This window comes from Theropithecus gelada, chromosome 13, assembly GCF_003255815.1.
Source record: "Theropithecus gelada isolate Dixy chromosome 13, Tgel_1.0, whole genome shotgun sequence".
Taxonomy (NCBI): domain Eukaryota; kingdom Metazoa; phylum Chordata; class Mammalia; order Primates; family Cercopithecidae; genus Theropithecus; species Theropithecus gelada.
The window spans coordinates 7,910,166-8,054,344 of NC_037681.1; the positions used below are offsets into that span (position 1 = coordinate 7,910,166).

At 47.0% G+C, this 144,179-nt stretch overlaps 2 protein-coding genes across 14 annotated transcripts in view; one reads left to right on the forward strand and one right to left on the reverse strand.

The window, feature by feature from the left end:
• Nucleotides 1-23,586: 23,586 nt before the first annotated feature.
• On the forward strand, nucleotides 23,587-117,438 carry EDAR (ectodysplasin A receptor). 3 transcript variants are annotated; one of them, XM_025354480.1, is made up of 12 exons: nucleotides 23,587-24,002; nucleotides 80,124-80,192; nucleotides 80,909-81,031; nucleotides 81,747-81,928; nucleotides 87,684-87,769; nucleotides 98,742-98,828; nucleotides 100,485-100,610; nucleotides 100,707-100,781; nucleotides 101,025-101,097; nucleotides 103,892-104,051; nucleotides 105,548-105,608; nucleotides 114,683-117,438. In XM_025354480.1, exons 2-12 carry the CDS (start codon nucleotides 80,142-80,144, stop codon nucleotides 115,003-115,005), a joined length of 1,347 nt encoding a protein of 448 aa, XP_025210265.1. In that variant the 5' UTR covers nucleotides 23,587-24,002; nucleotides 80,124-80,141; the 3' UTR covers nucleotides 115,006-117,438. The 3 variants fall into 3 exon arrangements, with proteins under 3 accessions (XP_025210265.1, XP_025210262.1, XP_025210264.1); XM_025354477.1 differs by adding an exon at nucleotides 70,417-70,531 and having other exon boundaries at nucleotides 23,690-24,002; nucleotides 100,485-100,781; XM_025354479.1 differs by having other exon boundaries at nucleotides 23,703-24,002; nucleotides 100,485-100,781; nucleotides 114,683-115,730.
• Nucleotides 117,439-142,187: 24,749 nt separating this feature from the next.
• Nucleotides 142,188-144,179, reverse strand: part of CCDC138 (coiled-coil domain containing 138) — a 92,625-nt gene continuing 90,633 nt past the window's right edge. For 9 of the 11 annotated variants that reach the window (XR_003115260.1, XM_025353837.1, XM_025353834.1 and 6 more), the window contains one exon: nucleotides 142,188-142,688. Coding sequence is in view for 8 of the 11 variants with exons in the window: in XM_025353837.1 (XP_025209622.1) it covers nucleotides 142,523-142,688 (166 nt within the window). In the remaining 3 variants the exon portion in view is untranslated. The remainder of the gene's footprint in view (nucleotides 142,689-144,179) is intronic. The other 2 variants (XM_025353831.1, XM_025353828.1) reach the window with 1 other exon arrangement.

The window sequence follows — 144,179 nt, forward strand, 5'->3', positions numbered from 1 at the left end:
GGCTTTCTTGAGGTCTGCCCAAGAGCTGCTGAGGAAAGAGGCTAGATGTGGACGAGGCCAGGCCAGCCAAGAGCAGGAGCGACCCCATGCTATCCTGTGATTCCCAAGGTCTCTTGTTGCTTACACCGCTTTCTCTGTCTCTCTCTCTCTGTCTCTCTCTCTCTCTCTCTCTCTCTCTCTCTCTCATTCAGAAGCTGATGGACAGCAGGGACAGGGGCTGCCTGCGCGCCAAGCCCGTGACTCCAGGGAGCCTCAGGATCGTATCAAAGAGGTTCAATCATTCAGCTGCCCGCAGAGCTTTGGGAAAGTTGTGACACATTCATGGCATGAACAAAGAAACACACCACTTCCAGGATCTGAACTCTGATCAGTTGTTCGTGGTATGAGCCTTTGGCAAGCAGAGAAGGGCAAGGTTTCTACAGGGCGTGACTCAAGGGAGAGAGCCCTTTCTGTGCTAAGAGAAACGATGGGAGAATAAGTCAAGATAGAGAAACATTGAGGAAACTACGCTCGGCACATTCAGAGCAACTAGATATTCCCTGGTGCCATGCTTTGCATGGGAGGCAGGGAGCAAATCTTCCGAAGTTGGCTTCCTGACTCCAAATCACAGACCTCAAACCGGTCATCCTACCCTTTCACACCCTAGTTTCCACGGGGGACAGTGGGAATTGTATCCCGTTCTTTCCCCTCCTGTGTCCCTCCATAATAGCTCATGAACTTCCACCCCATTAACTCTCCTATTGTATCTGCCAGCGACTGCCACAATTATGCCAAATAAAACGCCACCCCAAACTCACTGCTTCACATAATCATTTATTCTCACTCACATGCGTGCACTTGCCTTGAGCCCACTGGCCAGCAGGGCTTGGTTCTGGGCAGCAGGTTGAGCCAACCCTGCCTCCCTGCCTCAGTGTCTCTCCTGCTCCCTGCACCAGCCAGGTCCCGGGCTTGCTTTCGTGGATGAGGTTTGAAGCTCACAAGTATATGTGGAAACACGCTAACCTCGGGAGGCCTAGGATCGGGACTGGCATGTGTCCTTTAATCACACACGACTGGCCAAAGCAAGTCACATGGTCAAACCTCAAATCAAATGGTGAGGAAGCACATTCCGCCTCTGGTGGAAGAACTTCAAAGTCTCATGGGAGGGAAAGGAGGAAGGCTGGTAACAATAATTCCACCTACCACACCTGCGAAGAAAATAATGGGGATATGAATGCTAACGCTGTTTAAGATGCCCCATGTATGCTATACACACTTCATGTATCCATTGACCCTGGAACAGCATGATGTGGGGGCACTGACCCCTGTATAGCTGAAAATCCATGTATAACTTTTATTCTTTTTTTTTTTTTTTTTTTTTTTGAGACGGAGTCTCGCTTTGTCGCCCAGGCTGGAGTGCAGTGGCCGGATCTCAGCTCACTGCAAGCTCTGCCTCCCGGGTTCACACCATTCTCCTGCCTCAGCCTCCCGAGTAGCTGGGACTACAGGCGCCCGCCACCTCGCCCGGCTAGTTTTTTGTATTTTTCAGTAGAGACGGGGTTTCACCGTGTTAGCCAGGATGGTCTCGATCTCCTGACCTCGTGATCCACCCGTCTTGGCCTCCCAAAGTGCTGGGATTACAGGCTTGAGCCACCGCGCCTGGCTTCTCCATGTATAACTTTTGACTCCTCAAAAACTTAACTACTAATAAACTGCTGTTGACCAGAAGCCTTACGGATAACATTAACAGTTGACATATTTTATATGTTATGTGTATCATATACTGTATTTTTTTTTTTTTTTTGAGACAGAGTCTTGCCCTGTCACCCAAGCGACACGATCTTGGCTCACTACAACCTCCACCTCCTGAGTTTAAGCGATTCTCCTGCCTCAGCCTCCCAAGTAGATGGGACTACAGCACTCCCCACCACGCCCAGCTAATTTTTGCATTTTTAGTAAAGGTGGGGTTTCACCATGTTGGCCAGGCTGGTCTCAGACTCCTGGCCTTAAATGATCCACCCACCTCGGCCTCCAAAAGTGCTGGGATTACAGGCATGAGCCACTGCGCCCAGCCTGTATACTGTATTTACAATAAAGCAAGCTAGAGAAAAGAACATGTTACTGAGAAAAGCATAAGGGAGAGAAAATATAATTACTATTCATTAAGGAGAAGTGGGTCATCATAAAGGACTTCATCCTCGCCATCTTCACATTGAGTGGACTGAGCAGGAAGGGGAAGAGGGGTTGGTCTTGCTGTCTCTGTCTTAGGTCGCCGAGAAGGAAGAAAATCCACTTGTTAGTGGACCCAGTAGTTCAAACCTGGGTTGTTCAAGGGTCAACTATATTAATACATTTGTTCCCACCACAACTCTCTGAGTTCTATTACTATCTTTTTTTTTTGAGACGGAGTCTCACTCCGTCGCCAGGCTGGAGTGCGGTGGTGTGATCTTGGCTCACTGCAACCTCTGACTTCCTGGTTCAAATGATTCTTCTGCCTCAGCCTCCCAAGTAGCTGGGATTACAGGCATGTACCACCACGCCCGGTTAATTTTTGTATTTCTAGTAGAAACGGGTTTTCACCATATTTGCCAGGATGGTCTCCATCTCCTGACCTTGTGATCTACCCACCTTGACCTCCCAAAGTGCTGGGATTACAGGCGTGAGCCACTGCGCCCAGCCTATTACTATTTTTTATTTGTAGATGAGGAGAATGAGGAAGAAAGACATTAAGTCACTTGCCTGCACCACACCCATGCTGGGGCTGGGATCTGGAGCCGTGTCTGGCTCTGCACCCTGCCTCTCACCTGTGCGTCCTGCAGCACCACAACAGGGTCTCTGCCAGGAAGCTGGGGAAGGCCCACACAGGCTCCAGGCACGGGAAAACCTGGTCAGAAATGCGTGGCTTGTGACTGTAGGTTCCGAGGACTTGGAACTGGCCAGAGGAACAAAGGTTACTTCTGTTTTGTTCAAGGTCACCAATGAGACCTTGGTTGTATTTAACATAGAAACTGGCTCAAGAACACAGTTGTGTTTTTTAACACTACCCAGACAACGAATGTCTTCCCCCTTGCTCAATGGATATGAACCACAGGTGCTGAGGAAAGAGGTTCAAGCTGAGAGAGAAGAATCCAAACTACAGGGAGGTCCTGCTCCAGGAGAACAGGCCCAGGACACATCCACATCAGGGTTTTCAAATGGGGTTTTGGCCACCTGGTCTTCACCACAGCGTGGGTGTCTTGCCTCATCTCCATCCAGGATCCTTGTGCCTCTCAACTCCATTTTCCTAAAGTAATGGCTGTTGGGCAGCCCCGCTGAAAGAAAACCTGTCTTTTCACATGGGAGAGACTGTTACTGTCTAGCAGGAGAGAATTTGATGGATTTCAATGACTTATTAAAAATCAATTTATTGTAGAACTGAAAGGCTTGCTGGTTAGTAAACAACAGCGCATACCACATTTTGTCCTTAAGATACTCAACTTCCAGCTGGCTTATTGCACTATCCAGCAGGCTCAGAACTGGAATGTCTCCATTGTTGCTCAAGAATGAGGAGCAAAATAACTGTAACTTACTTTCAAAACTCCAACTTTAGTAACAAGCCAGAAATGGTGATAGGCAAAAGCCATGAAGAATGACTAGAAAGGGCCGGGCGTGGTGGTTCATGCCTGTAATCACAGCACTTTGGGAGGCCCGGGTGGGCGGATCATGAGGTCAAGAGTTCCAGACCAGCCTGGCTAACATGGTGAAATCCTGTCTATACTACAGATACAAAAATTAGCCAGGCATGGTGGTGCGTGCCTGTAATTCCAGCTACTCAGGAGGTTGAGACAGGAGAATTGATTGAACCCAGGAGGCACAGGTTCCAGTGAGCCAAGATCATGTCACTGCACCCCAGATTGAGACTCCATCTCAAAAAAAAGCAAAAGATTGGAAAGAGATTACTCTGCACTTTGCAATATAAACACATACACATGTGTATGTCAAAGAATTGCTGTATTGCGACATCACCGGATCACGCACCCTTTGTAGTTGTACATTATTCAGTTGTCTGTAACCCAAGTGCACTGATGCCTCCCACAAACTCTCACAGTGGTCAGGTGTGCCTCTAAAGTGAACCATCCATTGTATGTGTAAGAAAATGCTTCCTATGCTGACAATAAAATCATAGTTTTGTAAAAACCTGCTGCAAACTTGACCTCACTTTGGTGAGGCCGTAACTGATGACTGACAAGTCATCTCTGCACAGGTTAATCCCCTGGCTGATATCAAGCCCCGAAGGAAGCGGATGTCCTTATTGAGTAGTTGCTTGCCAAGGAAGGTACTACTGGCACGAGAGAAATTGATGTCATTAGAAGTAGAGAAACCATGTGAAGCAGCCACTGGGCTGAACCAGTGTTGTCAATTACAGGCTTCTTGGATGAAATTCTGCAAAATCTTAAAGAAGGTGTTAGGTGTTAAACTCACCTATGGTGAGCATGGAGTTTCTCCCTACTCAGTTCTTTTTTGCGCTTGTTTTCTTGTTTTTTATTGAGACGGAGTCTCCTTCTGTGGCCCAGGCTGGAGTGCAGTGGCACAATCTCAGCTCACTACAAGCTCCACCTCCCAGGTTCACCCCATTCTCCTGCCTCAGCCTCTGGAGTAGCCGGGACTACAGGCGCCCAGCACCACACCCGACTAATTTTTTGTATTTTTAGTAGAGACAGGGTTTCACCGTGTTAGCCAGGATGGTCTCCATCTCCTGACTTCGTGATCCGCCCGCCTCGGCCTCTCAAAGTGCTGGGATTACAGGTGTGAGCCACCGCACCTGGCCTATCCATGGAATTTTTTTCCCCCCTTTTCTCAGCAGCTGCTCAACCATTCATTAGCACCACATTCTGACTTGGGAGATGGGACATGGACCAAGTGCCCAGGTCTCTGTCCCTGCCCTGGTGTCTGCCATGGGTCACGGGAAAGGGCAAAATTGTTTCTGTTAAAATATTGAGCTTGTTTTTGTGGTGCAGTGTTTGCTGGTTGTGATTTGGAAGTTGGCTACAGTCTAGTCTCCTTCATCTATCGTATGTCCTTACCACCTCCATCTCATTCATTCATTCATCCATTCATTCCACAAACACAATTACATTCTCTGCTACACAGTATGAGGACTCAGATCTATCCCAACCTCAAGGAGCTTACGCTCTAGCAGTGAAAATACAGAAACACATAGGTAACTATAACACAGGATCAAATTTGGCAAGGGCACGAGGAAGGTACACAAGGTTTCCAAAAGAATGAAGGGAAATACAAACTCCCAACTCTTTGTGAGTCATGTGGGGCCAGTTCTGTAAAATGCTCTCATGTTGAAGGGTGCTCATTCCTTGCATGATTTACCATTTCACAAAAATTGACTCTTTAAAAGCATGATGTTTAAACATAGAAGAAGAAGTCATCCTGCTATGGTCGGCTTACCCTGAAATGTATTAATAACTCTGGCCCCGACGTGGTTTCCCCAGCAAGCTGCTAACAGGTTTAGATTTCTACTTGTAATTTCTTGATTATGTGAGCATGCAAGAAGGTTGTTTTTTGTTTTGTTTTGTTTTTGCTATTTCCAACAGATAAGAGTACTGATCTTTATCTCTAAGACAGCACAGAAAAGATGTCCATTTCTACCCATATTCATTCCAGTAAAATACCTGTTACCAACAGGGATATCTTTCTACTTACAAGTAGTGGGTGAAGGGCCCATGCTTCTGAAGATTACTCTCCTTCTTCCCTGCCTCTCCTGTCCCCCACACCAAGGCTGTGCTATGTGAGAGGGAGTTAGAGGGGAGCTCTGCCATCTGCTCCTGATATCTGTGGAACAGCTCCAGGCAGGCTACTCTCAGACCTCCTGGGCAGCAATATGCCTTTACTAAATTGGAGGTGGCAGTAAATATGGGATGAGTTAGTTTGCAAGAGGTCATAACCTCACCCTGAAAATACTAAAAGCTATAAGTACATGTTGTTTAGCCAGGAAGAGTGTTCCTGGCAATTGCAGAGCTAAGTCAACCAGCCATACACCGAGCAGCTTTAGCACACTACTGATGGAGCTGTGTTCCCAATATGGTATGCGTCTATCTGATCTGATAGAAAGATAGCTAGCTGGTGGTTTGATCAAAATAGTAAAAGTGGGGAATCATTCTAAGAAAATACATACATAACCCCTTTAACTTAAAACACATATTTGCCAATCTTTTGAACTTGGGCCAAGGCACTTTCCTGAGTCTCTGTGGTTCCTTCTGCAAAATCCACATATGCAATGCATCAAAGCTGATTCCCAGGTCGGGCTTCTTTATAGTGCAGTTAGATTTTAAGACACCTTGAAGCAATCAGAGTACAGAGTCTTCTATATGTTGGTAACTCCCCAGCTCTTTCCCCTACAATTGTCTCACAACCAACCAATTTAACAATCATTTTTAATCAATTCACCCTAGCCAAGTTTTCCAAAGTAATCAAATTTATTTTATTATTTAAAAATGTATTTTTCGCTCATAACCCATTATACTCATGTTTGTGTAACATCAATTAAATTTAAAGTTTCAAATAATTGGAATAGCTGCCCTAAGAAGGTTTAGGAGCAAATCCACCCGATGCTTGAAGGACGGGCAGTGCCTGGGATGCGCTAGAAAGTACCTTCCAGCCAGGGTTGTCCGGCCTCTGCGCAGCCCGAGGGGCCTCCACTCCCACTTAGCCGCCCACCAAAAGCTCTATGGACTTTGAGGATTTAGTCTTTGTTCCCAGGGTACACAGAGCTAGGCCAAAAGCAGAACCCCACATCCCACTGAGGTCACTCCCTTGGGCTGCCACAACTCGCAAGTGTATTTTAACCTGAAAATACACGTGAAATTATCCTGTGTGTGTTTGGACTTAAGAAAATTACCCCCAAATAGGCCAGGCACGGTGGCTCACGCCTGTAATTCCAGCACTTTGGGAGGCCGAGGCCAGCAGATCATAAGGTCAGGAGTTCACAGGCCAACACAGTGAAACCCCGTCTCTAATAAAAATACAAAAAATTACCCAGGCGTGGTGGCGGATGCCTGTAATCCCACCTACTCCTGGAGGCTGAGGCAGGAGAATTGCTTGAACCCAGGAGGCAGAGGTTGCAGTGAGCCGAGATCGCGCCATTGCACTCCAACCTGGTCAACAGTGCAAGACTCTGTCTTAAAAAAAAAAAAAAAAAAAAAAACAACACTAAAATTACCCCCAAATAATTGCCCTGTTTCATCCAGCAGCGTCACTCCAAACGCGCTCACATTGTTCCCCCCCAACCCCACCCACGTTTCCGCTATGGGCAGCCACGTGACTGCTGGTGGGCCAATGGAACCCACGGAAGCAACCCCTGCCACTTCCGGGCTGGCCGTAGGAACCTCTCACGTGACCCACTGGCTCGTGTGACCTCTGTGCTTCCTATCGTCTTTTCGGCAGAACACAAGGGCAGCTCTACGACTCTGAAACCTTGGGAACTGGATGGAGGCAGTGAGCAACGTTCCCCAGGCTGAATTGGTTTGTGGTTGAGCAAGAGGTTAGCTGTGGAAATATGAAGTGGTTACAGCTGATGTCCAGGAAAATACAGGGATAATGGCCAAAAGCCAAAGCATGGAAGGATAAGCAAAGGTTTGTGACCCAGTGCTCCCTGCTCCAGCTGACATTGCCAGATGGAAGATGGACTCCTCGAGGTAGAACAACATGCTGGTTGTAAGAGCCGTGTGCCCGCAGTTTAATTTGGGGAACATGAATACGTATTAAAAGGCAAAAAAAAAAGAACAATATGTACTACGTGCCAAACGAGAGGAGAACAGACTGCGACTCCCCAGGAAGGCTTCAGAGAGGTAGGGAAAGGCAAACTGCTTCTGCAGACCGGGTGGAAGGGAAGATAGCACACCAGGCAGAAGGATGGGAGGTCAAAGAACCAGAGACGGGAATGACCCTGAGACTTGGAGGGCAGTTTGGGAAGTTCTGGAAAGTAAGCTTGGAGAGGGAGATCCAAGGTCTATGTGTGGAGATCAGGAATTTGGACTTGACCCTCTGTGGAACATGCAGATGCATTATAGAAAACTTAGGACAGGGGAATGAATTCCCAGTATTTTAGAAAGATTAGTCTGGAGGAAGTTTAGTTAATAGATTGCTGCAGTGATTCAGGAATCAGATTCCTCCTGAGCAAGGCCCATGTTAATCCTCTGTTTTGTGACAGTGGGGCCTGGCACACAGGGTATTCTAGGTTCTAGGTACCAAATACCTATGTCTTGAGTTGGATTAGGATGAAGAGTGTCTTGACAAGTGTAGAGGCCAGGGGCCTGGAAAACAAGGAACAGATGCGAGAGATTATATGAAAACCTATCAGACTGGGCCTGTGGAAGAGCGAGAAGAGAAAATAACCACCGGGCTCTGAACATATGTGAGTGAGAATTAGTGATAGCATGGACAATAGAGACTCTCCCAGCACAGAGTGTGGCTGTAGGAGCCCTTGTTCAATAATTAGGAGAAGGAGGGAATCATGAAAACAGGGAGTCAGACGAATAAAACTGGAAGAAGATGGTGAGTTTTGTTTTAGATACTTCTGATTTGAAGCAGTGATAGGCTCCACAGATTTAAATGACTAGTGGGGAGTGAATACAGCTCAAGGAAGAAATAAGGGCAGAAATCAGAGATGAGAGATTCTTTCCAGGAGGTGAGAGCTAGAACCAAGAGTGTGAATTAACCTGAGGGAGTGGAGAGAGAAAAGGCCCAGGACAGACCCTCTACTCCACCCTGTCCTCGCTTCTCACTGTGCCTTTGCACAGGTGGAACCCACTCCCGTACCCCCAACTCTGTTCCCAAAGATGATGCCCAATGATTGGACTCTGGCAGCGCTTTCCGAACCTGAATGGGCACAAGAACACCTGAAGCATGCTTTAAAAAACAACTTGCTGGGCTCCATCCCAGAGTGTCTGCTTCAGGAGGTGGCGTAGAGTCTGAGAATGTGCATTTCTAACACACTTTTGAGTGTTGCTGATGCTGTTAGTCTGGGACCACTCTTTGAGAACCTCTGGACGATGAGGACCTTGGCTCCTGTTGGGAACAGCCTCCCTGAGTTCAGGCTCCCCTACTCCCTCACACCCACAGCACATGAGGGTGGACCATCAGGGGTCCTAAGGTCATCCCTTCAGTTCAGGAAACTTGGTTTACAAAGTTGCTGTGAGCTCCTGAGATAAAAGACCAAGTCTCTTGGGCTTACACCCTTATTGCCAAAATGATTTTACATTCTTTTACACAAATACGCAGATGTCAACATTCCTTTCAGAATACACAAAATAAAAAAAGCTTATCTCCCATTCACTCTTTGTCCTTAAAGTGCTTCACTTCCCTCAATGCCTGTCATCCCTCTTTGATGTCAGCTAGAAGAGCGTAGAATGTCTGCACCTCGGGGAACCTGGGAGACCTCACCACTCTGTGAGGCAGTAAGGGAAGACCACTCCAGTGCAGGCAAACCAAGAGCTAAACAAACAACTCTGCTGGTGTCTCTTCATATAATATCTCACACCCTGAGAGCTGCCTGCCATTGTCCCTTGCTAGCACATTTTATTCCCACCTGCAGAATAGAGCTGCTCAAGTTGCACCTTAGGAGACATGGGTTTTTGTTGTAAGCCCTAGTTCAAAATGAGAGAATTGGCTGGGTGCAGTGGCTCATGCCTGTAATCCCAGCACTTTGGGAGACCGAGGTGGGCAGATCACTTGAGGTCAGGAGTTCAAGACCAGCCTGACCAACGTTATGAAACCCCGTCTCTACTAAAAATACAAAAATCAGCCGGGCCGGGTGGTGCACACCTTTAATCCCAGCTACTTGGGAGGCTGAGGCAGGAGAATCACTTGAACCCAGGAGTTGGACGTTGCATGGGCCAAGATCATGCCGTTGCACTCCAGCCTGGGCAACAAGAGAGGAACTCCTCAAAAAAAAAAAAAAAATTATAAAGGGATGGCCACAACCATCCATCATTCACCCATGCATCCTTTCAGGAAGGTATTGAAGGCCTACTATGTGCCAAGTGCTATGCTAAGCTCGTAAAGTCTTGTTCTTTGCCTGAAAGGAACTGGCAGCTGGTGAAGAAGACAGACAAGTGCACGTGTACTTTGCTGGCATCTTTTTTTTTTTTTTTTTTTTTTTTTTTTGAGGGGGAGACTCTCTCTGCCACCCAGGCTGGAGTGCAGTGGCATGATCTCAGCTCACTGCAACCTCCACCTCCCGAGTTCAAGCGATTCTTCTGCCTCAGCCTCCCGAGTAGCTGGAACTACAGGCGAGCATCACCATGCCAGCTAATTTTTGTATTTTTCGTAGAGACAGGGTTTCACCATATTGGCCAGGATTGTCTCGAACTCCTGACCTTGTGATCTGCCCACCCCGGCTTCCCAAAGTGCTGGGATTACAGGCGTGAGCCGCGGCACCCAGCCACTTTGCTGGCATCTTAAAAGCCTTTAGTAAATGGGTATTATGAGGCGTGAACTTCATAGGTAGAAATGGGTAAGGATGGTCTGAGCAGAGGAGCCTAGAAGTGGAGAACAGCATGACACAGCCTTCTGCAAACTGTGAGTGTCTTGGTGTAACTGAAATGAAGGATTGTTATTTATCCCACCAAAACAAACAAAAACGAAACAACCCAAAGCCCCAATGGCAGGTCTGGCTTTAGAACCTGATCAGCACCTGGTGCTTGAGGGACTCTCCCACCTGCTGGAGGGTGGCGGGAAGCAGAGGGAACCTAGCTCCATGTGAGGTTAGAGAGATGGCTGGGCCAGGTTGCGAAGGGCTCGGTGCACTGAGGTGTGGTAATTAAGGCAGTGACCTAGGACTTTATGCCAAGGCCAGTGGGGAGCCAAGTCTTCAATGTGTGGAGGTTGCCTGATAGGAAAAACATCATAGAAAGGCCACTCCAGCTGACAGTGGGGGATGGAAGCAAGGAGACATTGGGAGAAACCAAAGCAGTGGTTTGAGAGAGACATGGTGAGTGAGAAGGAAGCAAGTGTGGTGCCCTTTGCATTAAACCTAAGAGCCTAGCAAGCTGGGAAGTGGAGTCCCAGCTCACAAGCGTGAGGAACCCAGGGGTGGACAACTGGCCCCAGACACCATTCTAGGAGCAAGCACAGGGCCAGGGCCAGAAAGCTGGGTCCTCCTCTGGGGGCCTCCTGCAGGGGTCGGCCTCTTGGAAGCATCACCTAGAGGCCGGAACAGCAGAAAGAGTCGGGGGCCAGCAAGGGTGTAGTGCACCCATGGGACACAAGGGACAGCAAATGGCAGTCACCACCTCCCTGATCTTAGGTGGAAAATAGCTTTTTGGGTTCCATTAAAGGCTTCAATGGGTCGGGCACCATGGCTCACGCCTGAATCCCAGCACTTTGGGAGGCCAAGGTGGGCAGATCATGAGGTCAGGAGATTGAGACCATCCTGGCTAACACGGTGAAACCCCATCTCTACTAAAAATACAAAACAAAATTAGCCAGGTGTGGTGGCGGGTGCATGTAGTCCCAGCTACTCGGGAGGCTGAGGAAGGAGAATGGCGTGAACCCAGGAGGCGGAGCTTGCAGTAGCTGAGATCGTGCCAGTGCACTCCAGCCTGGGCGACAGAGCGAGACTCCATCTCAAAAAACAAACAAACAAACAAAAAAAGCTTCAATGACAAATTATAAAAATAAGCCCTCCTAGAGACAGTAGCATGGAGAATTTAGGGCCAATTTTGTGTGTCCCCTTTCCAAAAGGGAGGCCAGGGGACATGAGGGATCTTCATGCAGCAGGGCCACAACGTGGCAGTCAGTAGCTGCTGTGCTCTTTGCTGTGCCCACTTTTACAGGCACAGTGGGAGGGTCCCCCTCTCCCTCACTGTCCAGCTCCTCTCTCTTGCCCATCCCTTTGCCATCAGCCAGCCATGGAGCTGGCGCAGGTCTCCAGTTACTGCCTGCCACCCATCTGAGAGCCAGGCCCGGACTTGCCTGTTCTTGTGTGAAAGCTGCCCTGCCCGTACTGTGACCCCACGTGTCCTGGACAAGCCATTTCCTTGGCCTCAGCATTGGCCAGACGGCTGATTGCGAGGAGCCTTCTCAGCCAAGGGTCCTGATTCTTTGTGTGATTGGCCTATGGTGCCAAAGACTGTGTGGCCTGGAGCTCAGCCTCAGGAGTGAATGGTTCCTGGGCTTGCTGTGAGTGCCTTTACTTTTATGCCTGCGGCACAGTTCATTCCTTTAGGATTTTCTTACACGAGCCACTCATGTAGCAGTGAAATTCTGAGCACCCTTGCTGATAAGGAGAAAGTTATCAGAACCAAACAGGAAACCTACAATGGGGTGAGGGTTCTCTGATCTGCTCTTTACTTCCCCCTGGATGGATGCTAAACTCAGAGGCTCACAGCACATGGAACGCAGTCCCTCACCTGGGCCTCAGGGCAGGGCACTGAAGGAATTCAGCACTCCGACCCAGCAGTCTGGTTGTCAGCTTTGAGTCCTGGCTCTGCTCCTGACTAGGCACGTGACCCGGGACATATTCTTCATCCTGTGTGCCTCTGTTTTCTCAGTGAGGTGATAGATAAGACTATCTCATAGGCTTGCAGTAAGGGCTATATGAGATCAGTCACATAAAGTGCTTAGTGACTGGCTCATGGGAAATGCTCAGTAATGCTGGACATTATTATTTTTTATTATATGTTATTATTATCTCTCCAAGGCCTAACTCCTGTGCCCCTTTCCCAAGAAGCCGTCCCCAGTTTCCAACTGGAAGAAACTTGACCTGTTGCATGCTTTAAGGCTTTACTTTTTATTTATGTTTTGTTTATTTTGGGTTTTTGTTGGTTTGTTTGTTTTTGAGACGGTCTTGCTCTGTCACCCAGGCTGGAGCGCAGTGGCACGACCATAGCTCACTGCAGCCTGCAGCCTCTGTCTCCCAGGTTCAAGCAGTCCTCCCACCTCAGCCTCCTGATAGCTGGGACTACAGGAGCACACCATTATGCCTGGCTAATTTTTAAAATTTTTGTAGAGGGGGGGTCTTGCTATGTTGCCCAGGCTGAGCTCAAACTCCTGGGCTCAAGTGATCCTCCCACCTCGGCTTCCTAAAGTGCTGGGATTACAGACATGAGCCACTGTGCCCGGCCTAGGACTTTATTTGCATTTCTCCTGTGGCTCTTGAGCCATCTACACCCAAATGTATTGTTTGCCTCCTCATCTGGAACACCGTTATGGCCCTGACTCTAATTCCTAATAGGTCGAACTTTTCCCCAGGATACACACTCTGGATTCAGGTGCTTGCCCTGAAGATACGTTGCTGCATTTCTGCACTGTAGCTGTTCCCAGACCCACTTTTGATAAAAGAAGCACAGATTTGTCTAAAACCTAAAGATGGCCTTTGAGAGCAGGTCATTATTTACCAGGCAGGAAGCAGCCTGGGCAAAGGCACGTAAAATGGGACTAAACTAAACATTGCTGTGATGGACCCCAGGGCTGTGGAGTCACCTCTTACAGCCCTGGGTTCAAGCCCTTGACCTCTGCCACTGATGGAAAGTCAGAAATCCAGTCTTATTTCATTACTCCCCATGCCTCCCCCCCACCACGTTTTTGTCATAATAAAAAGGGGAATTTTGTGATTTTAAAAAAACTAATCTTTGCCTTCTAGGAAGCCTAAAATCCTTAATTTCAGGGATTTCACACAAATTTGTGAAATGTGGAAACCGAAAAGTGTACATAACACAGCCCGTGCTTTTTGCCCTCAGCCTACCAAGAATCTCCACGTGGCATCGCCATGTCCAAGACTGTGGCAAGCTTTTGTGCTGAAAGATTTAAAAGCCCCATTTAGCAGCCTGCTCTCACAATAAAGCAAGTACTTAATCTCTGATCAAGACCGGGGTCACCTTGCTCAGTTAGATGTGTGGGAAAGTCATCTGGGTGATTCACCTAAAATGGAGCAGATCATTTAGTTCTGAGCTGCTGTGTGGCTGCTGAATCCACAAGTCACTTCACTTATAGCCAAAGGTAATGTTAAGGAATGAAATGGGTAATTTGAAAGAGAGAGCGTAATTGCTAATTATAGGAATGGGAGCTAACATTACTTAACACTTACGCAAAGCTCCAGCCTAAGCCCCATGTTTATGTTACCTCATTTAATGCTCACATCAATCCTATGAAGTAGGTACTGTTATTTTCCCCACTTTTCAGATGAGGAACCCAAGGCTTCTGGAGGTTAAGCAAGTTAGAAGCCAAGCCAGGAGAATGCAGCTTGTCAGCACCAGGGTATCTCCAATCAACCACATATTTCACATATTTACAATAATAAGAATTTTAAACTCTATAGTCAGCTTGACGATAAGCACTAAAATGGATAAATTTATTTGCAAAATCACATCTTGGAAAAACAGAATGGCTTGAGATCATAAACCTTTTGCTGCCATTAGAGTCTGAAGATCAAAGCAAGCTTGGGGACAGTGAAGCTAGCGGGGAACCAGGCTCTGGTGGTGAAGGCACAGGCCCAGCTTTCAGCCTTCAGGCTAGAGGACACCAACTGGCCACCTGGGGGCCTGAGCCAGGCCGGAGCCATTTTTTGTGTTTATTTGGGCCACACAGTCAGATAAGTTGCCAGTATTTTAAAAATGGGAAGGTGTTACCTTAAAAAAAAAAAAAATCCAGATCTTTGCATTCCAGGGACACTGGGCAGGGGCCAATGAGTGGGTGCCTTCATTATTAAGGTCAGTGGCTGGGGCTCGGAGTTTGCATTTCAGATAAATCACTGTGGAGGCTGGGTTGAGGAAGAGAAAGTCAGAAGCAGGATAAACAGAGAGAAGACGCTGAAAATGATTCTGTGATGTCTCCTTAGGAGGATTAGTGGTGGTCCTGGCTGAGCCAGGAAACGAGGAGGATTGGATGTGTTGAGGGTGTTGCGTTTCCAGCATCTCTGAGACTTCCCAACGAGATGTTTTCCACTCCATTGAATACAAGAATCAAAGTTCAAAAGACAAAGCCTGGGCTCAAAATGAAGTGCAGAGGCCGGGCGCGGTGGCTCATGCCTGTAATCCCAGCACTTTGGGAGGCCGAGGCGGGCGGATCACAAGGTCAGGAGATCGAGACCACGGTGAAACCTCGTCTCTACTAAAAATACAAAAAATTAGCCGGGCGCGGTTGTGGGCGCCTGTAGTCCCAGCTACTCGGGAGGCTGAGGCAGGAGAATGGCGGGAACCCGGGAGGCGGAGCTTGCAGTGAGCTGAGATCCGGCCACTGCACTCCAGCCTGGGCGACAGAGCGAGACTCCGTCTCAAAAAAAAAAAAAAAAAAAAAAAATGAAGTGCAGGAGTCGCCAGGCTGCTGAAACAATGAGCCTGGGAGAATATGGAGACCCTGGCGGTGGGACCCGGGAAACAGCATTATCTGAGGGGCAGGTCGAGATGAATCGCCCACAGGAGACTAAGAATAAACCAGGAGTCAGCTTTCACAGAAGAAGAAGAGATCATGGTCTCATTGCATGGCAGTTAAAAGCTCCAGGAGAATAAAGACTAAAAGGTATCTACTGGCTTTAGCAATTAGGCGATCCGTGGTGACCTAGGCAAGAACAATCCCAGAGTGTAGGGAGAACCAGCAGTTCTGGCAGACTGAAGAGTAGATACAACCGTCTAGCTGTGCAATTCAGCATGACCCCGTAAAAGACAATCACCATTATTCAGAGATGCACACTGAGACTTGCCGAGGCGGAGGACTTAGCTAACTTGCTCATGCCAGGAAGTTCAGAGCAGTGTCTTGTTGTTGTTGTTGTTGTTTTGAGATGGAGTCGTGCTCTGCTGCCCAGGCTGGAGGGCAGTGGCACGATCTTGGCTCACTGCAACCTCCGCCCTCCGAGTTCAGGTGATTCTCCTGCCTCAGTCCTCCGAGCAGCTGGGATTACAGGCGCCTGCCACCGTGCCCAGCTAATTTTTTGTATTTTTGGTGGAGATGGGGTTTCACCATCGTGTCCGGGTTGGTCTTGAACTCCTGACCTCGTGATCCACTCGCCTCGGCCTCCCAAAGTGCTGGGATTTCAGGCGTGAGCCACTGTGCCTGGCCACAGAGCAGTGTCTTAACACCAGGTCTTCAGGCTCCAGGGCCAGATATCCAGCCAGCCATCCTGCCTCTTTCTATCTGTTAGATACACCAAAGGTTGGAAATGCAGCATGATCTCTGGATATTTCTAAACCCTTAGTGACCATCACCTTTTATGCTCATACTAGGGCATCCTGTGCTTCAGACCCGCTGGCTAGAGGTTTTGTTTAAACAGAATGAGGAGTTTAGAAAAGTTTCTGGCAACAGAGACTAGTTACACTCTTGAATCCCATTTTCTGCTCCTGGACACACAAAAACACTGCACTCCCCACCCTTACAGCAGTCAGCCTGGAGACTTGTGAGTAGATGCTAGCCAGATGAAGTGATATGCCACTGCCGGGCCTGGTCCTAAACATCCCATGTGCTCATCCAAGCCTTTGCTCCTATCTGCCCGGAGAATAGGCAGATGGTGGGGCCACAGGCTGGAAGGAGTTTGGGTTTCTGAGTCACTGCTGGCAGGAGAACCTTCAGGAAAAGCCACCCAGCCCGCATCAGACGTGACATGAGCAAGAAAGGAGCTATGATTGTATTATGCCACCGAGACTTCAGGGCTCCTGTGTTACTGCCACACTGTTGACCTGCACGATGGATGTCGCTGGTAAGATCACCGAGTCAGAGGCACAGGGCAACAGCACAGCAGGCTTGGGCTCCATGCTCATGGGCAGGGGGAATGGAAGGAGAAGTTTCAACATTCTCTCTGCCAATCAGTGAATCCCCTTGATCCCGTCTGGGGTATGCATTTCATTGTTGAAGCCCCTGGTACATAGAGTTAATGGACCTACTTAATGAGGCCAGTGTCCTGGTGCCCGCTCACCTATCTGGAGCCTTTCTTATATACTTTGAGCTGCTCCCAAGGAGTGTGGTTGGAAATTACCAGCCCCCTTGAAGGCATGAGTAGAGGAGAGCTCTCTAGTGTCCAACCCAGTTTGGGATTGTGAGAAACAGTGCTGGACTGAAACCTACATCCCTGCACCTGGGATGTAAAGATCCCTAAACTGTGTGGCTTAGGGTGGAACCAAGACCCAGACTCAGACCTTCCTAGGGTTCAAACCTGGTCAACACCAGGAGCCTGGCACCTGTCCCCACTGTTAGGTAGCAGGGAGCTCTCACTTTTCACTCCCTCTTCCCAAATCGGAAACTTTCCAGTTAATCAACACTTGGGGAATCATTTTATACTGTGAAAGATACCCCAGTAGAACCAATATGAAAGCTAAGATTGCCATAAAGCAGACTTTCTTAAACCTTGCTTATCTAGAAAAAAATAAATTGCATATCCCAACTTTTCATAACAAGGAACTGCAAATTAATTAGTCTTTATTAATAAGGCCTGGCTACAGTGGCTGAAAGACATCAGAGTTTATTCTTTCCCATGAATGAGGCAGGTAATTTGGGCCTGGTGGGGCAGCTCCACAAGGCATTGGAGCTCCTTCCGTCCTACTCTGATGTCTACCCAGCTGCCCCGTTCACACTCCAGGCGGCAGCAAAGGGGACGCATGGAAAGGGGCAGAATAACTTCCTCCCAGGTGAGTTGGCAGCCTTTTTGGAAGTCTCTGACACCTGCCGTGGCTCATTGGACAGTTCTGAAGCATGTGGCTACATCTGACTACACTAAGAAATGCAGCCATTTAGCCAGGCATATTGCCCTGAGCAGAGCTGGGAGATTCCTGCTGGAGAAGGGATGCTGGAAACAGGTGGCAGGCAGCAGCTCTGCCAGCCAGGGTGAATTCCTGTTAAAATGCCTGGTTGTTCCCATTTTGGCTTTCTTTTGCTGACCACAGCTTTGGGGATCTTTGGACAATGAGTTCATATCCATAGAAGATGAAGAGTAAGCGAGAATTAACATGCCCACCCCCCCCAAAACACAGTAGCCCTTCTAAATCGATCATTCCTCTGCCTTACAGGTTACCCACAAAATGGTCTAATAGGTGTGATTTTAAAATCCATTAATTTGGCCAGGCATACCTGTAATCCCAGCAACTTGGGAAGCCAAGGTGGGAGGATCACTTGAGCATAGGAATTTGAGGCTGCAGTGAGCCACAGTCTCACCACTGCACTCCAGCCCAGGTGATAGAGCGAGACCCTGTCTCTAGAAAAAGATCCATTGATTAATAAATATGATTAAATATAACCCAATGCACGGATTTTTTTTTTTTTTTTTTTTTTTTTTTGAGATGGAGTCTCGCTCTGTCGCCCAGGCTGGAGTGCAGTGGCGCGATCTCAGCTCACTGCAAGCTCTGCCTCCCGGGTTTACGCCATTCTCCTGCCTCAGCCTCCCGAGTAGCTGGGACTACAGGTGCCGCCACCTAGCCCGGCTAGTTTTTTGTATTTTTTAGTAGAGACGGAGTTTCACCATGTTCACCAGGATGGTCTCGATCTCCTGACCTCGTGATCCGCCCGTCTCGGCCTCCCAAAGTGCTGGGATTACAGGCCTGAGCCACCGCGCCCGGCAGATAATTTTTTATGTTTATACTATGGACACATACTTCCCTTCTTTTAGATATCCACTGGTTAATAGCATGATAATCCCATGACACCATAATCCCTTCCCCTGGGGCCATGATTTATGAGAGAAATATGTACTCGCCTATTGGAAGGATGAATTTGTTGATTTTCAAATGAAGACATCAATATTTCATATTTCTAAACTCAGTTTTCTCCTCTCTTAATTTTTCTGGTATCGTGCAAATAGGTTTTATAATACTCTTGTGGTTTCCTTTATTAGAAAAACATAGTGATGTGTACTGTTGAGCTAAATGACAATATTACTGGTCATAAAAAAGATTTAGTATTTGAACCTTTGCACTATTCAAGCTCGTAAAGCCATTCTCAGCAAGGATCAATTTCAATTATGATTTCACTGCTTACATAATGGAGGTGGTGGGAGCCGTCTCAAACCCTGGCTGGGGAACAGAGAGAGCTCAGGCCACGGGGGAGGGCACACCCTCACCCTGCACACAGCTCCTGGCCTGGAGCTTTCCCTCATCCATGGAGGCGGTTAATTATGGTCCTTCCTTTATGTGACCAGAGTCATTATTGACAGCTGTGTTCCAAATCCAGCTTGCATTTTTAATAAGGTGTCCATGGGGGGAATCCTGGGCAAAGGGGAAGTGCTGTGGTCTGGGTGTCTAAATTCATATATTGAAATCCTAAGCTCCCGGGTGATGGTATATGGAGGTGGGGTCTTTGGGAGGTGATTAGGTCATGGAGGCTAGAGATGGAGCCTCATGAATGGGATTAGTGCCCTTGTAAATGACACCCCAGACAGCTGCCTCACCCCTTCTGCCATGAGAGATGACTAGACACTGGGTCTGCTGGGCACCTTGATCTCGGACTTCCCAGCCTCCAGAACTGGGAGAAACAAATATCTGTTGTTGAGGCCTCCCAGCCTACGGGATTTTTGTTACAGCAGCCCAAACTAAGGCAGGTAGCCAAAGGAAAATCAGGCTTTTGTTTAATCAGCAGCAGGGGGTCAGTGTTCGAAGTTTAGTTAAATAACTAAATGCAGAATCTCATTCTCCAGTAGGGTACAGTCAGCGCAAAGCCCAGCTCTTTCGTCTGCCTTTGACCTGGAGCCGTCCCATCTGAATTCATGCTGGGGGAGGACAGATCACCCAAGCTTGACAATGGTTCACTTAGCATTTCATCTTGCTGTGTCTAGATGACAGCTTAAAGGCCCTCCCTGTGCAAATACTCCCCCAGACTTGGTCTCTCCCCTTCCTCATTTTGCTAAAGATAGTGGCCCATTCTACTTCTGAAACAAGTTTCCATTATCTTCAAATCATGATATACTTGGAATAGAATCCATACCCTTTTGTCCAGCCCCCACATGGAATGTGGGGCTCAGCTGCCTCCCATGTCAGCTCCCTGCCTTATAGTCACAGTTTCCTCTCAGTTTCCTCAGCACACCTGGCTGTTGGCCCCACAGAACCTTTGCACAAAATCTTTGGTCCGTCTAAAACACCTTCTGCCCAACTCCGCAGGACTGCCTCCTTCCTTCACGAGTCTCTGTGTGAGGCAGCTTTCCTTCTCAACAACCAAAGCGCCACCTCTCACACCCCTTACGCCCCATCGGCTTGCTGGTGTCCTCCATATCACCCAATTCCATTCTCGTATTTTAGGCACATTTGCAAGCCAAGGAAGGTGTGGTTCCTAAGAGAGACTTTAAATCACAAATATTTATGTTCCTGTTTTTTCTGCCTACAGAGCTGTGACCACCTGAGCAGCAGGGGCTCTGAGATGATACTTTAAAAACTAGCTGGCCGGTGCTGAGGAGGGCAGAGCCCTATGAGGTCACCACTGACAGAGCTGGGGACAAATGCATCTTAGGAAAGCAGAGAAGCCAGGCCAGGTCAGTCCTGGGAGCCACTGTCCCACGAGGCAGGGATAACGTTCTTCCAGAAAACAATTCCAGTTCTGGGACAAATTTGAAGCTGCAAATTCTACACTATAGACAGAACTGTGATCATTTTATTCTGAATAACTTAGTGGGTGTCACCATGAGCTTAAAAACATTTCACCAAATATGCACATGCTGTCTTAGGATTTGAGCAATGTCATTTCTTGGAAGGTTTTCTGAGATAAACTTCACCTGTAGGTAGCCAGAAGCTTACTTGCTGTGGTGAGTTGTTAGGTAAAGCCAATGATATGTCAGGGCCCAGCTGCCAGACAGGAGCACCTTGCTTTTGGAGTGTTGGATCCCGTGCCACTTTTTGAGACAGTAATTAGTAGCAGGAAACTGTCACCAGCCGACTGGTAATCCCCCCACCTACAAACACAAATAATCCAGGCATCCTGTGCATCCTTGCTTATCACGGCCAGAAAGTACTTTTCATCTCCATTTCATAACTTGATTGCTCTGTGCCTCCCCAAACAGAGCGTAAGCTTCTTGAGGCCAGAGATTTTGACTGTCATTCTCATTGTGATCTACTCAGCAACTGGAACAGTGCCGGCACGTAGAAGACACATCGTGCATTTGCTGCGTGAATAAACACGTGAACATGATGGCATAGAAGAATGCTACTTTGATGGGGTACATGGGTATCAAGGATTTTCTTTCTGCTCACACAACATGAGATTTGTAATTAAGATACAGATTTAAGACAGGTGTGGTGGCTCACACCTGTAATCCCAGCACTTTGGGAGACTAAGGCAGGAGGATCACTTGAAGTCAGGAGTTTGAGAGCAGCCTGGCCAACATGGTGAAACTCCGTCTCTACTAAAAATACAAAAATTAGATGGGCACAGTGGCACATGTCTGTAATTCCAGCTCCTCGGGAGGCTGAGAATTGCTTAAACCTGGGAGGCAGAGGTTCCAGTGGGCCAAGATCACGCTACTGCACTCCAGTCTGGGCGACAGAGAAAGACTCCGTCTCACCAAAAAAATAAAAGACACAAATTTAAAATCATGATGACCAGAATATGGCTCCGTTTCACTCACTGGAAATTATCTGATCTGTAAGATCATTTTTACCAACCCGTGAGTGTTTTTTACAGGCGTGGGAGTCCACTGACTCTCTAAAATCACTTGCAAAGTTTTGTTGCAGGGGAGCTGAGAGCTGGGGCCAGCCTGCCTGTTGTGCCCCTCCACGAGACTCCTGGCCACGCATTTGAGCACACCCCACGAAGGGGGCAGGTGTCTGGCTGGGCTGTTATGTGTATCAAGCATGTGTTCTAAATTACAGTTCATTTGTTCTAAATTACATTCATCATTTCTAAATTTGTTCTACATTTAGAACACAGCCCCAGGAGACCCCTTTCGCCCAACCATGGTCTGCAGTCTTGATTCATGTTCTTATTTGAAAAATGCTATTGATAACCTTTTGCTATTTCTGCCTCAGTCTCTTAGGAAATGTATAAAACAGAAAATCACATGTCTTCAAAGTTCTGGGGCCTTACATGATGAAGACAAGCAGTGATTTCTCATTTCATCCTTTCTCTTAATCAACTGAATTAATTATATACTCATTTTCATTTGAATATGATGACTAGGCAGACTTCAAGTATAACCATTGCCTAATGCCATGACGTTTGGATTTTTTTTCAAAGAGAGGAAAAAAACTCCCTTGGCTTCTATTACAGCATCCATATTTTGTGCCATTTTAATTTTTTCTCGTGTCTTTTTTCTCTCTCTTTGGGCAATGTCAGTATCATTTGTTTCTGGTAAATTTTAAATCACCACTTAATTTCCAATAGAAAAAAAAGAAGGTTTAGTTACACCTAAAATAATCCTGAACGTCAGACACACGGTGGGCACACCAGAAAGTCAACATTACATGAATAAAACAGATTAGCTCACAATACCTCCCATTCATTTTCCCAGGTTCCTAATTTAATAATTGCAGTGACTTTAATGTATCCAAACCCTCAGTCTGAACTCAGCATGGGCAGGGTAGACAGCCAAACCTGAAAACTCAAGTTAAAATTTTCATTTGGGAGCTTATATTGTCTAGATTAATCATCCACAAGGGTCAAGTCAGCCAAGTAATTCTGGTTCAGCTTAATCTCTGTGGAGGCAGAATTAGTCTTTTACAGTCAAGGTCCTTGCCCCAGCCCCATATATTTCTGGTTTTTTGGTTTGTTTGTTTTTTTAGACAGAGTCTCGCTCTATTGCCTAGGCTGGAGTGCAGTGGCACAATCTCGGCTCACTGCAACTTCCATCTCCTGGGTTCAAACGATTTTCCTGCTTTAGCCTCCTGAGTAACTGGGTTTACAGACACATGCCACCATGACTGGCTCATTTTTGTATTTTTAGTAGGGACAGAGTTTCACCATGTTGGCCAGGCTGGTCCTGAACTCCTGACCTCAAGTGATCCACCCGCCTTGGCCTCCCAAAGTGCTGGGATTACAGGTGTGAGCCACCGTGCCCAGACTGTTTCTTTCTTAAGCTCTTACTTTCTCACGTGTGAGTTACCTTGTAGGTTTCCAAGACAGAGGGGGCAAGATGGAAAAGGAGAACACAGAAATCTAGCCTGGAGGAGCTGCTCTGTTCCTGTATTTATCAGTGTAGGTGTGAATGAGGGAGAAAATGACAAGAGAATTACATTATTTTAAGGCTGGTTCCCCCCCCCCCCCCGCCCGACCATTTCCTTTTTGAGAAATAATTGCCCAATACTGAAAGGTATGTCCTTCCAAAATGTTTGTGTTTCAAATGGCTTCCTAATTACCTAGTTTACGGGGGGTGTGTATGGTTACCTGAAGTTACATGGGTATACACTGGTGGTGTGAGGTGTCCAGGGAAAGGAAGAGCAGTCATGGTGGCTCAAACCCTGAGGGATGTGCGGGGGATGGGTGAGAATGTGAACAGACATGTTGGAAGCTGAATCCGTGCAGTGGCACCCATGCCTGTAGCCATCTCAGTGGGGGGTCCTTCTACGAACAAGCTTTGATTAATGATATTTTAATGCTAGTTTAGGTTTTTAGCACTCCCATGCCTAAAGGCTCTGATAGAAGCAAGACCCCCACCCCTGCAAAAAAAAAAAAAAAAAAAAAGGCAATGATTTTTATGCCTTCCAACAGATCTCTTAAGGGGCAGACGTCCAGAGAGCCAGGTGTGCCAGGGACCTATGGCAGCAGGGCTGAACGTGCCCGCTCCAGTCTCTCCAGTGCTGGGACAGACCTCTAGATGGTGCAGGTGAGTTTGCAATGAGGGAAAGCCCCTCGCAAGGACTGCGTTTCCAAACTTGCAGACAGGACAGGGAGCAGTAAAGGAAGAGTTCCCGGGAAGCCCTTTAAATTGAAAGGAAAAGAAGCAGGGCTGGCGGCAGAGAGGTGTGCCAGGTCCCAGGCAGCCCTACTGGCCCCTAAGGACATAGAGTACCTGCTTCTGAGAGGGCTGCCAGGGTGGCCACCGGTGAAGCCTGTCACCCAGAACTGGATGTACCTGGCTTTCTTCGTAGACCCATCTTCTGCTGGGACTGAAGCTGTCCCACAACAGAAGCCGGGTAAGCTTTGGTCCTTTCCTCTGGTTTTCTAAACTCTTCAGCTGTGGCCGAGACGGAGGTGTCATGGGCTGGGAGAGAGCCTGGGTGCATTTTTGAAATGCATGTCATTTTTGGGTTGCGTTTGAACAAGCTTTACCAATTGCAGTATGTCTGCGCTACCAGTTATAAGACCTGAGATTGTTCCTTTGTTTTCAGGAAAACATCAGAAACCCCATTTTGCTGTTGGTTGGACATTTGGTTAGGGAGCCAAATTCTGTGTGCGTTTCACAGGCTTTAAGATTTGGGCTACTGAAGCCATGGGTTCCTCCAGGGAGCGTGAAAAGTATGTTTCTCAGGTTTGCCCCTGTGCCCGGCTCACTGGGGAAGGCAGGCGCAGCTGGGACTCTAGCGGGGCTCTGTACCTGCCTCCAACTCTGTGTACCCGCTGTGCCCTAAGAGACCTTCCAAGTGGGGTATCCAGTCATGTCTGAGACCCCCCATATCCTGGCCTCTGTGTTGGTGGTGGAGGGGTGGGGAGAGGGAGAGAAGGAAGGGAATGGGTACCTATTTGTGATGATTGAGGTTTTCATTTCCAGCCAAGAGGTTCCTCTCAACACTCTGACAGACAGTGGGGCTGTTAGGGCTCCTAGACAGGAGCCGGCTCTGATTCCCAGCCTCCCGTAGCAGCCAGGCTTTGAGATATCAGCTCAGGGAGTAGAAGGTGGCTGGGCAGGGAGGACAGCAGGCGAGGTTCCCACTGGGTTTCCCTGCCCATGTTGTGCTGGGTCAGCAACAAGAGGGACAGTTCAAATCTACGAGGAGGGCAAATGCCGGTCAGTGGGGAGTCCCACACAGTCAGGGGCACACGCATATGAGGAGACTTACGGAGAGACAGGAGCACCACCGTCCTCTTCCCCGGTCCCCAGGCCACTGCTCTGTGGCTCTCAAGTGGCATTTTTGAGACACTTTCTAAGCAAGAGTGAAACTGTGACAAAGAGGTGAAGAGAGAGAAAAGGGATCCAGGCATCTAAAATAGAGAATGTGTCTTTCCTGGCTTGATACGCTGAGGTTTCTATGTCATAGCCACTTAAAGCCTTTAAAGGTACATTTTGACAGAGGCTACCAAAAAGAGAGTGACTCTGGTCAAGGTTGGGAAATAAGCGTTTGTTCCGATGACTGTCCACGTGCACCCTTCACGGCTGGGAAAGTTTGGCGATCCTGGTGGTGATCGGCGGGGGTCTCCGCTGTACCCCTCCCCATCCCTAAGTGGGCCAGGCTGTACCGTGGGAGGATTAATTTGTGACAGCACAGTTGGAGGATAATCTTGGAAGGACCGGTCTTCGAGAGGAAAAAGTAAATACAATTTCCCTGAAATGCTTGATTTTCACTCCCTGGCCGCTACCTGGTTTCTTGCTTTTGTGAGCTGCACTTTCATTTTGTTGGGGATACACATTTGTGAAGTTCAGAAGTGTCAGGGGCTCATCTTCGTTTCTCAGGCATCATGGTACCCTCAATGCCTAGCCCAGTGCCTGCCATTGGGCGGCAGCCCAGCATTGCTCGGGAGTGCAGACAGACCTGGTCTTACCCCATCTCACGGGAGCACAAAACCGACTTGCCTCTGTTAAATACGGAGCCTCTTCATCAAAGTTCCTCAGGTCTCACAGGCCCACAGACGGAAGCTGGGTTACCTGACGCTCCTTTCTGGGTCCAGGTGAGTGCGTTTTGTGGTTTCCAAAGAATAGAATTTATTCTCAAGGAAACGCCCAGGAACCCAGCTTCAAAGACTCAAGCAAATCTGAAATTCAAATACAGGAGCTGTAAACAGGATGGCGTTTGGCAGACAGCCTTGCTGCTCAAGTGGCTCAACCCCTCAGCTGGGCTCAGTTTCCCCTCACCCTCCTCCTAGCCTGCCTGGTGGCTGCCTGCATGCCTCAATTATCCTGGATGACACCTGCCTGCTCATTCCTTTGATGCTGTTTGTGGCTCTGCCTAGGTATTCCACCCACCAACAGTATCATTAATTAACTTACATTAAGCCCACTTAGCACATTAGATCAATTAGGAGACAAAAGCTCCGGCCAACCCTGCCTATGAGCCTGCCGCCTCCATCTCACTGTCTATGATTCTGTCCTTACTGAATTCGTATATTACAGGAAGGAATTTTTTTAAGTCCCCAGTGTTACTATTTTCCTAAAAAATAAAGCAAGGAAACATAAGCCGATGCCTAGTCATTTAACCTCTGCTGAACATTTCTCTAGCACTTTACAAAGCGTTTTCATGGATGTCTTCTCTATTTTCCCAAAAAGGAAATTGAGGCTCAGAGAGGTTCACTGACTTGCCCAAAGTCACACAGCTCATAATGATTATGGGAACACCAAGAACCGGTCTAGATTAGCACTCGGATTGCGCAGGCCTTGTGCGGAGCCTGTCACTGGTAATTGGAGGGGCTGAGACTAGAATTTGTGTCCTCTGCCACCAACACTGCCACATTTTCCCCCACAAGGAGATGATGCAATGACAGCCACCAGGGATTATAAAAATAAGTGTGGAGTGAGCCACACCCGCCTTCCTGTATCTTAGTTTCCCAGGGCGTGTCAGCCCCAGACACACTCATATCCTGTCCTCAGCGGCGAGGGATCAAGAGGAAACAATCTCAGTTTTGTTCTTTGTGAACCCTCCTGATAAGTGTTTGTAGTTTTTATATAGTGAAAAAACTGTCAAATATAGGCCATTGTAGGTGGTTCAGTCGAAGGTGGTCTAGTAACTACAAAATAATTCAAAATGGCATTTGGGGCTCGGGCATCCCAACAGCCCATTGGCCCCTGAGACAAATGAGCTTGACCATATTTAATTTTTCATCATTGTCCTTAGAGTGTCACAAAGCATTACCCAAGGATAACTAACTCTGTACAGTCAAAGCTATGGAAAAAGCTTTGCCCTGGTTCTTGGCAGGAGTCAGCCATTCATTAGGTCGTGTATTAAGGGATCCTGCAACCTGAAGTGTCTTCAGTGATAGCACACCCCAAGCACATCATGCATTACATGAAAATATGTCCAATGAATGAATGAACGGGCTCCTTCATCCTTCTTGTTAAGAGAAAGGTCACCAATTGTTCCAATGACACAGTTAGGGACAAGGGAGCTGCTCGAACATCAGCATCCCCTAAGTCAACAGCAAACAAATCCTAGTTAGCAAAGGTACCCTCTCTGGGGACAGAGACACCTGTTATTTCTCAAATGCTGCGTGCCCAAGGGTGGCAAACACACTGTTTGGCCCCCAGGAAGGAGCAGACACATGCGGGTGAAGCTGGAGGCCCTGCCCCCTTGCCCAGATCCTCTTGCCCAGGCACACTCTGGAAATGCCCATCACGTTATACACCTACGTACACATGCAATCAACCAGGAGGCCTTCGTTTTCCATTTCCGACAAAACAGAGGACTATGGAAAACAGGTGGGCCATAAGGAGCCCCACAGAGGAAGATGCACCTGTGGTGGTAGCCCTCGCTGCACCACCCTGCGAGCTCATGCCAGCTGAACTCACTTCACGGTAATTCAGACCTACTGCTGCAAGCACAGGAGGAAGGCGCGCCTTCACTTGTGAGTCAGATGAAATCAGCAATGAGGGCAATAACAGCCACAGTCACGTTACTCTTACTGACAGCCCTGAAACCCGCAGTGCAGTGCAGAAGCCAAGCTTAGCAGTGGGCTTAAGGCTGATATTGTTAACTGATACCATTCAATGGCTAGATATAGGCAACTAAAAAGGGAGCCCAAATACTGAAATATGATACAGTATTAGTCTCCTGAAAATAAAAAAAGAGTTGATTCTGCCAACAATACCTTAATCCTGAGAGAAAGCACTGCAAAACCAGGCTGCAAGCAAAAAATGGGAGGGCATGCACCGTTTTGATGACTCTCAGATCGTTACCAAATCTATTCTCTTAAAGCTTCCATTTGCCATATTTCCAACCCTGTGTTTGCACGGAATCCCGCATGCACAGGAGGAAACAGGCAGGATTTCAAGTTGGTTTTAGCGCACATTCGTTCATTCAGCAAATGTTTTATGGGCATCTGCTACATGCCAGGCACCATGCTGGGATGTAGTGAGTGACACAGTGGTCCCATGGGTGAGGAGAGAGAACATCCCTGCACTCGCAGAACTTAGATTCTGCCGCAAGGAGAGAAGCCATAATGCATAAATCCGGCGCCACGAGAAAAAAAAACAAACCAGCAGGGCAGGCAGAAAGAAGGTGCCCGGGGTAGTAGTGGGGGCCTCTTGGGCAATGAAATAGTTGAGTAAAGACCTGGGTGAAATGAGGGAGTGAACCAGGACACCCCCAAGAAAGGAGGCCCTGAGGTGGGGTGAGCTGGAGATGTTCCTGCACCAGCAGGAAGGCCGTGCTGCCAGAGCAGAGGGGAAGGAGGGTTGAACAGGAGGAGAGGAGAACCAGGAGCCTGAGCGAGCCGTGGCAAGGGGGCTGGGCTCTCATTGAGTGTGACAGAAAGGCAAATAGAAGTCAAGTCACGGCAGAAGTTCAGCCATGGTGGCTCACGCCCTGTGTCGTTCTGAACAGTCAGTGCCCACACCACCCCATCCCATACCACGCCGGTTGCTGTATTCTGAGTATCAGCTCCTAAGGAGCTGGGTCTCCAAGTAGCCTCTTCCTGAGAGAGCTGGCTTGGCTGGGGTGCAGGGCAGGAAGGGCAGACAGCAGGAGGGCTGGCAGGAGAGGAATGATCCATTTCCACCCACACCTGCTCCCTTGGCCATTCACACGTGCCAAAGGGATCCATTGTGAGAAAAATTATAAAGACCCTAACTTGAAACACGTGATTACACTTCCAAAAATCTGAAAGCAGATTATCAAGACTCAATAAGTTGTGCAGAGAAAGAACACTCAGCAACAGACATCGCCGTTGCCCTCCTTGCAGCCCTGCTGGGACACTCCCACAGTCGCAGAGCCACTGGCCAGCTGCACTCGCTTCCTCCTCACTTGGAGAGAGGGACACCTTCCAGCATCGGATGCGAGATGGAGAGATGGAGTAGGGACACAGTGGCTCCCTGACAGCTCAGTTGGCAAAACTGTTGGGGAATGGGTTCAGAGATCACTGATGCCCTGGGCCAGCATGCCAGATCTGTTCCTGTTGACTCCATATGGCCTTTGGAGTTGGGGAGAAGCTTGCTTCCCTGCCCTGTCCCACACAGAGCCACCAGCACCTGGAAAGTTTGATTTCCTTCCTCGTAATTGGAGGATGGAGGTCAATTAGGAGGGAAGTCAGCCTGGAGGAAGATACCTGTCTCTGGGAAGTCCAGGGCAGTCAAGGCAGACAGATGGATCATGAGGGAGGAGCTGGAAGGGCAGGATTGTTGACTTGATGTCTGGTTGGGGTCTGATGAATACAGGAAAGTGCAAGTCCACGGGGAATGCTCCAGTGGGATGCAGATGTCTATTAAGTTGGCTGATCTTATTTACCCAGTTAGATGTGGTTTTATGGTTTACTGTTTGGATTGAGGCTCTGTGTCCGTGCATAATAAACATTACCTCTGGCCCAGAAAAATCCTAATCCTTAAAAGTACGGCAATGCACTGAGCATCCCTAAAAGGTACTTTAGAGGAGTCTCAAGGTTCGTTTTCTTTAAGATTTAGTCCTTAATAAAGACTCAAAATGGCTGTTCCTAAAGCCTCCTGTCCGTAATGAAGAAGATAAATCAGAGTATCCACTTTGGGGATGTGTTTGTTGACATGCGGCATCCCCTGCAGAAAGCCTGTGTCTCCAAGAAGTGTGGCCGAGGGAGGGCACTGACAGCTGCATTTAGAGTGGGATCTGTGAGCAGCACAAACTAATCGTGCATCGGTAGATTTGCAGAGTGTGGTTTTCTGTTGATGGGTTTCTTTATGGGCAATAAAATCTCTAATAAGTATCATTTACATTCAGCAGAACTCTTTGAATTTTAGCTCATTCTTAGAGAGATTTGGAGAGAAAGAGACCATCCCTGCACATGCAGCAAGCACCTGGCCTGTCTGGGTGGCCAGTCCTTGTTCTGTGGCCACTGTGATCCCTGCCAATGTCCAAGTTTCCCGCCAGCACTCACTAAGCAATTTTGCTTCTCATTTTATGGGCAGAGGTAACCAAAACAAGGAGACTTAGGTGACTCAGGACACTCGGTTTTGAGTCAACTCTTAAAACCAGGAGACAAAACTTTCTCTAGAATTACTGCCAGTTGGTTTCCAACTTGAGGTTTCCAGATGAAAATTATTATCCAAACAGACCACACACAGCACTCTGACTTGCCTTTGGTGCCTGGCGTGTGCGAGGGAAATGGCGCTGGAGAATATTATCCTGATGATTATCACAGTTGTTGCTTTTGAAGGCAAATATTTATTTTGTGAAGATTGCAAAATGAGGTACAACAGAATGTTGAGCTCCTCCTTATGTTTACAGAATAAACAGAACTGAGACACTGGCAAACGCCAATGTCCCTAGTTCTCAGAGGACTGGCTGCATGCCTCCCGCGGCATCAGTTAAAGCAGGAGCCTCTGGAGATGCAGGCCTTTGGTGGTGGGATAGCCTCCCACCGGGGAGGGTCTGAGGCTTCCACCCACCTCCATGGGTTCATCTCTGTAAACGGCTCTCCCAATGTGGGCTGGATGGGGTTTGAGGTGGCTGCTTTCCTGTTTACGCTGGAGCATAGAGAGGACACTGCATTTGCCGTAATACAGTGGGCTCTAGATCTTACTCAAGGCTTTGTGAGAAGATCTAATAGAAATAGAAGACCTGGCCCCTATTCTCATGGCCTAAAGCATTGAAAGGAGGAAATAGGAGAGATAGCCAAATTGCACTGCACTGTGACTGAGCTGTTAAACATCTGTCCCCGCCATGGCACTGACTGTGCCCTCTTTGAGGATGGGGAGCATCGTCTGTTCATTCTCTGGCACCTAGCACAGTGGCTGCACAGAGTAGGTATTCAATAAATGTTGAAGAAACCCACATTTATTGGGCGTTTGTTACACTCTTAGCATTTCCGTCTTAATCTGCACAGCAGTCCTGTGAAATAGAGACAGTCATCACTGCTTCACACATGTGCAGAGTAAGGCTTGGAGAGGTGAGGTGGCTTGCCTGAGACCTCCCTCCTGGTAAGTTCATAGACTTCGCCTTGCTGTCGTTTCCATGGGCTCATTCAGAAATGAGAGCTGGGATGATGTGGGCTGTTTCAAATTAGCTTGAAGTCTAACCTTGTATCATAACTCTCTCAGGTGCGGGGACAGTATATATCAGGCAGGGGTCTAGGTATAGACTTATGTGTAAAAGGCTAAACATGGCTGAGCTCCCCAGAGACACCTCAGCAGACAGCCCTGCTGGCTGGCCCCAGGTCCTGGACAGGTGTTGTTTGGGCTGCAGGATGCTGGGAACTAGAGTGGAAAATGGAAGCTTCTCTTTCTATCCTCAAGGCCAAGAGCAGACCTGGCCAGTCATTCTTCTAACAATAGCAGTCGCACCAGACCTAAGACGCGCCAGACAACTTCAACCTCAGGAGCCTTTCTTCTTCCCTGAAGTCGGGTTGGACTGGTCCTGGTGGGGTTGGACTGGCATAGGCTAGCCACCTGGGGCGGGTGCGGCTCTGGAAAGAATGCTGGCGGCAGGGTGGGGAGGAGCCCAGCCTCAGGTGGACGCAGTCCCAGAGCCAGCCCCTTCCCGTGCTAATGGTGGAACTTCAGATCATCATTGCTGGGTAACTCTGTCACTTCAATTCCCCGAGGGAAGGTCACATACTTGCCTCATGGGAATATTGTGTGGATTTGCGAGAGCCAAGGCAGGCAGAGTGCTTAGAACGGGGCATGAGCATGCTGGAAGACCCGCCCACGCTCCGTATGCACTCACGGTCTGAGTTTAACGGGTCACCTCAGCCTCTTCCTGGCAGTCATTCCCCATGGTCTAGTCCATCAGAGGTCCCTGTCTTTCCTTGGAGCAATCTATCAATTTGGCCAGGTTTCAAAATGCCATCTGGACCCTGCAGTTAAGGGGCAGCTACACAGAGGTTGGTGTGGGGACACTGCAGGCTTTGCCAGCCCCCATGGAGTATGGTGCCAGGTTGGCCACCTCCCCACCAGTGACACCCTGACCCCACTCTGACCACACTTATTCAAGCTCAGGGCTGCTGCATTTGTTCCTTCTGCCTAAAACACACTGGCCCCAGATGTCTGTGTGTCTTGCTCATTCCCTTCAGTTCTATGCTAACCCATCATCCTATCAGAGAAACCCTCCCTGGCCCCACGCTGTATAAAACAGCAGCTCCCACCCCCAAACTCCCGTTTTACATTTATTCATGATAGTGTCCACTAAACAACTTATGCAGACACACGTAATATCACATAAATATTATATATGTTTGAACCTAGAACTTGGTGAGTAATAAGCATTAGCTTAAAATCACGACTTACTGCTGAGGTGAGGGGCAGGACATGCCCACCAGAGCGGGAGCGGCAGTTTCCTCCTTGCTCTCCAGAGTCTCCCAAGGGGGCTTTTGCTCTCCTCCCCTTCGCAGAGGTTTCGGGATGTGACTCAAATGGGCCTCCCTGGGATTCTCTCACTGCAGAACTGTCCGGAATCAGTGAAGCAAATAGGGAAGAGAATGCAATGAGCTGGGGTTAATGAAAAACCAGGAGGCCTTGAAATAGTACAGTATCAGGTTGAGAGCAGAGGAAGTGGTGAGTGACTTGCCTGCCCCCACCCCCCTGCCCCACGGCATCCAGTTGAACTTGACGATGGCCGATCTGTTAAGTGTGAGTGTGTCCATGATCACTGATACAGCAGGCTTGGGAGGTGAGTGCATCACACTGATTTTCAAGTAAAGAAGCAGAGGCCAGGAGAGTCACGTGCCTGCCTCATCTCAGCCAGCGCAATAGAGCCACAGCACCCTGCTTCCCACCCCCTAGCTGTGATGCCAGGTGTTCCCCCACCCATGTGTTGCCCGTCAGAGCCAAGCTGGTTGTCAGGGCCTAGAGGGAAGCATGTCATGTCAGATGGCCAAAGCGAAGAAACTCTATTCAAGGGACCCATTTGGCTGGTGGCGTGTGCCTCGGTGGCTCCTCTGTTGGCTACATCTGCCTGGACCTGCTCAAGCCCTCCTCTGCTCTGCAGTTCCTGCCGTCTGCATCCTTCATGATTAATCTGACCCTGGGTAGGGAGGCAGGAGGGGCTTCTCTTCTCCACAGCCCTGCACCTCGGCAGCCTGGCTCAGGGTCTCCAGGTCCCCAGCCACCACCTGACATGCCCCTAGCTTACTAGCTTGCTTTCTCCAACCCCCCCCCTTCAGCTGCTGAAGGGTATGCCATACGTGTGTGTGTGTGTGTGAGAGAGAGAGAGAGAGAGAGAGCCACCAAAGCTTGGGATGGGGATTGAACCAGGCTGGGGGAAGTGGTGGGGCAGGAGGCAGCCCAGCCCAGGGTCAGCCCCTGCAAACAAGAGTGTTGGAGGAGTGAGGTTCACCAAATGGAAGAGGCAAATCTGACTCTGAACTTCCCCGACCAGATGACACCTTTGATTCTGCATGTCTGGGCTCTAAGGTGCAGATTCTCCTTTTACCCAACAGCAAGAAAGATCTGTTCCTTAGGTGAGGGTCAAGTACTGAGGCGGTGGATGGAGAAACACAGTGAGAGGGAGGGAGAGCCTTGGCATCCTCAGATGGTTCCGCATTTCCGAGTTTTCGGTGAATCTCATTTTCCACAACACTGAACGTTTTAGAAGCTGGCACCTCTCTGCTTACTGAGTCGATGCCTCATTGGAAATGGAATGTCTGTGCTTCACACACCACACCCCCACCTGCCCCTGCTGAGAACTCTCCTGGGTTAATGGTTTCCTTTTGGAAAGCTTTCAAGTGGTCTTCGTTGGAGTTTACATTATCTGCTTCCCTCTGCTCTGTATGTGGATTATTTGCCTGTTGGGTTTAATTTAACCAGATTTGCAGCTGTGCTAACAACTTCATTTGTGCCCTCCTGCTTTCAGTACGGATTTTCCCGTCTTTTCTTCAGCATACCGATAGACGGTCTTCATACCGAAGCCCACGTGGGGTTGGGCGTCGTCTGCTGGTGGTCTGCCTCACTACAGAACGCATTTCCTCTGACCGAACTTCACTGCATCTCAGGCTGTAACTAGGTCGCTCTAATATTTTAATACGAATAGTTAAAATAAATTATTTATTAAAAACCACTGTTAAACAAGAAAAAAAAAGCCTTTCCTCGGTGCTCTGAACCTCAGCCTCCTTGGGAGGATCTGCGTGTTCCCTAAGCCCGTGGCTCCCTTGGAGCTCTACCCTCTAGAAATACATCGTGAAACTCTTGAGGCGTCTACCAAATATGAGAAACCCACAGATTAGCAAAGACACGCAGAGTCGACCAAGTTTGATGTTTTTGTTATTTTAATGAGCTTTTTGTACTTAATAGGAGACCTGGCCACCTAATAACAACGGTGATTATTGGGAACCACAGAGATGTAATCAGATGTTCTAGACATGGATGGTGTATTTACCCCTTAAAACACTTCCACGCCCTGCCTGGATCCTTTTCTGCTCCATAGACCATTCCCAGTGAAGGCCGTAGCTCAGCAGGCCCTGCACTTGGCATTACAGCGCGGGACCTGTGTAGCCTTGCCCTCTGGGGCCCTTTGCTGGTCTCCCTACCCTGGGCTCTTCCCTATGTCAGTGCCATTTGTTGGGAGAAGGAAGAACGGCTTTGAACCGCAGCCCTGTTCTATGGATGAAGGTGGCTGGAGTTCCTCTACGAGAATAGAAGCTCCCTGAGGAGTTTCATCTACATCCACAGAGGCCATAGATCCTGCCTGTGGATAAGAGAAAAAGCAAATGGCCGTCGTTTCTTTACTGTGTCATTTAGTATGATGTCTTGTGGTTGATGAAGGCTTCAAAAGTGTGTGAACCAGAAGTAGAACAAGAAAAGAGGGCGCGGCACTCAGCAGGAGCTGTCCGGAGGTCTCTGTGGGTCCTTCAGACACCAAGTCCTGTTTCCACCATCAGCTCTGAGGCCTTCTGTTCACCGGGGAATCTCCAGGCCTTTGTCAGCATTTGAAACAACAGTGACTCCTAGTGAGAGCCGGGTCCCAGGAGGGAGGACGTCCAGATGCCCCCAGTCCCTCCTCACACCCAGGAACAGTCTTCCAGTTCAGGAACACTTAGAAAGGGTGAGCTCCTGGCTGGGCACGGTGGCTCACGCCTGTAATCCCAGCAATTTGGGAGGCTGAGGTGAGCGGATCACAAGGTCAGGAGATCGAGACCATCCTGGCTAACACGGTGAAACCCCGTCTCTACTAAAAATACAAAAAATAAGCCGGGCGAGGTGGCGGGCGCCTGTAGTCCCAGCTACTCGGGAGACTGAGGCAGGAAATGGCATGAACCCGGGAAGCAGAGCTTGCAGTGAGCCAAGATTGTGCCACTGTACTCCAGCCTGGGCAACAGAGCAAGACTCCATCTAAAAAAAAAAAAAAGAAAAAAGAAAAAAAGAAAGGGTGAGCTCCTCAGGAGTGGAGCTGAGAAGCCACCACATCTCTGGGTGGCATGGGCAGTGCTGTTGGGCCGTGGCAGGGTGGTCACTCCTAGCCAGGGTTGAAGGGCACGTTGGCACCCTTTAGCCTTACCCATCTAGGAAAACCCAGGCCCAGGCTAGTGGGGGCCACTGGAATCATTCATCGCCTCCTTATTGGCGTCCTGATCACAGCACAGGTGTCTTTCTAAATGGAGCTTGTTCTTTCCAAACTGGGAAGTCAGAGGTATTTGGATAGTTTTAGATTTAGTGCACCCTCAGACACCTTTTCATCTCAGCATTTGTCAGGCCTCACTGTGCACCCAGATCTGGGATTCTAATGCCAATCTCCAGTGAAAAGAACCAGGGCTCCTTGAGAAGCGGCTGACTCCAGAGCTGGGGCAGGGAAAGTACAAGAGGAGCCTGGAGCACCTTGTAGTGCCAGAAAGTGAAGAGGTCCTAAGAAAAGAAAAAGAAGAAAAAGAAAAAAAAGGGGGAGCATGTCTAAGGGACACACAAACCAATTAAAAGAGCTCCCAGTCACCGAAGCTGGGACAATCTGAGCAGCAAAATAAATAATGTAATATTGGATTATAACCCAGAGTTTAAAATGAATACCCACGTGTTCACACTGAAAGTAAATGATGGACGGATGGACAAATACATAACAGAGAAGAGGCAGGTCTCCCGTGTAGAGGAACTCCAGGCAATTCTTGTAGATGCTGTGCCCTTGAGGAGGTGGAGCCGATAACTCCCTCCCTCAAGTGTGTGCTCCACCTGGAGACTTCCTTCCGAGGAGCACCGGAAGGAGTCACTTCACAGTGGGGAATCCTGCCAGTCACTGCCTCATCCCAGTGATCAAGGCCAGCATTAGCAATCCTGAGCTATGCTGGTAGCATGAACCGTTCACGTGATGAGAATGGCACATTACCTCTGTGGTCTTCCTCCCAAACCCATAGCCCCAGTCTGTCGCTGGGGAAAAACATCTGACAACTCTCAGTTGAGGAGGATTCTACAAAACACCTGGGCAGTGCTCCTCAAAACTTCTGAGTCATCAAAAACAAGGCAAGTCAGAAATTGTCTTGTTAGCCAAGAAGAGCCTAAGGAGGTATGATGACTAAATGTAAAGTGGGATGCTGGATGCGATCCTGGTACAGAAAAAGAACGTTAGGAGAAAGCTAAGGACATCTGAAGATGTATGAACTTCAGTTAACAATAATGCACCAGTATTTGTTCATCAGGGATGACCACTGTATCGCATCATGTAAGATCCTAAAAGGAAAACTGGTGTGGGTTCCCAGGGAACACTCTGTATGTATTTGCAACTTTTCTTTTCTTTTTCTTTTTCTTTTTTTTTTTTTTTTGAGACAGAGTCTCGCTCTGCCGCCCAGGCTGGAGGTGCAGTGGTGCGATCTCGGCTTACTGAAACCTTTGCCTCCCGGGTTCAAGCAATTCTCCTGCCTCGGCCTCCTGAGTAGCTGGGATTACAGGCGTGCTAATTTTTGTATTTTTAGTAGAGATGGGGTTTCACCATGTTGGTCAGGCTGGTCTCCAACTCCTGACCTCGTGATCCACTCCCCTCGGCCTCCCAAAGTGCTGGGATTACAGGCATGAGCCACCATGCCCATGACTACTTTTCATGGTGTAAATCATTAAGATAATGTTCATAAACAGGGTACCATAGTGTCTAACACAAAATACACCATCAATATGTGGCATTTCTATTTTTCTTATTATTTCTATTTGCAGAATGGATGGACAGGATGGTCTTACTCTCCTGGAAGTGGAATGCTGAGCCTTTTGTGAACAAAGATGATGCTTACAGCTCCGCAGTTAGTTTAAAATGGGTAAGAGCCTTGTGCCGAAAACCCTGTAAGCCTCATCTTCAATCCCAAGAAAAGTTGTCATTTACATAAAACCAAGAGCCAGTGGGGCATCCAAAAGTTGAAGGGCCTTTGAGAACTCTGATGATATTTTCTTTGTTGTGAGATGGAAGCCAAGCTTGTGGCTCCAACCAAAAAATTTCCAGGTTTTGTAGTCATTTTGGAGGTGGGAACAGGCAGTGGTCACCATGTGTGGCATGGTTCTCGGACACAGGACCCTGGAAAGTGCATTTCTCCTTCTGTTCCTCCGGGGGCAGCCAGCACCCTGGCAGGTGAGGGAAGAAGTCATTGAGGGTTCCAGGAGCCACACTCACAGGCTGGAAGTGTCCATGGCAGTCACGAAGGATTCTGCCAGGGTTCAGGCCCATGGCATCCTCAGGTGTTGGAAAGCACTGGGAAGCAGGAGAAATGAAGGTGGGAGGAAGAGTGAACGCCCCTGCTAAAGGCCCCCTTCTGAGTCTCAGCATCTGCGTGGGCTGTGAGCCATTGCTTTGTGACTGACAGATCAGACGAGGGCTGTTTGTTTATTTTTCAAGTGATCCCATCAAGTTCTCCAATCACAGCCATAGCTACAAGGCAAGCAGAGCGGGGAAGACACCCGTCACCCTTGTGCAGACACTGGTTTTACCAACACTTGGCGTGCAGGGCAAGGCACCAGCTTCTGAATCCAGGTCACCTACAGTCTCTTTTTTCCTAGGCTGCCTCAGCCCGTTGCAGCCTGACTTGGCCCTGCCCCAGCACTCCCACAGTAGGCAGGATTAGAAAGGGCAGTGGCTGGCTCGTTGGCACAAAAGCCAGCCAGGAGGGTTGGGCAAGTGCTCCAGGGCCTGGGAGGAAAGAGCGGTGACCACACCATGCAGTGCCCTGCCCCTGTTTTGATTTGGTCATCATTGTCTGTATTCCATCCCAAGCTTGTTGAGAACTGGGCCGGCATGGCTATTGAAGTTCTGTGGAACAGAAGCTGGTCTCTTACAGGGGTGTGGCTGAAACAGCAAAGGACTGGAAGGCGTATTAGTCATCTGTGCTGTGTAATAAATGACCCCAAAATGTAGCTGCTTAAAACAACAAACGTGACCGTTTCACAGCTTCTGAGGGTCAAGAATCAGGGAGTGGCTCCGCTGTGTGGTTCTGGCTCAGGGTGCCTCCTGAGGCTGCAGTCGCCTGGGCTGCAACATCTGTGGGCCAGGCCAGGCTGGAGGACCCACATCCGGAGGCCTCGCAAGTGGCTGTGGGCAGGAGGCCTCAGCTCCCTGCCACGGGAGCTCCCCATGGCTGCCCCTATGTTGCCCCTAAGTGACTGAGCAGCAGCCAGGGCAGAGCAGGAAGTTCAGTGCCTCCGGTGACCTGGTCTCTGTAATTGCACTGTCCCTTCTGCCCTTTTTTCTGTTGACTAGAAATGAGTCACTAAAATCCAGCCCATTCTCACAGGAAGAGGAATTAGGCTCCACCTTTTGAAGGTGGTATCAAAGAGTTTGTGTTCATGTTATAAACCGCAACACCTGACTTCTAATGCCAACTCCTCTTTAACTTCTGTGTAACCTTAGGCAAATCGCTCTAAATCTCTGGGCCTCAGTTTCTTCTTCCATAAAATGAGAGAGCTGATCCTATCTCTTAATACCCTTCCTCTTAGCCCTCACACCCTCACACCTTCATTCATTCCGGGCATTTATTTACTAAACATTTACTCGGCTGTCTGCTAGAATGCCTGGGGAGTTTCAAAAAGACTGATGCCTGGTTTTAAGTCTCCCCCGGTGATGCTAGTGTGTGGGCAGGGTTGAGAGTCCTCCTCCTGGTGTCATAACCTGAAAATGTGACGTGCACGCAAATCACCTGGGGGTCTTATTACAATGCAGATTTTAATACCGGAGGTCTCGAGTGTGGCCTGAAATTTGGCATTTCTATCGAGCTCCTGCGTAATGCAGTGCATCCCAGGGACCACTCTTTGAAGAGCAAGTCCCTAGATGCTGGAAGAAAGGCACAGAAATATAAAGATGATTCCCACCCTCACGGAACAAGGAATTCAGTTGGAGACAGAAAACATGTAGCCAGCACCATCAGGGCCTGACCGCCTGCCCAGGATGTGGCCCAGGCACCAGGACTGAGTCGGAGGGGGTGAAGAATCCCCCAGTGAGCCCAGTCCCGTCCGACCCTATGATTTCCCCACCATCAGCATCATCCCCTGTCCCCTCATCTCCACAGCAGGACACAGCATCAATCCAGATCCTCTGTGATCTTTGGAAGTCTTCCACGAGTTAGGTCGTTTTGCTGAACAGTAGTTATTTCCATAGAGAAAGAAAAGAATTAGCAAATGTATCACTTGTATTTGTTCAGTCCTGCAGACTATTCTCCAGGTTAAACATCTCTTTAGTGAGCCTGCTTTTATTGGCGCCATGAACAAATTTAAGTGTGTTTTCTGAACTTATCTTCATGGAGTGAAATTCTAGGCTTATGGAAATTCTAGTGAAATATCTTTTAAAAACCTGCAAGTAACCATCGTCCTAGCTTTTATTCTTTCTACCTTATGGTTTTTCTGTCTTCTCCACAGGGCCCTCTTCCTATCCCCTGAGCAGGAAGGAAGTGAAGTATTCGTAGAATCTGGGGCCTTGGTCCCCTGCCCCGCCCTGGTTATTCTCTCTCCCTGGGCCCAGTGCTGTGTGGCCTGCCTGCACTCCTGTCCACCTCCCTGCCCAGCCAGGCTCCCTGGGCACCGTCCGGGGGCTCCAGCTCCCAGACCATCTCCACTCGGTGTCCTGCCCTCCCTGTGCCTCCATATAACCAAGGCGATGTGAGGATCCTCCTCACTTCATATCTCAGCCTCTGAAACAGACTCCTAGGTGAACTCTGGGCTCCCAGGTTCTCTTCGCACTAACCTTTACACACCATTTGTAGATTAATAGTCCTGAAATATTTCCTGCATCCTGTCACTGACTCCAAACATCTCATGTCTCCTGGTGTCCTAAAGAAGCTTCTTTAACTCAAATGCGCACCACCTGGCGTTCTGCTAAAAAGGCAGATTCTGACCCACTGGGCCTCAGGTAGGACCCGAGATTTTCCAGCTCTGAGGGGCTCCCAGGCGATGCTCCCCTCTCAGTGCAAAGTTCAAGCAGCAAGATTCTGCAGGATGAGGTCCCACTACCTATCCGTCATTTTCCACAGGGGAAAGTGTCTTCTGAGCCAGACTCATCACGTCACCCACATAGCCAAGGCTCAGACGTCACCAAAGCCTGTGCTGGGTCGGCAAGCCCCTCCATTAGCAATTTCCCCACTTTTAACTGTGTTTAAAGAAATGTTTAAAGACATCTGAGTTGTATGTTCTTATGACCCAGATTGAACTCTGGATTCTCCTTGAAGCGTCCTCTAACTCAGTGATTCTTTTGCCCCTTTTCGGATCCCTGCACAAGTTAGCTCTTCATCACACACTGCCTTGCATTGTTATTAGTATTTTGGGATTTTTGTTTTGTTTTGTTTTTGGTTTTGGGTTTTTTTTTGAGACATAGTCTCGCTCTGTTGCCCAGGCTGGAGTTCAGTGGTGCGATCTCGGCTCACTGCAAGCTCCGCCTTCCGGGTTCACGCCATTCTCCTGCCTCAGCCTCCCAAGTAGCTGGGACTCCAGGTGCCTGCCACCACACCCAGCTAATTTTTTTGTATTTTTAGTAGAGATGGGGTTTCACCGTGTTAGCCAGGATGGTCTCCATCTCCTGACTTCGTGATCCGCCCATCTCGGCCTCCCAAAGTGCTGGGATTACAGGCGTGAGCCACCGTGCACGGCCTATTTTGTTTGACTTTGATTTTTTTTATATGTTTTTATCTTTCCAGCTAGCTGCTGAGACCCCCGGGACTGCAGCTCACACATCTTTCACTTCTTTTATATTTCTTTCAGCACAGAGATGGTGGTGTGCCTTTAGTAAGCACTTAATAAATATCTTTTCTTTAAATGACTCAAAGCAAAATTCCTGTACTTAGTGAAAAATTAGTTTGAGAAATAAAGGGAATAAAAACAAAATTGAAACAGAAAGACCCCCCTTTTACAGCCCTCCGTGAATAGCATATAAAGGTCTGCTTCATGCCAACATCCTCACCGAGTCCTCGGGGCCAGGACCTGTATGCCTTTGGAGGCCTGGCGTGGTGTCTGCCCATAAACATTTGAAAAATGCATGATTCCTGAGTTCATTAATCGTTCTCCTCTCACCGGAGACACAACCATCTGAACTTAGCCAGCACCTACAGATCAATAGCAGCAAGAACAAGACCAAGAAAGTGGCTAATTTCAAATGAGGTCTTGGAAAGACAGAATCAAAGTGCATATCTAAAAATAGGTGGGGCGGAGGTTGGAGCTGAGGGCAGAGAGAAGAGCAGAAAAAAAAGAAGGTTGTCAAAGCCAAGGTTCAGCTGCCGGAGATCAAGAGCAGCATAGAGCAGAGGAGTCTTCTTTCTTCATCAGCCCTGTTGAATCCAATTCTCAAGGAGCTAAAACCATGACTGTCACACAACGTAAACTGTGCATCAGGGACTCATTCAGTTGCTTAATGAGGGATCCCTTGAGGTGGCCTCGCTGATTCCAGGAGCATCTGAGGAACGGAGTAAGTTAGGATAACAAAACTGCTTAAGGTCCCACAGAGCAATGAAGTCTTATAAACTTTGTGGTTGTCTTTTTATCAGGCTAAAATCTGCAAGCTAACGTGTAACCCTACCGTGACTGGGATTTGGCCGAATAGTGCATAGCAGAGTGAAGCTCAGGTACACGCCCCTGGAGATGACATCATCTCAGGCAGGCCTGGGTCCCTGGAAAGCTAGTTTCCTTCCACATGACCTTATTTCCTAGCGTTCGATGACTTTTTGTATCAGCATCCAGCTCTACCAGGGCTACCCAGAGTAAAGGGGGCAAATTCTGGGCACAGCAGTGGAGAAGAAAGAGCCAGCTCACTTCTTCCCTGACACCATGCCTGTGATCAGGAGGCGCAACAGACAGACTGGTCACCACGTAGCCTTGGCTTGCCCTCTGAGCATGCCTACCACCCTTCTGCTCCAACTCTCAACAAGCCAGAAGGTTTCTGTGGGCTCCATGTTACCTCCTCCTGGTTAGAACTGCTAGGGGGAAACCTCCCCAGGCCGAACAGAAAGCACTACATCCCTGATTTGCAAAGCTTCAACCGTCAAAAGGACGCATGCGCCATTTTTTTTCTATTAGGGATGCATAATCCAGAAAAAAAAAAAAAGGGCTCAGAGACCTATGAGTTAAACCATTCCATCTCAAATGTTGAAGTATGTCTGGGTCAGCCCTGATTTAGTAGATCTAGGGGGCTCCAGGTTCTTCATTTCCAACAGGCCGTCTGGCGATAGTGATGCAGCTGGCCTGTGGACCCCACTTGGAGAAGAGACAGTTTCCACTAAAGTGAGAACAATGACAGTGCCTTCCCCAGGTGGTTGCTGTGAAAATCAGATGATATTGTCGCTGTGCAGCACTCAGCTCCATGCCAGGCTGACCTTCCGCCCTGGGCCTGGGACTGAGGCATTCTTGGGACAGTGGGCACGTGGCCTAGGCTCAATAACACGTCTCTCTATGATGTCTCCACGCGTCCTGTTCTGTGTACATGAGCTGTTTTCTACCCCTGTGGCTGGGGCCCTCTGTCTCCACAAAGCTGGATTTGACAGGTCTTAGACTCGCTAATCTTGAGGGTTTTCCATCTTTTGTTTCTGTGAAGTCACTGCTCTCAATAACATTGTTACATGAAGAGAAATTTATCTTGGTGGGTTCTTACTTTCCTTTTAAAAAATATCCACCTATGAAGCTCTCAAACAAGCAGAAATCCACCGTCTAGTTTTTCCCAATAGATTGTGTTATCGGAAGCTTTGAGGGATAAGGGGAAAAGAAATTGGTTTATGAAGTAAAATTGAAGCAATTAAAGGATCAAAATCACCTTAAATTTTTCTACAAAGACACACTCTGTCAGGCATGGACAGCCCCCTGCTCTTTCAAGTTTTATAGCCACCCCGTTTTGGCAGAAAAATTAGGAAGTCACTTGTTGTGCACAGGACTGTTGTAAACCTCTTTGATAATAAAAAAAGGATAAAAAGACAAGTAGGAGAGCCGTAAACACAAACTTTAAAGGCCTGGAGAATAGCAGGCTTCCCCTCCTCTGCTCCTGCTCTTAGCCCACAAGCCCTCAAACCATTTTCTACAGCACATTTGCTGCAACCTCAGGGACAACATGAACTATTGAAGTAAAAGAAAATTCTAGCCTTTGATATTCTTCTTTTTTTTTTTTCTGTTTTTCCCTGTGAAATATGAACTTACAACTGATTATCCCAGGGACTTGATCCAAAAACATAATTTGGCCGGGTGCAGTGGCTCATGCCTGTAATCCCAGCACTTTGGGAGGCCAAGGCAGGTGGATCAATTGAGGTCAGGAGTTCAAAACCAGCCTGGCCAACATGGCAAAACTCCGTCTCTACTAAAAATACAAAAATTAGCTTGGCATGGTGGCAGGTGCCTGTAATCCCAGCTACTTGGGAGGCTGAGGCAGGAGAATTGCTTGAACCTGGGGAGCAAAGGTTTCAGTGAGCCAAGATTGCGCCACTGCACTCCAGCCTGGGCAACAGAGTGAGACCCCGTCTCAAAAAAAAAAAAAACAAAAAAACACATTGGCTGGTCTTTGGGACAGACTCCAGTAAAGAGGGTCCTGCTCTGACTTCCTTTCACTTCATCATGTTTGTGGAGTTGTTTGTCCTACTCGGCAGTTTAGCTGAGGATAGTGGTCCCCAGGCAGTCAATCCTCCCTCCACTGTGCTCCCTTCCAGGGCTGGCACTTGGCCTCTGCCAGCAGGGAGCCCTGCATGTGGGCTCAGTAGCTTGGGAAGCCCTTCTCCACAGGCAGAGCCAACACAGCTGAAGCTCATTTTCTCAGAAACCCTATAGCCAAACACAGTAGTGCCCCTGAAGTCAGTAGGGTTTCCTTCCTATTTGAATGCACTTGGGCACCACAGAACTCTCTGATGAACTTTTGTTCAGACGGAAGTTGACCATTTCCTCATAGTCTTCAGGTTGAAAGAGCACCGGGTATGGCTGAGACCACAGGCTCTAACCCTGCATAACTGCACCGGGTCCCGTGACATGAGGCATAGGACTTCCTGTGCCCTGTGAGGAGTCACTCCACAGGAGCTCCGCCTGTGACTGGCCTCCAATGCCCCTGCATTTCTTAAAGCTTTGAAGGGACTTAATGCCAGTCTCTGCATAGTAAATCTAAACCCTTCACCCAAAGTTCATGTGTTAATTGCAAAGATCATCTGACTTTAAAATATTGATAACAGAAATAACAAAGACAGAACTTGAGGAGGCAACAACATGTTGGCAGATAGGTCTTTGCATTCTTGAAATTTGATACGTAAGATGGCAGAGGGGATAAAAGACCAGGAGGAGAGGCTTGCTTCAAAGTTGGTCTTATCAAAACACCTTGATATGTTAATGACTTTCTTTACAGAAGTTCAAGGCTATAAACTGCTTTAGATCCAAGGATATGGCGATGCTGAATGTTTTAATTGTGGTATTAACAGCCCCAGTGGTAAAAGGGAAGGTGTCACTCAGAGATGAGGGACAAGGCCCGAATTTTATAACTGAATTTAATTGGCACTGATTTGAGGTTGATAGTACCTGGTTTTTCCAGTTTTCAGGAAATACATCTTTGCCTGGGGGGGAGAGGGGGGAGCACAGAAGGGAAAGGTGGAGGGAGAGTACATGATGCAGGAGGGGAGGGGAGGGTGCTGCACATCAAAAGGCCCATCTTGAATTTCCTGTGATGTGCTAAAACCCCAGCCCCCCACCACCACATCAATGCACAGAGCAGTCACACCTCTCCTACATCAAACCCCAATTACTACACACCTAGGGAAGGTGCCCAGCTCTCCCACTGCAGCAGTCACCCAAATGAGAAGGAAGGAGGCACACAGACACCCAAAGGTAACAGGAAAAGACCCAAAGTTAAGAGGAAAAGACCCAAAGCCAGTAGAGCCAAAGAGGAGAAAATCCTGACGGGGTAAAAACCTTCTAAGGATCTTCCTGTCTGTAATGTCTTTCTCTCCCCAAAAGACCTGTATCTAGGAACAACTGGGTCATTTATTATCTTTTTTTTTTTTGAGACGAAATCTCGCTCTGTCTCCCAGGCTGGGGTGCAGTGGCGTGATCTCGGCCTCCCAGGTTCACGCCATTCTCCTGCCTCGGCCTCCCGAGTAGCTGGGACTACAGGCGCCCGCCACCACACCCGGCTCATTTTGCTTTTGTATTTTTAGTAGAGATGGGGTTTCACCGTGTTAGCCAGGATGGTCTCGATCTCCTGACTTCGTGATCCGCCTGCCTCTGCCTCCCAAAGTGCTGGGATCACAGGCATGAGTCACCATGCCTGGCCCATTTATTATCATTAAAAGATGTAATCATGACACTCCGGACACTCAAAAAAAAAAAAAAAACCACTACCCTTCACACACACACACACGCACACACGCACACGTGCTTCACGCACACACACACTTTTCTGAGTGGGAGGCGTAATTAAAAAATATTCAGGGGAATATTAAAGTAAGTTTTTAGAATGTTCACGTAAAAGGCAGGTTGTGCTTTTGAAGAGAGTCTTAGATCATTAAAAAAATTTTAAATGTTAAGCTGAACTTTATATGATTTAATTAGAATTAATGAATCGTTCCTTATTCCAGACGTGCTGTTGTTAAGTATGTTTTGTCATGCTACACGGTTTGTGGAATTATTTCCAAACATTTGGGGTCTGTGGCTCTCTGGAAGGTCTTCTGATTAGGAACCTCAGCTCTCTGGGTAGAAGCAAGCCAACAGCTGCTGCCTGCTGTCACTTAGTGAGCGCCGAGTGTGGTGTAAGGGAGAGTGTGGATTCCAGCCCTGGGAAGCTCTCCTGTGGACACGCCTCCAGCACTTTTTCTTTCTGGAATGGGAGTGCTATTTGCTGCTCCATTTGCTCAGAGAAAGCTAGTTCTTTCAACAGCAGTCCCTTTGTTGTTAAAAGATTATCCTCATTTCACTCACTGGTGACTGTGGTTTGGTTGGGTTTTTGGATTTTGTTGAGGTTTTTTTTCCCCCAAAGTACCTGATTTCCTCTTAGAGGAGGGACTTTTATTTCTCATATTTTGGGGTTCCTCCTCAGTCTAGGGAAGGATGAACAGCTCCATGACCTGATCCCTTTTCGTCACAGTTCCCTGTTAGTGGGACTGCTTTTGAGTCGTGGCATCATGTGGCAGAGACTGAGATTTGAACTGGAGTCCAGATGACCTGGCAGGGGCTTCTGGCTGTAGCACAGCTCACCGGTGGGACCTCAGAAAAGTCCTGGATCCCTCAGAGTCTCAGTTTCCCCAGGAGTAAATAAAAAACGTGCCCCATCTATATAAGCCTGGATGTTTTAAATTAGAACATTTCAGGGGGTGGGAGGGATCTGAAAGACTATCTTCTGTGCTGCCCAGTGGGGTAGGCACAGCCATATGTGTCTGTTTAAATTTAAATTAAGTAGAATTCATTAACATGAGAAACTCAGTGCTTCAGGGACACTGGCCACAGTTCAGGCTCGGCAGCCACAGCGGCCATAGTCCTGGACAGTGCCAGGCTCAGCTGCCTCAGCTGATGGTTGAGGAAAACGGTCCAAGAAGTGAGTCCGGGATTGGCCCGTGCTCCAGCCAGAGCTCATCCTACTGGCTCCTCGGTCCGTGGTCATCTGCTTCTGAGTGTGTGGGTGTCTCTCCAGCTAGCTCACACTTTCCTCCCTCTGCCTCATCTTCCCAAGAGAAGGAAGAGTCTACAGATGGAAGGGCCCCTCTTTGCAGGTTGCAGGCCCCAGGCCAGGCAGTCCTGTGATACCCACAGCCTGGGAATTGCCCAGAATTGGCCGCAACATTCTGCAGAGCTCCCGGGTTCATTCTTCTGTTGAGAGGGCTGCTGGCTTTTGCAGATCATGGAGCTTTATAAAACGGAGTCTCTAAAACCCCTCTTGTAATTGTCTTCTATCTTGACTATATTGCTGTCCACACCTGACTGTGCAGGTGCTATCATCCTGTAATTTTACAAGATGAAACCGTTGGGGTACACTGGGTAATGGGGGACATGGGATCTCCCTGTATTATCTGTATTATCTCTGTATTATCACGAACAAGTGCACGTGAATCCACTTTCAAATAGAAAGCTTAATTTCTTTTAAATGTCCTTGTGCAATTTTTATAATTCGAATCTCTTAAATTTTAGAACGTCGGCTTTGGGCATCCTAGAAACAGATTTCGAAGGGCCCTTGAAAGCAAACTGAATTCTTTTCTCATAGTTGCTGTGAACAATTTAACAGTGTGTGGTGCGTGATGATTTTTGCTTACGTAGCCCTTTTACATTGGCCACAGAATTTCAGATAAGAATACATCATGTAAAACTTCAGATGTATTTTCCCAAAACTGGAATATGTCTTTGTTGTACGACTCGTGCACACACTCAAACGGTTGAAGTTAGGGGTCTACAGTGGTTTGTGGCCTCTGCAGGGCTGGACAGGGGACTTACAAGTGACAATGAGCGAACTTCACTGACACAGAGCCACCAGACTTTGTTCAGTTCCATTGATCGCTGGCACAGATGTTCCTGACAAGGGTAAGACAAGTGCACAGTCAGCTTCCCTGTCCTTGGCATCTCTGTAGCTATCTCTCCTTATCTTAGAACAACACTGGGATTGTCTGCAGATCTCTTGTTTGTAGATCGTTGACAAAACCATTGAAGAGTGAGGATCTTTGGATTTCTGCTTTTAATTCAGCGTCATTCTGTTGAGTCTCTTGGACAGAACAGTACTGCAGTTGATCTTGAAAAGAGTGTGTGTGCGATGGTGTCATGCCAGCAAGAGGTGGCCTTTGCATGGAAGGCCCTTGGATTGCGTTCCTTTTTCATCACTTACTGGTTGTTTGAGCTTTGACAATTATCCCAAACTCTTTAATCCTCCATTTCATTATCTGTAAGACAGGGACAACACTATTTCATAAGATTTTCCTGCAAATGAACTTTGGTTCACATGTGTGAAAGGCTGTGAGAGTGTCCGAGCATCTCAGTGCAATCTGCAATGCACTATCTGCCATCAGGGACCCTAACGAAAGCCTGGGGGGCTGCCGAGACAGGGAGTTCACAGTCTCACTTGGACATCTTTGTGGATTTCCTTCTGTGATTTACACAAAGAAAAAAGTCCGTCCAGGATTTTATCCAAACTGTTAGATTCTGGGAGAGGTGTCAGGAGAAACAGCTCATGACTTAACTTACGGCTGTGCTTCCCCTCTTTGATTTCCCTGAACACAACTAGAGTTTTTCTTACAAATATTAACTTGGAAAAATGAGAGTTGGCCCAGCCATGCTTGCTATGGACTCACAGCTTCCATTCGTTTCCAGCACAGGGGCCATTAGTGTGAAGCAAGGGTCTCTCTCCCCGGGCTTAGGCCATGAGAGAGCAACAGCAGGTTAAAAGACCCAACACGGGCCTGATCACTTCTTACCTCTTCCAGGAAGCCTCCCCCAGGCTTTTCTGCGCCCAGCCAAGGCTGAGTTGTGCCCAAGGCCCCTTGCATGAGAATGAATGCGTTCTGACCACAGAGTTTCAGAAAAGAAAACATAATTATAACACCATCTGCCAATGAGTGCTTATTTAATGTAAGTGTCTGTTTTTGCAGAACGTCCATAATCAAAAGAGTAGTTCAGCCTTTGGCACACGAATCTGACATAAGCAGCGGGAACCAGGAGCTCTACCTCCCTCTGAAGAGGGCCTGGCTGTGAGCAGGGCAGGACAGCCAAGGAGGGTGGCTGGTCCCAGAGAAGCTATGCTCCAATGCTGGCTCCTCCCTGCCTACCTCCACTGGTGTTAGGTGCACCGGACGCCCCTGAGTGAGTGAGGGGAGGCCAGCCTACACTAGTGTGTCCTGAGGGCAGAGGTCCCCAGGCTGCAGTGTGTCTCCCCCTCTTAATTATTTAGGAGGGAAAGGGCTGGCAACTGTTCCCTTTCTTGAATCTGTTTCTTTATCCTTTCATTAAAAATTGTGGTCATTCTTCTTTTTCTCTCTGGGCCTCCAAAACCCAGTCAGGGTCAGGCCCAAAGGTTCTGCAGCGGGGGCCACCCTGCAGGGCCTGCTCCAGTGCTGGTCGGGAGGTGGCCGAGCATTTCTGCATCCATGTGTGCTCACACGCCATTCATTTATATGCCTGACCTCTGACCCAACAATTCGACCACTGGGACTCTATTCTAAAGAAATAATTAGAAGTCTGTCCACTGTGTCTTTTATGTACGTTGTGGCATTCATTATAATAGTGAAAAACATTGAAATAAAGTTGAATGTCCAACCTTAGGGGATACTCTTGGTACCTTCACATGGTGGAATACTATACAGCCATGTTCCTGAAGAGTATTTCAAATGAAGAGGCTCATTAAATCCTTAAGCAAACAGGATACAAAACTCAATATACAATATGACTCCTAATGATATATCTATATATCTATACATAATAAAAGGAAATATATCAAAATCTCAATAATGTTTCCATATAGTAGGACCAGCAGTGATTTTTAGTTTTCTTCTTTATACTTTGACATACTTGAAAACTTTTTACAATTAGTATAGACTGTTTTTATAATCAGGAAAATGTGAAAAAAATGGAAAACTTATCAGTGACTGAGCCAGTGTGGTGGAAGTTGTCATCCACTCTTCTGCTGGCTGACGGGGCAGCAGAGACAGGTGTGCACCCTGCCCTGGCTCCTCATGCCCCCATCTTCCAAACATTCCAGATTATACTCATTCTTTGCCTGCTCTGAAAAATTCTGGTATCCTGTATTTTGGGGGAGCACTGCAGGTGAACCCATAGAGGTATTCATCAGCAAGAGCGTCTTGAGAACATAGACCACCCCCCACTAAACATTCTGAGGCAGTGATCACTTTTTTTGTTCAGACAGTCTCTTAGGAAAGTGTCAAACCAGATCCTAAAAACACAGAGTTAAAACCTTGGGGAATCCTCAGTTTGGGGCTGCCGTGGACAAATAGAGAAACTGCAACCCCGGGGATAACTGGTGGTTGCCAGGACACCCAGGCCAGACTGAACCAGGGCTGGAATCCCCACCCCGCTCCTCTTAGCACCCTGTCCTATCAGTGGACCCAGCCACAGGGTGTGCAGGGTGGACAGGCCAGCACCCAGCCTCCCTTCTGGGAGGGCACTGCTTTCTCAGAGCCACCGTGGCCGCGTTAGTGCATCGTGACATTGACTGAGTGGCTGCCAACTAGCATGTTTTAAATGGAAAGGGACCATGTAGTATAGCACCGCGTAACATGGTCTAGGATGGAGAATGTCATGTAGGGCAGGTGTTGGTTTTGCGCGGATACGTGTGTGCTTGTTGTATATGTAAGTGTGTTTAGAGAAGGCTTGAGTTTCTTGAGAGACCTGTGGAAAAGCTGGTGTCTCGGAAGACACGTCTTTCTCATTTTCAGCCAGCGCTCCTCATCAAGCTCCTGAATCCCCTGCAGACATTTGGCTCTCAGAAGGCAGATGTATGCTGGGGAAAGGCAAAATCCCCACTGCCCACTGCCCCGGCAGCCATTCACCGGGTATCCAGAGCTGAGACCCAGGGCACACGCCACATCTGGCACTGGCCTGGCTGGAGCCCCAAGGGTGTGTGAGGCCCCAGCTCCCCTCAGTCCCATGACTGCTGTGAGAACCAGGTCCCTTGGAAACCTGACAACCTGAGTCATCTTGGCACAGGTTTTAAGCATCACAGAGAAACAAAGCATTGAAAGATGCAATATTCTGTTCGTGAAAGACCCAGGAGGACATGCACTGGGTTGGATCAGGGAGAGCCCCAAGTCACAGCACAGCGCCCCCTGCATTGCAGACACTGGGGAGCTCTGATTTCTCTGCTGCGTGTCTTGCTCTTTGGGAAAACAAATCTCCAACACCAGATCATCTCTGCATCCCCAAGGCTGTGAGAGTTCCCAGATCCCAGACCACACGGCTCCATAGGCCATCATCTGCCCCTCTGCACAAACTTGGCCTTGCAATGGCCCCATCAGCTTTACTGAAGCCTTGGCTTCCCTCAGGCCACCTGCCACCAGCATGCCGCACGTACACTGCATTAATCACGATTCTAACTGTTTCAGAGTCAGGAATTCATGGAAAGCCACAGAGAGCTAGTGTTGACACACATATTTTTCTGACTCTAGCCCACTTTCTAAGCATGATTTTGGGAGCACAGTGTCCCGTTCTTCATGGGTGCCAATTCCAATGGCCTCAGCCACTGGCCATGGAGGCCACTTCATGAGGACTTGCAGGACAGTGGCATTCTATAATGTGGATGTGGCTCTCAGGTTCTCTCGTGAACTGTGTTGTCACCTGCCCCAAACCTGGTGCCATTTCCCAGCCAGCCATGAGCCTGGAAAGCCCACTATCTCTGGCTGACACTTCCAAGTGGCCGTAAGGTCACAACATTCGACAAAATCAGAAGCTTTGCTCTTGAGCTTTAGGTCTCCTGGGCCAGATATCTTGGGGTGTTCCAACAAAAGTCACCTGCAGAGGCCTGAGAGCTGGACTGGGGCCTCTTAACCACAGAGACTGACTCCTGGCTCTGCCATTGCTAATCGAGTGGCTATGGGGTGCCCTCCCACTGTCCTTCTGCCCTCTATGCTGTGCGTCCTGGTCCAGTGTCTTGCCGTGCCCCCCAGTTCTGCCCCCTGCCTGAGCACACCCACCCTGTGAGCCTTCCACCTTACCCCATGGAAGGCACTGGCCTGAGTTTTGTTGTTTTTTTTTTTTCCTGCTAAAGGAATGACTATTTCATGGTTATTAATGAAAGTGATAGCAATTCCCTGTGTATTTATCTTAGATTATGTGGTCGTTACGAGCTGAAGTACCTCAAGCAGCCAGTCTGCGGTTGATTTGAAAACAGGCGAGTCTCAACAGTGAGCTTAAGGAAAGGTGTCAGGTATAAATCTTGTCTTCAAACAGCCAGGGTGCATTCCAGACTTCAGAGACACTTCTTTGTATAAAGGCCCTTTTTTTCTCTCCCGCCTTTCTTTTTCTTGGGCCTGGAGGAGGATGAAAGTGCAGGGGTGTGTGCGTTCGTTTAGTCTGATAATGAGGGTGAGGCTCACGGGCATGGTAATTTGGCAGCTTTGGCACTTCCTGTAACAGTTTTGATTTTTTTTTAATCCGAAGGGCTGCTTAAAGACAAGCATTTTTTGTTAAACTGCTGGTAGTTCATTTTATGCAGGAACTGTGCAATTAATCTTGTTTATATTAAAGAGACAGGTTGCTTTTGTCAGCTTTCCTGTGCTATAATTAATGAAGATCAAAAACGTTACAAAAACATAATATTTAGCTTAATGCAGATGAGGCTAGGCAACAGCTGCATCAATTAGAGGAGCAAAAGGGGAAAGAAATACCTTTTGCTTCGGAATAACTCGGATGCATGAAAAAACACGGATTGTGAGGCTCCTCACCTCCGCTCGCCTCCCCTGGTAGGCCCGGTGAAGGATGGGGTTTGGACGTCAAATAGTTTGTAAGGCCACACCAATTATGTTGTAAATGCAGTTGGAGGCACCTACACTTAACCCACGTTTATCCAGGTGTGTGGCTGTGGATTAGAAGCATGGAGCCTGAGGACCTCTGCGGCAGAGGAGGGTGAAGAAATCAGATGGCAGGCAGAACCTGATAGAACCATCCAGCCCGCTGGAGGGCCTCCATGAGCCTGGGGCCACTTGATTTATAGCTCTCTATTTGAAGGACTGTCATGAGAAACCAAAACAGTGATTAGATATGCCCAAACAGATGGCATTACCTGCCCGTGACTTCCTAAACCAGTGACTAAGACCTTTGGCTTCCGCAAGGGAGTTCAAACAGGGTCATCTCTGCCGATAAACAACAGGCTTTGCTCTGTCTCATGAAGTGAAGGTGAACAGCTACCTGGGAGCCCACCAGAAATTTGGTGGAGCTGCAGTGTGAGGGCTGGAACTGGCTGTCAGTGGCACCCAGGCCAGTTACCTCACTTAGGTTTCAAGGAATTAAGGCCTGGGGAAAGTGTAGAAATGCAAGTCCCATAGTTAGAGAGCCTTGGCTGGGCGTGGTGGCTTACGCCTGTAATTCCAGCATTTTGGGAGACCGAGGCAGGCAGATCACCTGAGGTCGGGAGCTTGACACCAGCCTAACCAACATGGAGAAACCCTGTCTCCACTGAAAATACAAAAAATTAGCCGGGCATGATGGTGGGCACCTGTAATCCCAGCTACTCGGGAGGCTGAGGCAGGAGAATCACTTGAACCTGGGAGGCGGAAGTTGCGGTGTGCTGAGATCCTGCCATTGCACCCCAGCCTGGGCAACAAGAACAAAACTCTGTCTCAAAAACATCAAAGAGCCTTCGCCTTTTCTGCTGAGCTTCAAAACTTGGGATCCTAATCGTAAAAGTCCAGGACAAGGAGGGATATGCAAAATGAATCATAACCCAAATATTTTCAGCAAATTCTGGTGACACAAGAAGGCGGCTGAGCAGATGGAAGGAACTGCCCATAATCAAGCATCTATGAGGGAAATGTCACTGTCAGTCAACCATCTAACCAGAAAAGCACCCAAGGGAGTCTTGCGCCTTGCCAGATTTCAATGTCATGTGAAGTTTCTTCGCTACCCAGAATACACTGGTAAACATCAGAACCTGCTGGCGTGAGAGACTCTTGGTGCAACGGAGGGATTTGAGTGGCATCAGGAATGCCAGTATTCTAAACCAAATGGTGTTCCTACCTGAAACCAAACCAAAGTCATCTCCAAGTTTTAGAGGACACCTCTATAGGCATCATAACACTCTCATGCCCTTTAACTTCTGCTCTTCAGAATGTATAAAAAGGGCATCTCCAGCCAGGCACAAAGATGTTCATTGCAACTGTATTTATGATAGTGAAAATTGGGAACCAACCTGAAGGGCAAACATTAGGGGATTGGTTGATTTAATTATGGCTTGTGCATATGATGGGATACTTCAGTCCATTAAAAAGGCTGTCGTTAAGAATAATTAAGACAATAGGGAATGAAATAGTCAAACCACAAGTAGCCCGAACGGTGTTTTAATTTAATTTAATTTATTTTTTTGAGACAGAGTCTCGATCTGTCACCCAGGCTGGAGTGTAGTGGCGTGATCTCAGCTCACTGCAAGCTCTGCCTCCCGGGTTCACGCCATTCTTCTGCCTCAGCCTCCCGAGTAGCTGGGACTACAGGCGCCTGCCACCACGCCCGGCTATTTTTTTTGTATTTTTTTTTAGTAGAGACAGGGTTTTGCCATGTTAGCCAGGATGGTCTCAATCTCCTGACCACGTGATCCACTTGCCCTGGCCTCCCAAAGTGCTGGGATTACAGGCATGAGCCACCGTGCCCAACCTCTAATTTTATTTTTTGAGACAGAGTCTCATTCTGTCACCCAAGCTATAGTGCAGTGGTGTGATCTCGGCTCACTGAAACCTCCGCCTCCTGGGTTCAAGTGATTCTCCTGCTTCAGTTTCCCAAGTAGCTGGGATTACAGGCATGCGCCACAATGCCATGTTGGCCAGGCAGGTATCTATATTTGTAGATATATATACATGTATATATCTACAAATAATAATATATACAAAATAATATATACAAAAAATAATATATACAAAAAATAATATACAAATGTATATATCTACAAATAAGGGACTGAAAGAAAATGCCAAAACCCAAAACTGATGGGTTATGATTTTATTTCCTCTTTATATTTTTCTTTTATTTTCCAATTCTTCCATAATTGAAAAATAATTATATTACCTTGCATTCATTAGCATTTACTGTTGTAAATACTTTATACACATCATCTCATTTAATTTATCTCATTAATCCTCACATTCTGACCTAGGTTCTATAAATATCATAATTTTACTGATAAGACAACCAAAGCACAGAGAGATTTATTACTTGTCCAAAGTTGCATAGCTAGTAAATTAAGCCCAGATTTGAACCCACGAAATCAGACATCAGAGTCCTGTTCTTATCATCACTACCCTTTAATGCTATTATTAAAATTAGTTGTGAGCACTTCCCTGGGGGAGAAATGCCAGTCACTCACAGCCTGGTGGGAGTTCCTGTATAAGATTATCTTCCTGGCCAGGTCCAGTGGCTCACGCATGTAATCCCAGCACTTTGGGAGGCTGAGGCAGGTGGATCACCTGAGGTCAGGAGTTCCAGGCCAGGCTGGCCAACATGGTGAAACCCTATCTCAATTAAAAATATATATATACAAAAATTAGCCAGCCATAGTGGCGGGCACCTGCAATACCAGTTACTCAAGAGGCTGAGACAGGAGAATCGCTTGAACCTGGGAGGTGGAGGTTGCAGTGAGCTGAGATTGTGCCACTGCACTCCAGCCTGGGCAATAGAGTGAGACTCTGTCCCAAAAAAAGAAAAAAGAGATTATCTTCCCAGTGACAGATGCTTGAATAAAGGTCACTGAGGGAATGGGACAGAGGAATGCAGACAGAGACACAGACATAGAATTCAAGGACCATATATACCAGGCACAGGGCTGGGTGGGATGAGCGTTGACTAAGATGAAAAGAGTAAGGCATGTGGCTCACAGTTTTGCCAAGGAGAGTGGGTGGGGAGCCTTTTCCAAGGATAGTTTCAGGACTGGTGGCCACATAATGGGATAGAGACCACCACACCTGTCCAAAGTTAGCAGGACGAGAGAGGGCAGGTTGGTTGCAGAATGTCTGTGAAATTCCTTTAAGTAATGAGCTATTCAAATGGTAAACATATACATTAAGATGGGAAAATGGCAGCCCATGTATCTTGGGGTATAGATCTTGATGTATAGCCATCTGCCCACACACCACCATCCGCTGCTGGTCTCTGGAACAGGATCTTCCATTCTAAAGAGAAAATGATCTAGGACACAGTGTGGAAATGCCATCTATGTTATCTAGGTTGCTATAACTGCAGGATTTTATAAGAATATGGTGAGGGAATTGGTGGATAAGGTGTGTCACTTTTCCTCACTGAGAGACCATAGCAAAAGATCGTAGAGAGGATAGTCTTATACAAAGAGAGGAACTCCTTTAATTCTCTTTGTCTGACCCTAGAAGACTTATCATGCTTTTCAGGAGCAACCTAAGAAGTTTTAGGATCTTGATAATCTTTAGTGTCTCACTCATAATATGTAGAAAAACATTATTTCAAAGGATATCCATATTCTTGATCCTTCTTACCAGTCTGATTCAACTTCATTTGACTCTTGGGCACACAAATGGTGTTGAAGAGCAGAGGAAAGACTCAAAGCCTCAGAACCATTTTCTCCTGCCTAACTGTCCTCTCCTCCCGCCAGTTTTCTGGTGCTTCCTTTTTGTTTCCGTTGCCACCAGCCTACCTTAGGTCCTTGTTCACATAGCTGCCTCAAGTGTCTCATCAGTCACATTCATCAGACAATGACACCACCAAATTAGTCTTCCTAGAAAATCATCTGGTTGTGTCCTGGTCCACCAAAAACAACTCTAGAACTGGACAAGTATGGGAGGTAACTGCAACTGTCATCAGGCATTGGACAACAAACAGCACTGGACCGTGATCCTTAAGAAAAGTAAAATATACCCATTCACCCCGGCTTCCTAGCCAGAGGGAATTTGTAGACTGCAGTGAGACCAAGCAGGAAGGATGTCTTAATGAAATGAAGAGGCAGAGTTTGGAGATAAAGTATCTAGAATTTGTGGAAGAGGATACCAGAGAAGAGAGTGCTGCACAGAAAAAAGTCCCAGAAATCAGCATGAAGTTTACCTGTGGGTCTTGGCCAAGACTTGGCACAAGCTAGCAGACAACAGAGAGCAGCTGTTGTGGGCTAAGGGCTGAGCAGAGAGCTCAGATGCCTCACAGGGATAGGCAATTCTGAAGCATCGGCTTAGCCACAATACAGAAAGCTCAGCCACCACTTTGAGCATTCAGTAGAGACTCTAAGAGCACAGATGGATTATTTGTAACACAAAGGATGAATGCTTGAGGGGATGGATACCCCACTTTTCATGGTGTGGTTATTATGCATTGCATGCCTATATCAAAATATCTCACATACCCCATAAATATATACACCTACTACATACAGACAAAAATTAAAAAATTTAAAAAAAAAGACCTCAGAAAGTCTATACCTCGGGAATAAGGATAATGCCTTGGAACTAAAAGCAAAACCATAAATAGACCAACCCTAATAAAGAAAAAAGTCAAGCCTGACAGGTTCAGGAGGATCTTCCAGTAATTTGACACTTGCCCAGAGTAAAACTCAGTGCTATTTAAAGTAGATTCCACATATCATTACGATGTCTGGCATATGATAAAACATTACCACACATATGAAGAAGTAGGAAAATGTGACCCATAATCCAAAAATAATGAATTCAATAGAAACAGAGCCCAGGATAATCCAGATGTTGGAATTAACTAAGACTTTAGAACGACTCATATTAATATGTTCAAGGATTTAAAGAAAAAGTTGGATTTAATCAGTGAATAGATGGAGAATCTCAGCAGAGCAAGTGAGAGTATTTTTTAAAAAGGAAATCCTAGAAGTGAAAAGTATATCTGAAATGAAAAATTCACCAGAAGGGCTTAACAATGTATTGGAGGCTGTAGGAGAGAGAAGCAGTGAATTAAAGTCAGATCAATTGAACCTTCCTAATCTGCATAATAGAGTATTTAAACAATTTCATCATGTCCTCATTATTCAGAAATCCCCCTCTCCTATCTTGTGTACTTAAAGGAAACAAAATCCTGATATTTAAGGTATTTTGTAATTAGTCACCAAACTACCTTCTACCCAATCTCCCAATCCCCTTCACATTAACCCATCGTTTCAACCAAATCAATAAACAAGCTGCCCCAGGACCTGCACCTCCCGACTTTGGCCCCTCCACACATGGTGCTCATACCTGAAATTCTCTCCCCTCTTTCAGGTCCTTGCGATGATACCAAATGCCACCATTTCACCAATGAAACTTTCTTCAATGTGCCTAACTAGCAATGTGATTTCTCCCTTTTGACCTTCCGTCAAACAAACAAATGAAAAAACAAAGCAGTAACAAGAGAAGAAAAAACCATGCTTTTGCTTCTTTGTGAAAATATTCTTGGTCCTGCCTGCATGGTCCTTTGTCTAGGATCTAAGCCCTCTTATTAGACTGTAAGAGTGTCAAGGGCAAGTCTGTGTCTTACTCATCATTGTACACCATTCGGTACGTCAAGAGACCTTGTGAAGATCATAATGTCTGCCGAATTAATTGAAATATAACTGTGATTTGAGAAGATAGTCCATAACACAGGCATTGGTTCTGATACAGTGTTGCCAAGAGCTTTCACTGCATATCATAGATCTAAGAGAACCTCATGGACTAGCAGAAATGGAAGAACTTTTAGAATGATCTAAAATAAGACCCTCATTTTACAGTTAAAGAAATTGCAGGCTTTAGTGAAGTGTCTTACCCAAGGCCCCATCCTGATCCAGTGCCCTTCCCTGTAAACCATATCACCTTTATACCTGTGCCAATATCTATACAGGATTGCATATAGGATTTGGAACAATAAATTTAAACACACATTTAAATTTTGACAAGAATAAGCCCCTCCCATCAAGTTGTGCTTTATATTAAATTCATTCCAATTTTCCTGGAGTTCACTACCTGCTAGTACAATAATCACATAAGACATCCTGGCCTTTCTGGTCGAATTCCCGTATGACCTTGGACACAATGCTGCCCAGCTAACAGAAATAATTGATGGTTCAGTTCTTTGTGACCATTTGCTAAGTTCAGAGTTTCTTCAGTACCTGTACAGTAGTGTGGTCATTGGAATTACATGGCATTGGCCTGGACAAATGCAGAAGACCGATATTAAGACCCTCCAAGACACAGCTGCTACAGGGGGAACTGAGCTCCTATAACCAGGAGAAGGGGAAAGATGGGTTTCTGAAAAAAGGCTTCAAGTTACATAGAATCCTCTCGGGATGCTGAGAAACTCCCAGGGCAGGTAGTTATCAGCCTGGTGAGCAAGTGCAAGAAATAACTGGATTATGAGAGGTCTGGCTCTCAAGTGGCCCCTTCAATACAGAAGCATCAGTGTCCCAGAAGCTGCACAATGGACAGCAGACAAAGGCTGCAGCTGAGTCCCCCACCTGGCAGCTACCCTTGGTTGAAGAAGCCTGCCTCATGCAAGGTCACACCCCTTCCTGGAGACCTGGTTAATGTGGATGTGTGAAGGCCTGGGCCCCTTGCTCCAGTTCAGGACAGCTCTGTAGGGCCATCCCTGTGCTGAGAATGTATTGCCCCTTCTGCCAACAGTGTTGATTCCAAAGTTTCTGATAAATATCTCGCACTTACATCTCCAGCCCAAGATCTGATTCCTGGAGAACTGGACTCATGAAAGGAGCAAGGGCAGGGATGAAGGCTGAGGGCAGCTCCAGCAGAGCAGAGGGGACAGCACATGGCTGTGTGTTACATCCAGAATGCAGACTTGGAGCCTTGTGGTGTTCAGGATGAAGTCACACACTGTCCAGCTTTCAGCCACATCATGTCAGAATATGAACGAATAAACAATCTCTTGTGCTTCCTAGTTGATCTGGCCCTGGCTGGCTCAAGTGCTGTTAAACACCATCAGCCCTGTAAACAGAGATACAACATGCTCTACATAAAGACATCACATCTAAATTAGCTACAGGCAGTGGCATGCACCTGTAGTCCCAGCTACTCTCCAGGCTGAGGCGGGAGGATCATTTGAGCCCAAAAGTTTGAGGCTTCAGTGAGCTATGCTTGATTGAGAACCCCATGTCAAAAAAAAGAGGAGAGAAAAGGAAAGAAAGAAAGAAAGAGAGAGAGAGAGAGAGAAGGAAGGAAGGAAGGAAGGAAGGAAGGAAGGAAGGAAGGAAGGAAGGAAGGAAGGAAGGAAGGAAGGGAGGGAGGGAGGGAGGGAGGGAGGGAGGGAGGGAAGAAAGACAGAAAGAGGAAGAAAGAAAGAGAAAGAAAGAAAGAAGAAAAGAAAGGAAGAAAAGGAAGGAAGGAAGGAAGGAAGAGAGAGGAAGGGAGGAAAGGAAAGAAAGAGAAAAAAGACATGACGTCTTAGATGGCTGTCATCTGTTCTGCCTTGTAGGGCTGAATATGTCCCTTCGTGTGCTGCATTCACTCTTCAGCCAGCAGGCCCCTCCTGGGGTCATAAGTGCCCCTCCCCATGGCACCATGTCCAGGCCGCACTCAATGAATAAACCGTCTGACAATTGATTTGTCCAGTTTGCTTCACCCAATCTCCACAGTTCCCCCTACTCCCAAATACATTTGTAACTTCAAAAACCTCAGGAAATGAGGGCGTTGGCCTCCATGAGATCATAGAATCTTTGATTTGGAAGGGACATATTACTCGGAGGTTATTTTCCAGTCACATCTGCTTCTAAGGCACCATGAAGACCTAGCCCATGATAAATCACTGGCTACATACATCATCATCATCATAAATGAGTCACTCTTTCTCTTTGGAGTTTGAGAAGAAATAAGGACATGCATGTTCCATATGGCACACAGGACTGGGGTTCAGTGGCCTCTCTGGTTGGGTGATTAGTTCCTGCAGCCCCAAACCAATCCTCCCATCTCATACCTCAGATGATTATGTTTTATGAGCAAGAGGGAGAAATCTCATCACATTTTTAGGAAAAAAAAAAAGATTTTATGATGCAATTAATTGCAAGTCATGCACTGGTTTGGAGGGTGTTTTCTAAGACTTGATGGCAGCAGGAAGTGGATGTCCCCATAGAGTTGTGGGATGCAGTAGGCAACATCATTCAGAGCCAACTGCAGGCTCAGGCCAAACACAGCTGTTTGTCAGCACAAGATGCCCAAGCTGTATCTTCCCACTAACTGAAAAGCAAAATTATCCAATATCATGCATGTGAATATTAATGCATTGCTTTTCTCTTTAGAATAATTAATACTTGTATTATTGCTTTTATTAAAAATAGCCAATGTTAGCCAGGCTTGGTGGCTCACACTTCTAATCCTAGCACTTTGGGAGGGCAAGGCAGGTGGAACACTTGAGCCCACGAGTACAATCCCAGCATGGGCAACATGGGGAAACTCCATCTCTACAAAAAACTACAAAAAAATTAACCAGACATGGCGTTGCAAGCCTGTAGATTCAACTACTCAGGAGGCTGAGGTGAGAGAATCACTTGAGCTCTGGAGGTCGAGACTGCAGTGAAGCCATGATTATACCACTGCACTCCAGCCTGGGTGACAGAGTGAGACTTTGTCTAAAAACATATGTGTTTTTAACTAATTTTTTTAGTTTTTTAGTGATGGGGGTCTCACTATCTTGTCCAGACTGGTCTTGAACTCCTGGCCTCAAGTGATCATCCTGCCTCAGAATCCCAAAGTGCTGGGATTATAGGCATGAGCCACCATGCCCAGCCAACTCTACTTTTTAGTATATGATGATTTGTCTCTGTTTCCCCAGCCAAATCTCATCTCAAACTGTAATCCCCACATGTCCAGGGAGAGACCTAGTGGGAGCTGGTTGGATCATAGGAGTAGCTTTCGCCAGGCTGTTCTCATGATATTGAGAGTGGTTTTCCCCATGCTGTTCTCATGATATATTGAGTTAGGTCTCATGATATTTGGTTATTTATCATGTCTGGTGCTCCCCACTTCACACTCTCTCTCTCTCCTGCCACCATGTAATACGTGCCTTGCTTCCTCTTTGCCTTCTGGCATGATTCTGAGTTTCTTGAGGTCTCCCAGCCATTCAGAACTGTGAGTCAATTAAATCTCCTTTCTTTATAAATTACCCAGTCTCAGGTAGTATCGTTATAGCAGTGTGAGAACGGACTAATACAGAGAATTGGTACTGGCAGAGTGGGGTACTGCTATAAAGACAACCTGAAAATGTGGAAGCAACTTTGGAACTGAATAACAGAAGTTGAAACAGTCTGGAAAGCTCAGAAGAAGACAGGAAGATATGGGAACGTTTGGAACTTCCTACAGACTTGTTGAATGATTTTGACCAAAATGCCAATAGTGATATAGACAATGAAGTCCAGGCTTAGGTGGTCTCAGAAGGAGATGAGGGACTTATTGGGAACTGAAACAAAGGTCACTCTTGCTATGCTTTAGCAAAGAGACTGGTGGCATTTTGCCCCTGCTCTAGAGATCTGTGGAACTTTGAAATTGAGAATGACGATTTAGGGCATCTGGCAGAAGAAATTTCTATAGCAAAGCATTCAAGATGTGACCTGGCTTTTTCTGAAAGCATTCAGTCATGTGCATTCACAAAAAGATGGTTTGAAATTGGAACTTATGTTTAAAAAGGAAGCAGAGCATAAAGGTTTGGAAAATTTGCAGCCTAACCATATGGTAGAAAAGAAAAACCCATTTTCTGGGGAGGAATTCAAGCTGGCTGCAGAAATTTGCATAGGTAACAAGGAGCTGAATGTTAATAGTCAAGACAATGGAGGAAATGTCTTCAAGGCATGTCAGAGATCTTCACACCAGCCCCTCCCACCACAGACCCGGAGGCCTGGAAGGGAAAAATGGTTTCATAGGCCCTATGCAACCCCAGGACTTGGTGTCCTGCATTCCCAGCCACTCCAGCTCCAGCTGCAGCTAAAAGGGGCCAAGGTACAGCTCAGGCCATTGCTTCAGAGGGTGCAAGCCCCAAGCCTTGGCAACTTCCACTTGGTGTTGGGACTGCGGGGGTGCAGAAGACAGGAGTTGAGCTTTGGGAGCCTCCACCTAGATTTCAGAGTATGTATGAAAATGCCTGGTTCTCCGGGCAGAATTCTGCTGCAGGGGTGAAGCCCTCATGGAGAACCTCTACTAGGGCAATGCAGAAAGTAAGTGTGGGGTTGGAACCCCCATACAGAGTCCTCACTGGGGCACTGCCTAGTGGAGCTTTGAGAAGAGCACCACCATTTTCCAGACCCAAGGATGGTAGATCAACTGGCAGCTTGAAAATCCACAGGCACTTAATGCCAGCCCATGAAAGCAGCTACAGGAGCTGTACCCTGCAGAGCCACAGAGGCAGAGCTTTCCAAGCCCATGGGAGCCCACCCCTTGCATCAGCATGCCCTGTATGTAAGACATGGAGTCAAGGAAGATTTTGGAGCTTTAAGATTTAATGACTGCCCAGCCAGGTTTCAGACTTTTTCATGGGTCCTATGGCCCCTTTGTTTTGGCCAATTTTTCCCATTTGGAATGAAGACTCAATGGCTGTACCTCCATAGTATCTTGGAAGTAACTAACTTACTTTTGATTTCGCAGGCTCATAGGCAGAAGGGATTTGCCTTATCTCAGATGAGACTTTGGACTTTTGGGCTAATGCTGGAGTCAGTTAAGACTTTGGGAAACTGTTGGGAAGGCATGATTGGTTTTGAAATGTGGAAAAAAAAAAAAAAAACAAAAAAAAACGAGATTTGGGAGGGACCAGAGGTGGAATGATAAGGTTTGGCTCTGTGTCCACACCCAAATCTCATCTCAAATTGTAATTCTCACATGTCGAGGGAGAAACCTGGTGGGAGGTGATTGGATCATGGCAGTTTCCCCATGATGTTCTCATGATAGTGAGTGAGTTCTCATGAGATCTGGTTGTTTGATATGTATCTGGCACTTCCCTTTTCACTCTCTCTCTCGCCACCATGTAAGATGTATTTTTCTTCCCCTTTGCCTTCTGCTATGATTGTAAGTTTCCTGAGGCCTGCCAGCCACGTGGAACTGTTTGTCAATTAAACCTTCTTTCTTTATAGATTACCCAGTCTTTATAGCAGTGTGAGAATGGGAGAATGGACTAATACAACTCCACTTTTTAGTATGTAAAATATATGTTTGGCCAGAGAGCCAACTTTTTAAGAATTGTTTGGTGCTGCCAATATTCCTGACACCAGTTCCTGAGGGGTTGTCTTTGTGCATAATTCAGCTCTGCAAGTCCTTACCAAGTCCCATGGTGTGCAGGCACAGGGTGATGCTGAACACATTCAGGTGTGTGTTGTCCCAGGTGCTACTCCCATCACTGTCACCTGTAGGTATTGACATGAGTTTGGGGTGTATCTGAAGAGCCTGTGATAAAGTCAGGGGAGGCTGAGGATACCCAGTCATGCCCTGGTGCATTTTGTACCTGACAGCTCCTCACAGCTGCTGGGACACACTCTGAGCACATCTCACAGGGTGTGGAGGACTGCCAGGAGAAGGGGCTGGTGTGTCCTCGGAGTCACCAGAAACTTGGCAGCCCTCCCAAATGTCAGATTCCTTCATGTCTGAGGACTAACGCTGCCAGTACTACTACAGAGAATGGAGTGAGAAAATGCAATTGAGTCATTAGTTTGCTTGAACTGTCTTTTACTTTGAGGAAGAGTCAGATGGAAGCATAGGATAGAATAGGCATCTTCATGATAAAGTAACATGTGCCCCTGGCAACCCACATTCTACTTTCCGTCTCTGTGAATCTGACTGCCCTGGGGACCTCATACAAGTGGGATGACATGATATTTATCCTTTCATGACTAGCTTATCTTACTTAGCAAAATGTCCTCAAGGTTCATGCATACTGTAGCATGTGTCAGAAAGTCTTTGCTTTTTAAGGCTGAGTAATATTCCATTGTGTGCGTGTGTCAGAAATTCTTTCCTTTTTAAGGCTGAGTAATATTCCATTGTGTGCCTGTGCCATACTTTGTTTATCCATTTGGGATCCACGGCATTTAGAAATAAATAGATCTCAAATTTTTAGGAAGTTAGCTGCATTTTTATTTTCCATTCATTTCCAGTCCTTTTTCCTGGCATTCTTGGTGACTGGCATTTAAAATGCAGGCAGTGCCAACAAGCCCAGCTTATCCATCCTGTCCAGTCCTCTGTTGGCTCCTGTTAAGACCCAGAGACATTGTCCCTTTTAGTAATTTAATAAATTAATAAGTCTCAAGGCTTTAAAATAGGTTTTCATTTTATTTTAGTACTAGCATACTCTAGTTCCAAATGCCTTGGCATTGCTTGGGGGCTCTTGGCATGGGGATAAATAAATAAATGGCCTTGGAACTGCTGGAGTAGTGAAATGCATAATGAAACACCTAATAAAAGATGTCTTTAAAGATTACATGCTTGGACTTAGTGGCATAGCATCCCATTGGCCCCTGGAATATACAGTGCCCCAGGACGGGGAGCTCGCCCCCACCCAAGCTGGGCTTGGCTGAGTGCCTTATAGCTGTTGCTCCCCACACAGGATCGAGCTTCCTGAGCTGTCTCATGGACAGGCAGCGCCCATATGCATAGTCACAACTCCTTTGCACATTCAAGGGCAGAAAGCACCAGACCGTACAATGCAAGCCAGACAGCAGCGGGCAACTTTTTCAAATCACCAGACTGGTATAAATAATATGGTGATCATGGAAACCTTGCCCTTTGCACCACGGGAAACATCCAAGCAGGGACACCCTAGGCCTTCTGCTCATGTCAAAGGGCTCAAAGAACCTCCCTGGCATCAATTCCTCTGGGACCTGCAGGTGGCAGGGACCACAGCTCCTGGCCTAGGATTAGAAGCTTGGTCTCTGCCGTCAGCTCTCTGGCTCAGCCCTCTCCCTTGACTCTGTGACCTCAGGAAGGTCTGAGACCGGCTCTGTGTGGCAGCTCCCTCCTCTGCACCGTGGGGGCGCTGCAGCCTCTCCCTCCCAGGCCAAGACACCGGGGCCCAGGACCTCTCCTGGTTTTGCTGCCTGTGCCCACCCTATCCCCCACCCTGGCACTTAGCCCAGCAGGGCTTAGTAAGTTCTGCTGAGGGCAGGAATGTGGGCCAGGTCTGCTTGTGAAGGAGCCCATTATCAATCCAGGAGAGCCTGCTCCACCCACAGCCAGATTAACAGCCCCATGAGGTTAGAGGCAACAACATTGCCTCCATGGCCATGGCCATCGTTGCCGCAGCCATAGTCAGACTATATTAAATTATCAGCGTATTTGTGAAGGGCCAATCCAGCGCCAGACTTGTCATTAAGCCTCCCCAGCATTGCAAGGGAGGCACTCACTACTCCCCACTTAACACATGGAGTCAATGGCGGCTCAGAGAGGGTGAGCGACTTGCTAAGGTCACACAGACAGAGGTGGGAGAGCCGAGGCACAATGCCATATCTACCGACTTTCGACACTTCTACACAGCTTTGGGAACAGAGGTCGGGGTATATTAGCAGAATATACCATTCCTGCTGAACAGAGGCAGGAACAGAGTGTTCGCTCCTACGTGGCTGGATAGCAATTGCATGTGTACATTCCTGAGAAACCACAATCTACATCAAGCCTTTTACATTCCAAACACTTCCACATGCATTCACCTCAGTTTACCCTCTGAGAAATGAGTGAGCAGGAAAACCTGTCTCCGTGTTTTGGAAGCAAGGTAACTGAGGTGGGTGGAAATGGCATGCAAGGTCACAGGCTCAGAGCAATTCTAGTCTCTGCTCAGCCCCGGGCTGGCATCCAGCCCTCTGCCCCAGCCTGGGGTATGCTGCGGAGCATCACAGAGTAGCCTGGAGAAAGGAGGGGTGCTCAGCCCCATGGATTCATCTCCCCCAAACTGGAGAGCAGACACCAGCCACCAAGAAAGAGCCCAGAAAGGATGGCTGCTGTTTCTCAACACACCAGGCCACGGAAAATACACGGAGTCTTCACTCGATATTTTGTTGTGCTCGGAAGTGAGTCCTCCCAAGCCCGTGGTGACTGCCCCGTGTCACACTGGTTCTGGATCATTCGGACTAGTCACCACCTGCCCCAGCAATCTCTTTTTCAAAAAGTTTGTCCAGGACTTCAGTAGTGACATCAGCTCTTTCACCTTGGAAAAAATGCACAGAGTAGAGAGAAGAATACGGTGTGATTGCAGTTTAATCTGTGTCCCATTAATACATAAATTTAACTGTATAAAGAATGAAGTAAGCCAGAAATGAAAGGTTTTACTCTGATCCCCAAGCTCTGAGGGACAGAAAGGCTCCCCTCCATTTCTCCCAGGGTGTAGCAGAGACCACTGGAGTTGGAGCAGATCCGTCTCAGGTGCTCTGGCTAAACCTGGAGGTGCCTTTGCTAAGCTTGCCCTTCTCAAGGCCTTCCCGTTACTGTACTTCTAAAGACAATGACGAAAAAACGAATTCTCTTTCAAACCGGTAGAACAAGACCCTGAGTTTGACAGGAAGGATCCAAATTTATGAGTTACTTGCTTCATGCTGGGACTCGAAAGTAAGGGAGGGAAAAAAAAGCCCACTGTGAAAGGGACATTTAATGGTTATTTATAGCCCTGCACCATCCGGGTCACCTGCCTGGTGAAACGCCATCTGTGCCGGGTTACCTCCACGTCAGCGAAGGGGCTGGGAAGGTATGGTCTAATCCCAGGATTAGGAGCAGGGAGAAAATCCATCTATTAAATAGTTCAAAACAAACAAACAAACACAAATCCTACCCACTCAAACTTAAAAGACTGGGAGCCTGAAAATGTTTTTGTTGCTGCTGTTGAGTTTTCTGAGCACACCTCCTCCTGAAGTTCTCAGGGCATGAACCTTCATGAGAGTCCAGATGGCCAGGGTTGTGCCTGGGAGCTAAGCTGGCTTCATGGTGAAAGGAGAGGTGGAAACAGGAACGCGCTGGAACCGCAGGGCTTCCGACATCTTCAAAGGCCTCTAGTGTGGGAAGCAGGTGGCGGAATCGCCTGCCTCGTGGCCTCACTCAGTGCAGACTCACAAAATGAAGACACCATTTATGTCTTCTAGAACGGGAGGGAGACGGGGATGCTGGCCCCTGCCGTCCGCGTGGTTCATCATGGTTCACCTGGCCTCACCGAGAACCTTCTAACTGCCACAGGTCCACAGGGTAGGATGAAACCAAGTCCATGGCTCCAAGCCCGGGCCCCTTGACTCACTTGGAGCCCTTCCTCCCCTCAGCCCCAGCCATCGCCAGCCTTTCTCTTGGCTCCCAGACCTCTGTTCCCAAAGCTGTGTAGAAGTGTCGAAAGTCGGTAGATATGGCATTGTGCCTCGGCTCTCCCACCTCTGTCTGTGTGACCTTAGCAAGTCGCTCACCCTCTCTGAGCCGCCATTGACTCCACGTGTTAAGTGGGGAGTAGTAGGTGCCTCCCTTGCAATGCTGGGGAGGTTTAATGACAAGTCTGGCACTGGATTGGCCCTTCACAAATACCCTCAGCAGGTTGAGAGATGGGGCCTCTGCCCCCAGCACACACACCTGCAGCTCCACTCCCAAACACAGGTTCCAGAAGAAACCCAACAGACCTTATCTTAGGCACCTGTGCAGCTTCCATCACACAAGGAGCACCTGAAAGGCAGCTGCCTTCCGCAGCCAGCGGGGAACCGTGGCGTGGACAGGCCTCTCTGTGCAACAGAGCTTTGTCGGCTGTGACCTGATTAGCTCCCACCTGCTGTCGGGCACTGGCCTCCTTGGGCATACACGTTCACTGAGGCTGGAAAGAGGCTGCCAGGACCAGGGCAGAAGTGCCCTGGGGCAGTGAGGGCCTCACACATGGGCTGTGTACTTGTCTGAGCCAATTCTGTGTGCAAGCATAGCACACATCCTAGGAGAGAAGGCTTGGATTGAGGGGATTATTTACAATGGCGGTCAGGTTGTTGTAGGGCACTCACACCATCTTTTGGAAGTGACTTTTTGAGAACTAGTCCCTGGGTGGCTCTGGGCCAAGGAGATCGTTTTCCTTCTCCTTCGACCCTTCCCTATTGGCCATGCCCACGGCTGCTGCAGGGAACCCTCAGAGCTGAGTGTAACTTACCCATGGCAGCTGCCAGCTGGCCAGGCAGGGTGGCCAGGAAGCCCCTCAAAGGGAACAGCTCAGGGGAAGCTGTTTGGAAGCTCAGTGCCTCCGCCTTGCCCTGGTGACTGGCAGGAAGGTTGTGAGCTACAAGGACTCTCCTCTGGCCAGAGCAGATTCAGAAAAAAACTGGGGGCAGCCCCTTTGGGAACCTGCCTCATGTTTGAGTCACTGACATCAAAAGCAAGGTCAGGACTGCCGAGGTCCAGAAAACAACCGAAAACCATTTTGCAAATGTAGTCTTAGCAAAAACAAATGGAATGGGCAAATGGAGAGACATGGTGGTTTCTGAATGCAGTGGAATACGATTCGGCAATAAAAAGGACTAAAGTCCTAATTCCCACAACGCAAACGCACCACAGGTATTACATTCAGTGAAAGAAGCCAGCTGCCCGATTCCATGTATATGAAGATCTAGAACAGGCAAAAATCAGCTTAAATGTATGGTGACGGCCGGTGACAGCCCAGGGTGGGGCAGGTTGATGATCAAGGGCACAAGATACGCTCTGGAAGAGATGGGCTCTGTATCAAGCCACACGGGGTGTATACATGTTATCAAAGTCTCCCAGCTGTAACTGGAAATATGTAAAGCTTATTGCAAGTTAATTACAACTCAAAAAAGCTGATTATTTTTAAAACTATCAGTAATAAGAATACAAAAATCTGTGCCACTAATTAGGACTTCAACTTGTAGGTTCTTATGGGACATGCAGACTCTGAGAACACCGCTCTCATCATTCTACACTGTTGCCACTGGAAGCCCACCCCGTTCAGCCCCACATCATCGCGTGGTGTGACATGTTGTAATTGCGCTTAGTCTTTGCTCAGAAGCTGTTTCTTTGTTATTCTGCACATGACTCCACATTCACATTGTGTGACGATGGCACTGGATGCTTGATACAGAGGAGGAGCAGAGAGCCTGGCTGCCCTCACCTCCGCCCCATCTGGGACTCAGGCATGGCCCAGGGGAGCCCAGAGTGCACAGGCCACGTGCTGAGATTCCCACTACTCCCTGGGCTCATAGTAGCTTCAAAGGGGCAGCTGAAGTGGGGAGTGGGAGGCATGGGCTGCAGAGTAGGGGGCACGTGGCCAGGCTCGGCCATGGAGGAGCCACACATACTTTGCCAGCCCACGTATGTCCTCCCTCCCTCCACCTTCCCCTTCAGACCATCCGAGCCATCCTGGGAGGCTCAGCCTCCACCACCCATGTGGGCGCCTTCTGAGTTATCTACGATAGCCAGCCTGAGAGGAGCAGCAAGCCCTCTCAGGCCCTCGGGACAGGTAATAATGGCAGTCATCGTTACTGCCTCTTCATGTTGTTGCCTGCAGCAGCTGTGTACTATTTTAGACTCTATTGATCCCGGTGCCAATAGATGGTTCATCTTCTTCAACTTCCTTAACTTAGAGGCTATCATCTCCGTCAAATTGATGTCTTCTGTCTGGCTGACATAGCTTGGGATTCTAGCAGCGTGTCTTTCAGTGATTAAGGATTACGTTCTTGTTTTGCTTTTGTAGTGAAGCAGAATCGGTGTCACTGGGACACGTTCATGCAGGAGGCCTCGTCTCCATCACACCACAATTATTTTTTTTTTTTTTTTTTTGAGACGGAGTCTCGCTCTGTCGCCCAGGCTGGAGTGCAGTGGCCGGATCTCAGCTCACTGCAAGCTCCGCCTCCCGGGTTTACGCCATTCTCCTGCCTCAGCCTCCCGAGTAGCTGGGACTACAGGCGCCCGCCACCTCGCCCGGCTAGTTTTTTGTATTTTTAGTAGAGACGGGGTTTCACCATGTTAGCCAGGATGGTCTCGATCTCCTGACCTCGTGATCCGCCCGTCTCGGCCTCCCAAAGTGCTGGGATTACAGGCTTGAGCCACCGCGCCCGGCCACCACAATTATTTTAAGGTGCCAACTTTCTGTTCTCTAGTGGAGTCCAGATCCAAAAGGAATTGCTGGGTCTGGGGGAGGCAGGGCGGACTGAAGGTATTGCTTCCCAAATCTCTGAGCTGATGAGAGCAAAGAAATGCAGACAAGAGCTGAGGGAGGACCCAGCACAGTAGCCCATTGGCAGAAAACAAGAAAGAGTTCTTGGTTTTATCAGAATGCTGTTCAGCAAATAACTCATTCATCTATTGCTGAGAGAAGAGGGTATAGCAATGGCCTTAGAGGGGATACACTGTGACTGCATTTCCTAACGGGACATGTTCTCCTCCTCCCAGGCCTCACCCATGCTGTTCCCTCTTTCTCTCTACTTTTCCGTTGTGATTCCTGGCTAACTCCTAGCCATCTTCCTGGGACTTGGGACAGTCCTCCTGACCTCCCCACCTGGTAATCTGTCATTAGCACCCATTTTCACACACACATACTCTGTACTAGACACTTGAAATCAGGAGTTCAAGAACAGCCTGGCCAACACGGTGAAACCCCATCTCTATTAAAAATACAAAAATTAGCCAGGTGTGGTGGCACATGCCTGTAGTCCCAGCTACTACGGAGGCTGAGGCAGGAGAATCGCTTGAACCTGGGAGGCGGAGGTTGAGGAGGTTGCAGTGACCTGAGATTATGCCACTGCACTCTAGCCTGAGTGACACAGCAAGACTCCGTCTCAAAAAAAAAAAAAAAAAAAGGAAGGATGAGCGGTATGTGTATTAAAATGCTGGAGAGTGGCTCCTATCATGTTTCAACAAACTTCATGTTAATATGCTTATATGAGTCCTACAGTGGCCAGGCACGGTGGCTCACACCTGTAATCCCAACACTTTGGGAGGCTGAGCTGGGCAGGTCATGAGTTCAGGAGTTCAAGACCAGCCTGGCCAACATGGTGAAACCCCGTCAGTATTAAAATTATAAAAATTAGCCGGGTGTGGTGGCAGGCGCCTATAGTCCCAGCTACTCAAGAGGCTGAGGCAAGAGAATTGCTTGAACCCCGGAGGTGGAGGTTGCAGTGAGCCTAGACTGTGCCACTGCACTCCAGCCTGGGCGACAGAGCGAGACTCTGTCTGGAAAAAAAAAAAAAAAGAGTCCTAGAAAAACTTGCATTTTGTAATTTAAAGCAATGCATTAGTTACGATAACTTTCCTGATTTCACCCTGAAAATGCTTTCACTCAATTTTGATAAGGCAAAAAAGTAGGGTTTTTTTTTTTTTTCAAAACTTCTCTGAGCTTGTTAGTTCGACAAGATCCTTTCAGCTCTGAGGCATTCAATGAAACAGAAATGAAATTGTGAACACATATCTTTACAGCGGGACATTGGAATGAGGATAATTGCTCTCCCTCTGAACTTCTGCATGGAGATTTGCAAGCCGCGTTATTTTCGTGAGCAATTCTCCAAGAGTGCAGAGCACCCAAGCACCACAAGCTGCAGGAAAGGCTGGAGAGAGCTTCTTGCTCTTTGAGACGTCAGCCCCACTTCTGTCTGTGTACAAATGCACACACACACCTGCTTCATAACATAATTAGCATTCCAAGAAGCCCCAGCCTAGTCTGACAAGCAACAGTAACCATGTTGGTGTTCAGAAATGTTTTTAGGCCATGACTGTTTACTGCACTTCAGAAATAATCATCATTGTCACTGGTTTATATGTAGGAAAATAAAGACTAACGGAAAAAGTTGATTCAAATAGAAAGATGAGATGTGAACAGATAATGTCCAAAATACTGATTTTCCATGCTCTTACTGCCTCTGTGGGTTCTGCTGAAGAGTCAGCGATCCACAAAGAGTTCTGAAGAATTGGACATGCTTATTTGTATTCGTAGTGATCCTTCAAAAGAAAATCTAGAAGTGAGTAAGTGTTTCATGCATTATATTTATTACTCTATGTGCGCAAGAATATCTATTTTCTGAGTATTATCTCAATTCAAATTAACAAAGTTGAGAACTTGGATTTTAAATTTTCAACTCAAACCAACCTCTCTGTCCACGTCTTTTGGGAAGGCCCCACCCCAGGGCTCAGGGCCACTTGGTTTGCCCTCATCCGTGCCCCTCCAGGCAGGTCTCCTGGGCATGGGGCCTGTCTGGGTTTGCCACATACACACACACATACATTCACACACACACACATTCATATGCATACACTCATACACAGATACACACACACACATTCACACACACACATTCATATTCATACACTCATACACAGATACACACACACATGCACACACGTACATTCATATGCATACACTCATACACAGATACACACACACACATTCGCATACACATACACTCACACATGTAAACATACACATATGCACACACACATACACATACAGACACCCACACACACATATTCACACATACTCATATGCAGATACACTCACACATAAGCATACTCACACACACACATATGCATTCACACACACACATACAGTCACCTACACTTACACATGCATCCATTCATACATACACACACACATACCCTTATACACACACACATACCCTTATACACACATACATTCACATATACACACACACACATGCTCACATATACACATACACACATCTACTCACACGTATGTGCTCGCAGACAGATACGCATACACTCACATGTATGCACACACTCACACCCACATGTTTGGGGTGGGCAACACCTTTGACAGACTTAGGGCTTGAGAGAATTCAGGGACACAGCCCACCGCCTTTGAGCGGCTGCCAAAGGTCAGTTTGCCCCTCATAGCCCTGAAATCCTCACCAGGGAGTTTGCAAATGAAAGGTTTTCAGTGCAGTGATAAAGAAGAGTGGCTGCTTGTAAACCCCGGTGTGATGCTGTTTGAAGCTCTGGGACCCGCCAGTGTGCTCTGTTGCCAGTCACTTCTGTGTCAGCGTCACCCTCCGCTCCAGCCTTGGGAAGGACGGCGCCTGTGGTCTTGACAACACGTTTGGCCTGTGCTCTGCGTGTCTGTTCCCTGGCACAGCACCGGGGGGCCTCCCCTGCCTGGCCAGAGAGGCTGGGAACAGGACCGGCTATTTAATTTGTGGGGTCCAGGGCCAAATAGAAATGGGTCAGAAATCACTGAGGACTTCAGGCTGGCAAGGCCAGCAGGACACTAAGTGCGGCATGGGGCGGGAGGGACTCCAGGCTACCTTCTCTGCCTTCCTCCTGCTCCAATGAAACAGATCTGACTAAAGCGGAAGCGGAAAGAGAATGAATCCCTCTCCTCCCAATGTAGTATTAATTAGCACCACCGGCTGAGACAGGGAAGATTCGGAGCTGTAAATCACATCAAATGGAAGTGTTTTCAGCTGCTCTGATGATGACCTTGCGGGCTCCCCGCAGGGCAGGGAGGTCTGTCTGGGTTGATGGGAAGTGGGGGCCCTCAGGGAGGCTGAGGAGCAGGGTGTGGGGAGGAGGCCACCAGCAGCCTCCCCTCGGGTCTTCCTGTAGGAAGGAGAGCGTGGGAGGCCAGGGGAGCAGAGTAGTGCTGGGTGGGCAGGGAGCCGCAGCCAGCTCTGTGGCCGCCTCCCAGACACAGGCAGCTGCCAGCACCTTGCCTCCAGCCGTGGAAGAGCTTATGCCCATGGAGCTGGGTGGGCCGGCCACAGCCTCTCCCCTCCCTGTCCATGATGTGGTCAACCCAGGCGTGGTGAGCCCTGCTGGGCCAGGCCAGGTGAGCAAGCCGGAGGGATGGAGAGGGGCCACAGACACAAGCGACATCCGCCCTATAGACTTTAAAAGGTAACTCCGAACCATCAGGCCTGCCAAGGCTTCCCACAGCCACCTGGTCTCAGCTGCTTCCCACAGATATGAGGTGTGGCCCTTTCAGGGAGAACCTTTTGGAAGAGGTGGCACCGTCACAGTCAAGGGGGGCCCAGCTGGATGGAAGAATGGGAGGTCCCGGAGGCTGGACCGTCTGCCAGCCCAGGCAGTGACTCTGCGTCTCCTAATGGTGGTGACTAGTAGGGAGGATGGCCACCTTCTTCCTGCAGTGGGCGCTATCTGTGCTCTGGAGGCAGCCATGATGACAAGTGTAGACAGTCAAAACCACACCGCCAAGGGTGAAGGCCATTCCAAGAGGCGGGCAGCTCAGAGAGGAGACTGAGTCTAGGGGAGGGCGGCTAGGAAAGCGGGCCAAACTTGTATATTATGATGTCTTCCATGTCTGGCTCCCTGGACAGATAAAGGCCCAATAGAGCAGGGACCCTCTCTATCTGGCACCGTCCTTAGGGCCTATAAGATTGCCACATAGTAGCAGCTCCACAGCTCTTTGTTGAATAAATGATGAATAAATGAATGAACTCTAACAAACAAGATTAAGGGAATCAATGTCTAGTGCAGAGCATGTGTGTGTGTGAAAAGGGGTGCTAATGACGGCATTTGTTCTTTGGAAGCAGGCCAGAACTTAAAGAGGGAGAGATGCAGCCAAGGCTTTCTTCCTGGGCTCCCAGAAGGAATTAAACATTAATTAAACATTAAACGTTCTCTCCCCACCTCAGCAAGATGTTGCTAGGAGATCGTCTAGACCAGCGCTTCTCAAACTTTAATGTGCACGCAGACCACCTGCGGATCTGGTTGAAAAGCAGATCCCAGACAGCAGGTCTGGGCGGGGCTGAGATTTTGCATTTCTAATGAGCTCCCAGGTGATGCTGATGCTGCTGGTCCAGGGCCCCACTTTGAGCAACAAAGTGGTAGTGGTGAGAATTAAGCCATGGCAGTGCCTGGCTGGGGTCTGAGCTCAGTAGTCATAAGCTGATGTGATTACAGCTGTGTCATCTTTCTAGCTGGGAACTGAAGAAGGAAGGTCCAAAGGCAGAGAAAGAGAGAGCAGGTCGGGGAAGAGAAGCTGTCAATTCAGGCAGGAGTGGGCAGACCTTTTCCATAAAGGGCCAGATTTAAGATATTCTAGACTTACCTGGTCATGGGGTCTCTTACATCATGAAATGCCCACAGGCACTAGGTAACCAACAGGTGAGGCTGGACTCCAAAAGAGTGTGTTCACAGAACCTGCTGGGTGGCTACTGGCTTCACAACCCCTGAACTGGATCACTAGCCAATTAACTGATTAGTTCCACGTTAAGCAGCAGCTTTGTCTGCCTCGGATGGGAGGAGACATTTCCACGCTGCTTTGGGTTGAACGTTTTCCCCACAGCCTATGTGTTAAAAACTTAATCCCTTAATTTCCGGTGAACAGGTTTGAAAGGTGGGAGGTGATGAGGTCATGAGGCTCTGCCCTCATGAATGACTTAATGTCATCATCACGGGAGTGGGTTCATTATCTCGAGAGTGGGCTGGTTGTAACAGTGAGTTGGCCCCGCTTGCACTCTCTCACTATGTGATGCCCTCTGCCATGTTATGACCTGGAAACTAAGCTCTCACCAGATGCAGCCACTCGCTCTTGGACTTCCCAACCCCAGAACCCCAAATAAACTTCAGTTCTCAGCCTGTCCATGGTATTCTGTTCTAGCAGCACAAAACACACTAAGACGGGTGCTCCCTCTCCCCATCACTGTCACAAACATGGGAGCTCAGTGTGCACAAGGCTGGAGCCCCACCTCAGTCAGCTCCTTGGTCTCATACCCCAGCAGCATTGCCAGGCACTGATGGAGATTGGAGATCCCCAAAGTAAAACAAACAGGAGATCACGATTGGGAGCAGTTGGCCCCCCAGCGCCCAGTGGCCCACCTCCTGCCTGCATCTGCAGTCTAAGAAGTGGGATCCGAACCACAGGCTGCCCTGTGCTCCCCTCCCCCAGACCCCACTCGCCCTCTCAGAGAATTGGTAACGTAATGAAACACATCTAAGGCCACAGACTTTTGGTTCTACTTTGTGCATCTATTTATTTGTTTTTCTTTTCTTTCTGCTTGGGTTTACCTGGGAACGTTTTAATTGCGCCTTTTGATAAGTGCTCCTGGTTGACACTAAGGTGTGGCAGGCCCAGCCCTTCTCAGTTATTCAGGGAAGCCCTCCAAGGCTCAGCTATAATTAGAAGTCAATTAAATTAGAAACCATTCATATGGTTCTTGGAAGGCCTCCAGTCCTGCTGAGAGCCTCTGGCCCTATCCACAGACTCAGTGGAAACCTCTCTCTGCTAACCCCACCATCCTGAAGCCAAGTCCAGGGCTGCTGGGAGGGGGAACAGGCTCCTATCGGTTCCCTTTCAGGCCTTTGCTTATACCCAAACTCCCGCCTCACCCGGCGGGCTGCAGGTCGCCCTTGCCTCGCCACCACCCCGACCTCCTGTCGCTGCCTGCCCCAGCTTGCTCTGTTGCTAGAAGGAAAACACCCAGCGAGTTCACCTCTGGGGTGGCTGGCTCCTCAATCTTGCCTCAGTCCATTTAGTGTTTTCCAAACAGTAAATGCAGCACTGAAGTGCACGTAGTGTGCAGGAAAAGGCAGTTTTTGAACCTCATCAAGAAGGTCTGGAAACAGAACCCTTCCCCAAAGCCACCTGGAGGTCTCCACCGAGTGAGACACCTCCGAGGTGACTGGGCCAACAGCTGGGGCCCAAGGAAAGACCCAGGACCGCCACTGTGCTTTGCCAGTGACCCTAGTCAGGTCCGTCCTCTGGGACCCCTCCCCCGGGGGACCCCCTTCCCCCGCCTATTCTTAGAGCAGCCAGGGACACACGCTTTTTCCTTTATCACAGAGTTCATACTCTCTGTTCTAGACCATTCAGACAATACAGACCTGCATAAAATAAAAAGTGAATGTTCCCTGGAATGCTCCCTTAGTCCTTGGCCACCCCCATCTGATTTCGGTTACTGCCAAAAAAAAATCTTTGCTGGAAGTTCAGCAGGCATCACTCCAGACCTGCTTTCATGCATTTAGAAACTTTACAAATACACCCGGAGGCATTCTTCTGTATGATTCCTTTCTCACCCAACAACAGGTGGTACAGCCCTGCTTGGTGTTCCAGGAAACTGAAGTTCCTTTGGATTTTTCGTGGGTGTGTATTTATTGCAATGATAAACAAGCATACTATCCTACAGGATCGAGGGCATGTGCTGTTGTACTCGGGAGGCAGGACGGGTGTGCTCCCCAGGGATCTCTGGAAGGCCGGCCGACTGGAAGCTCCCTTGCAGCCAATTAACTGATGAGTTCCACAAGTTAAGCAGCAGCCTTCTCTGCCTCGGATGGGAAGAGACATTTTCCACGCTGCTATGGTTTGAATGTTTTCCCCACAGTTTATGTGTTAAACACACATACATACTTGGCATTGAGTGCATTCCCTAAAGGGCCATTCTCTTTCCAGAAATCTCCGTGAACAAGCCGTTAAGTCCTGGGGGATTTGGAAAAGAAGATTGTGGCTGTCGGTCCCCACTGACAGGGCCTCTGGTCTTTTGCTCTCCTCCGCCATTCCCTGGCTGCTGACTTACACAGCTCCCGCCTCCTTCTCCAACTTAATTTCTTTTTTTCTTTTTCTTTCTTTTTTTTTTTTTTTTTTGATATGGAGTCTCGCTCTGTCGCCCAGGCTGGAGTGCAGTGGCGCGATCTCAGCTCACTGCAAGCTCCGCCTCCCGGGTTCATGCCATTCTCCTGCCTCAGCCTCCCGAGTAGCTGGGACTACAGGCACCCACCACCACGCCCGGCTAATTTTTTTTGTATTTTTAGTAGAGACAGAGTTTCACCGTGTTAGCCAGGATGGTCTCGATCTCCTGACCTCGTGATCCTCCCACCTCAGCTTCCCAAAGTGTTGGGATTACAGGCATGAGCCACTATGCCCAGGCTCTCCAACTTAATTTCTTTATTTCTAATAAATAATCTTTGGCTACCCTTCTCCCTTTAGGATGTTGCAGGATTTTTCCAAAAGAAAGAAAAGAAAAGGAGGAAGGGAGGGAAGGTTCCTATGCATCATGGCATATGTTCATCACGGTATTTTTGTGTGCAATATTGGGAATTAATTGGTTTTCATGACTGGTGATGGCTTGCTAAGGACAAGAGGATGCTGAGGGTAAAAGGTCTTGGGGAGTTTGGGTTCCAGGGCCCAGTTGGGCTTCTGGTCTGAGTCAGTGGTTGATTCTGGAAAGTTCCTCACACAACCCAGCATCTAGAACATCTTGCTGTTTTGTCATGTCAAGAGGACAGTGAACCAGAGTGCAGCCACTGGGGAATCTAGGTGACCACAAGTGCACATTATCTCTCTTTGTAGAGCCAGGCTAATTAATACCCAGACTCCCAAGTAAAATTGCTTTGAGTCAGAAACACAGGTCTCCATTCAGAAAGTGAAAAAACAAACAAGCAAAAAAATAAAAAATAAAAAAAATAAACCCACCTCTTCCTTCAAGGCAGTGCATTCGTGTAATATTAATAGTTGGTGAAAAGCATCAGAACACCTCAGCTGCAGCCATGCTCAGTCCCTTAAGTAGCTGTGTGACCCGGGGCAAGTCACTTAACCTCTCTGGGCTCCCACTATCTCAACTGTAAAGTTAGGTTGTTGGACTTGTCCACTTGGATGGACAACCTATTCTTAACAGAGAGAGGGAAGAACCTTACGGTGGGGCTGGGAGAGCATTCAGAAGGGGCACAGACCAGAATCTGATTCCCGGCAGTCTCTCCCAGGGGTCCTCCTGTGTCCGGGGCCCAAAGGCCAGGACTGGCCTAGAGGACTCCAGACTTAAAGCTCATGTAAGGCTGGGTTTCTCCAAACCCTCTGAACACGAGAAACACAATTACTAACCTCAGGTTTAACTGTGGGCCCTCCATGTGCTCCCAGCCTCCTTTCAGGCTCCCTCCTGGGCGTGGCCGCCAGGCTGGGAAGGCCCCAGAATCAGCTCAAATGGCATGGGTACAGCTTCAGCTTCACGTCTGCCTTTTCTTTTAGGATGTATAGTTTCCCCTCTGTTTGCTAGAAGGCACTTTATATCCAGTGGGGTTAAATTACAGGTAGCCGGACCCCCGGTTGGGGGGCTACCGCCAGTGCCCAGCTAATGATGCGTGTCTTTCAGGTAAGCCCTTGGGAGAGGATGGCCCATGTGGGGGACTACACGCAGACGCCCTGGCTCCCTGTCCTGGTGGTAAGTGGTCTGAGCCCCTCACTCTCACAGCGCCCTCATCCTGGTGATGGCTGGACCGTTTCTCAGCCTCCTCAGCTGTAAAATGGGAATGCTGGTCATAGTCCCTCCTTCACAGGGTTCTTCTGAGGGTGAAATGAAACCAGCCCTGCAAAGCACGGAACTCGGCCGCAGGCTGAAGTTAGATTGATTCCATTGGTAGCTCCCTTCATAGGGTCTCAAGGATATAAACGCTCTTGAGTGCTTGTTTGTGGTGTGATACACACAGCCCAGTGTCTGTGTGATGAGCTCATGCTTAGGGGCCGCACAGCTGAGAAAGACTTGAAAGACTCAGACCCCCACCCCCATCCTCCTGAACATGCCGGCCTTCTGAGGAGCCACTGTATTAGAGGCTCAGTGGGGGACAGGGGCGCCTCCTCCATGACCTTGGCAAGTGCGACCTTGGCAAGTGCGTTGAATTCAGAGCAGGCCTTGATGGTGGGACGAGGCTTGGCCAGCAGGGGTGAGGCAGGGTGGTTCTAGTGGGGGCTGGCCGTGCCCAGGTGATCAACCAGGAGCCACTGGAGACTCAGCAGCAGTGAGCACTCACAAGCTGGCACCTTCCCAGACTGAGCCCCCACCACAGAGCACCCCCTTCCTATGTCAACATTGGGCTCTTGGGGGAGTCACACATGTTTCTAAGGAGATATGGAGGCCACAACACCCCTCTTTGTTGGCAGGTGTCTCTGATGTGCTCGGCCCGAGCGGAATACTCAAACTGCGGCGAGAACGAATACTACAACCAGACTACGGGGCTGTGCCAGGAGTGCCCCCCTTGCGGGCCAGGGGAGGAGCCCTACCTGGTAAGGACCCAGCCCTCCTGGGGCCTCGTGCGCTCTCAGGGGAGGCCTCCTGCTTGCGGCATTGGTGCCCTGAGCCTGCATGGCTGTGTGAGAGGTCGCCAGGGTGTATCAAACCAGCCAGTCACACTCCCCGGACATTGAGATTGATGGCGAGAGCTGCCATGAGCCCAGGAACGGCACTCTCCGGCTGAGCATTCGTAAACAGATTTTTCAGCAGTTCTGCAATGTTTTTAAAGGACCACTTTCCCACTCTACCCTGATTAAACGAGCATCAGGTCATCTGATTGGAAGCAGGATTGAAATGTTCTCCAGTACTAGTACATTTTTTCCTGAGTGCCGCATCTCCCTCCTCCTCTGGGCAAGCTAAGCACTAAGGGAAATCTCCAGGGTTTCAGCGTCTGGTTCTTGTAGCAAGCTGAGGAAAGTTAGATGCCAAGTGCTACCTGCACTGCCTGGGCATCCCAGCAGCTCGCTGAATTCATCTCAGGGAGGCTCAGAAGAGGGGCAGCGTCTAGAGAGTGGCAAGGAAAGGGACAGACCCGGAGCGTGAGCTGGTTCCTGGGGGCTTTGCAGTTAGGACAAGCCAGGAAACCAAAGCCCAGCAAGAGTAGCTTCCGGAGACAGCCGGCACGTCACTGCCCAAGGACCGTGAGCCGAGTCGGTGTGGTTTGGCTGCTGCACCTACCTGTGTCTCCTCTCTTCTTCCCCCGGCCAGTCCTGTGGTTACGGCACCAAAGACGAGGACTATGGCTGCGTCCCCTGCCCGGCGGAGAAATTTTCCAAAGGAGGCTACCAGATATGCAGGCGCCACAAAGACTGTGAGGGCTTCTTCCGGGCCACTGTGCTGACGCCGGGGGACATGGAGAATGATGCCGAGTGTGGCCCTTGTCTTCCTGGGTAAGCACAGGCCCTCCTGGCAAACCCTGGGATGCTTTCTGCAGAAAACCCCAAGGGGCGATGGGCAAGGACCTTGGGAACAGGGGGTCATGGACACTGCAGGCCTCAGTGCAGCCACACACCTGGCCTTGGTCCTGTCCCGCAAGGGGCAGCATGCAGGACGGAGAGTCCTGGCCCCTGCGGTGGACAGGCAGCCCATCAGGCTCTGCCTCTGTGTCTCCTAAGTGGCCATTAACCATCCTAATATCTTCTGACCACCAAAAGGAAGCAAATTGCTTGAATACTTACAGTAGAGTAACACATGTGAAACACCGGGAAAAAGAAAACTAAAAGTTCATACAAAAGCAGTATCTTTAGTATTCTGGGAACACTGTGGGGACGCTATCAATAAAAATATTTGAGTCATATGATACTATAATCCCACCAAAACGATTATGCATCAGAAGTTTTCAAAAAAAAAAAAAAAAAAAAACTGAAAATGCAATTAGCCTGAAAGAGAGAAAGAAAATCTTCCTTTTTCCAGGCAGGACACCTCAGCAAGTTCTGCCAGGGACCAGGAAAATACACCGTCAATCCCCAGAAAATCCTGAGCCACGGCTATTGCTGCTTCCTCCCCCTAGTGGCCACAACGCATAATGCTTTGCAAAGGCTACAAATAGAGACTAAAAATAAAAGCAGTGGTGGTGTCCCTGGTACAGCTGGTACAGGTGGGAGAGGTGGCGGCAGTGATGAGGCCGGTGGGGATGGGGGAGATGACCACAGCTCAGTGCATAAGGCACACTCAGAGTGTCTTAGGAGTTGCAGAAGGACTTCTCACCTCATGGCTGGGGAGGTAGTGTCAGCAGGGGTCTTGGGAGATTTGTGGAGGTGATACCTGGATGAGTTAGGCTAACAAGTAGGACAGAGGCCTGCAAGTGGAGATGCTGATGCCAGAGCTCAGAGGGATGAGCAGCTGGGCAGCGCCTGGGACTCTGATTGGGTCCCTGTGGCCAGAGCAAGAGTTGCACACCTGGAGGTGTGCACAAGCCGGGGAGGAGGGCAGGGACCAGATGGAACCAGGCTCTGGAAACCACCGCTGAAGACTTGAACCTTCAGCTTGAAGCCGATGCAGGTCAGCACACAGACTGCTGAGCCAGGTAGGACACAGCAGGACGTCCTTCTGGAAGCAGCGAGGGACATGGCTGAGCACGGAAAGCCTAGAGCCCTGGGACCAGGGGTGCTGTGGGCAGGGAGAGGGCTGGAGCAGAGGCGTTGGGGGTAGAGGAGAGGAAGAATCTGAGAGCCCCCTGAAAGAGAGCACTGACCAGGGGTGCAGACGGCACACAGAAGGGGAAAGAGGTTCAGAAGAGGACACTCAGGTGTCTCCGTGACTGGCCATGTGGAAATAGTGCCACTTGATCAGCTGCAGAAGACAGGAGCAAGAGGGTGCTTGGTGGGGAGGTGGAAGGAGGATAGAGGCTGTGTGTGTGGAATTTGAGGGGACTGTGGGACATCCAGACCGAGATAGCTAACCCAGAGATGGCCTGAAGCTCCAGGTGGAGATTCAGAGCTGGGAAGTCAGCTACGCACTCAGGGTGCTGGGAGCAGCTGTGGTAGAAGAGTTCCCCAGGAGGCAAATTCCCACTGCACGGAGAGGGCGGGTGCACCACGCAACCTCGCTGATCTGTGCTGCTGGCTCTGGCCTGGCTACGGTTCAGATCCGAGAAGGTATCCATCAGTACTCGAAGGCCAGGGCTGACTCTGTGGCCTGAAGACAACGTGCTTGGTTCTGATACATTTACCAGAAAGTGTGTAATGTCTAAAGAAGTTGGACACTGAAAGGGTGGTGAGCTCCCTGCCTCTGGAACGATTCAGGTGAATGTGGACGGCCATCTGCAGAATTCATGGGCAGGCTGCTCTCTGGGCTTTTAACATTCTTTCCAGTGCTGGAATCTTGATGCCTCCTGCCCTGCTCCGTGGGACAGTGACCTGCTCAGTCCACACCACCCTCAGCACCCAGGACATAGCAAGGCCCAGCACACTTGCTGGGCAGGCAAGGGACCCAGTGCAGAGACACCCTCAGCGCGCGCCTCAGAGTGTGCCTTCACTCTGCTCCACAGGGGTGCAGACGATGGGAACAGTTTCCAGGCTGGCTCCGCAATGTGCTGTGTCTGCTCAAATCATCGCTGCCAGTCCCAACGCCACCAAAATTGAAAGCCCCCGCCTTGCCTCCGAATCCCAGCTCCTCTTAGGGGCTCATGCCGCCCCCTCTACTGCAGACAAGGCTTCCCCACGGTAGGACCCTGGAGGCCCCACTTCCTCTTGTGAGGCTGTCATGCTGTGTCACAGAGGAGGATCACAGGAGTCTTGGCAGACCGGTGTGACTAGCTCCATGAAAGGCTGCGTTCATTCCTGAATCCGAGTGGCTGTCAGGCTACGGATGCGAATTGCCTCGTCCCAGTGTGTCCTGGGCCCCGGCCCCTGCCTGTGGTTTGGTTTGGCAGGTACTCCTCCTGATGCTCCGCCCTCCCTGCTGTGTGGCCAGGACACTCGCTGAACAATGAGCAGCACCCGAGGCTTTTCTGTGGGGAGAGGTTGTGTGGGAGGACCTGGGAACCGAAACAGGAGGAAAGCAGGAGAGAGAGGTTACGTTTCCCCACCTCTCCAGGGCGCCTTCTCACCCCGGAGGATTCGCCAGCCGTGGTTCTGGATGGCAGGGGCAGGGGGCAGGACACAGTGGCTCTGCACTCGTTCTGCACACCAACATGGCTGGAGGAAAATGAACATCTGAGAACCTGCGGCGTCCCTTACAGGCATGAGAGTTCTGAAGAAAGGAACTCTCTGGGAAAGTCTATATCTACTGACTGAGAGAAAGTCCGTCCCTAAACAACAGATCGTAGGGGACCCATTTAAACTGACTCTTCTCCTGGGCTGTACACCTTAATCAATCGATATAGAACAGAGGTCGGGGGACCTAGGAAGAAAGCCAAATATGGATCAAAATGTAGGAAATTAGACCTTTCCAGAAAGACGAAGGGAGCAGACACTCTGTAGCTGGGCCAGAGATCCCTAAATGAACACCTGATTTCGGGTTGGTGACAAGCTCAGGCAGAAAAAGACAGGCACGTGTTCTTCGTTGCTGTGCAGCCCAGAATGAGAGACCCAGGTGTAAGCCACACCGTGCGGAGTTTAGGCTAGTCCCACAGAGAGAACCTAACATTTAGAAATGTTGTGTGCAGCAGTACGTGCTAGAAAACGGTGGCTTCTCCTTGTCAGGAGGCACTGAACACTCACGGGGTGAGGAAGCACAGTTTCATAACAGCCTCTTGGAGCCAATGTGTTTTTAAAAGTTTATCACCGGCCAGGCACGGCGGCTCAGGCCTGTAATCCCAATGCTTTGGGAGGCCAAGGCAGGTGGATCGCTTGAGGTCAGGAGTTCGAGACCAGCCTGGCCAACTGGTGAAACCCCGTCTCTACTAAAAATGCAAAAATTAGCCAGGCGTCATGGTGCATGCCTGTAATCCCAGCTACTTGGGAGGCTGAGGCAGGAGAATTGTTTGCACCTGGGAGGTGGAAGTTGCGGTGAGCCAAGATTGCTCCTCTGCACTCCAGCCTGGGCAATAGAGGGAGACTCTGTCTCAGGAAAAAAAAAAAAAAGTTTATTACCTTTCAATATTCCTTAACTGAGTGACTTGATAGGTTGCATAGCTGTACCCATGCACATGACCCCCACGGATGAGGGTGGCCAGCCTGTGACAGAAGGTGCCTGGGTTCCCAGGACAAGCCAAAGATGCAGTTGTGGGACAGAGCCACCGCCCTCCCCATGCTCAGAATGTAGTGGCCCCAGTGGGCACCCATCCTACGGCCGGGTGTTCTGCACCCACCGTGTGGCCGTGGAGCATCACCCATGACAGGGAGCAAGCCCGGCACCTGGGGTGTGAACTAGGATGGGCAGACAGGCCTTCTGGGGCCTCTGTCCACCTCAGCATCGAAGTTCCGCAGAGAAGAACTTGGCATCATTCATTCATTCAGCCAGTGTTTACAGAGAACCATCCTTCCTCAGTACCTAGCACAAGGTCCAAGGAAATACAGATGTGAAGAAGGCTTGCCCTGGAGGGCCTCCTAGTCCAGGAGCGGGACCAATCCCCCTAGGTGGGAGAGAGAATGCCTGGAGGCAGAGTGAGAAAAGGTGGAGGAGGCGAGGGACGAGGAGGTGACGCACGGAGGAGGTGAGATGGGGAGTAGGAGGCCGCCTAGGAGCCCGAGATGTTTCTCAGAAGTGTCAGCTTGGGCTGGGGACATTAGAAAGCTGCAGGTGGACCTGGTCTGGCCCACATGCCCGTGAGCTCACAAGGCCAGGTGGCAGACACGTGCCTTGGCCTGCCTCATAGAAAGAGGTGGCTTCTCAGGGCAGAAGGTAGATTTGCGAGAGGCTTAGCTGTAAAACTGGCTGTCGTGGCTTCTCTGGGAGGTGTTTTGAGATTGGTTAATTAATGTTTACAAGATACACAGGGATCTGAGGATAAAGGGCTTTGAGGGAGAGCAGGCAATTATGGTCCTAACATTACTGGTAACAGTCCAGGCTCAGGAAGGCGGGAGCCCACAGACCCCCGCACCAGGTTGCTGCTTAGCACTACCATCAGCAGGGGCCTCTGTGGGGCCTGGCTAATAAAAAAGAGATTAGAAAACAGTCATGGAAATATTCCTTCTCATCCCAGCTCTTGAATCGCAATAGGGAAAGCATTGGCGCCACTCATGTTATTTAATCAACTTCTCACCTTGTGACAAATGGCTCCACGCTCTTCGCTGAGCATTTGTTTATGGAAAATGGGCCCAGCCTAGGGTAGGAGCCACAGCCTGCAGAGGGAAGGCGCCTGAGCTGGGAGCCCCAAGGAGAGGGTGGTGCCAGCAGAGGCTGTGCCTGGGAGTGGGGCAGCCGCAGGGAGCACAGGCACAGGGCAGACCCCTGAGAGCAGGACCTGAGCCGTCATATAGCCACGGGGCTGGCGCTGTGACATCGGGGAGCTGAAAGACAAAATGGAGCATCACTGGGAACTGAAGGACTTCAAACGGAGCTACTGTGAATGATTTGTTCCTTGCGCTGTATGTGCAACCCCAGCGTAAAGGCTTTGCTCTTCCAAGGGTGTCTTCCGTAAAGTGCTTCCTGAGGAGGAGGCACTTGCAACCTGGTTGTGTTGCCGGCTGTCATGAGGGCCACCTGCATTGACCTCTCTGGACAGCACAACCATCTGTCTCCTGCAGCTGCACTCTGGTGGCATTCAGCAGCAGTGCAGATGGCCTGGGAGTTCCACGTATCCCAGAGGCACACTCACGCCCGTAATCCCAGCAGGCTGCAGGCTCTGGGGAGGGCGCCCACCGAGGGTGTGTTCCTCCTCCAGGAGGGTCTGGCCTTGGTTGGTGTGACCCCTGGGGGGCTAAGCAGGGCCTACATGTGGGGGCACAGGGATATTTCTGGTGGATGATGGTGATGGCACACACACTAAACACAGCCACCAGAGAGAGGAACCAGAAAGGGGCTGAGATTAAAAGAAAGGCCCACACTGGCGGCTCAATATTGTTAAAAGAATGCTCCATTTTAATACAGGCTGAAACCCCAAGGAAACTGAGTGGACAGAGCGGGCGGCTGACTGGACGTGGCCTCATGCCCAACTTGGATTGTGGGCCTGCAGACCGGCCGCCGTGCTCTCTGTGCCAGTCCCTGCCTGTGTGCTGTCCAGCTCACCTGTCTCTGTTTTGTCTTATCTCTCCCCCATAGCTACTACATGCTGGAGAACAGACCCAGGAACATCTACGGCATGGTCTGCTACTCCTGCCTCCTGGCGCCCCCCAACACCAAGGAATGTGAGTGTCTTTGTCCTTCCACCAGCACGGTATTTGTTCAGCATGGGTCTCTTTCACTAGAGAGGGCGTAGGAAGCAGCCGGTCCTGGCACCTGGACAAGGTGAATCACAGTAACAGCATTAGTGAAAGTGTGCCTGTGGCCTGTCTAGACAGGTCTGTGAAGGCAGGGAGGTCTGCCACAGCTGAGCCTTGAGTCAGAGGCTGAGGTGCTAGTGCAGGTTGGCCACCAGCTACCTGACAAGTCACTTAACCTCCATGAGCCTCGGTTTTCTCATCTGTAATGTGGGGGTACTAACATCTGACCTACCAATCTCACATGGTTATTGTAAAAACCAAGGAGATCACAGAGGCGAAGTACTACTATTTTGCAAAGTACTACGAAGCGCTAGGTGAGAGTGAGGCCAAGGAAAATATAAATGTGATCACAATTAATGAAACCGATTCCACAAAGCACATGTTAACAGTCTCAGGAGTTTATAATCCTGCCTTGGGGTGTTTCTGTCCTGTTCTTTCAGTCTGGCTTTCATGGGCATCTGTTTATGAGGAAGGGCCAGGTACCTCTGCCTCAGAGGAATGTGCTGGGTGGACTCTTGGATGTGTGGTCTGGGAGAGACGAAGGCAGGTAGGACAGGCAGCTGGGAGGAAGCTGGGTGTCTGGTCCCGGGCTGCAGGAGCACTTGCCACCCTCCGGCTCCTTCAAGGCTGGAGGAACAGCTGACCCTGGGACCCTGCCTCTCTTTGCGCTCCGTAAGGCCCCACTACCCCCGTGTCTCGTAATAATGTTGTCCAGGAGAAGAAAGAGGGCCTGCCTCTTACCACGCTGGAAGGAAGGGAGGAGCAGGAATGGGGTGCAGCATGTCCTCCCTCCTTCTGGTCAAGCCAGGACGAGGGTTCTGTGCTGTGGGCTGTGCTGCAGGGAGAGCCATTCTGTCCCTTCCAAATCACTGAAGTGCGTGAGCCCTGCACCAATGGGTTTGCTCATCTTCAAAGCCATTTTCCTGGCCAGCCGTATGCTAATTAATTCACAAATTAGCGGAGGCCGCAGCTCGGCTGCCAGCCTGACCCATGGTGGAGCCAGCTGCCATGGCCCACGTGTCCTCTGTGGGGATCTAGGCTGACTCAAGGCCAGATCATTCTGGGATGAAGAACCAGTCTGGAAAGATGTCAGACACTCCCTACCTATTCGGAAAAGCATCTTTGCCTGTGGAACCTGGGAGAAGAGCAGCCCTCCTCAGGGGCCCTTCTGTTCGAGAGCTCTCACACGGCGCAGCCTTCAGTGTCCAATGTGGCAGCCAGAATAGACTCGAGTCGCGGCAGGGGCGCCTCTCTAAGTCCAGCAGTGAGGTCTGTCACATGTGGAAAGCAAGCACAGTCCCCTGAGTCCTGAAGATTTTAAAGACGAGCGCACCCCACTCCCACCTCCTGCCCTTGCCTGCTTAACAGAAAGCCGGCTCCCAGGAAGGCCTTGGGGTGGGGCCTTAGAATCCAGCCCTGAGGGAGATCAGCAGAGAAATAGACAGTCCTGCTGTGTTCTCGTTAGAAGCCCCTTGGGCAAGGCCCCAGGCCTCAGCTTGCTCATCTGGGAAATGGGGAGATGCGGCCAGCTAGGCCTTGGGGTGGATGGAGCCCTGCCTGGGTCGGGGCCTCAGTGTGAATGCCAAACAGAGTGATGCTCTCCACCTCTGGGCCTGCACTGGTCTCAATCCAGGGATCTTTTTACCCCGGGCACCTGCCCAGCAGTCAGCAAAACGTCAGAGCTAGAAAGCCCCGTGGAGTCACTGAGACCCACACACAGGACCGTCGTCAGCAGCCTCACCCTGGACAGCCAGGGATTCACGAAACATTTCATCAGGAGTCCGAAACTGCCAACTGGCTGCCCAGGTCCAGCAGGCCCTGTCTTCCTCAAACCCACGGTTGTGGTCAAGAGCACCTCCTTCTCCCCTCTGTTTTCTTGATTTACCTGGGCCCTCGCCAAACGAAATTCACATCCTTGGTACTCTGCAGCAACAAATGGTGGATTATGCAAACCACAGTCAGACTTGCCAAGAGCCCCTGACTGAGGATGACACACACCTTAGGAGAGCTGCAGCAGACAATGGGTCGCAGCTGCAGGGGAGGCACCAGCCAGGAGTGAGCCCAGGTCAGTGCCAGGGTCTCCCCAGCCTAGGAGTGCCCACAGCGCTCCCCCACACCTCCTGGGCTTGAACCCCACGCTGAGGCACCTGTGCAGTGCAATCACCTCCTATCCTAAAAGAGATGGCGGCTTCTCTGCATCTCTGTGAAGCAGAGGGTTTCAGGGGGGTGATTCTCAGGGGAGCACCATGGGGGTTTCTTACGACTCCAATTGCTGCCCCCCCCCGCCCGATTCATCAGGTCTGGATGAACCAGAGAATGTACATTTTTAGCTAGTTTGGGAACCACTAGGGTAGGTTATGAGCCTGCTCTGGAGCTTCACTGCCTGAGTTAAACGAATTATCTCACCTCCCAGAGCCTCCATGTCCTCTCCTGCCCAGGGCAGCTCCCAGTGGTGCCCACTGCCCAGGCTGCTGTGTGGCTCAGGGGCAATTTTGCCCACCGTATCCACCCAGAAGCACATTGTGAGTGCCCCAGGGTGTTAATTAATGTGATGCAGCCCTCAAATAATCCTGAGGAGAAATGAAAAAGCAACGTATATTTTCCTTTAAAATGGAATAAAATCATTCCAGTTTCTGGGGTTGCCAAGTAACAAGAGGGAAATCAAAGAGGACAGACGTCAGATTGTAGATCAGTCCTGGCTGTGGGTTGGTTGTCACCTTGGATTAAAACATACTCACCCCCAGCTCTGAGCCTGTACTCAGTGACTGCAATACTGTGGAGCCCTGTAGCCCGGCGAAAAGAGATGAAAAGGCCTTCGGTTATTTTTCAGTTAAATTAAAGAGCAAGACGTACTTGGGGCGACCAGAGCTTTCTGGTTTTCTGTTTTCCCTGCACCATCCTGCATAAATGGATCTGTGTTGTAATGACAGTGCGGGCAGCGAGGTCAACACGTTGCCCTGGCGTAATAGGGAGGAAGATAGGGTCCAGCATCAGGCTTGGGTTTCATTACAAGTGATCACCCCTGGGAAAGTTTCTCATCTGCAAACTGGGGACACGATTGTTGGGAGGAGAGGTGTGATGGCGTGGGCGATGCATGTGGAGTGCCCACTCCAGGGCCAGGCGCTGGGCACTGACCAGAGATGAAGTATCCCAGCCCAGCAGGCGGCATGGCTCCACAGCCCGTGAGCTGGCCTGCATTTTCCTCACTGACCAGGGGTGCGGACGGCACACAGCAGGGGAAAGAGATTCAGAAGAGGACACTCAGGTGTCTCCGTGACTGGCCATGTGGACATGGTGCCACTTGCTCAGCTGCAGAAGGCAGGGGCAAGAGGGTGCTTAGTGGGGAGGTGGAGGGAAGATAGAGACTCTGTGTGTGGAATTTGAGGCGACTGTGGGAAATCCAGACCGAGATAGCTAACCCAGAGATGGCCTGAAGCTCCAGGCGGAGATCCAGGGCTGGGAAGTCAGCTACGCACTCAGGGTGCTGGGAACACTGGGCAGAAGGCCTCCCCATGAGGCAGCTTCCTAGTGCGGAGAGAGGGCGGGTGCACCACGGAGCCTCGTCGACCTACACTGCCGGTTCTAGCCTGGCTACGGTTCAGACCCAAGAGGGCGCCCCAGGGCCTGGGACACTGGGCAGCAGAAATCCCTCCCTAGAAAGAATGGTCAGGGTCGGGTGCGGTGGCTCACCCCTGAAATCCCAGCACCTTGGGAGGCCTAGGCGGGTGGATCACCTGAGGTCAGGGGTTCAAGATCAGCCTGACCAACATGGAGAAACCCCATCTCTACTAAAAATACAAAATTAACTGGGCATGATGGCGCATGCCTGTCATCCCAGCTACTCAGGAGGCTGAGGAGGAGAATCGCTTGAACCTGGGAGGTGGAGTTTGCGGTGAACTGAGATTGCGCCATTGCACTCCAGCCTGGGCGACAAGAGCGAAACTCTGTCTCTAAATAAGTAAATAAATAGCGGTCAGAGGGTTAAGACTGCAATAGCCTGGCAGCTGTTTTCTTATCATCGGTGATGCAGGCCCCCGAGGCAAAGCCCGAGCAGGCTGGCCTTTTGGAGAAATCTCAGCTACTCTGTGTACTCCATGGTTTCCATCTCTCGTGCCTGGGTGCCCTACTGTGATGCGAAACAGCAAGCACCGCCCCTCAGGTGTGACGCGGGCTTCCCAGCCTCCCAGACACCAGCGTTCAGCTGCTCCGGGCGCAGAGCCTCTCAGACCTGACTGCACACACATCTCCAGGGACCCGCTGAGCAATGGATTCTGACACAGCGGGTCCCGGTGGGCCCGAGACTCAGCATTTCTAGCAAGTTCCCAGGGAATCCCACTTTGAGCAGCTCGGGAGTCTCTGCTGAGTCTGCCCACAGTTCAGAATCTGCCACTAGAGGGTACACAGCCAGTGCCACAGTCTGGGACCCCTTGACAGCTGTAAGAATCAATAAACAGATCATTCCTAAAAGTGCAATCTTTTACCCTCTGCAGAGAACCCCAGCCAGCCTCTAATGCATACTGGTGAGATTCTAAATTGTGTGGATTAACAGACCTCAAAGGCCCCCATATGAGCTATTGTGGCTGTGAATGGAGGCGTAGCTCCCTCCGGCCATGTGCTTCTGGCTGGCTGAGGCTTCCTGGGGAAGGGGAACACAGTGCCTGGCAGGACCCTTCCCGGAGTTACCGCTGCCTCGAACTCCACGGCGAGCTAGGCAGAACCAGTCCCTGCTCATTTTCACTTTGTTTATTTATTTATTTATTTATTTATTTATTTGAGACGGATTCTTGCTCTGTCACCCAGGCTGGAGTGCAGTGGTGTTATCTCGGCTCACTGCAACCTCCGCCTCATGGGTTCAAGCGATTCTCCTGCCTCAGCCTCCTGAGTAGCTAGGACTACAGGTGTGTGCCACCACCCCCAGCTAATTATTTTTTTGTATTTGTAGTAGAGATGGGGTTTCACCATGTTGGCCAGAATGGTCTCGATCTCCTGACCTTGTGATCCGCCCGCCTCAGCCTCCCAAAGTGCTGGGATTACAGACGTGAGCCACCTGGCCTGGCCTCATTTTCACTTTAATATAGGCCTTATATGGACATTTTTGCCTGTTTTCTGGGACTGCAGTTCATACCAGCTTTTATCAAACACCCCAGCTTTGCTTATTCAAAACTCGGGTGCACATGGAAGTGTACGAGGGGAGATGGACCCGCAGCTGGCCACCCAACAGAAACCCACCTGGAGCACCTTCCACTTAACAGGCATCCCAAGAGGCAGAGGAACCGAAACACACAGCACACAGTGGAACGGGGGGAAAGCTCCAGACACTGTATATTTGGTTAGTGAGGAGTTAATCCTCAGTAGACAGGCGTAGACCCCGGCCCAGGAGAACCTGCATGCAGGTGCAGGGGGTGCCAGTGCCTGTCCTGGGGGCTGCACCAGGGCTGCATCTCCAGCCCAGGCCCCTGGGCCTGCTCGCGCCCCACCCTGCCCAGCCCCACCCACCACCCTGCAAGGCTCGAGGGTTTGTCTGTGGACCCGCAGCTGGTAACAGCAGAAGGAGTGGAAGAGGATTAGCCCAGGCCACTCTTTTTTCCTTTTAATATGCTGGGTTTTGCCCAAACCTCTTTTAGACATCACGTGCATTCAACAGGATGCTGGTATGCTAATAATATCGAAATGCGTACTTGTGTGATTCTGGGATGGATTTTTTTCAAGCGTTTAGGGGTAATGCAGAGTAGGTGCTTGTTTCCCATGGCGATTTTTCTGACTCTCCTGAAAAATAGCAGAACAATCCGGGCTTATTACCCAACCCCTGCTTTAAGCTCTGCAGGTGCCTTCATTAGCTGTCCTCAAGCCACACCCAGTGCTACCCAAGGTTGGCACTTTGGGACCGGATCTGCCCACCTGTTCTTGTAGGTTGTATGTGTAGTGACAGTGGCAGCAAGCAGAGGTGAGAGACGTGTGCGGGGGCAGCCAGGGATGGCAAGGCCCACCACCTCCCGTTTGACACCCCCTCTGGTCTTAGCACACCTTCTGTCTTGCCCAAGGGCAGAGGCACTGAATTGTGGATAAAACAGACCAAGTAAGCCAGATGTTGGTTCTTTCCGTTGACACATAATAATTGCACATATTTATGGGGTACCGAGTGAAATTTCCATACATGTATACAAAGTGTCATGATCCGGTCAGGGCAATTATGATATGCATGACCTCAAACATGTATCACTTCTTTGTGTAGCGAACATTCCAAATCCTCTCTTGTAGCTGTGAGAAATATACAGTGCACTATTGTCAGCTGTAGTCTGGGTGCTAGAGCTCAGAACAACTGCTCCTGCCGGGCTGGACTTTTGTATTTGTTAACCAGCCTCTCCTTCCCCACCTCTATGCTGCTCCACTTCTGTGAGATCCACTCCTTTGGCTTCCACACGAGCCATGCGTTGCTTTTATAAAACAGCTGCTTTCGAGGCAGATCCTTTTCCTTTTTTGCCACAAGCACACTGCCTCGAGGTCTGTCGGCCACGGGGCTGCCACTCTGGAAATTCTAGCGCACCCTTGCCTGTATTTGTGATTTGAGGGTCTTCGCCCCTCTCCCTTCTGCTGAAAGGGCAGCTCCATTCCTTGTTGCCGAGCTCTGAGCACAGGGAAGAGGCCCAATGTCAGGAAGTGAGCTGCTGCCCTTTGGTGGCCTGGGTGGCCTGTAGGCAAGTCTGAAATCCCCATGTCCTCCTGCTCCTTGGGCAACGATCTAGCGACTGGGATTCTCCTGACCGGTCTCGTGGGAAGCGTCTCCCTGCAGATGCTCTAGTGGCCCTGGGAACTTCGGAACCTGAGGAGGCTTGTGGGGTCTGGCTGATTGGATGCTGGCTTTCAGCTCCAGTCCTGACATGAGAGGGTGAGCTCTGGAGAAATGTCAGGGTCCACCATCCCGCCCACCTTGCCGCCACCTCTTCGGCTGCGCACACATGCTCAGAGCAAGCGTTTCTCTCAGCAACTCAGGGATCCCTGCACACCAGGGAGCATCCAGCCTACACCTGCAGCCCGGCACAGTCAGGGACTGTTTGGTTGGTGCCAGCTGAGGGTGTTTGGGGAAGGAAATGTCTGGTGATCAGGATAGAGGCACAGCCGGCCGGCCGAGGGCAGGTGGGTGCCTGTGGGTGCAGGAAGATGTCATGTCTGCAGGCACTGTTTGGGGACGTCATTGCGTAACCAGCCCTGCAGGGCTGCAGAGGCATTCCACAAGTGTCTGTGTGCTCACTAGGCTGCGTTTATCGCTCCACTCTAGACCACAGGCCTGGGCATATTTGTGTCCCTATCCCCAACCCTGTCACCTGAAGCAGCCTGCAAGCCCCGGCAGGAAGGGACAAGAAGAGACGAAGATGACAAACATTCACAGACAGCCCATGGCTGTTGTTTTGCTCTGACAGTGTATCCCTTGAGCGCCTTACTGAACAGACAGATCAGCTTCTTTTCAATGTCTTGTTTGCTCTTATAAAGGAAATTAGGTCATGCTGGAAACTGTGCTATGATGCCGCTGTGCTTACTCACCTGATAAAGTTGGGGAAGCTACCTCCCAGCAAACAGAAATGGGCACACAGTCTGAAGCCCCCTTATCATGCTGGAGACTTCCAGAGCAACTTCAGTAAGGTCTGTGAGGGGGATGCTCTGTTGTTTGACATGGGCTTGTGGTTTCCAGCCAGGGGCACGTACCTCTCCACCAGCTGTTTGTTTATCTATTTATTTATTTATTTTGAGATGGAGTTTCCCTCTTGTTGCCCAGCCTGGAGTGCAATGGTGCGGTCTCGACTCACTGCAACCTCTGCCTCCCGGGTTCCAGCGATTCTCTTGCCTCAGCCTCCCCAGTAGATGGGATTACAGGCGCCTGCCCCCAGGCCTGGCTAATTTTTGTATTTTTAGTAGAGATGGGGTTTCACCATGTTGGCCGGGCTGGTCTCAAACTCCTCTTAGGTGATCCTCCCACCTCGGCCTTCCAAAGTGCTGGGATTACAGGCGTGAGCCACCGCGCCTGGACAGCTCTTTCCCGAACAAGAACACTGGTTCCGAGGCCAAGTAAGAGGCTAAATTAAGAAAGCAAAGATTTGTCATAAGTTTGAGGCCCAGGAGGAAAAAATCTTCCATTCATCATCCAGAAACACAAGGAAACATCACTTGTCCCTCAGTGGGCAGGTGACGTTTCTTACATACCCTATGACAGTCCCAGGCACTCTTAGCTGCCCTGGGACTCCCAAGCCCAATGTTTCCTTGGCCAAGCTGCCAATTTGCTTTACCAGGTGTGAGGACAGAGAAGCATACAGCCCGTTCTCCTGTGGCCCCACTCCATTTAGGGGAGACACGAGTGGATAGGTCAGCTGGTCACTAGCTCCTGGGCTGCCCCCACTCAGAGAACAAGAGTGTGCATTTCTCCTGAGAACTTCCTACTAAAGAAAACAGCCAGCCCAGGTGTGGATTACAGGCTCCCACCTGTAATCCTAGCACTTTGGGAGGCTGAGGCAGGTGGATCACTTGAGGTTAGGAGTTCAAGACCAGCCTGACCAACGTGTATTTTTCTCTACTAAAAATACAAAAATTAGTCAGGTGTGGTGGCACACACCTGTACTCCCAGCCTCTCAGGAGGCTGAGGTGGGAGGATCACTTGAGCCCAGGAGGCAGAGGCTGCAGTGAGCCAAGATCATGCCACGGCACTCCCGACTGGGTGACAGAGTGAGATCCTCCTTGTCTCAAACAAAACAAAACAAAACAAAACAAAAAAACAGCCCAACTAGGAAGCTTGCTTCTCCTGGAAGCCTCGCTGCATGGGCTGACCAGGCGCAGTGCTGGGCCATTCCTCTGGGCTGGGCCAGGCTGGGGAGGTACCTTGATTTGGGGATAGCAGCTGGCCTTGTCCTTGACTCAGGGGCTGCTTTTCTTTAGACCAAATGCACTTCACAGATTTCTCCAGAACTGGTAGAGACAAAAGCGAGAGAGTGGGAGATACATTTGAAACATGTTGGTTTTTATTATTTGCAAAACTGAAGTCTGGCCTAAAAGAAGGTTGGTCTTCTTTTAGGAGGTCTGGAACAGGACGTGATCTGTTCTGTGGTGGACTGCTTTTGTTTTGGCTGAATGGCTGTTTCTTAGTGATTTGACTGAGAGCAAAATCAGCTTCCATTTTATCCCCGCTAAGTGACACTTTTTCCGTAGAAGGGGAATTTTAGGAAGCATAGCTGTAAGGGAAGGCAGAGCACACCTTGCTCGGAAACTGGTCACAGCTATGTAAAACATGTCTGAGGAAAAATCCTAGGGAGAAATATAGCAAAAGTGAACTTAGCCAAGGAGGCCATGGGTAGTTCTTTTCCTCCTTTCTCGTGTTCTTATTTTTCCAGATTTTTATTTTATTTTTATTTTTATTTTTTTGAGACGGAGTTTCACTCTTGTTGCCCAGGCTGGAGTGCAGTAGTGTGATCTCAGCTCACTGCAACCTCTGCCTCCCAGGTTCAAGCGATTTTCCTACCTCAGCTTCCTAAATAACTGGGATTACAGGCATGTGCCACCATACCCAGCTAATTTTTTGTATTTAGTAAAGATGCGGTTTCACCATGTTGGCCAGGCTAGTCTCGAATCCCTGACCTCAAGTGATCCACCCACCTTGGCCTCCCAAAGTGCTGGGATTACAGGCATGAGCCACTATGCCCGGCCCCTTTTCTACTTTTTTTTTTTTTTAAGACAGAGTCTCGCTGTGTCACCCAGGCTGGAGTGCAATGACGCAATCTCCACTCACGGCAAGCTCCATCTCCCGGATTCATGCCATTCTCCTGCCTCAGCCTCCCCAGTAGCTGGGACTACAGGCGCCCACCACCACACCTGACTAATTTTTTGTATTTTTAGTAGAGATGGGGTTTCACAGTATTAGCCAGGATGGTCTCGATCTCCTGACCTCGTGATCCGCTGCCTCTTGTTCTTCTAAGAAGAAGAACTTGTACCCATACTACATACAGATAGCTATCTCATACGCTTTTATCACCAGCCTCCTTCCCGCAACAATATTTATATGTATAAATCAAGAAGCTATTTTCTCAGACCGATGCTGAACAACAATCCAAACCCAAAGTGCTGGGATTACAGGCATGAGCCACCACGTCCAGTCCCCTTTTCTAGATTTTTAATAGTAAGCATATATTACTTTTATGACTGGAAAAAGTATTAACACATTCCTACTGTATGTAATTGAAGGAATTAGTCAAGTATTGTATCACCCTAATGGTACTTTCATCTACACATTCTATGTTGCTTATTTTTATGGATTTCATATGCTTTGTCTCCATGCATAGGAAAATTGAGTTGGTGAGGCTTGCAAAACTCCTCAACCTATACTGTTTAGGTTTAGCAGACTTATCACATGAATGTTTTTATTTAAAAAACAATAACGGGCCAGGTGCAGTGACTCACGCCTGTAATCCCAGCACTTTGGGAGGCCGAGGCGGGCAGATCACGAGGTCAGGAGATCGAGACCATCCTGGCTAACATGGTGAAACCCCATCTCTACTAAAAATACAAAAAAAATTAGCCAGGCGTGGTGGCGGGCACCTGTAGTCCCAGCTACTCGGGAGACTGAGACAGGAGAATGGCATGAACCTAGGAGGCGGAACTTGCAGTGAGCCAAGATTGTGCCACTGCACTCCAATCTGGGCGACAGAGCAAGACTCTGTCTCAAAAAAAAAAAAAAACAATAATGATGACTCTCTTCAGGGTTCATTAAACACTCTAAGAAATACAAATATTTAGCTCCCTCAGCCATCACTGCCTCAAGCCCATTCATGATCGCGAATCCAGATCCACGAGCTCTGTGGCAGCGTTTTTGAAGGTGGAGCTTCGCTGGATCATTTGAGGGACTCTATTTTCCTTGCAGGTGTGGGAGCCACTTCAGGAGCTTCTGCCAACTTCCCTGGCACCTCGGGCAGCAGCACCCTGTCTCCCTTCCAGCATGCCCACAAAGGTGAGAAGGGTGCTCGGGTATCGATCACCTGGAGTTAGGTGGTGCTTGGATGAAAGCTCAGAAGAAGAGAGGACATGATTATGAGTAATGATTACGGTGCGCTTCCCCACCTGGTCTCACTTCCCTAATGTAATTGAATGACATGGTGCCCCCCTCACCCCGTGCAGGAAGTCATCATCTCTGCGAGGAGCGGAGTTGATCCCTCCATGGGTGTCCTGGGCCCGATGGGAGGTGCTGGTGATGAAGGCGGGGGCAGAGCGGCAGGTGGGCAGCACAGGCAGCTGCAAGCCGGGCCAGGAGAGAGACTAGGTGTCCTGGGCTTTGGTTTGGCTGGGAGTCAACAGCAGTTCTATCACTGGCTTTCATATAAACCTGCTGACCATGGCACTTTAATATTCACTTGCAGAAAGCACATTTCATTCTCCCTAACCAGGGAAGAAGGGATTTAGGAAGACCCCAAAGTTCAATATGTCTCTCAGAGTCAGCCCTCCAGCTGGCTTGGCCTTTCCCTCTCACTGGTTTAGTGCCAGCCGTTATTGAAACATGTTTCGGGTCCGGGTCTCAGTGAGCCATGAGGTACCTTCCAGATCCCTCAGAGCACCCAGCTCGTCAGCCTCATCACTGGGCCTCTCACACGCTAACGCAGAGCAAAAGGCAGGACTGCTGGGCGAGGATATATGAATCTCATTTGCACAGACCCTGGGGGGAGGAGCTCACAACATGGAGAATATTAAAACACTTATGTCATCTAGACCTGGCAAGCAAATGCTATTACAGGTATTCCTTAGATGATGCTGGGAGGCTGGTTTTCCTGCAGATGCACCCACAGGGGAGGCTCAGCGCCCACATGCGGGGTTTTCAGCTCTGGCACTACCTCCCCCGAGATGATCCGAGAGCTTCAGATGCTTGTCTCCTGTCTATTTGGGTGGTGGCAAATCTGGATCTTACTTCAAGAGAATCAGAGTCCTGTTTGGTTATTTTAGAGAATGAGAACGAGCTTCAGGGCATTTTATGCAATCCAAGGTCGACATTAACCTGGGAAGTGAGCAAAATCCCCCGGGGTGACTGAGGGACTGCCTGGTGGAGGCAGCAGAGCAGGTGGACTAGGTGGCCCCGCCCAGGCACCACCTGTGCCCTGGAGCTCTTACAATGACACTTAGGTTGAAATTGCATGAGGTGCAGGATGGAGCCAAACCTGGAATCCAGAGCTGATCCTGGAGTTAGGTGGTGCTCGGATGAAAGCTCGGAAGGAGAGAGGAATCCTGACTTTTGTTTGGAAATACCCAAACTTGAACTGTGCTGCCTTCCAGACACTCTTGTTCACTGGCCTTTCTTCCTCTCCACACCAAACCCTGCCCTCAGGTTCCCAAAGTAGTAGTAGCAAGAGCAAACTCCCTAGGAACAACCAGATGACCCCAGAGAAGTCTGGAGAGGCCAGTCTGAGGGCAGCGAGCAGGGCTGTGGGCAGTCCTGGTCTGGCAGCCAAAACCAACGCGGAAGACCCTTGGTTCTCAGCCTAAGCAAGCGCCTCAGATTTCAGGGTTCCCTGAAAGCATCCCAGGGGCAGGGACATTGCTTCCAGGGGCCGTAGTCCTGGAGGGAAGAGCAGCAGGAACCCTGAGCTCTGGGTCACTCATGTCTTCTCTCCACCCACAGAACTCTCAGGCCAAGGACACCTGGCCACTGCCCTGATCATTGCAATGTCCACCATCTTCATCATGGCCATCGCCATCGTCCTCATCATCATGTTCTACATCCTGAAGACAAAGCCCTCTGCCCCAGGTGACGGCCCCCATGCGCCGGTGCCCTGCCTCCTGGACTCTCCGTCAACTCCCCCTGTCGGAGAGCCTGGCTGCTCACTCCCTCCTCTCTCCCCAGCCTGTTGCACCAGCCACCCGGGGAAGAGTGTGGAGGCCCAAGTGAGCAAGGACGAGGAGAAGAAAGAGACCCCAGGTCTGTGAACCGGGGCTTCCACACCCCATGTGCGTGGTGCCCGTCTCTGGGTGGAGGGCGTCCCCGGCAGCGGCCTACTCGCTGCTTCTGCTCTCGCATGCTGAACCATGCTGTGCTTACCGCGGGGTGGTGCCACGCAGACACCGGGCAGCTCTGCCCAACAGGAAGAACAGGCTTGAGCTGAGCGCAGAGCCATGAGCCAATTCTAACTCCTGTCTCCCCAACCTCCCCATTTCCCTGCAGACAACGTGGTGATGTTCTCTGAGAAGGATGAATTTGAGAAGCTGACAGCAACTCCAGCAAAGCCCACCAAGAGGTATGTGGAAGCCCCCAGCGCCAGGCTGAAGCTGGGGTCCTGTGGATCCTGAGCAGGGAGGGGAGCCAGGGTGCAGCCAGGTGCACTGACAGGCTAGCCTGGGACACCATGGGGATGTTCAGCAACAGACAGTCCCTGCCGCCTCTCTGCTGACTGGCAGGGGTCAGGCGGTGTGAGGAGCCTGTGGGAACAGCTGCCTGCTGCTCTCGGGTGAGGCTCCTGTCCCTGCACCCTGCCAAATTCCCTGGGCCTTCCTCCTTAACATCCGACTTCCTCATGCCCCTTCTCCAGACCTGGAGGACAGAACGTAAGCCAAGGATGCATGCAGCAGCCCCTATGACTGCTGCTGCAGCCAACACACCAGTACCACTCGCGGTGGTGCCAGTACTGCTGCCACCGCAATGCTAGTAACAACCGCAGTGATGATGGCTAACAGCATTCGGTGCCTGCTGCCCACCAGGTGCTGGGCTCGGGCTGTGAACACATCTCCCCTCCACAGCCAGGAGCAAGGTGCTCACATCATCCCTGTTTATAGGATACCGCACTGGGGTGTGGAAGTTGTCACTTGCCCAAGGTCACACATTAGTGAGCAGCAGGGCCGGGGTCTGAGTCCAGGCTCCCAAGGAGCCACGTGGCGTAAAGAGGCCCCTGGAGGAGGAGATTTGGCAGGTGAAGCCTTTCCCGTGTTTCCCACACAGGAAGGTGTGGAACCAGCCCCTGCTCTGAAATCGAGGGAAGAGGGAGGTCAATGTTCTGTTCATCCAGTGGGATGGTCATTTGGACTTGGTCCCGCGTAGCTTCCAAAAATCAACCCCACAGCACAAGCTCCCAGCCTGGCAATGCGCCTGGACTCCGCTGCCAGCCTCTGCCCCACGGCCACTGCAGGCTGCGCTGGAAGGACACCCCCACAACAGTGCCTCCCTTGGCAGAAAGTCACCAAACCGGTTAGAGGAAGAGCAGAGGTTAAGCCCTCCTCTCCTGCCCCCACCCCATGATCTTCCCGCGATTCGCCTTGCAAAGCCATTCCTGTCGAGAAATAATAATCGATCCAGCATCTGTGTGGAGCTTTAGCATTCATAAAGCACTGCCAGGTGCATTGTCTCACCTGGAAAACTCCAGCGTCTCTTCACACCCCTGACACACGGGCAGGAGGCAAACAAATACGAAGTCTTTGCATACGAGGAAGGAAAAGCGGAGTATGTGTTGGGGTGGTTATTTCCTGCAAGTGACTCAATTCCAGTTGATCAGTTTTCAGCCACCACCACCCCTGCAGGAATTTGTGGTCTAAGCCCCATTGTGCCTGACTGGCGGGAGGTGCCAGATCCAAGCTGCTGCTCCCAGGACCCAGGGCAGGACCTGGTCACCCTGCATGGATGAACTCTTAAATAGGGCCTCCCTAGAGACTGAATGTGCTCCTCAGCCTCCAGCCCAGCCTTATCTCATTCTGTCTCAGCCTCTCCCTTCTGTTTTTCAGGCTTTTCTTATTTCCAGAAATTAAAAGGGCAGAGACATGCCCCATGACTTGAGTTGCAGTTGAAGACAGGGAAAATTCAGAGGCCCTGCTAGGAAAAAATACACACTTATTTCATACACAAATATTAAATACAAATTGAACCCTGACAATTGTACATTAAAAGACAGCAAGGCACTGAGCTTTTGTCCCTGCTGTTTGTCCTTGGGTCTTGGAGACAGGACCTGGGGTGCCACCTCACCTGCTCTATCTCACCTGCTCCACCTCACCTGCTCCACCCCACCTGCTCCATCTCACCTGCTCCATCTCACCTGCTCCACCTCACCTGCTCCATCTCACCTGCTCCATCTCATCTGCTCCACCTCACCTGCTCTCAGGTGGGGACAGCGATGGGCCCTACCACCTCCTTGTGAGGCCCTGAAGCCTGACGAGGAAGTGGATCCCACTGGGGCTTCATGATGGTTCTCATTTTCTTTGTATTACCCTGTCTCTAGGGTTGTGTTTGCCTGTGGGCTTCACTGCTGTAACCTAGTTACTAACAAATATAATCCTTTTTTTAAGAAAAAAAGGTCTTCAGCCAAACCACAGGAAGCAAGCAGGATGCCTCTAAAAAAGAATATTGTTTTTCATAGACTTGGAATGGTTTTAAGAGAGTTTCAGCTCCAACCCACATGTGCCAAGGGCAGACCCTGGGTTCTTTGTGGGCTGTGAACCACAAGGTGGCATGAACCTGGGCTTCGTGCCTCTGACCGCCCACCCACCTCACCCGCTGGGGCTTGCTGTGCCACCCTCTGCAATGCACACAGGTCAGCCAGGTCACCCCCCTAGTCAAGAGGGGGCTTTCCAGGCACAAGGCTCCATTCAGCTCCCTTTTCAATGACTCCAGACAGCCAGCATGGATTCAGTGCCAGCCACATCAATCTATTTGCTTAACACGAAGACACCAGGTGAACTTGGTGCTTACTGGGATTAGATACAGGGATCTAGGACATATTCAATGAACCTTTATGGAGCATCCACTGCTTGTCAGATAGCAGAGAAGGAGAGGCCCATGGATGCCTCCCATGCTCAGTGGCAGCTCCAGCCCCTTAGACACCTGCAGGTCACCCACCATGGACTTGTTTGGAAGGAAGCAGGAAGCCACCAGTGTATCTGTCTCATCTCACGTCCCCTGGTCCCGTGCCCACAAGGTGCCCAGTTGAAAAACAAGTCATTGCCCCCCACTGTCCACAGCTGGGCAATGGACAAGTTCACCACAGGAGAACCTGTCAGGGCTGCAGTCCCCCCAGGCGCTGCTAATGACCATCGCTCTTGTTTTTGCAGCGAGAATGATGCCTCGTCCGAGAATGAGCAGCTGCTGAGCCGGAGTGTGGACAGTGACGAGGAGCCCGCCCCTGACAAGCAGGGCTCCCCGGAGCTGTGCCTGCTGTCGCTGGTTCACCTGGCCAGGGAGAAGTCCGTCACCAGCAACAAGTCAGCCGGGGTGAGGCTCCTGCAGATGCCGTGATGAGCTGTGAGATGTGGCCCCCTCACAGCCACAAGACTAGAACTTTCTCACTGAATCAGCTCTCCTGCAAGACGGGGTGTTTCTCCCAAAAGTCCAAGCAAGGAGACCTGGACAGTGACAGGTTCACAGCAAGATAGTCAAAAGAGGGGAAAAAACTTTCTTTTTTTTTTTGAGATGGGACCCAGCCTGTCTGTCACCCAGACTGGAGTGCAGTGGTGCGATCTCGGCTCACTGCAACCTCCGCCTCCTGGGTTCAAGCAATTCTTCTGTCTCAGCCTCCCAAGTAGCTAGGACTACAGGTGCATGCTGCCACGCCCAGCTAGTTTTTTTGTATTTTAGTAGAGACGAGGTTTCACTGTGTTGCCCAGGCTGATCTCAAACTCCTGAGTTCAGGCAATCCACCTGCCTCAGCCTCCCAAAGCGCTAGGATTACAGGTGTGAGCCATCACGCCCAGCCACTTTGTTTTTATTATATAGCTTCATACACAAACATGAAAAAGAATAAGCAAAGAGAAAAAAGGTAAAATCACTTGGAATGCCAGAGGGCAGAAAAAGACCCTTGTAAATATACTGGGTTTTATCCAGCCAGACAATTTTCTACACATACACACACACACACACACACACACACACAAAAAACGCTTTTTTTGTATGCATTTTTTAAAATATAAAAACAGGCTCACATGTAGAAACTGTCCCCAGGGTTTTATCACCTACCGCCCTGTAATGTAGTGTGGCCAGGAGCAGGGCAGGGGTGAGGGCAGAGATGACCAGAGCCCTCTTGGGCTCCCTGTGGACCTGGCCTGTGGTCATCCCTCTAGTCTGTGCCCTGGCTGCAGACCCCAGCCGCAGGACAGCTATGTTGCTAGGCAACATCACTGATGGCAAAAATGCCCAGTTGGGATCCTGGCTCTGGCCTGGTCCTGATAGGATGCCATGCTCTGCCTGCTCTGAGTTCAGTGACCTTTGTAATAGGGCTGCCACTTGCAGAGACCCTGGAAGCCTGTGGGGTTGTTACAAAAGAAAAAGGTAGCCGTGGCCCCGGGACTCTTCAGCCAGGGCCACTGAGCACCTGAGCACCGTGGGCCTGGTCTCCTGGTACCAGCCACATGATCCAGGATGGGAGCCCCGCATGGCTCTGCTGCAGCACAGGTGTCCTGAGGGCAAGTGGGGGTCCCCATGGTCATCTTTTCAAACAGACTGATGCCAGGGGTATCCCCAAGTATCTTATGAGTCTGACCATCCAGCTGAGCCTGAGAAGCACCCACGGTGGACCCCAAAGATGTTTGAGTGGGAAGACCTGAAGGAGACCCTCCTCCCTGTGTGTCGGGGCTGGGGTGCTGACACGGGGGCTGTGTGCAGTGTCTCTGGTGTCAGGCGTAGCTGCTGCCTGCCCCTGCTGACATGGAGGATTTGCCTCCTCACTGTTGCCCCTTTCTGGAGGTGAAAATTCTCCTGACTCTTTTTTACAGATTCAAAGCCGGAGGAAAAAGATCTTGGATGTGTATGCCAACGTGTGTGGAGTCGTGGAAGGTAAGCTGAGAGAGGTGGTGCAGACATAAGAGCTGTGGTCCTGTGAGGGGAACTCAGGGAAGCCGCCCAACCAGTTGCCGCACTCTGGTCAGAACGGCCACTGGAACCGACTTCAGGTGTGGAGAAACAGAATCTGGCTCCCAGATATTAGAAGGCATCTCCCAGTGCTTCCATGGGCCTTCCCCTCATGGCGGGAGACAGCCCGGTGCAGGCACCCACTACAGGGACACACAGGGTCGGGGAGCAGCAGCCATGAAGCCTTGGACCTCCTGTGTCCCCAGTGCCCGTCTCCACACTGGCATCGTCATCTGGAAAACATAATCAGTCACTTAGTCACTTATCCTAGACTTAGCCGCCCTCTCCCTGCCCTCGAGCGTCCCCGATGTCCGATGGCCCTGGGAGCCTCCAGCCGCCCCTCTCAGCGGCCTTCCGAGCCAAGTCAGTGTCTCCCCGTAACCTGGGCTTGGGTGTGGGCAGGTAAGAGGCAACAGGACAGGGCCGTCAGTGCTGCAATCTGAAATCATAATCCTCAGCTTCCAGTTCCTGCAAAATCCTCTTTCTAAATTACCTTCTTATTAACCCCAAAGATAAACCCCTCGTGGCTGAGGTCAGGAGTTTTCCTGCTGCTGGCCTCGCTGGCCTCCCTCCTCGGACTCCTTGATCTGGCCGGGCAGCGGGAGTGGAGCCTGGTGCACACCGGGCAGCTCGCCAATGCTCCCAATACCCCTCCTCCCACCCCCACACCCCATCGTAGGCCAAGTGCAGCCCCCTGTTCCCTAGCAGGCTTTCTGGTCCAGTGCTTTGTTGGCCAGAAATAACTATACTGTGGGTGAGCTCCAGGGCCAAGAATTCTTGGCTGCCGCTGAAACATGGCATCTCTCCATAAACACATGCCCCAGGTCAGCCTGCCTGATCTCACCTGGCATGGCCTGGGGCTGTCAGCTGCCCAGGGGAGGATGGTCTAGGACTCACCTTCCATCCACCAGCAAGCTCTTCTCTGTTCCAAAAAATATTGAGTTCACACCCCGGGACAGGGGTTTTCAAACCTCAGCCAGGGCTGAGAACTTGTGCTCCGTGCCCAGCCCTGATGAATATTAGAGTCACCTGCAGGTCTTAACACCATCTCTGCCCATCCAGCCCACCCAATCTGCCCCAACACCCTGATGTAATTAGTCAGGGGTGAATCCCAGGCATCTGCGTCTCTGTTTTTTGTTTTGTTTTGTTTTGTTTTTAATTAAACTTTTTATTTTGAGATACTTCTTACCATGCAGTGGTAAGAGAGAATACAGAGAGATCCTGCAAGCCCTTTACCCAGTTTCTCCTAATGATAACATCTTGCAAAACTATACACAGAAGTCACAACCAGGACACCGATATCGACACAGTGAAGCTAGACTGAGCTCCCATACAAAAACTCCTCCTGTTGCCCTTTTACAGCCACAGCCAGTTCCCACCCATCCCACCCTCACCTAGGCCCCTGGAAACCAGTAATCGGTTCTCCATTCCTACAGTTTTGTCATTTCAAGAGTGTTATAAAAGCGGAATCACATAGTATGTAACTGTTGGTAAATGGCCTTTTTCACTCAGCATAATTCACTGGAGGTCCAGCCAGGTTGTTGCATGTACCAATCGTCCATTCCTCTCTCTTGCTGAGTAGTAGTCTGTGGCATAAACAGACCAGAGCTGGTTTAACCATTCACTTGCTGAAGGACATCAGGGTTATTGCCACTTAAGGGCTATTATGAACAAAGGTGCTATAAATATTTGTGTATAGGTTTTCGTGTGGACATCAGTCGTGATTTCTCCGGGATAAAGACCCAGGAGTACATTTGTTGGCTTGTATGATAGTTGCGTGGTTGGTTTTTTTAAAAAACTGCCAAACTGTTTTCCAAAGTTGTTGTACCATTTTACATTCCTACGAGCAGTGTGTGAATGGTCTAGTTTCTCCATATCCTTGCCAGCATTTGGTGGTGTTACTATGTTTTATTTTAGCTATTCTGAGAAGTGTGTTATGATATCTTAGTGTGGTCTTAATTTGCATGTTCCTATTGTTTGAATATCCTTTCTTGTGTTTATTTTTCATCTGTATGTCCTCTTCAGTAAAATGAATGTTTCTTCATGTCTTTTGCCCATTTTTCAATGGCATTATATGATTTTTTGCTGTTGAGTTTTGAGGGTTTTTAACAATATATTCTAGACACTAGTCCTATGATGGATATGTGGTTTTGTAAATGTTTTCTCCATTCTGTAGCTAGTTTAACTTATCTTTTCAGTCTCTTAACAGGGTCTTTCACAGAATGATGCTTTAAATTTTTATGAGTCAAATTTATGAAACTAATTATAAAGTTTTCCTTTTATGGATGGTGCTTTTGGTGTCAAATCTAAGCTCTCTCTTGCCTAGTCCTAGATCCCAGAGATTTGCTCCCACAATTTTTTCTAGAAGTTTTATAGCTTAATGTTTTATATTTAAGTCCACATAGTTTTTATGTTTTGCATTTAAGTTCACATAGTTCACATTTTGCAGTTAAGTTTGAGTTGATTTTTATAGAAGATATGAAATTGGATCAAAGTTCTTTTTTTGTCTATGGATATCCAATTGCTCCAGCACTGGTTTTTTGTTTTTTTTTTGTTTTTTGTTTTTTTTTTTTTGAAAAAGTATCTTTCCTCCATTGAATTGCTTTTCAAACTTTGTCAAAAATCAGTTTGGTATATTCGTATAGGTCTATTTTCTGGGGTCGCTGTTCTGTTGTATTGATCTACATGTCTGTCCCTCTTATAATACCACACATTCTTGATTCTTGTATAAGTTATATAATAACTTATATAAGTCTTGAAATCAAGTAGACTGCTCCCACTTTCTTTTTTCAAAAATCTTTTAGCTATTCTGGTTCCTTTGTCTTTCTATATAAGTTTTAGAATAGTCTTCCCTATATGTACAAAATGCCTTGCTGGGATTTTAATGAGTTGCAACAAAACTGTATATCAATTGGGAAGATTTGACATCTTTATTATGTTGAATCTTCTGAGCCATGGACATGGTATATCTCTTCATTTATTTAGCACAACTTTAAATTTTTTTATCTACATTGTGTAGTTTCCAAAAGACAAGTTCTATGCATATTTTGCTAGATTTACATCATAAGTATATCGTTTATTTTTTGAGCAGCTGTAAATGATAATTTAAATTCAGTAGCCATACATTCATTGTTAGCTATATAGAAATACAATTGATTTTTGTATGTTTATCATGCATCCTGTGACCTTGCTGAATTCACTTATAAGATCTGGGAGTCTTCTTGTAGATTCCTTGGGATTTTCTATATAGATAATCACATCTGCAAATGGGACCATTTTATTTCTTCCTTTCCAATGTGTATACCTTTTCCTTCCTTTTCTCATTTTATTGCACTGGCTACACCTTCCAGCGCTACAGTGAATGTAAGTGATGACGCAGAAGCAGAAATCCTTGCCTCATTTCTGATCTTAAAAGCATTCCATTTTTCACCATTAAGTATAATATTAGCTCTAGGCTTTTTATAAATTGTTGACATTAATTTTTTGAGTGGATTACAGTAGTTTTTAAATATTGAACCAGCCTTGCCTCCCATACCTGATGTGGTACAATTCTTTTTTATATGGTTGCATTCTATTTGCTAATATTTTGTTAAGGATTTTGCATTTATATTCATGAGAGATATTGGTCTGTGGTTTGTGGTTTGTTTTTTGTCTTTGTCTGGTTTTGGTATCCAGTTTATACTACCCTCACAGAGTAAGTTTTCTATGTCTAGAAAATATAGTGTAGAATTGCTATTAATTATTTCTTAAACATTTTGTAGAATTCTTCAGTGAAATCATGTGGACCTAAAGATTTCTTTTGGGGAGTTTTTGTTTGTTTGGTTTTTGAGATGGAGTCTTGCTCTGTCACCCAGGTTGGAGTGCAGTGGCATGATCCTGGCTCACTGCAACCTCTGCCTCCCAAGTTCAAGCGATTCTCCTGCCTCAGCCTCCCAAGTAGCTGGGATTACAGGCTCGTGCCACCACAGCCCAGCTAATTTTTTTTTTTTGAGATGGAGTCTCACCCTGTCCCAGGCTGGCAACCTCCACCTCCCAGGTTCAAGTGATTCTCCTGCCTCAGCCTCCTGAGTAGCTAGGATTACATGTATGTGCTACCATGCCCAGCTAATTTCTGTATTTTTAGTAGAGATGGGGTTTCACCATGTTGGTCAGGCTGGTCTTGAACTCCTGACCGTGCGGTCCACCTGCTTTGGTCTCCCAAAATGCTGGGATTACAGGCGTGAGCCACCGTGCCTGGCCCTAATTTTTGTATTTTAGTAGAAACAGGGTTTCACCATCTTGGCCAGAGTGGTCTTGAACTCCTGACCTCAAGCAACATAACCACCTCGGCCTCCCAAAGTGCTGGGATTACAGGCGTGAGCCACCGCGTTTGGCTGAAGATTTTTACAGTTACACATTCAGCTTCCTTGATAGTTATAAGTCTGTTCAAATGATCTGTTTTACATTGGGTAAGTTGTGATAGTTTATGTTTTTTGAGGAACTGTTTATTTTCACCTGTCAAATGTATATGTATAGAGTTAAAGTTGCATAGTTTTCCCTTATTATCTGTTTGATATCTATGGTGTCTGTAGTAATATCTCCTGCTTCTTTCTTGATATTGGTAATTTGTGTCTTGTCTATTTTTTTCCTTGTCAGTTATATTGATCTTTTCAAATAACTGTTTCTTTTCATATTGCTCTCTTACTTTACTGTTTTCAGTTTCAGTGATTACTGCTCTTATTTCTAAATTACTTATTTCCTTCTATGTACATTTGGTTTATTTTGTTAATCTTTTTCTAAGTGCTTGAGATGGGAGCTTAGATTATTAAGAGTTTTCCTCCTTTGTGTTTCTGCTATAAATTTTCCTCTCAGTACTACTTCAGCTGTGTCTCACAAATACTGACATCTGGTATTTTTATTTTCATTCATTTTTAAATTTTCTTTGAGACTTCCTCTTTGACCTGTGGATTATTTAGAAGACTGTTGTCTAGTTTTCAAATGTGTAAAGATTTTTCTGTTATTGATTTAAATTCTAATTATATTGTGGTAGGGGAATATAGTTTGTATAGTTTCAATTCTTTTAATTTGTTGAGGTGTAAGGCCCATCATTATAAAGAATGTGTATTCTGCTGTTGTTGAATGGAGTGTTCTATAAATGTTGATTAGATCTTGTTGGCTGATGATGTTGGTAAGTTCTATATTCTTGCTGATTTTTTTCTAATTGTTCTATCATTTACTGAGGGAGGAATGTTAAAGTTTTCAACTATAATTGTGGGCTTCTCTCTTCTTTCAGGTCTATCAGTTTTTGTTTCACATATTTTGGAGCTCTGTTGTTTGGTGCATATTCATTTAGGATTGCTATGTCTTCTTGGATTGACCCTTTTATCATTATTAAATGTCACTTTCTGGTAATTTTTTTCCTCTGAAGTCTACTTTAACTGATGTTATAGCCATTCTGCCTTCCTTTTATTAAAGTTTGCATGATATGTATTTTTCCATCCTTTTACTTCCAACCAGCCTCTCTCATTATATTGAAGTGAGTTTCTTGTAGGCAGCATATAACTGAGTATATTTTAAAATCTACTCTACCAAGTTCTGCCTTTTAGGTTTTTGTTTGTTTGTTTGTCTGTTTTTTATGGAGTTTCCGCTCCTGTTGCCCAGGCTGGAGTGCAATGGTGTGATCTTGGCTCACTGCAACCTCCGCTTCCCAGGTTCAAGCAATTCTCCTGCCTCAGCCTTTCAAGTAGCTGGGATCACAGGCATGCACCACCACACCAGCTAATTTTGTATATTTAGTAGAAACAGAGTTTCACCATGTTGGCCAGGCAGGTCTCAAACTCCTGACCTCAGCTGATCCACCTGCTTGGCCTCCCAAAGTGCTGGTATTACAGGCATAAGCCACCACACCCAGCCTTTAGTTGGTATTTAAACCATTTACATTAAATGTAGTCATTATTATGTTAGGGCTTAATTAAGTCTGCTATTTTATATTTTGTTTACTATTTGTTGTCTCTGTTTTTCATTTCTGTGTTTTTGTATTCCTGCTTTTCTGTGGGTCACTTGAACATATTTCAGAATTTGATTTTGGTGTTTTTTGAGTGATATGTTTTGATTTTATCTTTTTCCATAGTTATTTTAGTAGTTTGTCTAGAGATTGTATTTACACATACAACTTATCAGTCTACTGGTGTTATTAGTATTTTTTTTATTTTTATTTTTGAGATGGAGTCTTGCTCTGTTGCCCAGGTTGGAGAGCAGTGGCGCAATCTCGGCTCACTGCAACCTCCGCCTCCCAGGTTCAAGTGATTCTCCTGCCTCAGCCTTCCAAGTAGCTGGGATTACAGCTGTGCACCACCATGCCAACCAGTTGTGTTTTTAGTAGAGACAGGGTTTCACCATGTTGGCCGGGCTGGTCTCGAACTCCTGACCTCAGGTGAACTGCCCACCTTGGCCTCCCAAAGTCCTTGGTTTACAGGTGTGAGCCACTGTGTCTGGCCTTCCTGGTGTTATTATTTTGCCAGTTTGAATGAAGTATAAAAACTTTACCTTTCTCTTTGTCCCTTTACCTTCCCTGTTTATAGTAGTTGTAAATATTTCCTCTACATATATTTAGAACAACATAAATTGCTTCAACTGCCTAACATAATTCAGAAAACTTAAAAAGGGAAGGAAAGTCTATTTTATTTCCCTGAATTTTTGCTCACTATGTTCTTTTCTGTCTTTTCTGATGTCTCAAGTTTCATTCTTTTATTATTTCCTTTCTGTTTATAGAATTTCCTTTTGCTTCTTTTAGGGTGGTCTGCTGGTGAAAAATTCTTAATTTTTCTTTGGCTTGGAATGTCTTGATATTCTCATGTCATCCTGAAGGATATTTTCACTCAGCTCACTGCAACCTGGTATGCAACTCTGGGTTGAAAGTTCTCTTCCTTCAGTACTTGGAAATACTGTGCTACTTCTCTCTGGTCTCCAGGTTTCTGATTATAAATTTACTGTCATTCTAATTGTTTTCTCTCTCTAGGTCAGGCGTTGTTTTTCTTTGGCTGTTTCTAAGACTTTGTCTTTAGTTTTCAGAAGTTCATTTATGATGTATCTTGACATGAATATATTTGGGTTTATCCTGTTTGGGATTTGCTTAGCTTCTTGAATCTGTAGACTTGTATCTCTTTACAAATTTGGGGAGTTTTAAGCCATCATTTATTTGAGTACTTTAGTCCCACTCTCTTCTCCTCTCCTTCTGAAACTTCATGACACAAATGTTAGCTCTTTTGTTATAACCCCACAGTTCCCTAAGGCTCTGTGTTTTTCAGTTTCTTTTCTCTGATTGAGTAATTTCCACTGCTAGCTTCCATTATCCATCTCACTGATTCTTTCTTCTGTCTTTACTCTGCCATTGAGCACATCCACTGAGCTTTTTATTGTGGTTATTGTATTTTTTTAGTTCTAATATTTTCATTTCTTTTATACATTTTGTATATTTTCGCTGAGGATTTCTATTTTTTTCTATTTTCTATTTCTGTTTTTCTATTATTGCATTTGTTTTAAGCATGTTCATAATTGCTTGTTGAAGCACTTTTATTATGGCTTCTTTAAAACCTTTTTCAGATTATCTAATATCTGTCATCTCAGTGTTAGCATCTATTGTTTTTCTTTTTTTACTCATTTGACATCTTCCTGGTTCTTGGTATGATGAGTGAATTCACTTTGAAACCTGTGTAGTTTTATGTCCTGATATGAAACTCTGGGTCTTATTTAAGCCTTCCATTTTAGCTGGCTCCTTTCGATAGGCAGCCCTGTGGCAGGAGAATGAGGGTGCTGTCTTGCTACTGTTAGGTGAAGGTAGACATCCAAATTCCCCACTCAACCTTCACTAACACCCAAGGGACTCCTTTTTACTGCTACTTGGGGTTTGGGAGTATGGCTCCTGACATGGTCACCACAGGGGCAGAGGAGTTATTACCAGCTGGTTGATGAGAAAGCCCCATCTCCCTACATGGCCTTTCCTGACACCACCTGGCACAGTGTTACAGCTTGGTGAGGGTGGAAGTCTAGGCTCCCCACTCAGTCTTTGCTACCCTGGATGGAGTGGGGACACAGTTTTTCTGTGGTGTTTGGCTGGAATAGAGCAATTATTGTCTAAATGTTTTATGCTTGCTAGGCTGCTCTTTTCCTAGTGCTCTGACTAGAGAGGGAAGACTTTTGTTGGGGCTGTTTTTGTCTGTGGTTGCTATTATTTCTGGATTTTTGGACTTTTCTACCCCATGTCTGGAATTTATGAGGCAAAAGAAAACCCGGGGAACTCACCACCATCACCATCCTTAGGTATCGAGGTCCCTAGTTGGTCCGTCTTCTTTTCTCCACTTTTCAGAGACTTCTTGTATTTGTTTTATACGGAATGTTCAGGGCTTTTAGCTGCACTTAGTGGGAGGATTAGGGAAAATTCTATCTACTCATCTTCCAGAAGCAGCAATATCAAGTTTTTAAATGCTCCTAGGTGAGTCTAATGTACAGTGAACCCCAAAAACCATCAGACCACTGAGTTGGCAGTGACTTGGTTCAGATAACCCCAATCTGGGGCTATCATTGAGAGCACCCATTACAAAGTTGACTACTGTTCCCTAAAGAGACACGATACTGTCTCTTTGACCCCCTCCTCAGCCCAGCCCCATGGGAGACAGGGTTACCCAACTAAGGATAACTTGTCTTGAAGTCTTTGAGAATTGCTAAAAATGGTCATCAGGGAATTATTATCATGGTCAATACAGCAGTCATTTTCCTAGTGGGGAAGGGGCTATTACCGGGGTTAGGGTACATGCACAGCCCTCTCTTGTGGCTGGCAGTGTTCTAGGTGTCGTTTGCCTTAAGTTATGCATTTGTTTTAGGTGGCTTTCTGCATGCTTTGTTTTACAATTTTTTAAATGTTTTTTTCAATAATTTTTATTTCATTTAAATAATTTTTCACAGTGTTGACCTTCTATTGACTGCGACTTGCAACATCTAACTGTGGCCATTGGTGTCTGCAGGTCTTAGCCCCACGGAGCTGCCATTTGATTGCCTCGAGAAAACTAGCCGAATGCTCAGCTCCACGTACAACTCTGAGAAGGCTGTTGTGAAAACGTGGCGCCACCTCGCCGAGAGCTTCGGCCTGAAGAGGGATGAGATTGGGGGCATGACAGACGGCATGCAGCTCTTTGACCGCATCAGCACGGCAGGTTACAGCATCCCTGAGCTGCTCACAAAACTGGTGCAGATTGAGCGGCTGGATGCTGTGGAGTCCTTGTGTGCAGACATACTGGAGTGGGCGGGGGTTGTGCCACCTGCTTCCCAGCCACATGCTGCATCCTGAAAAGCATGCCTGTGGGTTGTCCTCCCAGGACAAGCCAAGGATCAATGAGGGCTCTGGAGCTGTGAGTGGTGCCAAAAGACTGCCAAGAATCAAGGCTTTTGTGATGTCACCATATGCCTTAGGATGTTCAAGGAGCCAGATGAAATAAGGCCTGTCTTCCAATTTAACCAAAGATAAAGGACTAGAGCTGGGCTACTTTCAGATGCTCGCCTGTACTTCACCAGGCAGAGTAAATATCCACTCACTCATAGAGCCAGCCCACCAGCCCACCATTAACTCACTGAACAATGAGACAATGTTGAGGACTCAAATGAACCAAACCCCGTGGGACTGACAGAAGTGAAGAATCTGGTCCCTGTCTTTAAGGAGTTTGCACTCCAGTAGAAGACAGAAGGAACGTATGTTTACAAACCACTTCACTGGAAGACATCAAACAAGCTGAATGAAGGGGCACTTAGAAAATGTAATAGAAGTTCTACGCGGGAGATGACTCCCCACTGGGATGATGAAGGATGGCATCCTAGTGAAGAAGCAGCTCAAACATTTTGGTAAAATGGCTACGAAATGCAAACACCCTGCTCCAGGTATTATTTCAGGTTTAGTACAAGTCTGTTAACACCCTGTGTGGTTTCATTAGGATAACTTGACCTATCCTTGAGGTCATGCATATTCTTACAGGCCTTCCAGTCAATAACGGAAGAGCACACTCTATACAAAACCAATATGCAAGGCATGTGTTTGTCCAAGCAATTGGATGTGTGCAGTAGCCAGTTCCATTTACTGCATGAATCTTTGGCCTGGGTACCCTGTGGTTTGCATTACATGTGAATGGCCTTCCACTCTCAGCCTTAGGCAGATTTGACCTTTTAGGGGCAGCAATGCTCAAGGACACAGCAATTTAAATTATAACGTGTCAGGCTGTGTTTTCACTTCAAACATATATGAGTAGTCAACTGTAATTAGAGAAATGATGACTTCCTAAGAGCTCAGCCACGCATAATTCTAGATTTCAAGAGCTCATCTGAGACTCGTAGATTAGCCTCATGGCATGAGAGTTTCAGACTCAGCCTTCTGAGCCAGTCAGGGAAAGTGGAGTCCTGCAGTGCAAATGAGGGCCTGGGCTTGGAGTCCAGGGAGCTGGCTTCTAGTGCCGCCTTGGGTCTTGTCTTTTCCTCTCTCAACCTCAGTTTCTCTTCTGCAAATGAGATGTTAGCCAGTGATTCTGTAATCGGGGCAGGTAGGGTTCAGGTGAGCAAAAAGAAAGTGGAGCTATAGGAAATGCCAGGCCTTTGAGGTGCTCTATGGAAGTGAATACAGTGTGGTTTGTCCGTTTAAATGGGAATTAAAACAGAAAAACTCAGAATTGGCATTTTCACAGTAACTGCAATGGTTTGACATAACATTTATAGGCAGAAAGCTAATAATCTGGCATTGTTCTTGGCAGACTCTCGTACTATCCCTGTAACTGCCAAGAGCTCAGGAGGCAGGCTAGTGATCACACCAGGGGTTAATTTAGAGTTCACTGCTGAGCTCCCTGATGGCAGGTCTGACTGTGTTTATTACTAAATTAAAACAAAGTTTCTGACTTATAAAGTGAGGTTGTAAAAATTACAAGTTGCATGACTGAAAAAATGCTTTGGGGGGAAAATCAGTCATATCTTTAACACCAATAAGCAATTTCCCACCAACGAATGTAGTACATACTGTGAGAGGATCATAATGAGGTCCTGAATATTTAATATCATCATTTACTGTGTCTGTTTGCTGCTGTTTTTCAGAACCTATTTGGTTTATCTTGCAAGCTAAATACTCCACGGCAGAGCTTAATTATCCTTTTAATTCCTCTTTGAAATCCTGTGGTGCCCCCTTCCCCCTGCATTGTGATAATGATGATGAGTCTCCCTTTAATTAGACTGCAAATGTCACTTGTGATGAGTGTGCCGTTCCAGGATAACAGCTTGTACCCTCCTCAGAATGTTTTCAGTGAAGGAGTAGGGGTGGCTGTTCTCTGCTCCTGGTGCTTTGGCCTCATTTCACGCTATTGGAATTCTGGGACTGTAAGGCCAGCCAGTGTCAGCTCATGTTCCGCTGGCTCTCCACCTGCCATTTTTAGGGAGCTATTCCTTATATAGTTACACATTCTCTTGTCATTTACTTATTTGGAAACATGGGATTTACTCTGACAAGCTTTAGCCTTTGTTATGGGATTCAGAACAATGAGATCATAATAATTCCCACTGAACAAAGCTGGGACTCCATCCTGCCATTTTTGTGTGGAGATACTACTTTGCAATACTTCAAAACATTTAGAAAACACCCCAGGGTAGGTCTGTGGCCCTTAGACAGTGAAGTCTTAATTGTCAATATTTTTGTCTAACTCTGTATATATATAACTTATTATATTTTATAATCTCAATAAACACACTAATAAGATTTATAGACTGCTGTAATGTGAGCTCTTTGTATTTGGGGTGGTGGGTCGGTGGGTGAGTGCAGAAGGTTCTGATTGCTCTGTTCCTGGTTATTGCACTATGTATGATGAGACTGTAGGATTGCAACCAGCTATAAACACAGTGCCTAAAATGTTATGGCCTGGGCCATTCACTAGAGTCCACTGCTCTAGTGAACGTCTCATGTTCTAGAAGTAGAACGCTAGAACTTCTAGTGTAGAAGCAAACATTACAAGGAGATCATGTAAAAACCACCTGGAGCATTGTTTTCCAAGTCGCTGTCATTAGCACATAAGGCATTATATCACTTATCTATTTCTGTGTAACAAACTATCTTAAAATTCAATGGCTTAAAGCTACAGGCATTTATTATCATAGCTTGGGGTTAGTAGAGGGTCAGTCAGCTGACTTGGGTTGGGCTCAGTTGAATGTGGGTCAACTGGGGCCTCTGCCTGTTGGAATACCTTAACTGGGGTGGCTCTACTCCATCATCTCTGTTGTCAACCTAGATAACAGAGAGAGGCTCTCTAAAAGAAAATGATGATATGTATTGGGGAATAGGGCATTACAATGGGAATACATGTGCCATAGTAAACTATGTGTGTTTTTGAAGAGGTAAAGGAAGACAACAGTTCTTAAAGGAAAAATAAGAAGGATTACATAATTATTTTGAGACAATTATCCTTGGCTGCAAGGATCAACAATAAGGGTGGTGCCAGTCCAAGGCTGGACAGGGAGTTGTTGGGCAGAGGTCCTTGCAGGAGTCTTTGTGTGTGTTTAAGATTGTGATGGCTTTTGTGCAAGGTTTTGGTTTTTTCAGAGTCTTGTGATGGCTCTTGTTATCAGTCATTTATCTAGGAGAACCCTTCTTTCATGGCCTTCCGTGGCTCTATTTGTCAGGGTTGTTTTTTGTTTTTGTTTTTGGCACAAGTGACTCCTTTATAATACTGACAACTTTCACATTTCCCCCATTTGATCAAGATCTTTATCAGAGAGCATCCCCGATGAGCCATCCCATAGTTAGGTTTTGATTATTCCTTGGTGCCAGGATAGACCTGTCCTAGGTGGCTGGTCTGGTCTCACATTGGAGGGATTTGATGGTGACTAGGAGTCAGTGTCAAAACCCTTTAGCCATGTTTGAGCAAAAGGGAAGTTTGGAGAGACTGGCTCTCAGGCTAGGTCTACTTGAAGTCTATTGTTAAGTTCGATTTTGTCTGTTCTGTAAACATTTGCTATCATCTCAAAATGCAGGGCCAGTATTATTCTGTTAGAAGGTGTACTTCTACTGAGATTTGACAAGTAACAGATAGGAAGTTTAAAAAACGAAAATGTAAAGGAAAAATAAAATCAATAGTAATATGAGAATCCCAGTTTGCATAATGGTTTTGAGCCATGAATGTAGGTTTAAAGGCAAACAAATGAATAAATGAAATAACCGTGAGGAATTGGGTGACCCTTCTTGTAACCTTGTGGCCTTTTTCTTTATTTTGTGAACATGGGTCTCAACTTTCCCAGAGGAATTTACCTAGGTACAGCATGTAGTATTAGAAATAGCACAGACAAAGATGGTTACCAGAAGCATTTCATGTCAGCCTCTTCCACTTAGAACAAACATAGTGTGTAGACAGTCACACTTTGAATACATTATCCAATAGAGAACACTGGAATTCAACAGAGAAGTGGCAGGAAACACCAAAAGCAGGGAAGGAGAAGGGAGACAAGCAGCCTGCCTAGCCAGGATCAACTAGGAGCTGGGAGTGACTTCCCAATTCCGGGAAAGGGTGAATGAGAGACTTCCAGTGGCCCAGATCCCCACCATGAAATCATGTAATCCTGGCCATAAGAGACCCCCTCAACCCTCCCAACCACTGAAGCTAACATAGGGAGCTGCCAGGAGACCGTGGGATGGAACTGCTCCAAAGATGGAGCTTGCACTGGATCCCACACTTGTCTGAGACCTAAGCAACTACAGCAAGACACCATTTTCAAACCTAGCCGTGGGTAGACCGCATGCTGTCCTGGGGCCCAGAGGCACTGGGACTGAGGTGTTACAGAAACCCAGATTGTTGCTGCTGGGAATAGGGAGTGAGCTGTGAGCACTCCCACAGCCAGGGCTAAGAAACAAACAAGGAAAGGGTTGCAGTTGCTGATGCCAGGAAGTCGGTGCTGCTGGGACAGAGATTAGGATGCTGAAAGGGTGTAAGCTGCCGCTGGGACTTGCTCACCAGCTGAAATGGGGCCTCCTGCAGCCAGGGTGGGAGCGTGAGACAGGCATGGGCTAACACTGTCAAGGCTGGAAAGCAAACCCCACTGGGACTTTGGGAAGGACATACATTCCCACTTACCAGCCCAGGCTGTGACCACAGAGCACAGCCACACTCTGTCCAGTCATAGCACTTCAGCACAGCTACTAGCATCTCTTACCTAAGCACTCTGCCTGGGGCCTGAGGATCACCCTACCCTGGTCCCCAGTAGTGGTTCTTGCTCTCACCAAGAGGCCTGAGCACAAACCTGCACAGCCCAGCTTTGCCCCCCTCTTTGAGACAGGACACATATCCTGGGGTCCTGGGGACTGTGCAAGGCAATCCACCACCTTGGGTACCTGAGCACTCTTTCTGGGGCCTCTGGTTGGGCCTAAACTCCCAGCCACCATCACGTCACCTGGCACCTCCTTGCAAGTGCCACCTGAAGGCCTAGAGATTGTCCCACCCAGCCCATCACAGCAACCACCAACATCAATGCACACCACTTGGGACCCACACAATCGTCCTGCTCCTGCTGCTGCCATCGCTCATGCTATGCCAGCTACCCAAAGGCCCCAAAACCCACCTACACACCCAGTCCATTGCTGCCACTACCAGCAACTGAACAAGCCACCTGCAGGCCCAGAAATCAGCCTGCCAAATAACTGCCAACAGAGATGCCAGCATATACAGCCCTGGGCACAAATGGGCACATTTAGCCCGTTGCTGTCATCACTAGGGCCTGAAGACTGGCCCATCTGGCATCCCAATCCCTAGTACAACTTCACCTCAGCCTCCATTAGTAACTTCACCCTAACCCAGTGGGGAAATCATGGATGCCACCAACACTATTTACAGCCTAAAAAATTCTACAGAGACTACATTACTGCATGCATCCAGAATCAAAGCCAAAGTACCCTACTAAACCAAAACCATAGATATATCTTTAGGAAAAAATCCTCTTCTATGAAAGAAAATTTCAAAAACAGGAAGAAGCAACAGTTACACCAGATGTGCAGAGATCCACTTAAGGACAAATGAAACATGAAAAATTAAGGAAATGTGACACCTCTAAACGAACATCAGAATTCTCAAGCAATACATCTTAATCAAAAAGAAATTTTTGAAATCCCATATAAAAAATTTGAAATATTGATTTTAAAGGAGCTCAGTGATATACAAAAGAACTCTGAAAAACAATACAAAGAAATCAGGAAAACAATACGGGATATGAATGAAAAATTTACCAAGGAGATAGGTTTTTTTTTTTAAAGAACCAAATAGAAATTCCAGAACCAAAGAATTCATTGAAGGAAGTATAAAATACATTTGAAAACTTCAAAAACAGATTAGATAAGGGAGAATAAAGAATCTCAGAACTTGAAGACAGAATTTTTTAAATAATCCAGTCAGACAAAAAGAAAAAGAATAAAACAAAATGAGTAAAGCCTTCATCACACTTGGGAAAACACAAAGTGATCAAATATTTGAGTTATTAATATCCCTGAGAGTAAAGAGACAAAGAAAATATTAGAAAATTTAATTAATAAAATAATAGATGAAAACTTCCTAAGTCTAGACATTCAGACATTGAAATACAGGAGATTCACTGATCTCCAGGAATATACATTCTGCAAGCGTTTTCTCCATGACACACTATAGTCCAACTGTCTAAAGTCAAAGATAAAGGGTGAATCCTAAAAAGAGCAAGAGAAAAGCATACGGTTACCTGAAAACCCCTGATCAAGTGTGGTGGCTCATGCCTGTAATCCTGACACTTTGGGAGGCTGAGATGGGTAATCACTCATACTCAGGAGTACAAGACCAGCCTGAGCAACATGGCAAAACCCCATCTCTACCAAAAATACAAAAAATTAGCCAGGCATGGTGGCTTGTGCCTGTGGTCCCAGCTACTAAGGAGGCTGAGATGGGAGGATTGCTTGAGCCTGGGAGGCAGAGGCTGCAGTAAGCCCATATCATGTCACTGTACTGCACTCTGGCCTAGGTGACAGAGTGAGACCCCAGTGAGACCCCATCTGAAAAAAAAGAAAGAAAGAAAGACAACCCCATCAGCCTAAGAGTGAGTTTCTCAGCAGAAACCTTATAGGCCAGAAGAGAATGGTATGATATACTCAAAGTGCTGAAAGAAAAAAAATGTCAGCCAAGAATACTATATCCAGCAAAATTATCCTTCATAAATGAAAGAGAAGTAGTCTTTCCTGGACAAGCAAATGCTGAGGGAATTCACTACCACTAGACCACTCCTACAAGAAATGCTCAAGGGAATTTTAAGCCTGGAAGCAAAATAACAACATTTACCATCATGGAAACAAATGAAAGTATAAAACTCACTGGTAAAGCAATCACATAAAATAGGAAGAGAAATGGTACCACTGTAGAAACCCACCAACCACAACAACAATCAATAAGAGAAAAAGAAAGGAACAAAGAATATATGAAACAACCAGAAAAGACAACAAAACCTCACATATCAATAACCTTGAACACAAACAGATTTAATTCTCCACTTAAAAGATATACAATAGCTGAATGGATTAAGAAGCATGATCTAACTATACGCTTCTTACAAGAAACTCACCTTACCACTTTACGTCTGAAAGTAAAGTGATGTACATATTCCATACAAATGAAAAACAAAATTGAGCAGGTATAGTTGTACTTATGAAATAGAATAGACTTTAAGTCAAAAATAGTAAAAAAAAAAAAAAAAAAGACAAAAAAGGTTGTTATATAATGATAAATGGATCAATCCAGCAAGAGGATATAATTATTCTAAATATGTATGTCTAGAACACTGGAGCACTCATAAAAATAAAGTTAATATTATTAGATCTAAGGAGAGATAGATGCAATACAGTAATAGTCAAAGACTTCATCTCTCCCACTCAGCATTAGATAGATCACCTGGACAGAAAATCAAGCAGCATTGGATTTAAACTAAACTTTAGAGCAACTGGTCCTAACAGATCTTTTTTTTTTTTTTTTTTTTTTTTTTGAGACAGAGTCTCACTCTGTTGCCCAGGCTGGAGTGCGGTGGCACAATCTCGGCTCACTGCAAGCTCCACCTCCCAGGTTCATGCCATTCTCCTGCCTCAGCCTCCCGTGTAGCTGGGACTACAGGCGCCCGCCACTGCACCCGGCTAATTTTTTGTATTTTTAGTAGAGACGGGGTTTCACTGTGTTAGCCAGGAGGGTCTCGATCTACCTCGTGATCCGCCCGTCTCGGCCTCCCAGTGCTGGGATTACAGGCGTGAGCCACCGTACCCGGCCCTCTAACAGATCTTTACAGAACATTCTATCTGACTACAGAATATACATTCTCTCATCAGCATGTGGAACATTCTCCAGGATGGACCATATGTTAGGCCACAAAACAAGTCTCAATAAAACTTAACAAACCAAAATCATATCAAGTATTTTCTTAGACCACATGGATAAAACTAAAAATCAATACCATGAGGAACTTTAGAAACTATACAAAGACATGGAAATTAAATAGAATGCTTCTGAATAACTGCTGGATAAAAAAGAAATTAATATAAAAACTTAAAAAAATTTCAAAGAAATAAAAATGGAGAAACAATATACCAAAACTGATGGGATACAACAAAAGCAGCGCAAAGGGGTAGGTTTACAGCAACAAACACCTACACCAAAAAAAGGAGAAAGAGTACAAATTAACAATCAAACAATATACCTCAAGGAAATAGAAAAGCAAGAACAAACCAAACCCAAAAATAGACAAAAAGAAATAATAAAGATCAGAGCAGGAGTAAATAAAGTAGGGACTTAAAAAAATACAAAGACTCAACAAAATGAAAAATTGCCCCAAAAGGTTAAAAAAAAAAAAGATAAATTGTTAGCTAAATTAACCAAGGAAAGAAGACCCAAATAAAATCAGAAATGAAAAAGAAGATATTACAAGTGATACCACAGAATTACAAAAGTATAATCAGACTATTATGAACAAGTATTTGCTCACAAATTAGAAAACACAGAGGAAATGGATAAATTCCCAGAAACATACAACCTACCAAGATTGAATCAGGAAGAAACAGAAAACATGAAAAGATCAAGAAGAAGATTGAATCAGTAATAAAAAGTCACCCAAGAAAAAAAGCCCAGGACTAAATGGATTCAAACTGAATTCTAGCAAACATACAAAGAAATAACACCAACTCTCCTGAAACTATTCCAAAAATTGAACAGAGGGACATTCTCCTTAACTTATTCCATGAGGCGAGCATTACCCTAATACCAAAACCAGACAAAGATATAACAAGAAAACTATAGGCCAATATCCCTGGTGAATGAACATATATGCAAAAATCCTCCACAAAATACAAGCAAACCAAATCCAACAGCATATCAAAAACATAATACACCATTATCAAATGGGATTTATGCCAGGGATGCAAGGATAGTTCAACATATGCAAATAAATAAAGGTGACAGATCACATCAACAAAATGAAGGACAAAAACCATGTGATCATCTCAACAGATGCAGAAAAAGCATTTGAAAAAATTCAACATCACTCCAGGATAAAAACTGTCAACAAACTAGGCATAGAAGAAACTTACCTCGAAATAAGAAAGGCTATGACAAGCCCACAGCTAACATCATAGTGAACGGAGAAAAGCTAAAAGCCTTTCTCTAAGAACTGAAATAAGACAAGGATACCCCAGTTTCCCACTGAAATTCAACATAGTACTGGAAATCCTAGCCAGAGCACTCAGGCAAGAGAAAGAAATAAAAAGCATCCAGATTGGAAAAGAGGAAATCAAATTGGCCCTCCTTGCTGATGCTATGGCCTTATATCTACCTGAATACTCCACCAAAATCTCTTACATCTAATAAATAAATTCAGTAAAGTTGCAGGATACAAAACCAACATAAAAAAATCAGTAGCATTTCTATACCAATAATGATCTAACTGAGAAAGAAATCAAGAAGGCAATCCCATTTACGATAGCTACAAAAATAAAATAAAATACCTAGGAATAAATTTAACCAAGGAAGTGGAAAATCTCTATAAGGAAAACTATAAAACACTGATGAAAGAAATTGAAGAAGACACAAATAAAATGGAGAAAGGTCCCATGCTCATGGATAAGAGAAATTAATATCATTAAAATAACCACATTGCCCAAAGCAATCTACAGATTCAATGCAATCCCCATCAAAATACCAACGTCACTTTTCACAGAATTAAAAAAGCAATCCTAAAATTTATATAGAACCAAAAAAGAGCTCAAAGTCATCATGAGCAAAAAGACAAAAGCTGCAGGTATCACAATGACTCACTTCAAAACATTTTACAAGCATATAGTAACCAAAGCAGCATGATACTGTTATAAAAACAGACACGTAGACCAATGGAACAAAATAAAGAAACCAGAAATAAAGGCACATATTTATGGCCAAGCGATCTTCAACAAAGCCAAAAAGGACTTACATTGGAGAAAGTTCACCCTCTTCAATAAATGATAGTGAGAAAATTGGTTAACTACATGCAGAAGAATGAAAATGGACCTCATCTCTCATCATATACAAAAATAAACTAAAAATTAGATTAGAGATGTACACATAAGATGTGAAACTATAAAAAAAAATCATAAGAAAGCCTAGGGAAAACTCTCCTCGACATTGGTCTGGGGAAAGAATTTATGACTGAGACCTCAAAAGCACAGGCGACAAACCAAAAATAGACAAATAGGATTATAATAAACTAAAAATATTTGACACAGCAAAGGAAATGATCAACAGAGTGAAGAGACAACCTATTGAATAGTAGAAAATATCTGCAAACTATTCATCCAACAAGGGACTAATATTCCAAATACACAAGGAACTCAAACAGCCCAACAGTTAAAAAAATTTTTTTAAATCCCATTAAAAAGTGGGCAAAGGGGGCTGGGCGTGGTGGTTCACGCCTGTAATCCCAGCACTTTTGGAGGCCAAGACGGGTGGATCATGAGGTTAGGAGATCGAGACCATCCTGACTAATGCAGTGAAACCCCGTCTCTACTAAAAATACAAAAATTAGCTGGTCGTGGTGGCAGATGCCTGTAGTCCCAGCTACTCGGGAGGCTGAGGCAGGAGAATGGCATGAACCCGGGAAGCAGAGTGTGCAGTGAGCCGAGATTGCGCCACTGCACTCCAGCCTGGGCGGCAAACAGTGGCTCCATCTCAAAAAAAAAAAAAAAAAAAGCGGGGGGGCGGTAAAGGACATGAATGGACATTGTTCAAAAGAAGACATACAGGTAACCAACAGATACGTGAAAAAATGCCCAACATCAGAATCAAAATCAAAATCACAATTAGATATCATCTTACCCCAGTCAGAATAGCTATTATGAAAAAGACAAAAAATAACAGATGTTGGCAAGGATGTAGATAAAAATAATTCTTACCCACTGTTGGTGAGAATTTAAACATCCACTATGGAAAAGTAAGATTTCTCAAAAAACTAAAATTAGAATTACCACTGGATCCAGCAATACCTCTACTGGGTATCTACCCAGAGGAAAAGAAAACAGTATATTGATATATATCACCCCCATGTTTATTGCAGCACTATTCACAACAGCAAAGATATGGAATCAGCCTAAGTGCCCAACAGCGGACAAATGGATAAAGGAAATGTGGTACCTATACACAATGAAATACTATTCAGCCACAAAAAGAATGAAGTCATGTCATTTGCAGCAACATGGATAAAACCAGAGGTCATTATTTTACGTGAAAACAGTCAAGCAAGAAAGACAAATGACACGTTTCCATTTATATGTGGAAGCTAAAAATTTTGATCACATAGAGGTAGAGAGGGAAAGAGATACCAGAGACTGGGAATCAAGAGTGGTGGGAGGAAGAGGATAAGGAGAACTCGGTTAAAGTGTACAAACATACAATAAGTTAGAAGGAAAAAAATCAATGTTCAACAGCTGAGTAGGGTGATTATACTTAAGAAACATGTATTGTACTCGGGTGGACAATCCAAATACCCTGACTTGGTCGCCACACATTATACACATGTAACAAAATTTCTCATGTATCCCATAGATTTGTACAAATAAAAAATAAAAAGCCTGGTCCCATTAATTCTTTATATATAAAAAGGAATTAATTTTTACATATATAGTACTTACTTTTCAATTTTATTGCATAACTTTTCATTAAAGTGAGAAAGCCATTACATTCATAAGACAAACACAGTATCAAAGAAGTTAAAGTCATTAGGTAAATGAAATAACGATCATCTCAAATTTGGATGCACATGCTCAATAACTTTTTCTCTCAGCCTAAATGCCTTATTGGCAGGGAAAAGTTGCATGAGAGGAAAACAAAGTGCCAAGCAAACTGCACTGGCCCCTCAGTACAAAGACTCATCAGGGAAATCAAATGTTTTAAAGTTCTGCAAAAGCAACATGAAAAACCAAAGTTCAGCACTGGGGGCAGGTGAAGGTGGGTTTGTGAATAGGAAGAAAGGTTGGAAGTTTCAGCTCCCTTACAGAATACCTGGAAAAGAGATACTGATTAGTACTTATATAAGCTAAATTATCCTTTAGCATCTCTCAGGATTGATTCTCTGCAAAGATTCGTATTGCAATATTCCAATTAGCTCCTTGGGAAGAAATGTTGGTGTAACTATTCTCATTCTACAGACAGGGAAATTCCAGAAGCCACTGCTGATGGGGAGTGGGGAGGGGCTGAAAAACCTGGCCACAGAGCAGAGGTGTTTCCAACGAGGGTGTGTGGCTTGGCAGGCCCACCTTCAATTCCTGAGCCCGCACCCAGGAGTGACAAGCCTGGACTCACAGCTGCCTGGCTTTCGAAAGAGAAAAAGAGGTCAAGTGGCCTTTCCCAGCTGGAAGATGCCTGTTGCAGCTGCTTCAGAGTCCCATCCGCGAGGACACAATCTCTAAAAGGGGACCTGCCAGGGCAGCTGTGGCATGTCATTTGCTCCTTGGCCAAAACCATCATCCTTGACTTTCTCATGTTTATTATGTGGAGCTTTGTCACAGGTTCCTACATGAAATACGCTGTCGCTACCATAAAGAAACAAGCAAAAACAAAACAAAGATCCCTTCTCCTCTTATTCTCTTCAGCGGTGCCCTTTCTTCTATTTTAATTGCATCAAGCTTTTCGGAAAGGAAACATATTCACTGTCTCAGAGGTTTCCTTTTCTCACAAAGGATGCTCCACTTCCAGTCAGGCTATGCACTGAATGCCCATTCTGCGCCTTGTGGAATTACACTGCTAGCTCCCATTCTGAGGAGTGTTATGTCTTCCAAAGTGCCTCTCTACCTGTTTTCTTTGACATTCACAATCTGGGAGACCCGGCACCATGGTCCCTGCTTGACAGGTAAAGCAAGTTGGGCCCAGAGAACTGAAGTGACTTACTAAAAGTTCACATCATTGGGCAGGTGCAGTGGCTCATACCTGTAATCTCAACACTTTAGGAAGCTGAGGCAGAAGGATCACTTGAGCCCTGGAGTTCAAGACCAGTCTGGCAATATAGCGAGACCTCATCTCTACAAATATTTTAAAACTTAGCCAAGCCTGGTGGTGCACGCTTATAGTCCCAGCTACTGGGATGGCTAAGGTGGAAGGATTGCTTGAGCCCAGAAGGCAGAAGCTACAGTGAGCCAAGACCATGCCACTGCACTCTAGCCTAGGAAACAGAGTGAGACTGCCTCAAACAAAAAATCAAAACAAGTTCACATTATTTAGGAGTGATGCTAGTGAGTCAGTCCTGCTCCTGACAGAAAGCAGACGACATCCTCAAAGTGCGTAATGTATGCATGTATATATTTATTTATTTATTTGAGACGAAGTCTTGCTCTGTTGCCCAGGCTGCAGTGCAGTGGCACAATCTCGGCTCACTGCAAGCTCCGCCTCCTGGGTTCACGCCATTCTCCTGCCTCAGCCTCCCGAGTAGCTGGGACTACAGATGCCTGCCACCACTCCCGGCTAATTTTTTGTATTTTTTAGTAGAGACAGGGTTTCACCGGGTTAACCAGGATAGTCTCGATCTCCTGACCTCGTGATCCGCCCGCCTTGGCCTCCCAAAGTGCTGGGATTACAGGCATGAGCCACTGGGCCCGGCCGAGGTGGGTAATTTATGAAGGGGCTGTTTACAAAGAGAGGAGTGAGGTTTAGAGAAACCATGAGGGGCAGACCCTGGAGTCACAGAGCACTGTGCCCTCAGGGATGCCCTGGAGAAGCAGATGCCCTGTTGTCTCCTGATGGCAACACCCACTGGCCAAGCCCAGCAAGAAGCCCACTCGAGTGAGCCTCCCCGGCCAGGGAGGAATGTAGAGTGGAAGGGTCAACAAAGATTCCAGCCCAGCCAGTGCGGTTGAAACTGAACATCCTGAATCCTCTCCTCACTAAGGCAAACCGTTCTGGAGAGAAAACTGCACACATGTGAGCCCTGGGAATCAGCCACACATGGATCGTATCCCATCCCTGCCCTTGCTGGTTATGTCTGGATCTTCATCTCATCTATATGTCAGGGATGGCACAACTGGCATTCTGCTCAAAAATGAAAGAGGCAATGTCTGAAAAGCACATGGCCCTGTGCAGGTGACTGCTCAGCAAACAGTGCACATTCTTGTCACTGGTCCCATCTTCATCTTACAGAACTGACAATAATCACAGCCACAGAGATTTTTCCAGTTTGGTCTCATCTCAACTAGGAGCTACAGATTTGCCATGAAATATTTTCAGGGATTTGTATAAATAACTGCAGACCTCATGATACAAAGTATTTCTTGGGCAAATTTCAAGAATTTGAAAGCTGTATCACACCTTAAAGGCTTTGGGCTCATAAAATAGAGGATGGGTTGAAACGAAATACAGTGGAAAATAAGAAATGAACACTGCTGAATTCAGTACCAAGTTTAATCCTGATGCGATTATTTAAAGATGACAAGGTCTTTTTTAACCCCACCCTACTTGCGCCATCCTTAAACCCCTACCTCACACCCTTTCAGCAGTTCCAGATCTGCACACAGTTCTATCTATCTAAGGAAGACTGACGCTCTTAGGTGCTTACCTCTCAGTGCCAGGCCAGCTTAGGATTTCAAGAATTTCAATAAAAAGAGATGGCAAGAGAGAGAGAAAGAGGAGGCCTGAGAAGAAAATGAAGAGACATGTGCATACCAGAAGGGCATGGAGGATGCCATGGAAAGGGGATGGGAGGTGAACAGAAGAGGTGAGAGAAAAGGGCCTCAGGGGCTTAACCTACAATAACACAGCAAGTGGGTCTACAAAGGGTGGGAAGTTTGAACAGGCAAACAAGAGAATGAGATAAAGCACTGCTTTGCCCAATAACACCCTCCTAAGAGCTTTACACTTTTAGAGAATTCCAAACTCTTAAAATCCTTTGCTAGCACAGAAAAGGATCTGATACTTCTGTCTGTTCATCAGAAGGGTGTGAGCTCTGCGTTTGCATACAGGCATACTTTTTTTGGTTGCACTTCGCCTTTATTGTGGTTCACAGATACTGCGTCTTTTACAAATTGAAGATTTGTGGCAACCCTGCATCTTGTGAAAAATGTAATTTGCATTTTTCAAACTTTTCTGTTACTATTATTATATCTGTCATGGTGATCTGTGATCAGTTATTTTTATTTATTTATTTATTTATTTATTTATTTATTTATTTATTTATTTATTTTTAGAGACAGGGTCTCACTCCATTGCCCAGACTGAAGTGCAGTGGTGTGATCATAGCTCACTGCAGCCTCCAACTCCTAGGTTCATGTGATCCTCCTGCCTCAGCTTCTCAAGTTGCTAGGACTACAAGCGCCTGCCACCACACTTGGCTGGTTTATTTTTATTTTTACTCTTTTTGTAGAAACAGGGTCTTGTTATGTTGCCCAGGCTGGTCTCAAACTCCCGGCCTCAAGCAATCCTCCAGCCTCAGCTTCCCAAAGTGCTGGGATTACAAGAGTGAGCCATCGTGCCTGGCCAATAATCTCTGATGTTACTATTGTAATTGTTTCAGGATGCCAAGAACCACACCCATGTAAGACAGCAAACCTAACTGATAAATGTGTGTGTTCTGACTGCTCCACTGACTGGCTGATCCCCCCATCTCTCCCTCTCCTTGGATCGCTCTCCATTTCCTGAGACATAACAATACTAATATTAGGCCAATTAATAACCTTAAAATGCCCTCTAAGTGTCCAAGTGAAAGAAAGAGTCTCACACCTCTCACTTTAAATGAAAATCTAGAAATGGTTGGGTAATTTAGCATGTCCAAAGCCAAGAAAAGCTGAAGGCTAGGCCTCTTGCGCCCAACTACGAAGTTGTGAAAGCAAAAGAAAAGTTCTTAAAGGAAATTAGAAGTGCTACTCCAGAGAATACACAAATGATAAGAAAACACAGCAGCCTTACTGCTGATAAGGAGAAAGTTTTAATGGTATTGACAGATCAAATCAGCCACAATATTCCTTTAAGCCAAAGCCTAATCCAAAGCAAGGCCCTAACTCTTTTCAATTCTAAGAAGGCTGAGGAGGCTGCAGAAGGAAAAGTTGAAGCTAGCAGAGGTTGGTTCATGAGGTTTTAGGAAAGAAATCATCTCCATAACATAAAAGTGCAAGGTGAAGCAGCAAGTGCTGGTCAAGAAGCTGCAGTAAGTTCTCCAGAAGACTGAGGTAAGGCCACTGATGAAGTGACTACACTACACAACAGATTTCCAGTGTAGATGAAACAGCCTTCTTCTGGAAGACCATGCCATCTTAGGCTCCACATCTGATTCTAGTTCATTTGCAATTTCCTCCACATCTGCAGTTACTTCCTCCATTGAAGTCTTAAACCCCTCAAAGTCATTTATGAGGATTGAAATCAACTTTTTCCAAACTCCTGTTAATGTTGACATTTTGACCTTCTCCCATGAATTATAAAGTATATATGGAGAAGCAAATTGACTTGAAAGTTGAAATTACATTTTGGTTCACAGGCTGTAGAATGGATGCTATGTTATCGGGCATGGAAACATTAATCTTGTACATCTCCATTAGAGCTCTTTGGTCACTGGGTGCACTGTTAATAAATGGTAATATTTTCAGAAAAGTCTGTTTTATCTGAGCAGTAGGTCTCAACAGCAGGCTTAAAGTATTCAAGAAGTGATGCTGTAAACAGATGTGCTGTCATCCAGGCTTTGTTCTTCCATTTACAGAGTACACGTAGGGGAGATTTAGCATAATTCTTAAGGGCCCTAGGATTTTCAGAATGGTAAATGAGCATTGCCTTCAAGTTAAAGTCACCAGCTCCATTAAACTCTAACAAGAGAGTCGGCCTGTCCTTTGAAGCTTTGAAGCCAGGCCTTGATGTCTCCTCCCTAGCTCCTCTCTAGCTATGAAAACCTAGAAAGTTTAGCCTTCTAGATGCCATTAAGAAAGTTCATAATTCATGGGAGAAAGTCAGTTGGTACTCACAAAATAACTTGCTAGGATTTTGAATAGGATTTCCATTGTATTTATAGATCAAGTTGGGAAGAACAGACATCTTAATATTGAGTCTTCCTATCTATGAACATGGAATATACAGTAATGTCCCCTCTTTCATTTTTGGTATTAGCAATTTGTGCCTTCTTTCGTTTTTGTTTTTTGTTTGTTTGTTTGTTTTGTTTTTTTCTTTTAAGTTAGCCTGGCTGGAAGCTTATTAATTTTATTGACATTTCCAAAGAAATAGCTTTTGGTTTTGTTGACTTCCTTTTTTCTATTTCATTGATTTCTGGTTTTTTAATTTTTTTCTTTTGCTTTGGATTTGTTTCTTAGGTCTGGTCTCCAAGGAACTGTTTTACTTTGCCACCAGCTCAACCACATGCCTATGTACTTGTAACATTTTTAGTTGCACTGCACCTGGAGAATAGATATAGTCCACCACACTGCTGAAAATAAAAATTTTCTATTTTACATCGTTTACTCTAGAAAAATTTCTTTTGTTATTCCAATAAATTTGGAGGTTGGAAGAGAGGAGGTAAACTCAAGGACTCTAGTTACAACTATAACATGGGTAAAAACCTAGTATTGCAAATTCCCTCTCACTCCCCTTCAACTAACAGAGCTCTAGTCACAACAATGATAGTGGCTTAGTTACTCAGATCTCCCTAACCCCATTTCTTTTTTGATCTATAAAATGGTAACAATTAAAAAACCCATCACAAAGTTATTATGAGGATTAAATAATAATAATATACTAAAAACTTAGCCTGGCCAAAATATATTTTTCTATTAGAAAGCTAATCTTGTATTTCTGGAATGTATGTTATCCTACTTAATCATGGATTAATGTTTCTGTCATATGCAGTTGGTATTAATTTCTCCATAATTCTTTAAGACTTTTAAATCTTATTCTTTCTCATTTTGCCAACTGTTTGATACTACGTTCATGCTAACTGCATAAAATGAATTTGATTTTTCTACATTCTGGGACAGTTTAAATAACTTTAAATATTTCATGTTGAAATTGTAAAACAATCCACTTGTAAAACACCTGGACTTGCAGCCATTTAAAAAAATAATTCTTTGATAATTTTATAAAAGACTGTAGGCTAGGCGCACTGGCTCATGCTTGCAATCCCAGCATTCTGGAAGGCTGAGCCAGGCAGACTGCTCAAGTTCAGGAGTTCAAGACCAGCCTGGGCAACATGGCAAAACTCTGTCTCTACAAAAAAATTAAATAAATAAATAAATGACTGCAATGGTTTGCTAATGCAGACTTCTTAAGCCAATTTTGATCTTTCCCTAGAGAATAGTCCATTTCATTCAGATTTTCAAATTTATTAGCACATGACCATAAAGAACAAATAATTTTTAAAACCTCTTTATCCTAAATATTTTTGTTCTTTTCATGTTCCTGTCATTCTATTTTTTGCTATATCTATTTTATTTCTCTTTTTCAGTGTTTTGAGAATATTTATGCTATTTTTATTTTAATAGTTTCCCTGATATTTTCCAAAAGGATTCTTTATCTTACATGTTTCTAACAGTGAAAGGGAACATTTCGACTCTTTCTGATGATAACGTAGAATATTGTACTTAACAGCTCCTCTTTCATCTCTACCTCAATCTCAAGGCCCCATCAATTCTTAGTTTTTGTTAACAAAAGCTAAGATAGTCTTACCCAGATACTCACTACTAACATGCTGCTTTTCCCATTATTTAAAAACAAATGTTTTCAAATAAAAGGTCTCACAGATTTGTTACTAAACCACCCTGCTAGTGCATAACATATACACAAAGAGAAAAACGATTTTCCCAATAAACATATCTGACGGTCCAGATAGTGGTGACATTTTCAGTCTGATATGGTAAGATGACAGTGACCTTGATACAGCATAAATATGTGTGCCATCTCATTTGCAACTGCTTACAGACCCAGCGTGGTTCCTCTCCAGTGTCTCCTCTTGGAACTGTACCTGATTTTATCATCAGTTTTCATCTGAATACAATGGGGAATGAGACAATTTTGCTTTTGTTTCTTGGCCTGAAATCACTTGACCCTGAAAGACTTATGAAGACAGGGTGAGAAATGGAGTCAACTGTACACATCATGATGATGGAGGAAGGAAGCACGAGGGGGCTGCTTTTTCCATTATTTATCCTTTTGAGGAATTTAACATCTCACTCCATCTCATAAACAGTTACAACAATTATTTAACGTTTAAGTTGTTTCAGTGTTCAGTGCTTTTGATATGAGGTTGATTTAATAAACTGTTTTCTTTCATCTCTAAGTTGATTAATCTTTAAGTCATTGCTTTCTCCAGAATAGTATGTAAGTGGTATAATATCTCAACGTCTGAATGTCTGAGGATGTCTTTCCATTGTCCTCACTTATGACAGGCATCTTCACTAGGGATAAAGTCTTGGATTAAAAATCTTCTCCTCTAGAGCTCCCTATTACCTTCCAGCATTCTGTAAGGCTAGCCTGGTTTTTCCTTTCTTGTAAGTAACTGGCTTTTGTTTGTCTTTTATCCCTATAAATTAACATTTGGCCAGGATGCATCTAATTATAGAACCCTTTTCTCATAGGTTTTTCTGGAACATGATGAGCCCTTTCAATCTGTACATGCAGCTCTTTCTTTGGCCGCCAGAATCTTTATTCAACTGTATTTCTGAATATTGCTTCCGCTCCATTTGTTCTGTTCTCTTCTTCAGAAACACCAAATGCCGCCCTGCAGAAGTGCCAGGCTCTGTCCTAGAATCTGCCATCCACTCTCATGAGTACAATCTCTATGTACTCTGAGTTCTGAGAGAACTTCTTGTTTGCTCTTGTCATGCTAATCCTATTTTATGAAGTATCGATGTTATTTTTTGTTTCTAATGTGCACTTTGGCTTCTGCATTTTTATTTTACTTATTTATTTTTATTTTTTTGAGACAGAATCTCACTTTGTTGCCCAGGCTGGAGTACGATGGCACAATCTCGGCTCACTGGAACCTCTGCCGCCCGGGTTCAAGTGATTCTCCTGCCTCAGCCTCCCGAGTAGCTGGGATCACAGGCACCCACCACTGTCCGGCTAATTTTGTATTTTTAGTAGAGACGGGGTTTCACCATGTTGGCCAGGCTGGTCTTGAACTCCTGACCTTTGGTGATCTGCCCACCTCAGCCTCCCAAAGTTCCGGGATTACAGGCGTGAGCCACTGCGCCTGGGCTTCTGCATTTTTAAGTTTCTGTGGTTCCAGCATTCTCACCTTGGCCTGTTCTATCATTATGGCTTTCTGTTTCTACTTCAAAAATGGCACATTTTCTGGTATTTTTTTGAAGAGGCCCAGTAGTTTCTTGAAAACTTCTTCTAACTCCTGAAACTGAGATTATACACTGATCATATATGATCTTACGACTTTTTAACACAATGTTCCTCAGTATCCTGTCCTAAGTCCCAAGTTTTACCACCTTTACTTCACCCAGACCTCTGGCCACTTTACTCATCTTTGGCTCTACCAAGAGATATTTCTGGTAACAGGACTATTATTTTTGTTTACCTTTCGATGTTTAAAAAATGTCTCGCCTTGTATTACATGCTCCAGTAATAATTATTTTGAAAACAAAAAAAAGTTTTTAAACCTGTGAACAGCACAATAAAAAACAACTTTTTCTATCCCACAGAGAGCACAATTAAAAAAAAAATCATCATTTGTTAATCTAGGATACAGTATATAGAAAAGTTATGGTATCAAGATGATAGTTTAAAGATACATACTTTTGCTTTCAAAAGGAAGGATTCTAATATATTAAGAAAATAGAGGGGGCGGAGCAAGATGGCCGAATAGGAACAGCTCCAGTCTCCAACTCCCAGCGCGAGCGACACAGAAGACCGGTGATTTCTGCATTTTCAACTGAGGTACTGGGTTCATCTCACTGGGGAGTGCCGGACGATCGGTGCTGGTCAGCTGCTGCAGCCCAACCAGCGAGAGCTGAAGCAGGGCGAGGCATTGCCTCACCTGGGAAGCGCAAGGGGGAAGGGAATCCCTTTTCTAGCCACGGGAACTGAGACACACAACACCTGGAAAATCGGGTAACTCCCACCCCAATACTGCGCTTTAAGCAAACAAGCACACCAGGAGATCATATCCCACACCTGGCCGGGAGGGTCCCACGCCCACGGAGCCTCCCTCATTGCTAGCACAGCAGTCTGTGATCTACCGGCAAGGCAGCAGCGAGGCTAGGGGAGGGGCGCCCGCCATTGCTGAGGCTTAAGTAGGTAAACAAAGCTGCTGGGAAGCTCCAACTGGGTGGAGCTCACAGCAGCTCAAGGAAACCTGCCTGTCTCTGTAGACTCCACCTCTGGGGACAGGGCACAGTAAACAATAACAAACTCACCAGAGACCTCTGCAGACGCAAACGACTCTGTCTGACAGCTTTGAAGAGAGCAGTGGATCTCCCAACACGGAGGTTGAGATCTGAGAAGGGACAGACTCCCTGCTCAAGTGGGTCCCTGACCCCTGAGTAGCCTAACTGGGAGACATCCCCCACTAGGGGCAGTCTGACACCCCACACCTCCCAGGGTGGAGTACACCCCTGAGAGGAAGCTTCCAAAGCAAGAATCAGACAGGTACACTCGCTGTTCAGAAATATTCTATCTTCTGCAGCCTCTGCTGCTGATACCCAGGCAAACAGGGTCTGAAGTGGACCTCAAGCAATCTCCAACAGACCTACAGCTGAGGGTCCTGACTGTTAGAAGGAAAATTATCAAACAGGAAGGACACCTACACCAAAACCCCATCAGGACATCACCATCATCAAAGACCAGAGGCAGATAAAACCACAAAGATGGGGAAAAAGCAGGGCAGAAAAGCTGGAAATTCAAAAAATAAGAGCGCATCTCCCCCGGCAAAGGAGCGCAGCTCATCGCCAGCAACAGATCAAAGCTTGACGGAGAATGACTTTGACGAGATGAGAGAAGAAGGCTTCAGTCCATCAAATTTCTCAGAGCTAAAGGAGGAATTACATACCCAGCGCAAAGAAACTAAAAATCTTGAAAAAAAAAGTGGAAGAATTGATGGCTAGAGTAATTAATGCAGAGAAGGTCATAAACGAAATGAAAGAGATGAAAACCATGACACGAGAAATACGTGACAAATGCACAAGCTTCAGTAACCGACTCGCTCAACTGGAAGAAAGAGTATCAGCGATTGAGGATCAAATGAATGAAATGAAGCGAGAAGAGAAACCAAAAGAAAAAAGAAGAAAAAGAAATGAACAAAGCCTGCAAGAAGTATGGGATTATGTAAAAAGACCAAATCTACGTCTGATTGGGGTGCCTGAAAGTGAGGGGGAAAATGGAACCAAGTTGGAAAACACTCTTCAGGATATCATCCAGGAGAACTTCCCCAACCTAGTAGGGCAGGCCAACATTCAAATCCAGGAAATACAGAGAACGCCACAAAGATACTCCTCGAGAAGAGCAACTCCAAGACACATAATTGCCAGATTCACCAAAGTTGAAATGAAGGAAAAAATCTTAAGGGCAGCCAGAGAGAAAGGTCGGGTTACCCACAAAGGGAAGCCCATCAGACTAACAGCAGATCTCTCGGCAGAAACTCTCCAAGCCAGAAGAGAGTGGGGGCCAATATTCAACATTCTTAAAGAAAAGAATTTTCAACCCAGAATTTCATATCCAGCCAAACTAAGTTTCATAAGTGAAGGAGAAATACAATCCTTTACAGATAAGCAAATGCTTAGAGATTTTGTCACCACTAGGCCTGCCTTACAAGAGACCCTGAAGGAAGCACTCAACATGGAAAGGAACAACCGGTACCAGCCATTGCAAAAACATGCCAAAATGTAAAGACCATCGAGGCTAGGAAGAAACTGCATCAACTAACGAGCAAAATAACCAGTTAATATCATAATGGCAGGATCAAGTTCACACATAACAATCTTAACCTTAAATGTAAATGGACTAAATGCTCCAATTAAAAGACACAGACTGGCAAACTGGATAAAGAGTCAAGACCCATCAGTCTGCTGTATTCAGGAGACCCATCTCACACGCAGACATACATAGGCTCAAAATAAAGGGATGGAGGAAGATTTACCAAGCAAATGGAGAACAAAAAAAAGCAGGGGTTGCAATACTAGTCTCTGATAAAACAGACTTTAAACCATCAAACATCAAAAGAGACAAAGAAGGCCATTACATAATGGTAAAGGGATCAATTCAACAGGAAGAGCTAACTATCCTAAATATATATGCACCCAATACAGGAGCACCCAGATTCATAAAGCAAGTCCTTAGAGACTTACAAAGAGACTTAGACTCCCATACAATAATAATGGGAGACTTCAACACTCCACTGTCAACATTAGACAGATCAACGAGACAGAAAGTTAACAAGGATATCCAGGAATTGAACTCATCTCTGCAGCAAGCAGACCTAATAGACATCTATAGAACTCTCCACCCCAAATCAACAGAATATACATTCTTCTCAGCACCACATCGTACTTATTCCAAAATTGACCACGTAATTGGAAGTAAAGCACTCCTCAGCAAATGTACAAGAACAGAAATTATAACAAACTGTCTCTCAGACCACAGTGCAATCAAACTAGAACTCAGGACTAAGAAACTCAATCAAAACCACTCAACTACATGGAAACTGAACAACCTGCTCCTGAATGACTACTGGGTACATAACGAAATGAAGGCAGAAATAAAGATGTTCTTTGAAACCAATGAGAACAAAGATACAACATACCAGAATCTCTGGGACACATTTAAAGCAGCGTGTAGAGGGAAATTTATAGCACTAAATGCCCACAAGAGAAAGCAGGAAAGATCTAAAATTGACACTTTAACATCGCAATTAAAAGAACTAGAGAAGCAAGAGCAAACACATTCGAAAGCTAGCAGAAGGCAAGAAATAACTAAGATCAGAGCAGAACTGAAGGAGATAGAGACACAAAAAACCCTCCAAAAAATCAATGAATCCAGGAGTTGGTTTTTTGAAAAGATCAACAAAATTGACAGACCACTAGCAAGACTAATAAAGAAGAAAAGAGAGAAGAATCAAATCGACGCAATTAAAAATGATAAAGGGGATATCACCACCGACCCCACAGAAATACAAACTACCATCAGAGAATACTATAAACACCTCTACGCAAATAAACTGGAAAATCTAGAAGAAATGGATAATTTCCTGGACACTTACACTCTTCCAAGACTAAACCAGGAAGAAGTTGAATCCCTGAATAGACCAATAGCAGGCTCTGAAATTGAGGCAATAATTAATAGCCTACCAACCAAAAAAAGTCCAGGACCAGATGGATTCACAGCTGAATTCTACCAGAGGTACAAGGAGGAGTTGGTACCATTCCTTCTGAAACTATTCCAATCAATAGAAAAAGAGAGAATCCTCCCTAACTCATTTTATGAGGCCAACATCATCCTGATACCAAAGCCTGGCAGAGACACAACAAAAAAAGAGAATTTTAGACCAATATCCCTGATGAACATCGATGCAAAAATCCTCAATAAAATACTGGCAAACCGGATTCAGCAACACATCAAAAAGCTTATCCACCATGATCAAGTGGGCTTCATCCCTGGGATGCAAGGCTGGTTCAACATTTGCAAATCAATAAACATAATCCAGCATATAAACAGAACCAAAGACAAGAACCACATGATTATCTCAATAGATGCAGAAAAGGCTTTTGACAAAATTCAACAGCCCTTCATGCTAAAAACGCTCAATAAATTCGGTATTGATGGAACGTACCTCAAAATAATAAGAGCTATTTATGACAAACCCACAGCCAATATCATACTGAATGGGCAAAAACTGGAAAAATTCCCTTTGAAAACTGGCACAAGACAGGGATGCCCTCTCTCACCACTCCTATTCAACATAGTGTTGGAAGTTCTGGCTAGGGCAATTAGGCAAGAGAAAGAAATCAAGGGTATTCAGTTAGGAAAAGAAGAAATCAAATTGTCCCTCTTTGCAGATGACATGATTGTATATTTAGAAAACCCCATTGTCTCAGCCCAAAATCTCCTTAAGCTGATAAGCAACTTCAGCAAAGTCTCAGGATACAAAATTAATGTGCAAAAATCACAAGCATTCTTATACACCAGTAACAGACAAACAGAGAGCCAAATCAGGAATGAACTTCCATTCACAATTGCTTCAAAGAGAATAAAATACCTAGGAATCCAACTTACAAGGGATGTAAAGGACCTCTTCAAGGAGAACTACAAACCACTGCTCAGTGAAATAAAAGAGGACACAAACAAATGGAAGAACATACCATGCTCATGGATAGGAAGAATCAATATCGTGAAAATGGCCATACTGCCCAAGGTAATTTATAGATTCAATGCCATCCCCATCAAGCTACCAATGAGTTTCTTCACAGAATTGGAAAAAACTGCTTTAAAGTTCATATGGAACCAAAAAAGAGCCCGCATCTCCAAGACAATCCTAAGTCAAAAGAACAAAGCTGGAGGCATCACGCTACCTGACTTCAAACTATACTACAATGCTACAGTAACCAAAACAGCATGGTACTGGTACCAAAACAGAGATATAGACCAATGGAACAGAACAGAGTCCTCAGAAATAATACCACACATCTACAGCCATCTGATCTTTGACAAACCTGAGAGAAACAAGAAATGGGGAAAGGATTCCCTATTTAATAAATGGTGCTGGGAAAATTGGCTAGCCATAAGTAGAAAGCTGAAACTCGATCCTTTCCTTACGCCTTATACGAAAATTAATTCAAGATGGATTAGAGACTTAAATGTTAGATCTAATACCATAAAAATCCTAGAGGAAAACCTAGGTAGTACCATTCAGGACATAGGCATGGGCAAGGACTTCATGTCTAAAACACCAAAAGCAACAGCAGCAAAAGCCAAAATTGACAAATGGGATCTAATTAAACTAAAAAGCTTCTGCACGGCAAAAGAAACTACCATCAGAGTGAACAGGCAACCTACAGAATGGGAGAAAATTTTTGCAATCTACTCATCTGACAAAGGGCTAATATCCAGAACCTACAAATAACTCAAACAAATTTACAAGAAAAAAACAAACAACCCCATCAAAAAGTGGGCAAAGGATATGAACAGACATTTCTCAAAAGAAGACATTCATACAGCCAACAGACACATGAAAAAATGCTCATCATCACTGGCCATCAGAGAAATGCAAATCAAAACCACAATGAGATACCATCTCACACCAGTTAGAATGGCGATCATTCAAAAGTCAGGAAACAACAGGTGCTGGAGAGGATGTGGAGAAATAGGAACACTTTTACACTGTTGGTGGGATTGTAAACTAGTTCAACCATTATGGAAAACAGTATGGCGATTCCTCAAGGATCTAGAACTAGATGTACCATATGACCCAGCCATCCCATTACTGGGTATATACCCAAAGGATTATAAATTATGCTGCTATAAAGACACATGCACACGTATGTTTATTGCAGCACTATTCACAATAGCAAAGACTTGGAATCAACCCAAATGTCCATCAGTGACAGACTGGATTAAGAAAATGTGGCACATATACACCATGGAATACTATGCAGCCATAAAAAAGGATGAGTTTGTGTCCTTTGTAGGGACATGGATGCAGCTGGAAACCATCATTCTTAGCAAACTATCACAAGAACAGAAAACCAAACACCGCATGTTCTCACTCATAGGTGGGAACTGAACAATGAGATCACTTGGACTCAGGAAGGGGAACATCACATACCGGGGCCTATCATGGGGAGGGGGGAGGGGGGAGGGATTGCATTGGGAGTTATACCTAATGTAAATGACGAGTTGATGGGTGCTGACGAGTTGATGGGTGCAGCACACCAACATGGCACAAGTATACATATGTAACAAACCTGCACGTTATGCACATGTACCCTACAACTTAAAGTATAATAATAATAAATAAATTAAAAAAAAAAAAAAAGAAAATAGAAAGACAGTATTATTTAACCCTGTTCTCACATAAGCACCAATTTTATTCCAAATAATCACATAATTAAGAAAGAAATTTCCTAATATATTTTTACAAAAAGTAACTTCAGTATCATACATTCTAGAAATGTCATCTTGTACATTAGCACTACCTTACTTGAACTGAAACATTCCAAAAGTTCCAATACCTTCTACAGATTTCATTTTTAAAGTTCAAAAAAGTACTTATTTTTCATGATAAATGATGCTACTGATAACTTTCCTTGGTAGAATTGTAGTTACTTTGGTAATTTCTACATGTTTATAAATAAGCACCACATATACTATATTAAAAAATTAGCCAGTCTAATGGCTTGCACTGGAGACCAGGGAGTTACATTTTGTTAAACCCAAATTGAACAGAGTTGAATTTAGATTAATACAGAGAAATGCATGCTCTGGGTTTGTTGTCCTTTGTATTTCTTGAAGCATCAGATGAATTGTGAAAAGTTCAAAGAGCTTCTTATTACTCCTGTTAAAAAAATGAATATATTATTTAATTACACATACTTAAGAGAGTTTATCTGCAATGACACGAAAGATAATTTATGTGTAAACATGAAGAAACGGCATCTGTTTTTAAAAACAGTGGAGAAAATAGCCGACTAAAATATTAGGATGCTGAAACAAACAAAATAGGTTTTAGGAGATAAACCTGAAGCAGAAAACCACTGGGGAAAAAAGGAAACTTTTTCTTCTTTTGAGACAAGGTCTTGTTCTGACACCCAGGTGGAGTGCAGTGGCATGAACATAACTTACTGCAGCCTCAACCTTCCCAGCTCAAGCAGTCCTCCCACCTCAGCCTCCCAAGTAGCTAGAACTACAAGTACACACCACCAAACCTGGCTAATTTTGTTTATTTTTTGTAGATACATGGTGTCACTATGTTGCTAAGGCTGGTCTTAAACTTCTGGGCTCAAGCAATCCTCCTTCCTTGGCCTCCCAAAGTACTGAGACTATAGATGTGAACCACTGTGCCCAGCCTGGAACCATTTTATAATCCTGAAAACTGCACCCTATTCACTATTAGCATGAGAATTTTTTTTCACTGCTAGCAAAGCAAACATTTGATCATGCTATTTAGAGTAAGCAGGCCTTTTTAAAGTGGCAGAATATTGGTCCATCTTTTGACTTGGCTACAGAATACTTGTTCAACCATCCTCTTTCTAATGACCCATCAGTAATTTAATTTCAATCATTAAGAATTTATGTTTCTTATTTCCTTGTCTAGCTATTTTTACCTCTTGAGAGAATTTGTCAAATAACCTTATATACTATCCTAATACAAAAGGATTTACATCTTCTGTGGTCTTAAAGATTTATTTTAAGACTTGCTTGAGCATCAGCTATTCCCAGTCTTCTTGTTCAAGTCTTGTTCAAGCTTTTAGTTTTTTATCTAAGTCTAAAATGAACCCAAGCTGCAAACACATCACGAATAGTAAAACATTTTGGCGCAAGGATATACTTGCACTTCGGGACTACTGTTTAAAAAAAATCCCATGAATTAAGAACTAAAAAATAATTAAATCTAAGTAATGTTATTGCAGCTTCATGGCACCATAGGGTAACTGCAATAGGCCTTACTAGAAACTTACTAAAATCAAGAGAATCACGGTATAGTCTGCAAGAAAAGGAAGACAGTAAATTGATATATTCAGCAGATATCAGACCAAAACTAGTAATTTGGTCAGTTGGAAAATAAGGTTATAATTTGACAATAATTTATTACAATCCGCTACTAGGCATGATACCAAATAGAACATATGGATCTCTTAATTCCTATCTACAAATAATTTCAAGATGCATTGCATTTACTACTCAAGTATATGGAAGCCTGGTAAAATCTAAATTCTCTACCATGGGAATCATGGATGAGGGGATGTGGCCAGGGGGAGAAGAGTTGAACCTAAATCAAAATAAAAATGTTACTATTATACAAATGAGTTGAAAAAGAAGGTGTCCA

What these genes read in the sequence shown, in the direction of transcription:
- EDAR (XM_025354477.1), top strand. Translation starts at nt 70,457, where the DNA reads ATGTGGGCGCCTTCTGAGTTATCTACGATAGCCAGCCTGAGAGGAGCA. An exon ending in TGTGGCCCTTGTCTTCCTGG is followed by an intron (nt 81,929 to 87,683) that starts GTAAGCACAGGC and finishes TCTCCCCCATAG; the next exon opens with CTACTACATGCTGGAGAACA. An exon ending in GGAGAAGAAAGAGACCCCAG is followed by an intron (nt 100,782 to 101,024) that starts GTCTGTGAACCG and finishes ATTTCCCTGCAG; the next exon opens with ACAACGTGGTGATGTTCTCT.